Source organism: Phyllobates terribilis, unplaced genomic scaffold (assembly GCF_046119375.1).
Source record: "Phyllobates terribilis strain yellow unplaced genomic scaffold, ASM4611937v1 Scaffold_15__1_contigs__length_34870131, whole genome shotgun sequence".
NCBI classification, from domain to species: domain Eukaryota; kingdom Metazoa; phylum Chordata; class Amphibia; order Anura; family Dendrobatidae; genus Phyllobates; species Phyllobates terribilis.
In genome coordinates this window covers 25,301,252-25,445,430 of record NW_027362775.1, presented here as the reverse complement: position 1 = coordinate 25,445,430, position 144,179 = coordinate 25,301,252, and positions in this window count along the sequence as shown.

The following is a 144,179-nucleotide window of genomic DNA, read 5'->3' as shown; positions in this document are numbered from 1 at the left end:
TAACCTCCACCACTTTTCCAAGGGTCATTTAAACCGTCTTGTTAAGCTACTGCGACCTCCACCGCACTACCAAGGGGCTTTTAAAACGCTTTGTTAAGCTACTGCGACCTGCATGTCTCTTCCAAGGGGCATTTAAACCGTCTTGTTAAGCTACTGCGACCTCCACGTTTTTTCCAAGGGGCATTTAAACCGTCTTGTTAAGCTGCTGTGACCTGCATGTCTCTTCCAAGGGGCATTTAAACCATCTTGTTAAGCTACTGCGACCTCCACCGCACTTCCAAGGGGCATTTAAACCGTCTTGTTAAGCTGCTGCGACCTGCACGTCTGTTCCAAGGGGCATTTAAACTATCTTGTTAAGCTACTGCGACCTCCACCGCTCTTCCAAGGGGCATTTAAACCGTCTTGTTTAGCTACTGCGACCTGCACGTCTCTTCCAAGGGGCATTTAAACCGTCTTGTTAAGCTACTGCGACCTGCACGTCTCTTCCAAGGGGCATTTAAACTGTCTTGCTAAGCCACTGCGACCTCCACCTCTCTTCCAAGGGGTATTTAAACCGTCTTATTAAGCTACTGCGACCTGCATGTCTCATCCAAGGGGCATTTAAACTCTCTTGTTAAGCTCCTGCGACCTCCACCACTCTTCCAATGGGCATTTGAACCGTCTTGTTAAGCTACTGCGACCTGCACGTAACTTTCAAGGGGCATTTAAACTGTCTTGTTAAGCTACTGCGACCTCCACCGCTCTTCCAAGGGGCATTTAAACCGTCTTTTTAAGCTACTGCGACCTGCACGTCTCCTCCAAGTGGCATTTAAACCGTCTTTTTAAGCTACTGCGACCTGCACGTCTCTTCCAAGGGGCATTTAAACTGTTCTGTTAAGCTACTGCGACCTCCACCTCTCTTACAAGGGGTATTTAAACTGTCTTATTATGCTACTGCGACCTGCATGTCTCTTCCAAGGGGCATTTAAACTGTCTTATTATGCTACTGCGACCTGCATGTCTCTTCCAAGGGGCATTTAAACTGTCTTACTAAGCTACTGCGACCTGCACGTCTCTTCCAAGGGGCATTCAAACCGTCTTGTTAAGCTTCTGCGACCTGCAAGCCTATTCCAAGGGGCATTTAAACCCTCTTGTTAAGCTGCTGCGAACTGCACGTCTCTGCCAAGGGGGATTTAAACCGTCTTGTTAAGCTACTGAGACCTGCACGTCTCTTCCAAGGGGCATTTAAACCGTCTTGTTAAGCTACTGCGACCTGCTCGTCTATTCCAAGGGTCATTTTAACCGTCTTGTTAAGCTACTGCGACCTGCACGTCTCTTCCAAGGCGCATTTAAACCGTCTATTTAAGCTACTGCGACTTGCATGTCTCTTCCAAGGGGCATTTAAACTTTCTTGTTAAGCTTCTGTAACCTCCACCACTTTTCCAAGGGGCATTTAAACTGTCTTGTTAAGCTACTGCAACCTGCACGTCTCTTCCAAGGGGCATTTAAACCGTCGTTTTAAGCTACTGCGACCTGCATGTCTCTTCCAAGGGGCATTTAAACCGTCTTGTTAAGCCACTGCTACCTGCACGTCTCTTCCAAGGGGATTTAAACCATCTTGTTAAGCTGCTGCAACCTGAATGTCTCTTCCAAGGGGCATTTAAACCGTCTTGTTAAGCTACTGCGACCTCCACCGCACGTCCATGGGGCATTTAAACCGTCTCGTTAAGCTACTGCGACCTGCACGTCTCTTTCAAGGGGCATTTAAACCGTCTTGTTAAGCTACTGCGACCTCCACCGCTCTTCCAAGCGGCATTTAAACCGTCTTATTAAGCTACTGCAACCTGCACGTCTCTTCCAAGGGGCATTTAAACTGTCTTGTTAAGCTACTGCAACCTCCACCTCTCTTCCAAGGGGCATTTAAAACATCTTATTAAGCTACTGCGACATGCACATCTCTTCTAAGAGGCATTTAAACCGTCTTATTAAGTTACTTCAACCTGCACGTCTCTTCCAAGGGGCATTTAAACAGTCTTGTTAAGATACTGCGACCTGCACGTCTCTTCCAAGGGGCATTTAAACCATCTTATTAAGCTACTGCGACCTGCATGTCTCTTCCAAGGGACATTTAAAAGGTCTTATTAAGCTACTGCGACCTGCACGTCTCTTCCAAGGGGCATTTAAACTGTCTTGTTAAGCTACTGCGACCTGCATGTCTCTTCCAAGGTGCATTTAAACCGTCTTGCTATGCTACTGCAACCTGCACTTCTCTTCCAAGGCGCAATTAAACCTTCTTTTTAAGCTCCTGCGACTTGCACGTCTCTTCCAAGGGGCTTTTAAACCGTCTTGTTAAGCTACTGCGACCTGCATGTCTCTTCCAAGGGTCATTTAAACCGTCTTGTTAAGCCTCTGCGACCTGCACGTCTTTTCCAAGGGGCATTTAAACGGTCTTGTTAAGCTACTGCGACCTGCATGTCTATTCCAAGGGGCAATTAAACCTTCGTGTTAAGCTACTGCGACCTCCACCGCTTTTCCAAGGGGCATTTAAACCGTTTTTTTATGCTACTGCGACCTGCACTTCTCTTTCAAGACGCATTTAAACCTTCTTTTTAAGCTCCTGCGACCTGCACGTCTTTTCCTAGGGGCATTTAAACAGTCTTGTTAAGCTGCTTCGACATGCATGTTTCTTCCAAGTGGCATTTAAACTGTCTTGTTAAGCTAGTGCGACCTGCACGTCTCTTCCAAGGTGCATTTAAACCGTCTTGTTAAGCTACTGCGACCTGCATGTCTCTTCCAAGGGGCATTTAATCCGTCTTGTTAAGCTGCTTCGACATGCATGTTTCTTCCAAGTGGCATTTAAACTGTCTTGTTAAGCTACTGCGACCTGCAAGTCTCTTCCAAGGGGCATTTAAATCGTCTTGGTAAGCTACTGCGACCTGCAAGCCTCTTCCAATGGGCATTTAAACCCTCTTGTTAAGCTACTGCGACCTGCATGTCTCTTCCAAGGGGCATTTAAACTGTCTTCTTAAGCTACTGCGACCTCCACCGCTCTTCCAAGGGGCATTTAAACCATCTTGTTAAGCTACTGCGACCTGCACGTCTCTTCCAAGGGGCATTTAAACTGTCTTATTTAGCTTCTGCGACCTGCACGTCTCTTCTAAGGGGCATTTAAACAGTCTTGTTAAGCTACTGCGACTTGCACGTCTCTTCCAAGGTGCATTTAAACCGTCTTCTTAAGCTACTGTAACCTCCACCGCACTACCAAGGGGCTTTTAAAACGCTTTGTTAAGCTACTGCGACCTGCATGTCTCTTCCAAGGGGCATTTAAACCGTCTTGTTAAGCTACTGCGACCTCCACGTCTCTTCCAAGGGGCATTTAAATCGTCTTGTTAAGCTACTGTGACCTGCATGTCTCTTCCAAGGGGCATTTAAACCATCTTATTAAGCTACTGCGACCTCCACCGCACTTCCAAGGGGCATTTAAACCGTCTTGTTAAGCTACTGCGACCTGCATGTCTATTCCAAGGCGCATTTAAACCTTCTTTTTAAGCTCCTGCGACCTGCACGTCTTTTCCTAGGGGCATTTAAACAGTCTTGTTACGCTGCTTCGACATGCATGTTTCTTCCAAGTGGCATTTAAACTGTCTTGTTAAGCTAGTGCGACCTGTTTGTCTCTTCCAAGGTGCATTTAAACCGTCTTGTTAAGCTACTGCGACCTGCATGTCTCTTCCAAGGGGCATTTAAACTGTCTTGTTAAGCTGCTTCGACATGCATGTTTCTTCCAAGTGGCATTTAAACTGTCTTGTTAAGCTACTGCGACCTCCACCGCTCCTTCAAGGGGCATTTAAACTGTCTTGTTAAGCTACTGCGACCTGCACGTCTCTTCCAAGGGGCATTTAAATCGTCTTGGTAAGCTACTGCGACCTGCAAGCCTCTTCCAATGGGCATTTAAACCCTCTTGTTAAGCTACTGCGACCTGCATGTCTCTTCAAAGGGGCATTTAAACTGTCTTCTTAAGCTACTGCGACCTCCACCGCTCTTCCAAGGGGCATTTAAACCATCTTGTTAAGCTACTGCGACCTGCACGTCTCTTCCAAGGGGCATTTAAACTGTCTTGTTTAGCTTCTGCGACCTGCACGTCTCTTCTAAGGGGCATTTAAACAGTCTTGTTAAGCTACTGCGACTTGCACGTCTCTTCCAAGGGGCATTTAAACCATCTTCTTAAGCTACTGTAACCTCCACCACTTTTCCAAGGGGCATTTAAACCGTCTTGTTAAGCTACTGCGACCTCCACCGCACTACCAAGGGGCTTTTAAAACGCTTTGTTAAGCTACTGCGACCTGCATGTCTCTTCCAAGGGGCATTTAAACCGTCTTGTTAAGCTACTGCGACCTCCACATTTTTTCCAAGGGGCATTTAAACCGTCTTGTTAAGCTGCTGTGACCTGCATGTCTCTTCCAAGGGGCATTTAAACCATCTTGTTAAGCTACTGCGACCTCCACCGCACTTCCAAGGGGCATTTAAACCATCTTGTTAAGCTGCTGCGACCTGCACGTCTCTTCCAAGGGGCATTTAAACTATCTTGTTAAGCTACTGCGACCTCCACCGCTCTTCCAAGGGGCATTTAAACCGTCTTGTTTAGCTACTGCGACCTGCACGTCTCTTCCAAGGGGCATTTAAACCGTCTTGTTAAGCTACTGCGACCTGCACGTCTCTTCCAAGGGGCATTTAAACTGTCTTGCTAAGCCACTGCGACCTCCACCTCTCTTCCAAGGGGTATTTAAACCGTCTTATTAAGCTACTGCGACCTGCATGTCTCATCCAAGGGGCATTTAAACTCTCTTGTTAAGCTCCTGCGACCTCCACCACTCTTCCAATGGGCATTTGAACCGTCTTGTTAAGCTACTGCGACCTGCACGTAACTTTCAAGGGGCATTTAAACTGTCTTGTTAAGCTAATGCGACCTCCACCGCTCTTCAAAGGGGCATTTAAAAGGTCTGTTTAAGCTACTGCGACCTGCACGTCTCCTCCAAGTGGCATTTAAACCGTCTTTTTAAGCTACTGCGACCTGCACGTCTCTTCCAAGGGGCATTTAAACTGTCCTGTTAAGCTACTGCGACCTCCACCTCTCTTACAAGGGGTATTTAAATTGTATTATTATGCTACTGCGACCTGCATGTCTCTTCCAAGGGGCATTTAAACTGTCTTATTATGCTACTGCGACCTGCATGTCTCTTCCAAGGGGCATTTAAACTGTCTTACTAAGCTACTGCGACCTGCACGTCTCTTCCAAGGGGCATTCAAACCGTCTTGTTAAGCTTCTGCGACCTGCAAGCCTATTCCAAGGGGCATTTAAACCCTCTTGTTAAGCTGCTGCGACCTGCACGTCTCTGCCAAGGGGGATTTAAACCGTCTTGTTAAGCTACTGAGACCTGCACGTCTCTTCCAAGGGGCATTTAAACCGTCTTGTTAAGCTACTGCGACCTGCTCGTCTATTCCAAGGGTCATTTTAACCGTCTTGTTAAGCTACTGCGACCTGCACGTCTCTTCCAAGGCGCATTTAAACCGTCTATTTAAGCTACTGCGACTTGCATGTCTCTTCCAAGGGGCATTTAAACTTTCTTGTTAAGCTACTGTAACCTCCACCACTTTTCCAAGGGGCATTTAAACTGTCTTGTTAAGCTACTGCGACCTGCACGTCTCTTCCAAGGGGCATTTAAACCGTCGTTTTAAGCTACTGCGACCTGCATGTCTCTTCCAAGGGGCATTTAAACCGTGTTGTTAAGCCACTGCTACCTGCACGTCTCTTCCAAGGGGATTTAAACCAACTTGTTAAGCTGCTGCGACCTGAATGTCTCTTCCAAGGGGCATTTAAACCGTCTTGTTAAGCTACTGCGACCTCCACCGCACGTCCATGGGGCATTTAAACCGTCTTGTTAAGCTACTGCGACCTGCACGTCTCTTTCAAGGGGCATTTAAACCGTCTTGTTAAGCTACTGCAACCTCCACCTCTCTTCCAAGGGGCATTTAAAACATCTTATTAAGCTACTGCGACATGCACATCTCTTCTAAGAGGCATTTAAACCGTCTTATTAAGTTACTTCAACCTGCACGTCTCTTCCAAGGGGCATTTAAACCGTCTTGTTAAGGTACTGCGACCTGCACGTCTCTTCCAAGGGCCATTTAAACCATCTTGTTAAGCTACTGCGACCTGCACGTCTCTTCCAAGGCGCATTTAAACCGTCTTTTTAAGCTACTGCGACCAGCATGTCTCTTCCAAGGGGCATTTAAACTGTCTTGTTAAGCTACTGCGATCTGCAAGCCTACTCTAAGGGGCATTTAAACCCTCTTGTTAAGATCCTGTGACCTGCATGTCTCTTCCAAGGGGGATTTAAACCGTCTTGTTAAGCTACTGCTAACTGCACGTCTCTTCCAAGGGGCATTCAAATCGTCTTGTTAAGCTACTGCGACCTGCACGTCTCTTTCAAGGGGCATTTAAACTGTCTTGTTAAGCTACTGCGACCTCCACCGCTCTTCAATGGGGCATTTAAACCGTCTTATTAAACTACTGCAACCTGCACGTCTCTTCCAAGTGGCATTTAAACCGTCTTGTTAAGCTACTGCGACCTGCACGTCTCTTCCAAGGGTCATTAAAACTGTCTTGTTAAGCTACTGCGACCTCCACCTCTCTTCCAAGGGGCATTTAAAACATCTTATTAAGCTACTGCGACCTGCACATCTCTTCCAAGAGGCATTTAAACCGTCTTGTTAAGCTACTGCGACCTGCACATCTCTTCCAAGGGAAATTTAAACCGTCTTGTTAAGCTACTGTAACTTGCACTTCTCTTCCAAGGGGCATTTAAACAGTCTTGTTAAGATACTGCGACCTGCACGTCTCTTCCAAGGGGCATTTAAACCATCTTATTAAGCTACTGCGACCTGCATGTCTCTTCCAAGGGACATTTAAAAGGTCTTATTAAGCTACTGCGACCTGCACGTCTCTTCCAAGGGGCATTTAAACTGTCTTGTTAAGCTACTGCGACCTGCATGTCTCTTCCAAGGTGCATTTAAACCGTCTTGCTATGCTACTGCGACCTGCACTTCTCTTCCAAGGCGCAATTAAACCTTCTTTTTAAGCTCCTGCGACTTGCACGTCTCTTCCAAGGGGCTTTTAAACCGTCTTGTTAAGCTACTGCGACCTGCATGTCTCTTCCAAGGGTCATTTAAACCGTCTTGTTAAGCCTCTGCGACCTGCACGTCTTTTCCAAGGGGCATTTAAACGGTCTTGTTAAGCTACTGCGACCTGCATGTCTATTCCAAGGGGCATTTAAACCTTCGTGTTAAGCTACTGCGACCTCCACCGCTTTTCCAAGGGGCATTTAAACCGTTTTTTTATGCTACTGCGACCTGCACTTCTCTTCCAAGGCGCATTTAAACCTTCTTTTTAAGCTCCTGCGACCTGCACGTCTTTTCCTAGGGGCATTTAAACAGTCTTGTTAAGCTGTTTCGACATGCATGTTTCTTCCAAGTGGCATTTAAACTGTCTTGTTAAGCTAGTGCGACCTGCACGTCTCTTCCAAGGTGCATTTAAACCGTCTTGTTAAGCTACTGCGACCTGCATGTCTCTTCCAAGGGGCATTTAATCCGTCTTGTTAAGCTGCTTCGACATGCATGTTTCTTCCAAGTGGCATTTAAACTGTCTTGTTAAGCTACTGCGACCTCCACCGCTCTTTCAAGGGGCATTTAAACTGTCTTGTTAAGCTACTGCGACCTGCACGTCTCTTCCAAGTGGCATTTAAACCGTCTTTTTAAGCTACTGCGACCTGCACGTCTCTTAAAAGGGGCATTTAAACTGTCCTGTTAAGCTACTGCGACCTCCACCTCTCTTACAAGGGGCATTTAAACCATCTTATTAAGCTACTGCGACCTGCACATCTCTTCCAAGGGGCATTTAAACTGTCTTATTATGCTACTGCGACCTGCATGTCTCTTCCAAGGGGCATTTAAACTGTCTTATTATGCTACTGCGACCTGCATGTCTCTTCCAAGGGGCATTTAAACTGTCTTGGTAAGCTACTGCGACCTGCACGTCTCTTCCAAGGGGCATTCAAACTGTCCTGTTAAGCTTCTGCGACCTGCAAGCCTATTCCAGGGGGCATTTAAACCCTCTTGTTAAGCTGCTGCGACCTGCACGTCTCTGCCAAGGGGGATTTAAACCGTCTTGTTAAGCTACTGAGACCTGCACGTCTCTTCCAAGGGGCATTTAAAACGTCTTGTTAAGCTACTGCGACCTGCTCGTCTATTCCAAGGGGCATTTTAACCGTCTTGTTAAGCTACTGCGACCTGCACGTCTCTTCCAAGGCGCATTTAAACCGTCTATTTAAGCTACTGCGACTTGCATGTCTCTTCCAAGGGGCATTTAAACTTTCTTGTTAAGCTACTGTAACCTCCACCACTTTTCCAAGGGGCATTTCAACTGTCTTGTTAAGCTACTGCGACCTGCACGTCTCTTCCAAGGGGCATTTAAACCGTCGTTTTAAGCTACTGCGACCTGCATGTCTCTTCCAAGGGGCAATGAAACCGTCTTGTTAAGCCACTGCTACCTGCATGTCTCTTCCAAGGGGATTTAAACCATCTTGTTAAGCTGCTGCGACCTGAATGTCTCTTCCAAGGGGCATTTAAACCGTCTTGTTAAGCTACTGCGACCTCCACCGCACGTCCATGGGGCATTTAAACCGTCTTGTTAAGCTACTGCGACCTGCACGTCTCTTTCAAGGGGCATTTAAACCGTCTTGTTAAGCTACTGCGACCTCCACCGCTCTTCCCAGCGGCATTTAAACCGTCTTATTAAGCTACTGCAACCTGCACGTCTCTTCCAAGGGGCATTTAAACTGTCTTGTTAAGCTACTGCAACCTCCACCTCTCTTCCAAGGGGCATTTAAAACATCTTATTAAGCTACTGCGACATGAACATCTCTTCCAAGAGGCATTTAAACCGTCTTATTAAGTTACTTCAACCTGCACGTCTCTTCCAAGGGGCATTTAAACCGTCTTGTTAAGGTACTGCGACCTGCACGTCTCTTCCAAGGGCCATTTAAACCATCTTGTTAAGCTACTACGACCTGCACGTCTCTTCCAAGGCGCATTTAAACCGTCTTTTTAAGCTACTGCGACCAGCATGTCTCTTCCAAGGGGCATTTAAACTGTCTTGTTAAGCTACTGCGATCTGCAAGCCTACTCTAAGGGGCATTTAAACCCTCTTGTTAAGATCCTGTGACCTGCATGTCTCTTCCAAGGGGGATTTAAACCGTCTTGTTAAGCTACTGCTAACTGCACGTCTCTTCCAAGGGGCATTTAAATCGTCTTGTTAAGCTACTGCGACCTGCACGTCTCTTTCAAGGGGCATTTAAACTGTCTTGTTAAGCTACTGCGACCTCCACCGCTCTTCCATGGGGCATTTAAACCGTCTTATTAAGCTACTGCAACCTGCACGTCTCTACCAAGTGGCATTTAAACCGTCTTGTTAAGCTACTGCGACCTGCACGTCTCTTCCAAGGGTCATTTAAACTGTCTTGTTAAGCTACTGCGACCTCCACCTCTCTTCCAAGGGGCATTTAAAACATCTTATTAAGCTACTGCGACCTGCACATCTCTTCCAAGAGGCATTTAAACCGTCCTGTTAAGCTACTGCGACCTGCACATCTCTTCCAAGGGAAATTTAAACCGTCTTGTTAAGCTACTGTAACTTGCACTTCTCTTCCAAGGGGCATTTAAACAGTCTTGTTAAGATACTGCGACCTGCACGTCTCTTCCAAGGGGCATTTAAACCATCTTATTAAGCTACTGCGACCTGCATGTCTCTTCCAAGGGACATTTAAAACGTCTTATTAAGCTACTGCGACCTGCACGTCTCTTCCAAGGGGCATTTAAACTGTCTTGTTAAGCTACTGCGACCTGCATGTCTCTTCCAAGGTGTATTTAAACCGTCTTGCTATGCTACTGCGACCTGCACTTCTCTTCCAAGGCGCAATTAAACCTTCTTTTTAAGCTCCTGCGACTTGCACGTCTCTTCCAAGGGGCTTTTAAACCGTCTTGTTAAGCTACTGCGACCTGCATGTCTCTTCCAAGGGTCATTTAAACCGTCTTGTTAAGCCTCTGCGACCTGCACGTCTTTTCCAAGGGGCATTTAAACCGTCTTGTTAAGCTACTGCGACCTGCATGTCTATTCCAAGGGGCATTTAAACCTTCGTGTTAAGCTACTGCGACATCCACCGCTTTTCCAAGGGGCATTTAAACCGTTTTTTTATGCTACTGCGACCTGCACTTCTCTTTCAAGGCTCATTTAAACCTTCTTTTTAAGCTACTGCGACCTGCACGTCTTTTCCTAGGGGCATTTAAACAGTCTTGTTAAGCTGCTTCGACATGCATGTTTCTTCCAAGTGGCATTTAAACTGTCTTGTTAAGCTAGTGCGACCTGCACGTCTCTTCCAAGGTGCATTTAAACCGTCTTGTTAAGCTACTGCGACCTGCATGTCTCTTCCAAGGGGCATTTAATCCGCCTTGTTAAGCTGCTTCGACATGCATGTTTCTTCCAAGTGGCATTTAAACTGTCTTGTTAAGCTACTGCGACCTCTACCGCTCTTTCAAGGGGCATTTAAACTGTCTTGTTAAGCTACTGCGACCTGCACGTCTCTTCCAAGGTGCATTTAAACCGTCTTGTTAAGCTACTGCGACCTGCATGTCTCTTCCAAGGGGCATTTAATCCGCCTTGTTAAGCTGCTTCGACATGCATGTTTCTTCCAAGTGGCATTTAAACTGTCTTGTTAAGCTACTGCGACCTCTACCGCTCTTTCAAGGGGCATTTAAACTGTCTTGTTAAGCTACTGCGACCTGCACGTCTCTTCCAAGGGGCATTTAAATCGTCTTGGTAAGCTACTGCGACCTGCAAGCCTCTTCCAATGGGCATTTAAACCCTCTTGTTAAGCTACTGCGACCTGCATGTCTCTTCCAAGGGGCATTTAAACTGTCTTCTTAAGCTACTGCGACCTCCACCGCTCTTCCAAGGGGCATTTAAACCAACTTGTTAAGCTACTGCGACCTGCACGTCTCTTCCAAGGGGCATTTAAACTGTCTTCTTTAGCTTCTGCGACCTGCACGTCTCTTCTAAGGGGCATTTAAACAGTCCTGTTAAGCTACTGCGACTTGCACGTCTCTTCCAAGGTGCATTTAAACCATCTTCTTAAGCTACTGTAACCTCCACCACTTTTCCAAGGGGCATTTAAACCGTCTTGTTAAGCTACTGCGACCTCCACCGCACTACCAAGGGGCTTTCAAAACGCTTTGTTAAGCTACTGCGACCTGCATGTCTCTTCCAAGGGGCATTTAAACCGTCTTGTTAAGCTACTGCGACCTCCACGTCTCTTCCAAGGGGCATTTAAACCGTCTTGTTAAGCTGCTGTGACCTGCATGTCTCTTCCAAGGGGCATTTAAACCATCTTGTTAAGCTACTGCGACCTCCACCGCACTTCCAAGGGGCATTTAAACTGTCTTGTTAAGCTACTGCGACCTGCATGTCTATTCCAAGGCGCATTTAAACCTTCTTTTTAAGCTCCTGCGACCTGCACGTCTTTTCCTATGGGCATTTAAACAGTCTTGTTAAGCTGCTTCGACATGCATGTTTCTTCCAAGTGGCATTTAAACTGTCTTGTTAAGCTAGTGCGACCTGCACGTCTCTTCCAAGGTGCATTTAAACCGTCTTGTTAAGCTACTGCGACCTGCATGTATCTTCCAAGGGGCATTTAAACCGTCTTGTTAAGCTGCTTCGACATGCATGTTTCTTCCAAGTGGCATTTAAACTGTCTTGTTAAGCTACTGCGATCCCACCGCTCTTTCAAGGGGCATTTAAACTGTCTTGTTAAGCTACTGCGACCTGCACGTCTCTTCCAAGGGGCATTTAAATCGTCTTGGTAAGCTACTGCGACCTGCAAGCCTCTTCCAATGGGCATTTAAACCCTCTTGTTAAGCTACTGTGACCTGCATGTCTCTTCCAAGGGGCATTTAAACTGTCTTCTTAAGCTACTGCGACCTCCACCGCTCTTCCAAGGGGCATTTAAACCATCTTGTTAAGCTACTGCGACCTGCATGTCTCTTCCAAGGGGCATTTAAACTGTCTTGTTTAGCTTCTGCAACCTGCACGTCTCTTCTAAGGGGCATTTAAACATTCTTGTTAAGCTACTGCGACTTGCACGTCTCTTCCAAGGGGCATTTAAACCATCTTCTTAAGCTACTGTAACCTCCACCACTTTTCCAAGGGGCATTTAAACCGTCTTGTTAAGCTACTGCGACCTCCACCGCACTACCAAGGGGCTTTTAAAACGCTTTGTTAAGCTACTGCGACCTGCATGTCTCTTCCAAGGGGCATTTAAACCGTCTTGTTAAGCTACTGCGACCTCCACGTCTCTTCCAAGGGGCATTTAAACCGTCTTGTTAAGCTGCTGTGACCTGCATGTCTCTTCCAAGGGGCATTTAAACCATCTTGTTAAGCTACTGCGACCTCCACCGCACTTCCAAGGGGCATTTAAACTGTCTTGTTAAGCTACTGCGACCTGCATGTCTATTCCAAGGCGCATTTAAACCTTCTTTTTAAGCTCCTGCGACCTGCACGTCTTTTCCTATGGGCATTTAAACAGTCTTGTTAAGCTGCTTCGACATGCATGTTTCTTCCAAGTGGCATTTAAACTGTCTTGTTAAGCTAGTGCGACCTGCACGTCTCTTCCAACGTGCATTTAAACCGTCTTGTTAAGCTACTGCGACCTGCATGTATCTTCCAAGGGGCATTTAAACCGTCTTGTTAAGCTGCTTCGACATGCATGTTTCTTCCAAGTGGCATTTAAACTGTCTTGTTAAGCTACTGCGATCCCACCGCTCTTTCAAGGGGCATTTAAACTGTCTTGTTAAGCTACTGCGACCTGCACGTCTCTTCCAAGGGGCATTTAAATCGTCTTGGTAAGCTACTGCGACCTGCAAGCCTCTTCCAATGGGCATTTAAACCCTCTTGTTAAGCTACTGTGACCTGCATGTCTCTTCCAAGGGGCATTTAAACTGTCTTCTTAAGCTACTGCGACCTCCACCGCTCTTCCAAGGGGCATTTAAACCATCTTGTTAAGCTACTGCGACCTGCATGTCTCTTCCAAGGGGCATTTAAACTGTCTTGTTTAGCTTCTGCAACCTGCACGTCTCTTCTAAGGGGCATTTAAACATTCTTGTTAAGCTACTGCGACTTGCACGTCTCTTCCAAGGGGCATTTAAACCATCTTCTTAAGCTACTGTAACCTCCACCACTTTTCCAAGGGGCATTTAAACCGTCTTGTTAAGCTACTGCGACCTCCACCGCACTACCAAGGGGCTTTTAAAACGCTTTGTTAAGCTACTGCGACCTGCATGTCTCTTCCAAGGGGCATTTAAACCGTCTTGTTCAGCTACTGCGACCTCCAAGTCTCTTCCAAGGGGCATTTAAACCGTCTTGTTAAGCTGCTGTGACCTGCATGTCTCTTCCTAGGGGCATTTAAACCATCTTGTTAAGCTACTGCGACCTCCACCGCACTTCCAAGGGGCATTTAAACCGTCTTGTTAAGCTGCTGCGACCTGCACGTCTCTTTCAAGGGGCATTTAAACTATCTTGTTAAGCTACTGCGACCTCCACCGCTCTTCCAAGGGGCATTTAAACCGTCTTGTTTAGCTACTGCGACCTGCACGTCTCTTCCAAGGGGCATTTAAACCGTCTTGTTAAGCTACTGCGACCTGCACGTCTCTTCCAAGGGGCATTTAAACTGTCTTGCTAAGCCACTGCGACCTCCACCTCTCTTCCAAGGGGTATTTAAACCGTCTTATTAAGCTACTGCGACCTGCATTTCTCATCCAAGGGGCATTTAAACTCTCTTGTTAAGCTCCTGCGACCTCCAACACTCTTCCAATAGGCATTTGAACCGTCTTGTTAAGCTACTGCGACCTGCACGTAACTTTCAAGGGGCATGTAAACTGTCTTGTTAAGCTACTGCGACCTCCACCGCTCTTCCAAGGGGCATTTAAACCGTCTTGTTAAGCGACTGCGACCTGCACGTCTCTTCCAAGTGGCATTTAAACCGTCTTTTTAAGCTACTGCGACCTGCACGTCTCTTCCAAGGGGCATTTACACTGTCCTGTTAAGCTACTGCGACCTCCACCTCTCTTACAAGGGGCATTTAAACCATCTTATTAAGCTACTGCGACCTGCACATCTCTTCCAAGGGGCATTTAAACTGTCTTATTATGCTACTGCGACCTGCATGTCTCTACCAAGGGGCGTTTAAACTGTCTTATTATGCTACTGCGACCTGCACGTCTCTTCCAAGGGGCATTTAAACTGTCTTTGTAAGCTACTGCGACCTGCACGTCTCTTCCAAGTGGTATTCAAACCGTCTTGTTAAGCTTCTGCGACCTGCAAGCCTATTCCAAGGGGCATTTAAACCCTCTTGTTAAGCTGCTGCGACCTGCACGTCTCTTCCAAGGGGCATTTAAACCATCTTGTTAAGCTACTGCGATCTGCTCGTCTATTCCAAGGGGCATTTAAACCGTCTTGTTAAGCTACTGCGACCTGCACGTCTCTTCCAAGGCGCATTTAAACCGTCTTTTTAAGCTACTGCGACTTGCATGTCTCTTCCAAGGGGGCATTTAAACTTTCTTGTTAAGCTACTGTAACCTCCACCACTTTTCCAAAGGGCATTTAAACTGTCTTGTTAAGCTACTGCGAACTGCACGTCTCTTCCAAGGGGCATTTAAACCGTCTTGTTAATCTACTGCGACCTGCGCGTCTCTTCCAAGGGGCCTTTAAACCGTCTTGTTAAGCCACTGCTACCTGCACGTCTCTTCCAAGGGGATTTAAACCATCTTGTTAAGCTGCTGCGACCTGCATGTCTCTTCCAAGGGGCATTTAAACCGTCTTGTTAAGCTACTGCGACCTCCACCGCACTTCCAAGGGGCATTTAAACCGTCTTGTTAAGCTACCGCGACCTGCACGTCTCTTTCAAGGGGCATTGAAACTGTGTTGTTAAGCTACTGCGACCTCCACCGCTCTTCCAAGGGGCATTTAAACCGTCTTGTTAAGCTACTGCGACCTGCACGTCTCTTCCAAGGGGGATTTAAACCGTCATGTTAAGCTACTGCGACCTGCACGTCTCTTCCAAGGGCCATTTAAACCATCTTGCTAAGCTACTGTGACCTGCTCGTCTCTTCCAAGGGGCATTTAAACTGTCTTTTAAGCTACTGTAACCACGACCACTTTTACAAGGGGCATTTAAACCATCTTGTTAAGCTACTGCGACCTGCATGTCTCTTCCAGGGGGCATTTAAACCGTCTTGTTAAGCCACTGCGGCCTGCACGTCTCTTCCAAGGGGCATTTAAACCATCTTTTTAAGCTGCTGCGAACTGCATGTCTCTTCCAAGGGGCATTTAAACCATCTTGCTAAGCTACTGCGACCTCCACGTCTCTTCCAATTGGCATTTAAACAATATTGTTAAGCTACTGCGACCTGCACGTCTCTTCGAAGGGGCATTTAAACTGTCTTGGTAAGCTACTGCGACCTGCAAGCCTCTTTCAAGGGGCATTTAAACCATCTTGCTAAGCTACTGCGACCTCCACGTCTCTTCCAAGGGGCATTTAAACAATATTGTTAAGCTATTGCGACCTCCATGTCTCTTCCAAGGGGCATTTAAACTGTCTTGTTAAGCTACTGCGACCTCCACCGCTCTTCCAAGGGGCATTTAAACCATCTTGTTAAGCTACTGTGACATGCACCGCTCTTCCAATGGGCATTTAAACCATCCTGTTAAGCCCCTGCGACCTGCACGTCTCTTCCAAGGGGCATTTAAACCGTCTTTTTAAGCTGCTGCGACCTGCATGTCTCTTCCAAAGAGCACTTAAACCATCTTGTTAAGCTACTGCGACCTGCGCATCTCTTCCAAGGGGCATTTAAACCGTCTTGTTAAGCTACTGTAACTTGCACGTCTCTTATAAGGGGCATTTAAACCATCTTGTTAAGCTACTGTAACCTCCACCACTTTTCCACGGGGCATTTAAACCTTCTTGTTAAGCTACTGCGACCTGCACGTCTCTTCCAAGGGGCATGTAAACCGTCTTGTTAAGCCTCTGCGACCTGCACGTCTTTTCCTAGGGGCATTTAACCAGTCTTGTTAAGCTGCTTCGACCTGCATGTTTCTTCCAAGTGGCATTTAAACTGTCTTGTTAAGCTACTGCGACCTCCACCTCTCTTACAAGGGGCATTTAAACCATCTTATTAAGCTACTGCGACCTGCACATCTCTTCCAAGGGGCATTTAAACTGTCTTATTATGCTACTGCGACCTGCATGTCTCTTCCAAGGGGCGTTTAAACTGTCTTATTATGCTACTGCGACCTGCATGTCTCTTCCAAGGGGCATTTAAACTGTCTTGGTAAGCTACTGCGACCTGCACGTCTCTTCCAAGTGGCATTCAAACCGTCTTGTTAAGCTTCTGCGACCTGCAAGCCTATTCCAAGGGGTATTTAAACCGTCTTCTTAAGCTACTGTAACCTCCACCACTTTTCCAAGGGGCATTTAAACAGTCTTGTTAAGCTACTGCAACCTGCACGTCTCTTCCAAGGGGCATTTAAAATGCTTTGTTAAGCTACTGCGACCTGCATGTCTCTTCCAAGGGACATTTAAACAGTCTTGTTAAGCTACTGCGACCTCCACGTCTCTTCCAAGGGGCATTTAAACCGTCTTGCTAAGCTGCTGCGACCTGCATTTCTCTTCCAAGGGGCATTTAAACCGTCTTGTTAAGCTACTGTAACCTCCACCGCTCTTCCAAGGGGCATTTAAACCGTCTTGTTAAGCTACTGCGACCTGCACGTCTCTTCCAAGGGACATTTAAATAGTCTTGGTAAGCTACTGCGACCTGCAAGCCTCTTCCAACGGGCATTTATACCGTCTTGTTAAGCTACTGCGACCTGCACGTCTCTTCCAAGGGGCATTTAAACTGTCTTGTTAAGCTACTGCGACCTCCACCGCTCTTCCAATGGGCATTTAAACCATCTTGTTAAGCTACTGCGACCTGCACGTCTCTTCCAAGGGGCATTTAAACTGTCTTATTAAGCTACTGCGACCTGCACGTCTCTTCCAAGTGACATTTAAATAGTCTTGGTAAGCTATTGCGACCTGCAAGCTTCTTCCAAGGGGCATTTAAATCGTCTTGTTAAGCTACTGTAACCTCCACCACTTTTCCAAGGGGCATTTAAACCGTCTTGTTAAACTACTGCGACCTGCACGTCTCTTCCAAGGGGCATTTAAAACGCTTTGTTAAGCTACTGCGACCTGCATGTCTTTTCCAAGGTGCATTTAAACCGTCTTGTTAAGCTACTGCGACCTGCACGTCTCTTCCAAGGGGCATTTAAACGGTCTTGTTAAGCTGCTGCGGCCTGCATGTCTCTTCGAAGGGGCATTTAAACTGTCTTGTTAAGCTACAGCGACCTCCACCGCACTTCCAAGGGGCATTTAAACCATCTTGTTAAGCTACTGCGACCTGCACGTCTCTTCCAAGGGGCATTTAAACTGTCTTGTTAAGCATCTGCGACCTGCACGTCTCTTCTAAGGGGCATTTAAACAGTCTTGTTAAGCTACTGCGACTTTCACGTCTCTTCCAAGGGGCATTTAAATCGTCTTGTTAATCTACTGTAACCTCCACCACTTTTCCAAGGGGCATTTAAACCGTCTTGTTAAGCTACTGCGACCTGCACGTCTCTTCCAAAGGGCATTTAAACCGTCTTGTTAAGCTGCTGCGACCTGCATGTTTCTTAAAAGGGGTATTTAAACCGTCTTGTTAAGCTACTGCGACCTCCACCGCACTTCCAAGGGGCATTTAAACCGTCTTGTTAAGCTACTGCGACCATCACGTCTCTTCCAAGGGGCATTTAAACTGTCTTGTTAAGCTACTGCAACCTCCACCGCTCTTCCAAGGGGCATTTAAACCGTCTTGTTAAGCTGCTGCGACCTGCATGTTTCTTAAAAGGGGCATTTAAACCGTCTTGTTAAGCTACTGCGACCTCCACCGCACTTCCAAGGGGCATTTAAACTGTCTTGTTAAGCTTCTGTGACCTGCACGTCTCTTCTAAGGCGCATTTAAACTGTCTTGTTAAGCTACTGCGACTTGCACGTCTCTTCCAAGGGGCATTAAAACCGTCTTTTTAAGCTACTGTATCCTCCTCCACTTTTCCTAGGGGCATTTAAACCGTCTTGTTAAGCTACTGTGACCTGCAAGTCTCTTCGAAGGGGCATTTAAAACGCTTTGTTAAGCTACTGCGACCTGCATGTCTCTTCCAAGGGGCATTTAAACCGTCTTGTTAAGCTGCTGCGACCTGCGTGTCTCTTCCAAGGGGCATTGAAACAGTCTTGTTAAGCTACTGCGACCTCCTCCGCACTTCCAAGGGGCATTTAAACTGTCTTGTTAAGCTACTGCGACCTGCAAGTCTCTTCCAATTTGTATTTAAACCATCTTGTTAAGCTACTGCGACCTGCACGACTCTTCCAAGGGGCATTTAAACTGTCTTGTTTATCTACTGCGACCTCCACCTCTCTTCCAAGGGGCATTTAAACCGTCTTATTAAGCAACTGCGACTTGCACATCTCTTCCAAGGGGCATTTAAAAAGTCTTATTAAGCCACTGCGACTTGTACGTCTCTTCCAAGGGGCATTTAAACCGTCTTGTTAAGCTACTGCGACCTGCATGTCTCTTCCAAGGGGGATTTAAACCGACTTGTTAAGCTACTACGACCTGCACGTCTCTTCCAAGGGGCATTTAAAAAGTCTTTTTAAGCTACTGTGACTTGCACGTCTCTTCCAAGGGGCATTTAAACCGTCTTGTTAAGCTACTGTAACCTCCACCACTTTTCCAAGGGGCATTTAAAACATCTTGGTAAGCTAATGCGGCCTGCAAGCCTATTCCAAGGGGCATTTAAACAGTCTTGTTAACTACTGCGACCTGCACGTCTCTTCCAAGGGGGATTTAAACCGTCTTGTTAAGCTACTGCGACCTGCACGTCTCTTCCAAGGGGCATTTAAACCGTCTTGTTAAGCTACTGCGACCTGCTCGTCTCTTCCAAGGGGCATTTAAACCGTCTTGTTAACTACTGCGACCTGCACGTCTCTTCCAAGGGGGATTTAAACCGTCTTGTTAAGCTACTGCGACCTGCACGTCTCTTCCAAGGGGCATTTAAACCGTCTTGTTAAGCTACAGCGACCTGCACGTCTCTTCAAAGGGGCATTTAAACCGTCTTGGTAAGCTACTGCGACCTGCAAGCCTCTTCCAAGGGGCATTTAAACCGTCTTGGTAAGCTACTGCGACCTGCAAGCCTCTTCCAAGGGGCATTTAAACCGTCTTGTTAAGCTACTGCGACCTGCACGTCTCTTCCAAGTGGCATTTAAACTGTCTTGTTAAGCTACTGCGACCTCCACCGCTCTTCCAAGGGACATTTAAACTGTCTTGCTAAGCTACTGCGACCTGCACGTCTCTTCCAAGGGGCATTTAAATAGTATTGGTAAGCTACTGCGACCTGCAAGCCTCTTCCAAGGGGCATTTAAACCCTCTTGTTAAGCTACTGCGACCTGCATGTCTCTTCCAAGGGGCATTTAAACTGTCTTCTTAAGCTACTACGACCTCCACCGCTCTTCCAAGGGGCATTTAAACCATCTTGTTAAGCTACTGCGACATGCACGTCTCTTCCAAGGGGCATTTAAACTGTCTTGTTTAGCTTCTGCGACTTGCACGTCTCTTCCAAGGGGCATTTACACCGTCTTCTTAAGCTACTGCGACCTGCACGTCTCTTCCAAGTGTCATTTAAACCGTCTTGTTAAGCTACTGCGACCTGCAAGTCTCTTCCAAGGGGCATTTAAACTGTCTTGTTAAGCTACTACGACCTCCACCACTTTTCCAAGGGGCATTTAAACCGTCTAGTTAAGCTACTGCAACCTGCACGTCTCTTCCAAGGGGCATTTAAAACGCTTTGTTAAGCCACTGCGACCTGCATGTCTCTTCCAAGGGGCATTTCAACAGTCTTGTTAAGCTACTGCGACCTCCACGTCTCTTCCAAGGGGCATTTAAACCGTTTTGTTAAGCTGCTGCGACCTGCATGTCTCTTCCAAGGGGCATTTAAACCGTCTTGTTAAGCTACTGCGACCTGCACGTCTCTTCCAAGGGGCATTTAAACTGTCTTGTTACGCTACTGCGACCTGCACGTCTCTTCCAAGGGGCATTTCAACAGTCTTGTTAAGCTACTGCGACCTGCATGTCTCTTCCAAGGGGCATTTAAACCGTTTTGTTAAGCTACTGTGACCTGCACGTCTCTTCCAAGGGGCATTTAAACCGTCTTGTTAAGCTACTGCGACCTGCACGTCTCCTCCATGGGGCATTTAAACCGTCTTGTTAAGCTACTGCGACTTGCACGTCTCTTCCAAGGGACATTTAAACCGTCTTGTTAAGCTACTGCGACCTGTAAGTCTCTTCCAAGGGGCATTTAAACAGTCTTGTTAAGCTGCTGCGACCTGCATGTCTCTTCCAAGGGGCATTTAAACAGTCTTGTTAAGCTGCTGTGACCTGCATGTCTATTCCAAGGGGCATTTAAACTGTCTTGTTAAGCTACTGCGACCTGCACGTCTCTTTCAAGGGGCATTTAAACTGTCTTGATAAGCTACTGTGACCTGCACGTCTCTTCCAAGGGGCATTTAAACCATCTTGTTAAGCTACTGCGACCTGATTGTCTATTCCAAGGGGCATTTAAACCATCTTGTTAAGCTACTGCGACCTGACCGTCTCTTCCAAGGTGCATTTAAACAGTCTTTTTAAACTACTGCGACCTGCACGTCTCTTCCAAGGGGCATTTAAACTGTCTTGTTAAGCTACTGTAACCTCCACCACTTTTCCAAGGGGCATTTAAACTGTCTTGTTAAGCTAATGCGACCTGCAAGCCCATTATAAGGGGCATTTAAACACTCTTGTTAAGCTACTGCGACCTGCACGTCTCTTCCAAGGGGGATTTAAACCGTCTTGTTAAGCTACTGCGACCTGCACGTGTCTTCAAAGGGGCATTTAAACCGTCTTGGTAAGCTACTGCGACCTGCAAGCCTCTTCCAAGGGGTATTTAAACCGTCTTGTTAAGCTACTGCGACCTGCACGTCTCTTCCAAGTGGCATTTAAACTGTCTTGTTAAGCTACTGCGACCTCCACCGCTCTTCCAAGGGACATTTAAACTGTCTTGCTAAGCTACTGTGACCTGCACGTCTCTTCCAAGGGGCATTTAAATCGTCTTGGTAAGCTACTGCGACCTGCAAGCCTCTTCCAAGGGGCATTTAAACCCTCTTGTTAAGCTACTGCGACCTGCATGTCTCTTCCAAGGGGCATTTAAACTGTCTTCTTAAGCTACTACGACCTCCACCGCTCTTCCAAGGGGCATTTAAACCATCTTGTTAAGCTACTGCGACCTGCACGTCTCTTCCAAGGGGCATTTAAACTGTCTTGTTTAGCTTCTGCGACTTGCACGTCTCTTCCAAGGGGCATTTACACCGTCTTCTTAAGCTACTGCGACCTGCACGTCTCTTCCAAGTGTCATTTAAACCGTCTTGTTAAGCTACTGCGACCTGCAAGTCTCTTCCAAGGGGCATTTAAACTGTCTTGTTAAGCTACTACGACCTCCACCACTTTTCCAAGGGGCATTTAAACCGTCTTGTTAAGCTACTGCAACCTGCACGTCTCTTCCAAGGGGCATTTAAAACGCTTTGTTAAGCTACTGCGTCCTGCATGTCTCTTCCAAGGGGCATTTCAACAGTCTTGTTAAGCTACTGCGACCTCCACGTCTCTTCCAAGGGGCATTTAAACCGTTTTGTTAAGCTGCTGCGACCTGCATGTCTCTTCCAAGGGGCATTTAAACCGTCTTGTTAAGCTACTGCGACCTGCACGTCTCTTCCAAGGGGCATTTAAATTGTCTTGTTAAGCTACTGCGACCTGCACGTCTCTTCCAAGGGGCAATTCAACAGTCTTGTTAAGCTACTGCGACCTGCATGTCTCTTCCAAGGGGCATTTAAACCGTTTTGTTAAGCTACTGTGACCTGCACGTCTCTTCCAAGGGGCATTTAAACCGTCTTGTTAAGCTACTGCGACCTGCACGTCTCCTCCATGGGGCATTTAAACCGTCTTGTTAAGCTACTGCGACTTGCACGTCTCTTCCAATGGACATTTAAACCGTCTTGTTAAGCTACTGCGACCTGTAAGACTCTTCCAAGGGGCATTTAAACAGTCTTGTTAAGCTGCTGCGACCTGCATGTCTCTTCCAATGGGCATTTAAACCATCTTGTTAAGCCTCTGCGACCTGCACGTCTCTTCCAAGGGGCATTTAAACCGTCTTTTTAAGCTGCTGCGACCTGCATGTCTCTTCCAAAGAGCACTTAAACCATCTTGTTAAGCTACTGCGACCTGCGCATCTCTTCCAAGGGGCATTTAAACCGTCTTGTTAAGCTACTGTAACTTGCACGTCTCTTATAAGGGGCATTTAAACCATCTTGTTAAGCTACTGTAACCTCCACCACTTTTCCACGGGGCATTTAAACCGTCTTGTTAAGCTACTGCGACCTGCACGTCTCTTCCAAGGGGCATGTAAACCGTCTTGTTAAGCCTCTGCGACCTGCACGTCTTTTCCTAGGGGCATTTAAACAGTCTTGTTAAGCTGCTTCGACCTGCATGTTTCTTCCAAGTGGCATTTAAACTGTCTTGTTAAGCTACTGCGACCTCCACCTCTCTTACAAGGGGCATTTAAACCATCTTATTAAGCTACTGCGACCTGCACATCTCTTCCAAGGGGCATTTAAACTGTCTTATTATGCTACTGCGACCTGCATGTCTCTTCCAAGGGGCGTTTAAACTGTCTTATTATGCTACTGCGACCTGTATGTCTCTTCCAAGGGGCATTTAAACTGTCTTGGTAAGCTACTGCGACCTGCACGTCTCTTCCAAGTGGCATTCAAACCGTCTTGTTAAGCTTCTGCGACCTGCAAGCCTATTCCAAGGGGCATTTAAACCGTCTTCTTAAGCTACTGTAACCTCCACCACTTTTCCAAGGGGCATTTAAACCGTCTTGTTAAGCTACTGCGACCTGCACGTCTCTTCCAAGGGGCATTTAAAATGCTTTGTTAAGCTACTGCGACCTGCATGTCTCTTCCAAGGGACATTTAAACAGTCTTGTTAAGCTACTGCGACCTCCACGTCTCTTCCAAGGGGCATTTAAACCGTCTTGCTAAGCTGCTGCGACCTGCATTTCTCTTCCAAGGGGCATTTAAACCGTCTTGTTAAGCTACTGTAACCTCCACCGCTCTTCCAAGGGGCATTTAAACCGTCTTGTTAAGCTACTGCGACCTGCACGTCTCTTCCAAGGGACATTTAAATAGTCTTGGTAAGCTACTGCGACCTGCAAGCCTCTTCCAACGGGCATTTATACCGTCTTGTTAAGCTACTGCGACCTGCACGTCTCTTCCAAGGGGCATTTAAACTGTCTTGTTAAGCTACTGCGACCTCCACCGCTCTTCCAATGGGCATTTAAACCATCTTGTTAAGCTACTGCGACCTGCACGTCTCTTCCAAGGGGCATTTAAACTGTCTTATTAAGCTACTGCGACCTGCACGTCTCTTCCAAGTGACATTTAAATAGTCTTGGTAAGCTATTGCGACGTGCAAGCTTCTTCCAAGGGGCATTTAAATCGTCTTGTTAAGCTACTGTAACCTCCACCACTTTTCCAAGGGGCATTTAAACCGTCATGTTAAATTACTGCGACCTGCACGTCTCTTCCAAGGGGCATTTAAAACGCTTTGTTAAGCTACTGCGACCTGCATGTCTTTTCCAAGGTGCATTTAAACCGTCTTGTTAAGCTACTGCGACCTGCACGTCTCTTCCAAGGGGCATTTAAACGGTCTTGTTAAGCTGCTGCGGCCTGCATGTCTCTTCCAAGGGGCATTTAAACTGTCTTGTTAAGCTACAGCGACCTCCACCGCACTTCCAAGGGGCATTTAAACCATCTTGTTAAGCTACTGCGACCTGCACGTCTCTTCCAAGGGGCATTTAAACTGTCTTGTTAAGCATCTGCGACCTGCACGTCTCTTCTAAGGGGCATTTAAACAGTCTTGTTAAGCTACTGCGACTTTCACGTCTCTTCCAAGGGGCATTTAAATCGCCTTGTTAATCTACTGTAACCTCCACCACTTTTCCAAGGGGCATTTAAACCGTCTTGTTAAGCTACTGCGACCTGCACGTCTCTTCCAAAGGGCATTTAAACCGTCTTGTTAAGCTGCTGCGACCTGCATGTTTCTTAAAAAGGGTATTTAAATCGTCTTGTTAAGCTACTGCGACCTCCACCGCACTTCCAAGGGGCATTTAAACCGTCTTTTTAAGCTACTGCGACCATCACGTCTCTTCCAAGGGGCATTTAAACTGTCTTGTTAAGCTACTGCAACCTCCACCGCTCTTCCAAGGGGCATTTAAACCGTCTTGTTAAGCTGCTGCGACCTGCATGTTTCTTAAAAGGGGCATTTAAACCGTCTTGTTAAGCTACTGCGACCTCCACCGCACTTCCAAGGGGCATTTAAACTGTCTTGTTAAGCTTCTGTGACCTGCACGTCTCTTCTAAGGCGCATTTAAACTGTCTTGTTAAGCTACTGCGACTTGCACTTCTCTTCCAAGGGGCATTTAAACCGTCTTTTTAAGCTACTGTATCCTCCTCCACTTTTCCTAGGGGCATTTAAACCGTCTTGTTAAGCTACTGTGACCTGCAAGTCTCTTCGAAGGGGCATTTAAAACGCTTTGTTAAGCTACTGCGACCTGCATGTCTCTTCCAAGGGGCATTTAAACCGTCTTGTTAAGCTGCTGCGACCTGCGTGTCTCTTCCAAGGGGCATTGAAACAGTCTTGTTAAGCTACTGCGACCTCCTCCGCACTTCCAAGGGGCATTTAAACTGTCTTGTTAAGCTACTGCGACCTGCAAGTCTCTTCCAATTGGTATTTAAACCATCTTGTTAAGCTACTGCGACCTGCACGACTCTTCCAAGGGGCATTTAAACTGTCTTGTTTATCTACTGCGACCTCCACCTCTCTTCCAAGGGGCATTTAAACCGTCTTATTAAGCAACTGCGACTTGCACATCTCTTCCAAGGGGCATTTAAAAAGTCTTATTAAGCTACTGCGACTTGTACGTCTCTTCCAAGGGGCATTTAAACCGTCTTGTTAAGCTACTGCGACCTGCATGTCTCTTCCAAGGGGGATTTAAACCGACTTGTTAAGCTACTACGACCTGCACGTCTCTTCCAAGGGGCATTTAAACCGTCTTTTTAAGCTACTGTGACTTGCACGTCTCTTCCAAGGGGCATTTAAACCGTCTTGTTAAGCTACTGTAACCTCCACCACTTTTCCAAGGGGCATTTAAAACATCTTGGTAAGCTAATGCGGCCTGCAAGCCTATTCCAAGGGGCATTTAAACAGTCTTGTTAACTACTGCGACCTGCACGTCTCTTCCAAGGGGGATTTAAACCGTCTTGTTAAGCTACTGCGACCTGCACGTCTCTTCCAAGGGGCATTTAAACCGTCTTGTTAAGCTACTGCGACCTGCTCGTCTCTTCCAAGGGGCATTTAAACCATCTTGTTAACTACTGAGACCTGCACGTCTCTTCCAAGGGGGATTTAAACCGTCTTGTTAAGCTACTGCGACCTGCACGTCTCTTCCAAGGGGCATTTAAACCGTCTTGTTAAGCTACAGCGACCTGCACGTCTCTTCAAAGGGGCATTTAAACCGTCTTGGTAAGCTACTGCGACCTGCAAGCCTCTTCCAAGGGGCATTTAAACCGTCTTGGTAAGCTACTGCGACCTGCAAGCCTCTTCCAAGGGGCATTTAAACCGTCTTGTTAAGCTACTGCGACCTGCACGTCTCTTCCAAGTGGCATTTAAACTGTCTTGTTAAGCTACTGCGACCTCCACCGCTCTTCCAAGGGACATTTAAACTGTCTTGCTAAGCTACTGCGACCTGCACGTCTCTTCCAAGGGGCATTTAAATAGTATTGGTAAGCTAGTGCGACCTGCAAGCCTCTTCCAAGGGGCATTTAAACCCTCTTGTTAAGCTACTGCGACCTGCATGTCTCTTCCAAGGGGCATTTAAACTGTCTTCTTAAGCTACTACGACCTCCACCGCTCTTCCAAGGGGCATTTAAACCATCTTGTTAAGCTACTGCGACCTGCACGTCTCTTCCAAGGGGCATTTAAACTGTCTTGTTTAGCTTCTGCGACTTGCACATCTCTTCCAAGGGGCATTTACACCGTCTTCTTAAGCTACTGCTACCTGCACGTCTCTTCCAAGTGTCATTTAAACCGTCTTGTTAAGCTACTGCGACCTGCAAGTCTCTTCCAAGGGGCATTTAAACTGTCTTGTTAAGCTACTATGACCTCCACCACTTTTCCAAGGGGCATTTAAACCGTCTAGTTAAGCTACTGCAACCTGCACGTCTCTTCCAAGGGGCATTTAAAACGCTTTGTTAAGCCACTGCGACCTGCATGTCTCTTCCAAGGGGCATTTCAACAGTCTTGTTAAGCTACTGCGACCTCCACGTCTCTTCCAAGGGGCATTTAAACCGTTTTGTTAAGCTGCTGCGACCTGCATGTCTCTTCCAAGGGGCATTTAAACCGTCTTGTTAAGCTACTGCGACCTGCACGTCTCTTCCAAGGGGCATTTAAACTGTCTTGTTAAGCTACTGCGACCTGCACGTCTCTTCCAAGGGGCATTTCAACAGTCTTGTTAAGCTACTGCGACCTGCATGTCTCTTCCAAGGGGCATTTAAACCGTTTTGTTAAGCTACTGTGACCTGCACGTCTCTTCCAAGGGGCATTTAAACCGTCTTGTTAAGCTACTGCGACCTGCACGTCTCCTCCATGGGGCATTTAAACCGTCTTGTTAAGCTACTGCGACTTGCACGTCTCTTCCAAGGGACATTTAAACCGTCTTGTTAAGCTACTGCGACCTGTAAGTCTCTTCCAAGGGGCATTTAAACAGTCTTGTTAAGCTGCTGCGACCTGCATGTCTCTTCCAAGGGGCATTTAAACAGTCTTGTTAAGCTGCTGTGACCTGCATGTCTATTCCAAGGGGCATTTAAACTGTCTTGTTAAGCTACTGCAACCTGCACGTCTCTTTCAAGGGGCATTTAAACTGTCTTGATAAGCTACTGTGACCTGCACGTCTCTTCCAAGGGGCATTTAAACCATCTTGTTAAGCTACTGCGACCTGTTTGTCTATTCCAAGGGGCATTTAAACCATCTTGTTAAGCTACTGCGACCTGACCGTCTCTTCCAAGGCGCATTTAAACAGTCTTTTTAAACTACTGCGACCTGCACGTCTCTTCCAAGGGGCATTTAAACTGTCTTGTTAAGCTACTGTAACCTCCACCACTTTTCCAAGGGGCATTTAAACTGTCTTGTTAAGCTAATGCGACCTGCAAGCCCATTATAAGGGGCATTTAAACACTCTTGTTAAGCTACTGCGACCTGCACGTCTCTTCCAAGGGGGATTTAAACCGTCTTGTTAAGCTACTGCGACCTGCACGTGTCTTCAAAGGGGCATTTAAACCGTCTTGGTAAGCTACTGCGACCTGCAAGCCTCTTCCAAGGGGCATTTAAACCGTCTTGTTAAGCTACTGCGACCTGCACGTCTCTTCCAAGTGGCATTTAAACTGTCTCGTTAAGCTACTGCGACCTCCACCGCTCTTCCAAGGGACATTTAAACTGTCTTGCTAAGCTACTGTGACCTGCACGTCTCTTCCAAGGGGCATTTAAATCGTCTTGGTAAGCTACTGCGACCTGCAAGCCTCTTCCAAGGGGCATTTAAACCCTCTTGTTAAGCTACTGCGACCTGCATGTCTCTTCCAAGGGGCATTTAAACTGTCTTCTTAAGCTACTACGACCTCCACCGCTCTTCCAAGGGGCATTTAAACCATCTTGTTAAGCTACTGCGACCTGCACGTCTCTTCCAAGGGGCATTTAAACTGTCTTGTTTAGCTTCTGCGACTTGCACGTCTCTTCCAAGTGTCATTTAAACCGTCTTGTTAAGCTACTGCGACCTGCAAGTCTCTTCCAAGGGGCATTTAAACTGTCTTGTTAAGCTACTACGACCTCCACCACTTTTCCAAGGGGCATTTAAACCGTCTTGTTAAGCTACTGCATCCTGCACGTCTCTTCCAAGGGGCATTTAAAACGCTTTGTTAAGCTACTGCGTCCTGCATGTCTCTTCCAAGGGGCATTTCAACAGTCTTGTTAAGCTACTGCGACCTCCACGTCTCTTCCAAGGGGCATTTAAACCGTTTTGTTAAGCTGCTGCGACCTGCATGTCTCTTCCAAGGGGCATTTAAACCGTCTTGTTAAGCTACTGCGACCTGCACGTCTCTTCCAAGGGGCATTTAAACTGTCTTGTTAAGCTACTGCGACCTGCACGTCTCTTCCAAGGGGCATTTCAACAGTCTTGTTAAGCTACTGCGACCTGCATGTCTCTTCCAAGGGGCATTTAAACCGTTTTGTTAAGCTACTGTGACCTGCACGTCTCTTCCAAGGGGCATTTAAACCGTCTTGTTAAGCTACTGCGACCTGCACGTCTCCTCCATGGGGCATTTAAACCGTCTTGTTAAGCTACTGCGACTTGCACGTCTCTTCCAATGGACATTTAAACCGTCTTGTTAAGCTACTGCGACCTGTAAGACTCTTCCAAGGGGCATTTAAACAGTCTTGTTAAGCTGCTGCGACCTGCATGTCTCTTCCAATGGGCATTTAAACCATCTTGTTAAGCCTCTGCGACCTGCACGTCTCTTCCAAGGGGCATTTAAACCGTCTTTTTAAGCTGCTGCGACCTGCATGTCTCTTATAAGGGGCATTTAAACCATCTTTTTAAGCTACTGTAACCTCCACCACTTTTCCACGGGGCATTTAAACCGTCTTGTTAAGCTACTGCGACCTGCACGTCTCTTCCAAGGGGCATGTAAACCGTCTTGTTAAGCCTCTGCGACCTGCACGTCTTTTCCTAGGGTCATTTAAACAGTCTTGTTAAGCTGCTTCGACCTGCATGTTTCTTCCAAGTGGCATTTAAATTGTCTTGTTAAGCTACTGCGACCTCCACCTCTCTTACAAGGGGCATTTAAACCATCTTATTAAGCTACTGCGACCTGCACATCTCTTCCAAGGGGCATTTAAACTGTCTTATTATGCTACTGCGACCTGCATGTCTCTTCCAAGGGGCGTTTAAACTGTCTTATTATGCTACTGCGACCTGTATGTCTCTTCCAAGGGGCATTTAAACTGTCTTGGTAAGCTACTGCGACCTGCACGTCTCTTCCAAGTGGCATTCAAACCGTCTTGTTAAGCTTCTGCGACCTGCAAGCCTATTCCAAGGGGCATTTAAACCGTCTTCTTAAGCTACTGTAACCTCCACCACTTTTCCAAGGGGCATTTAAACCGTCTTGTTAAGCTACTGCGACCTGCACGTCTCTTCCCAGGGGCATTTAAAATGCTTTGTTAAGCTACTGCGACCTGCATGTCTCTTCCAAGGGACATTTAAACAGTCTTGTTAAGCTACTGCGACCTCCACGTCTCTTCCAAGGGGCATTTAAACCGTCTTGCTAAGCTGCTGCGACCTGCATTTCTCTTCCAAGGGGCATTTAAACCGTCTTGTTAAGCTACTGTAACCTCCACCGCTCTTCCAAGGGGCATTTAAACCGTCTTGTTAAGCTACTGCGACCTGCACGTCTCTTCCAAGGGACATTTAAATAGTCTTGGTAAGCTACTGCGACCTGCAAGCCTCTTCCAACGGGCATTTATACCGTCTTGTTAAGCTACTGCGACTTGCACGCCTCTTCCAAGGGGCATTTAAACTGTCTTGTTAAGCTACTGCGACCTCCACCGCTCTTCCAATGGGCATTTAAACCATCTTGTTAAGCTACTGCGACCTGCACGTCTCTTCCAAGGGGCATTTAAACCGTCTTATTAAGCTACTGCGACCTGCACGTCTCTTCCAAGGGACATTTAAATAGTCTTGGTAAGCTACTGCGACCTGCAAGCCTCTTCCAAGGGGCATTTAAATCGTCTGGTTAAGCTACTGTAACTTGCACGTCTCTTATAAGGGGCATTTAAACCATCTTGTTAAGCTACTGTAACCTCCTCCACTTTTCCACGGGGCATTTAAACCGTCTTGTTAAGCTACTGCGACCTGCACGTCTCTTCCAAGGGGCATCTAAACCGTCTTGTTAAGCCTCTGCGACCTGCACGTCTTTTCCTAGGGGCATTTAAACAGTCTTGTTAATCTGCTTCGACCTGCATGTTTCTTCCAAGTGGCATTTAAACTGTCTTGTTAAGCTACTGCGACCTCCACCTCTCTTACAAGGGGCATTTAAACCATCTTATTAAGCTACTGCGACCTGCACATCTCTTCCAAGGGGCATTTAAACTGTCTTATTATGCTACTGCGACCTGCATGTCTCTTCCAAGGGGCGTTTAAACTGTCTTATTATGCTACTGCGACCTGTATGTCTCTTCCAAGGGGCATTTAAACTGTCTTGGTAAGCTACTGCGACCTGCACGTCTCTTCCAAGGGACATTTAAATAGTCTTGGTAAGCTACTGCGACCTGCAAGCCTCTTCCAAGGGGCATTTAAATCGTCTTGTTAAGCTACTGTAACCTCCACCACTTTTCCAAGGGGCATTTAAACCGTCTTGTTAAGCTACTGCGACCTTCATGTCTTTTCCAAGGTGCATTTAAACCGTCTTGTTAAGCTACTGCGACCTGCACGTCTCTTCCAAGGGGCATTTAAACGGTCTTGTTAAGCTGCTGTGGCCTGCATGTCTCTTCCAAGTGGCATTTAAACTGTCTTGTTAAGCTACAGCGACCTCCACCGCACTTCCAAGGGGCATTTAAACCATCTTGTTAAGCTACTGCGACCTGCACGTCTCTTCCAAGGGGCATTTAAACTGTCTTGTTAAGCATCTGCGACCTGCACGTCTCTTCTAAGGGGCATTTAAACAGTCTTGTTAAGCTACTGTGACTTTCACGTCTCTTCCAAGGGGCATTTAAATCGTCTTGTTAAGCTACTGCGACCTGCACGTCTCTTCCAAAGGGCATTTAAACCGTCTTGTTAAGCTGCTGCGACCTGCATGTTTCTTAAAAGGGGCATTTAAACCGTCTTGTTAAGCTACTGCGACCTCCACCGCACTTCCAAGGGGCATTTAAACCGTCTTGTTAAGCTACTGCGACCATCACGTCTCTTCCAAGGGGCATTTAAACTGTCTTGTTAAGCTACTGCAACCTCCACCGCTCTTCCAAGGGGCATTTAAACCGTCTTGTTAAGCTGCTGCGACCTGCATGTTTCTTAAAAGGGGCATTTAAACCGTCTTGTTAAGCTACTGCGACCTCCACCGCACTTCCAAGGGGCATTTAAACTGTCTTGTTAAGCTTCTGTGACCTGCACGTCTCTTCTAAGGCGCATTTAAACTGTCTTGTTAAGCTACTGCGACTTGCACGTCTCTTCCAAGGGGCATTTAAACCGTCTTTTTAAGCTACTGTATCGTCCTCCACTTTTCCTAGGGGCATTTAAACCGTCTTGTTAAGCTACTGTGACCTGCACGTCTCTTCGAAGGGGCATTTAAAACGCTTTGTTAAGCTACTGCGACCTGCATGTCTCTTCCAAGGGGCATTTAAACCGTCTTGTTAAGCTGCTGCGACCTGCGTGTCTCTTCCAAGGGGCATTGAAACAGTCTTGTTAAGCTACTGCGACCTCCTCCGCACTTCCAAGGGGCATTTAAACCGTCTTGTTAAGCTACTGCGACCTGCAAGTCTCTTCCAATTGGTATTTAAACCATCTTGTTAAGCTACTGCGACCTGCACGACTCTTCCAAGGGGCATTTAAACTGTCTTGTTTATCTACTGCGACCTCCACCTCTCTTCCAAGGGGCATTTAAACCGTCTTATTAAGCAACTGCGACTTGCACATCTCTTCCAAGGGGCATTTAAAAAGTCTTATTAAGCTACTGCGACTTGTACGTCTCTTCCAAGGGGCATTTAAACCGTCTTGTTAAGCTACTGCGACCTGCATGTCTCTTCCAAGGGGGATTTAAACCGACTTGTTAAGCTACTACGACCTGCACGTCTCTTCCAAGGGGCATTTAAACCGTCTTTTTAAGCTACTGTGACTTGCACGTCTCTTCCAAGGGACATTTAAACCGTCTTGTTAAGCTACTGTAACCTCCACCACTTTTCCAAGGGGCATTTAAAACATCTTGGTAAGCTAATGCGGCCTGCAAGCCTATTCCAAGGGGCATTTAAACACTCTTGTTAACTACTGCGACCTGCACGTCTCTTCCAAGGGGGATTTAAACCGTCTTGTTAAGCTACTGCGACCTGCACGTCTCTTCCAAGGGGCATTTAAACCGTCTTGTTAAGCTACTGCGACCTGCTCGTCTCTTCCAAGGGGCATTTAAACCGTCTTGTTAACTACTGCGACCTGCACGTCTCTTCCAAGGGGGATTTAAACCGTCTTGTTAAGCTACTGCGACATGCACGTCTCTTCCAAGGGGCATTTAAACCGTCTTGTTAAGCTACTGCGACCTGCAAGTCTCTTCCAAGGGGCATTTAAACTGTCTTGTTAAGCTACTACGACCTCCACCACTTTTCCAAGGGGCATTTAAACCGCCTTGTTAAGCTACTGCAACCTGCACGTCTCTTCCAAGGGGCATTTAAAACGCTTTGTTAAGCTACTGCGACCTGCATGTCTCTTCCAAGGGGCATTTCAACAGTCTTGTTAAGCTACTGCGACCTCCACGTCTCTTCCAAGGGGCATTTAAACCGTTTTGTTAAGCTGCTGCGACCTGCATGTCTCTTCCAAGGGGCATGTAAACCATCTTGTTAAGCTACTGCGACCTGCACGTCTCTTCCAAGGGGCATTTAAACTGTCTTGTTAAGCTACTGCGACCTGCACGTCTCTTCCAAGGGGCATTTCAACAGTCTTGTTAAGCTACTGCGACCTGCATGTCTCTTCCAAGGGGCATTTAAACCGTTTTCTTAAGCTACTGTGACCTGCACGTCTCTTCCAAGGGGCATTTAAACCGTCTCGTTAAGCTACTGCGACCTGCACGTCTCCTCCATGGGGCATTTAAACCGTCTTGTTAAGCTACTGCGACTTGCACGTCTCTTCCAAGGGACATTTAAACCGTCTTGTTAAGCTACTGCGACCTGTAAGTCTCTTCCAAGGGGCATTTAAACAGTCTTGTTAAGCTGCTGCGACCTGCATGTCTCTTCCAAGGGGCATTTAAACAGTCTTGTTAAGCTGCTGTGACCTGCATGTCTATTCCAAGGGGCATTTAAACTGTCTTGTTAAGCTACTGCGACCTGCACGTCTCTTTCAAGGGGCATTTAAACTGTCTTGATAAGCTACTGTGACCTGCACGTCTCTTCCAAGGGGCATTTAAACCATCTTGTTAAGCTACTGCGACCTGCTTGTCTATTCCAAGGGGCATTTAAACCATCTTGTTAAGCTACTGCGACCTGAACGTCTCTTCCAAGGCGCATTTAAACAGTCTTTTTAAACTACTGCGACCTGCACGTCTCTTCCAAGGGGCATTTAAACTGTCTTGTTAAGCTACTGTAACCTCCACCACTTTTCCAAGGGGCATTTAAACTGTCTTGTTAAGCTAATGCGACCTGCAAGCCTATTATAAGGGGCATTTAAACACTCTTGTTAAGCTACTGCGACCTGCACGTCTCTTCCAAGGGGGATTTAAACCGTCTTGTTAAGCTACTGCGACCTGCACGTCTCTTCAAAGGGGCATTTAAACCGTCTTGGTAAGCTACTGCGACCTGCAAGCCTCTTCCAAGGGGCATTTAAACCGTCTTGTTAAGCTACTGCGACCTGCACGTCTCTTCCAAGTGGCATTTAAACTGTCTTGTTAAGCTACTGCGACCTCCACCGCTCTTCCAAGGGACATTTAAACTGTCTTGCTAAGCTACTGCGACCTGCACGTCTCTTCCAAGGGGCATTTAAATCGTCTTGGTAAGCTACTGCGACCTGCAAGCCTCTTCCAAGGGGCATTTAAACCCTCTTGTTAAGCTACTGCGACCTGCATGTCTCTTCCAAGGGGCATTTAAACTGTCTTCTTAAGCTACTACGACCTCCACCGCTCTTCCAAGGGGCATTTAAACCATCTTGTTAAGCTACTGCGACCTGCACGTCTCTTCCAAGGGGCATTTAAACTGTCTTGTTTAGCTTCTGCGACTTGCACGTCTCTTCCAAGGGGCATTTACACCGTCTTCTTAAGCTACTGCGACCTGCACGTCTCTTCCAAGTGTCATTTAAACCGTCTTGTTAAGCTACTGCGACCTGCAAGTCTCTTCCAAGGGGCATTTAAACTGTCTTGTTAAGCCACTACGACCTCCACCACTTTTCCAAGGGGCATTTAAACCGTCTTGTTAAGCTACTGCAACCTGCACGTCTCTTCCAAGGGGCATTTAAAACGCTTTGTTAAGCTACTGCGTCCTGCATGTCTCTTCCAAGGGGCATTTCAACAGTCTTGTTAAGCTACTGCGACCTCCACGTCTCTTCCAAGGGGCATTTAAACCGTTTTGTTAAGCTGCTGCGACCTGCATGTCTCTTCCAAGGGGCATTTAAACCGTCTTGTTAAGCTACTGCGACCTGCACGTCTCTTCCAAGGGGCATTTAAACTGTCTTGTTAAGCTACTGCGACCTGCACGTCTCTTCCAAGGGGCATTTCAACAGTCTTGTTAAGCTACTGCGACCTGCATGTCTCTTCCAAGGGGCATTTAAACCATTTTGTTAAGCTACTGTGACCTGCACGTCTCTTCCAAGGGGCATTTAAACCGTCTTGTTAAGCTACTGCGACCTGCACGTCTCCTCCATGGGGCATTTAAACCGTCTTGTTAAGCTACTGCGACTTGCACGTCTCTTCCAATGGACATTTAAACCGTCTTGTTAAGCTACTGCGACCTGTAAGACTCTTCCAAGGGGCATTTAAACAGTCTTGTTAAGTTGCTGCGACCTGCATGTCTCTTCCAATGGGCATTTAAACCATCTTGTTAAGCCTCTGCGACCTGCACGTCTCTTCCAAGGGGCATTTAAACAGTCTTTTTAAGCTGCTGCGACCTGCATGTCTCTTCCAAAGAGCACTTAAACCATCTTGTTAAGCTACTGCGACCTGCGCATCTCTTCCAAGGGGCATTTAAACCGTCTTGTTAAGCTACTGTAACTTGCACGTCTCTTATAAGGGGCATTTAAACCATCTTGTTAAGCTACTGTAACCTCCACCACTTTTCCACGGGGCATTTAAACCGTCTTGTTAAGCTACTGCGACCTGCACATCTCTTCCAAGGGGCATGTAAACCGTCTTTTTAAGCCTCTGCGACCTGCACGTCTTTTCCTAGGGGCATTTAAACAGTCTTGTTAAGCTGCTTCGACCTGCATGTTTCTTCCAAGTGGCATTTAAACTGTCTTGTTAAGCTACTGCGACCACCACCTCTCTTACAAGGGGCATTTAAACCATCTTATTAAGCTACTGCGACCTGCACATCTCTTCCAAGGGGCATTTAAACTGTCTTATTATGCTACTGCGACCTGCATGTCTCTTCCAAGGGGCGTTTAAACTGTCTTATTATGCTACTGCGACCTGTATGTCTCTTCCAAGGGGCATTTAAACTGTCTTGGTAAGCTACTGCGACCTGCACGTCTCTTCCAAGTGGCATTCAAACCGTCTTGTTAAGCTTCTGCGACCTGCAAGCCTATTCCAAGGGGCATTTAAACCGTCTTCTTAAGCTACTGTAACCTCCACCACTTTTCCAAGGGGCATTTAAACCGTCTTGTTAAGCTACTGCGACCTGCACGTCTCTTCCAAGGGGCATTTAAAATGCTTTGTTAAGCTACTGCGACCTGCATGTCTCTTCCAAGGGACATTTAAACAGTCTTGTTAAGCTACTGCGACCTCCACGTCTCTTCCAAGGGGCATTTAAACCGTCTTGTTAAGCTACTGTAACCTCCACCGCTCTTCCAAGGGGCATTTAAACCGTCTTGTTAAGCTACTGCGACCTGCACGTCTCTTCCAAGGGACATTTAAATAGTCTTGGTAAGCTACTGCGACCTGCAAGCCTCTTCCAACGGGCATTTATACCGTCTTGTTAAGCTACTGCGACTTGCACATCTCTTCCAAGGGGCATTAAAACTGTCTTGTTAAGCTACTGCGACCTCCACCGCTCTTCCAATGGGCATTTAAACCATCTTGTTAAGCTACTGCGACCTGCACGTCTCTTCCAAGGGGCATTTAAACTGTCTTATTAAGCTACTGCGACCTGCACGTCTCTTCCAAGGGACATTTAAATAGTCTTGGTAAGCTACTGCGACCTGCAAGCCTCTTCCAAGGGGCATTTAAATCGTCTTGTTAAGCTACTGTAACCTCCACCACTTTTCCAAGGGGCATTTAAACCGTCTTGTTAAGCTACTGCGACCTTCATGTCTTTTCCAAGGTGCATTTAAACCGTCTTGTTAAGCTACTGCGACCTGCACGTCTCTTCCAAGGGGCATTTAAACGGTCTTGTTAAGCTGCTGCGGCCTGCATGTCTCATCCAAGTGGCATTTAAACTGTATTGTTAAGCTACAGCGACCTCCACCGCACTTCCAAGGGGCATTTAAACCATCTTGTTAAGCTACTGCGACCTGCACGTCTCTTCCAAGGGGCATTTAAACTGTCTTGTTAAGCATCTGCGACCTGCACGTCTCTTCTAAGGGGCATTTAAACAGTCTTGTTAAGCTACTGCGACTTTCACGTCTCTTCCAAGGGGCATTTAAATCGTCTTGTTAATCTACTGTAACCTCCACCACTTTTCCAAGGGGCATTTAAACCGTCTTGTTAAGCTACTGCGACCTGCACGTCTCTTCCAAAGGGCATTTAAACCGTCTTGTTAAGCTGCTGCGACCTGCATGTTTCTTAAAAGGGGCATTTAAACCGTCTTGTTAAGCTACTGCGACCTCCACCGCACTTCCAAGGGGCATTTAAACCGTCTTGTTAAGCTACTGCGACCATCACGTCTCTTCCAAGGGGCATTTAAACTGTCTTGTTAAGCTACTGCAACCTCCACCGCTCTTCCAAGGGGCATTTAAACCGTCTTGTTAAGCTGCTGCGACCTGCATGTTTCTTAAAAGGGGCATTTAAACCGTCTTGTTAAGCTACTGCGACCTCCACCGCACTTCCAAGGGGCATTTAAACTGTCTTGTTAAGCTTCTGTGACCTGCACGTCTCTTCTAAGGCGCATTTAAACTGTCTTGTTAAGCTACTGCGACTTGCACGTCTCTTCCAAGGGGCATTTAAACCGTCTTTTTAAGCTACTGTATCCTCCTCCACTTTTCCTAGGGGCATTTAAACTGTCTTGTTAAGCTACTGTGACCTGCACGTCTCTTCGAAGGGGCATTTAAAACGCTTTGTTAAGCTACTGCGACCTGCATGTCTCTTCCAAGGGGCATTTAAACCGTCTTGTTAAGCTGCTGCGACCTGCGTGTCTCTTCCAAGGGGCATTGAAACAGTCTTGCTAAGCTACTGCGACCTCCTCCGCACTTCCAAGGGGCATTTAAACCGTCTTGTTAAGCTACTGCGACCTGCAAGTCTCTTCCAATTGGTATTTAAACCATCTTGTTAAGCTACTGCGACCTGCACGACTCTTCCAAGGGGCATTTAAACTGTCTTGTTTATCTACTGCGACCTCCACCTCTCTTCCAAGGGGCATTTAAACCGTCTTATTAAGCAACTGCGACTTGCACATCTCTTCAAGGGGCATTTAAAAAGTCTTATTAAGCTACTGCGACTTGTACGTCTCTTCCAAGGGGCATTTAAACCGTCTTGTTAAGCTACTGCGACCTGCATGTCTCTTCCAAGGGGGATTTAAACCGACTTGTTAAGCTACTACGACCTGCACGTCTCTTCCAAGGGGCATTTAAACCGTCTTTTTAAGCTACTGTGACTTGCACGTCTCTTCCAAGGGACATTTAAACCGTCTTGTTAAGCTACTGTAACCTCCACCACTTTTCCAAAGGGCATTTAAAACATCTTGGTAAGCTAATGCGGCCTGCAAGCCTATTCCAAGGGGCATTTAAACATTCTTGTTAACTACTGCGACCTGCACGTCTCTTCCAAGGGGGATTTAAACCGTCTTGTTAAGCTACTGCGACCTGCACGTCTCTTCCAAGGGGCATTTAAACCGTCTTGTTAAGCTACTGCGACCTGCTCGTCTCTTCCAAGGGGCATTTAAACCGTCTTGTTAACTACTGCGACCTGCACGTCTCTTCCAACGGGGATTTAAACCGTCTTGTTAAGCTACTGCGACCTGCACGTCTCTTCCAAGGGGCATTTAAACCATCTTGTTAAGCTACTGCGACCTGCACGTCTCTTCCAAGGGGCATTTAAACCGTCTTTTTAAGCTACAGCGACCTGCACGTCTCTTCAAAGGGGCATTTAAACCGTCTTGGTAAGCTACTGCGACCTGCAAGCCTCTTCCAACGGGCATTTAAACCGTCTTGTTAAGCTACTGCGACCTGCACGTCTCTTCCAAGGGGCATTTAAACCGTTTTGTTAAGCTACTGTGACCTGCACGTCTCTTCCAAGGGGCATTTAAACCGTCTTGTTAAGCTACTGCGACCTGCACGTCTCCTCCATGGGGCATTTAAACCGTCTTGTTAAGCTACTGCGACTTGCACGTCTCTTCCAAGGGACATTTAAACCGTCTTGTTAAGCTACTGCGACCTGTAAGTCTCTTCCAAGGGGCATTTAAACAGTCTTGTTAAGCTGCTGCGACCTGCCTGTCTCTTCCAAGGGGCATTTAAACAGTCTTGTTAAGCTGCTGTGACCTGCATGTCTATTCCAAGGGGCATTTAAACCATCTTGTTAAGCTACTGCGACCTGCACGTCTCTTTCAAGGGGCATTTAAACTGTCTTGATAAGCTACTGTGACCTGCACGTCTCTTCCAAGGGGCATTTAAACCATCTTGTTAAGCTACTGCGACCTGCTTGTCTATTCCAAGGGGCATTTAAACCATCTTGTTAAGCTACTGCGACCTGAACGTCTCTTCCAAGGCGCATTTAAACAGTCTTTTTAAACTACTGCGACCTGCACGTCTCTTCCAAGGGGCATTTAAACTGTCTTGTTAAGCTACTGTAACCTCCACCACTTTTCCAAGGGGCATTTAAACTGTCTTGTTAAGCAAATGCGACCTGCAAGCCTATTATAAGGGGCATTTAAACACTCTTGTTAAGCTACTGCGACCTGCATGTCTCTTCCAAGGGGCATTTAAACCGTCTTGTTAAGCTACTGCGACCTGCACGTCTCTTCCAAGGGGCATTTAAACTGTCTTGTTAAGCTACTGCGACCTGCACGTCTCTTCCAAGGGGCATTTCAACAGTCTTGTTAAGCTACTGCGACCTGCATGTCTCTTCCAAGGGGCATTTAAACCGTTTTGTTAAGCTACTGTGACCTGCACGTCTCTTCCAAGGGGCATTTAAACCGTCTTGTTAAGCTACTGCGACCTGCACGTCTCCTCCATGGGGCATTTAAACCGTCTTGTTAAGCTACTGCGACTTGCACGTCTCTTCCAAGGGACATTTAAACCGTCTTGTTAAGCTACTGCGACCTGTAAGACTCTTCCAAGGGGCATTTAAACAGTCTTGTTAAGCTGCTGCGACCTGCATGTCTCTTCCAAGGGGCATTTAAACAGTCTTGTTAAGCTGCTGTGACCTGCATGTCTATTCCAAGGGGCATTTAAACTGTCTTGTTAAGCTACTGCGACCTGCACGTCTCTTTCAAGGGGCATTTAAACTGTCTTGATAAGCTACTGTGACCTGCACGTCTCTTCCAAGGGGCATTTAAACCATCTTGTTAAGCTACTGCGACCTGGTTGTCTATTCCAAGGGGCATTTAAACTGTCTTGTTAAGCTAATGCGACCTGCAAGCCTATTATAAGGGGCATTTAAACACTCTTGTTAAGCTACTGCGACCTGCACGTCTCTTCCAAGGGGGATTTAAACCGTCTTGTTAAGCTACTGCGACCTGCACGTCTCTTCTAAGGGGCATATAAACCGTCTTGTTAAGCTACTGCGACCTGATCGTCTCTTCCAAGGCGCATTTAAACCGTCTTTTTAAGCTTCTGCGACTTGTACGTCTCTTCCTAGGGGCATTTAAACCGTCTTGTTAAGCTCCTGTAAGCTCCACCACTTTTCCAAGGGGCATTTAAACCGTCTTGTTAAGCTACTGCGACCTGCACGTCTCTTCCAAGGGGCATTTAAACCTTCTTGTTAAGCTACTGCGACCTGCACGTCTCTTCCAAGGGGCATTTAAACCATCTTGTTAAGCTACTGCGACCTGCACGTCTCTTCTAAGGGGGATTTTAACTGTCTTGTTAAGCCTCTGCGACTTGCACGTCTCTTCCAAGGGGCATTTAAACAATCTTGGTAAGCTACTGCGACCTGCACGTCTCTTCCAAGGCGCATTTAAACCGCCTTTTTAAGCTACTGCGACTTGCACGTCTCTTCCAAGGGGCATTTAAACTGTCTTGTTAAGCTACTGCGACATCCACCGCTCTTTCAAGGGGCATTGAAACTGTTTTGGTAAGCTACTGCGACCTGCAAGCCTCTTCCAAGGGGCATTTAAATCATCATGTTAAGCTACTGTGACCTCCACCGCTCTTCCAAGGGGCACTTAAACTGTCTTGTTAAGCTACTGCGACCTGCAAGCCTCTTCCAAGGGGCATTTAAGCAGTCTTGTTAAGCTGCTGCGACCTGCTCGTCTCTTCCAAGGGGCATTTAAACCATCTTGTTAAGCTACTGCGACCTGCATGTCTCTTCCAAGGGGCATTTAAACCGTCTTTTTAAGCTACTGTAACCTCCACCACTTTTCCAAGTGGCATTTAAACCGTCTTGCTAAGCTACTCCGACCTGCACGTCTCTTCCAAGGCGCATTTAAACCGTCTTTTTAATCTACTGCGACTTGCACGTCTTTTCCAAGGGGCATTTAAACCGTCTTGTTAAGCTACTGTGACATGCACGTCTCTTCCAAGGGGCATTTAAACAGTCTTGTTAAGCTGCTGCGACCTGCATGTGTCTTCCAAGGGGCATTTAAACTGTCTTGTTAAGCTACTGCGACCTCCATCGCTCTTCCAAGGGGCATTTAAACTTTCTTGTTAAGCTACTGTGACCTGCACGTCTCTTACAAGGGGCATTTAAACCATGTTGTTAAGCTACTGTGACCTGCTCGTCTCTTACAAGGGGCATTTAAACTGTCTTGTTAAGCTACTGCGACCTGCACGTCTCTTACAAGGCGCATTTAAACCGACTTTTTAAGCTACTGCGACTTGCACGTCTCTTCCAAGGGACATTTAAACCGTCTTGTTAAGCTACTGCGACCTGCACGTCTCCTCCATGGGGCATTTAAACCGTCTTGTTAACGTATTTCGACCTGCATGTCTCTACCAAGGGACATTTAAACTGTCTTGTTAAGCTACTGCGACCTGCACGTCTCTTCCAAGGGGCATTTAAACAGTCTAGTTAAGCTGCTGCGACCTGCATGTCTCTTCCAAGGGGCATTTAAACTGTCTTTTTAAGCTTCTGCGACATCCACCGCTCTTTCAAGGGGCATTTAAACCTTCTTGATAAGCTACTGTGACCTGCACGTCTCTTCCACGGGGCATTTAAATCGTCTTGGTAAGCTACTGCGACCTGCACGTCTCTTCCATGGGGCATTTAAACCGTCTTTTTAAGCTACTGCGACCTGCACGTCTCTTCCATGGGGCATTTAAATCGTCTTGGTAAGCTACTGCGACCTGCTCGTCTCTTCCAACGGGCATTTAAACCGTCTTGTTAAGCTACTGCAACCTGCACGTCTCTTCCAAGGGGCATTTAAACCATCTTGTTAAGCTACTGCAACCTGCACGTCTCTTCCAAGGGGCATTTAAACCGTCTTGTTAAGCTACTGTGACCTGCACGTCTCTTCCAAGGGGCATTTAAACCGTCTTGTTATGCTACTGCGACCTGCATGTCTCTACCAAGGGGCATTTAAACCGTCTTTTTAAGCTACTGCGACCTCCACCGCTCTTCCAAGGGGCATTTAAACGTCTTGTTAAGTTACTGCGACCCGCACTTCTCTTCGAAGGGCCATTTAAACCGTCTTGGTAAGCTACTGCGACCAGCAAGTCTTTTCCAAGGGGCATTGATACCGTCTTGTTAAGCTACTACGACCTGCATGTCTCTTCCAAGGGGCATTTAAAACATCTTGTTAAGCTACTGCGAACTGAACGTCTTTTCCAAGGGGCATTTAAACCGTCTTGTTACGCTACTGCGACCTCCACCGATCTTCCAAGGGGCATTTAAACCATCTTGTTAAGCTACTGCGACCTGCACGTCTCTTGCAAGGGGCATTTAAACCGTCTTGTTAAGCTACTGCGACCTGCACGTCTCTTCCAAGGGGTATTTAAATCGTCTTGTTAAGCTACTGCGACATGCACGTCTCTTCCAAGGGGCATTTAAACCGTCTTATTAAGCTACTGCGACCTGCATGTCTCTTCCAAGGGGCATTTAAATTGTCTTGTTAAGCTACTGCGACCTCCACCTCTCTTTCAAGGGGCAATTCAACCGTCTTGTTAAGCTACTGCGACCTGCACGTCTCTTCCAAGGGCATTTAAACCGTCTTGTTAAGCTTCTGCGACCTGCATGTCTCTTCCAAGGGGCATTTAAACCGTCTTGTTAAGCTACTGCGACCTGCATGTCTCTTCCAAGGGGCATTTAAAACGCTTTGTTAAGCTACTGCGACCTGCATGTCTCTGTTAAAGGGCATTTAAAGGGCTTTGTTAAGCTACTGCGACCTGCATGTCTCTTCCAAGGGGCATTTAAACCGTCTTTTTAAGCTACTGCGACCTGTACGTCTCTTCCAAGGTGCATTTAAACTGTCTTGTTAAGCTACTGCGACCTCCACCTCTCTTCCAAGAGGCATTTAAACCATCTTGTTAAGTTACTGCGACCTCCACCTCTCATCCAAGGGGCATTTAAAGCGTCTTGTTAAGCTTCTGCGACCTGCTCGTCTCTTCCAAGGGGCATTTAAACCGTCTTGTTAAGCTTCTGTAACCTCCACCACTTTTCCAAGGGGCATCTAAACCGTCTTGTTAAGCTACTGCGACCTGCATGTCTCTTCCAAGGGGCATTTAAACCATCTTGTTAAGCTACTGCGACCTGCACGTCTCTTCCAAGGGGCATTTAAACTGTCTTGTTAAGCATCTGCGACCTGCTCGTCTCTTCCAATTGGCATTTAAACCGTCTTGTTAAGCTACTGCGACCTGCACGTCTCTTCCAAGGGACATTTAAATAGTCTTGGTAAGCTACTGCGACCTGCAAGCCTCTTCCAACGGGCATTTATACCGTCTTGTTAAGCTACTGCGACCTGCACGTCTCTTCCAAGGGGCATTTAAACTGTCTTGTTAAGCTACTGCGACCTCCACCGCTCTTCCAATGGGCATTTAAACCATCTTGTTAAGCTACTGCGACCTGCACGTCTCTTCCAAGGGGCATTTAAACTGTCTTATTAAGCTACTGCGACCTGCACGTCTCTTCCAAGGGACATTTAAATAGTCTTGGTAAGCTACTGCGACCTGCAAGCCTCTTCCAAGGGGCATTTAAATCGTCTTGTTAAGCTACTGTAACCTCCACCACTTTTCCAAGGGGCATTTAAACCGTCTTGTTAAGCTACTGCGACCTTCATGTCTTTTCCAAGGTGCATTTAAACCGTCTTGTTAAGCTACTGCGACCTGCACGTCTCTTCCAAGGGGCATTTAAACGGTCTTGTTAAGCTGCTGCGGCCTGCATGTCTCTTCCAAGGGGCATTTAAACTGTCTTGTTAAGCTACAGCGACCTCCACCGCACTTCCAAGGGGCATTTAAACCATCTTGTTAAGCTACTGCGACCTGCACGTCTCTTCCAAGGGGCATTTAAACTGTCTTGTTAAGCATCTGCGACCTGCACGTCTCTTCTAAGGGGCATTTAAACAGTCTTGTTAAGCTACTGCGACTTTCACGTCTCTTCCAAGGGGCATTTAAATCGTCTTGTTAATCTACTGTAACCTCCACCACTTTTCCAAGGGGCATTTAAACCGTCTTGTTAAGCTACTGCGACCTGCACGTCTCTTCCAAAGGGCATTTAAACCGTCTTGTTAAGCTGCTGCGACCTGCATGTTTCTTAAAAGGGGCATTTAAACCGTCTTGTTAAGCTACTGCGACCTCCACCGCACTTCCAAGGGGCATTTAAACCGTCTTGTTAAGCTACTGCGACCATCACGTCTCTTCCAAGGGGCATTTAAACTGTCTTGTTAAGCTACTGCAACCTCCACCGCTCTTCCAAGGGGCATTTAAACCGTCTTGTTAAGCTGCTGCGACCTGCATGTTTCTTAAAAGGGGCATTTAAACCGTCTTGTTAAGCTACTGCGACCTCCACCGCACTTCCAAGGGGCATTTAAACTGTCTTGTTAAGCTTCTGTGACCTGCACGTCTCTTCTAAGGCGCATTTAAACTGTCTTGTTAAGCTACTGCGACTTGCACGTCTCTTCCAAGGGGCATTTAAACCGCCTTTTTAAGCTACTGTATCCTCCTTCACTTTTCCTAGGGGCATTTAAACCGTCTTGTTAAGCTACTGTGACCTGCACGTCTCTTCGAAGGGGCATTTAAAACGCTTTGTTAAGCTACTGCGACCTGCATGTCTCTTAAAAGGGGCATTTAAACCGTCTTGTTAAGCTGCTGCGACCTGCGTGTCTCTTCCAAGGGGAATTTAAACCGTCTTGTTAAGCTACTGCGACCTGCAAGTCTCTTCCAAATGGTATTTAAACCATCTTGTTAAGCTACTGCGACCTGCACGACTCTTCCAAGGGGCATTTAAACTGTCTTGTTTATCTACTGCGACCTCCACCTCTCTTCCAAGGGGCATTTAAACCGTCTTATTAAGCAACTGCGACTTGCACATCTCTTCCAAGGGGCATTTAAAAAGTCTTATTAAGCTACTGCGACTTGTACGTCTCTTCCAAGGGGCATTTAAACCGTCTTGTTAAGCTACTGCGACCTGCATGTCTCTTCCAAGGGGGATTTAAACCGACTTGTTAAGCTACTACGACCTGCACGTCTCTTCCAAGGGGCATTTAAACCGTCTTTTTAAGCTACTGTGACTTGCACGTCTCTTCCAAGGGACATTTAAACCGTCTTGTTAAGCTACTGTAACCTCCACCACTTTTCCAAGGGGCATTTAAAACATCTTGGTAAGCTAATGCGGCCTGCAAGCCTATTCCAAGGGGCATTTAAACACTCTTGTTAACTACTGCGACCTGCACGTCTCTTCCAAGGGGGATTTAAACCGTCTTGTTAAGCTACTGCGACCTGCACGTCTCTTCCAAGGGGCATTTAAACCGTCTTGTTAAGCTACTGCGACCTGCTCGTCTCTTCCAAGGGGCATTTAAACCGTCTTTTTAAGCTACAGCGACCTGCACGTCTCTTCAAAGGGGCATTTAAACCGTCTTGGTAAGCTACTGCGACCTGCAAGCCTCTTCCAAGGGGCATTTAAACCGTCTTGTTAAGCTACTGCGACCTGCACGTCTCTTCCAAGGGGCATTTAAACCGTTTTGTTAAGCTACTGTGACCTGCACTTCTCTTCCAAGGGGCATTTAAACCGTCTTGTTAAGCTACTGCGACCTGCACGTCTCCTCCATGGGGCATTTAAACCGTCTTGTTAAGCTACTGCGACTTGCACGTCTCTTCCAAGGGACATTTAAACCGTCTTGTTAAGCTACTGCGACCTGTAAGTCTCTTCCAAGGGGCATTTAAACTGTCTTGTTAAGCTGCTGCGACCTGCCTGTCTCTTCCAAGGGGCATTTAAACAGTCTTGTTAAGCAACAGTGACCTGCATGTCTATTCCAAGGGGCATTTAAACTGTCTTGTTAAGCTACTGCGACCTGCACGTCTCTTTCATGGGGCATTTAAACTGTCTTGATAAGCTACTGTGACCTGCACGTCTCTTCCAAGGGGCATTTAAACCATCTTGTTAAGCTACTGCGACCTGCTTGTCTATTCCAAGGGGCATTTAAACCATCTTGTTAAGCTACTGCGACCTGAACGTCTCTTCCAAGGCGCATTTAAACAGTCTTTTTAAACTACTGCGACCTGCACGTCTCTTGCAAGGGGCATTTAAACTGTCTTGTTAAGCTAATGCGACCTGCAAGCCTATTATAAGGGGCATTTAAACACTCTTGTTAAGCTACTGCGACCTGCACGTCTCTTCCAACGGGGATTTAAACCGTCTTGTTAAGCTACTGCGACCTGCACGTCTCTTCAAAGGGGCATTTAAACCGTCTTGGTAAGCTACTGCGACCTGCAAGCCTCTTCCAAGGGGCATTTAAACCGTCTTGTTAAGCTACTGCGACCTGCACGTCTCTTCCAAGTGGCATTTAAACTGTCTTGTTAAGCTACTGCGACCTCCACCGCTCTTCCAAGGGACATTTAAACTGTCTTGCTAAGCTACTGCGACCTGCACGTCTCTTCCAAGGGGCATTTAAATCGTCTTGGTAAGCTACTGCGACCTGCAAGCCTCTTCGAAGGGGCATTTAAACCCTCTTGTTAAGCTACTGCGACCTGCATGTCTCTTCCAAGGGGCATTTAAACTGTCTTCTTAAGCTACTACGACCTCCACCGCTCTTCCAAGGGGCATTTAAACCATCTTGTTAAGCTACTGCGACCTGCACGTCTCTTCCAAGGGGCATTTAAACTGTCTTGTTTAGCTTCTGCGACTTGCACGTCTCTTCCAAGGGGCATTTACACCGTCTTCTTAAGCTACTGCGACCTGCACGTCTCTTCCAAGTGTCATTTAAACCGTCTTGTTAAGCTACTGCGACCTGCAAGTCTCTTCCAAGGGGCATTTAAACTGTCTTGTTAAGCTACTACGACCTCCACCACTTTTCCAAGGGGCATTTAAACCGTCTTGTTAAGCTACTGCAACCTGCACGTCTCTTCCAAGGGGCATTTAAAACGCTTTGTTAAGCTACTGCGACCTGCATGTCTCTTCCAAGGGGCATTTCAACAGTCTTGTTAAGCTACTGCGACCTCCACGTCTCTTCCAAGGGGCATTTAAACCGTTTTGTTAAGCTGCTGCGACCTGCATGTCTCTTCCAAGGGGCATTTAAACCGTCTTGTTAAGCTACTGCGACCTGCACGTCTCTTCCAAGGGGCATTTAAACTGTCTTGTTAAGCTACTGCGACCTGCACGTCTCTTCCAAGGGGCATTTCAACAGTCTTGTTAAGCTACTCCGACCTGCATGTCTCTTCCAAGGGGCATTTAAACCGTTTTGTTAAGCTACTGTGACCTGCACGTCTCTTCCAAGGGGCATTTAAACCGTCTTGTTAAGCTACTGCGACCTGCACGTCTCCTCCATGGGGCATTTAAACCGTCTTGTTAAGCTACTGCGACTTGCACGTCTCTTCCAAGGGACATTTAAACCGTCTTGTTAAGCTACTGCGACCTGTAAGACTCTTCCAAGGGGCATTTAAACAGTCTTGTTAAGCTGCTGCGACCTGCATGTCTCTTCCAAGGGGCATTTAAACAGTCTTGTTAAGCTGCTGTGACCTGCATGTCTATTCCAAGGGGCATTTAAACTGTCTTGTTAAGCTACTGCGACCTGCACGTCTCTTCTAAGGGGGATTTTAACTGTCTTGTTAAGCCTCTGCGACTTGCACGTCTCTTCCAAGGGGCATTTAAACAATCTTGGTAAGCTACTGCGACCTGCACGTCTCTTCCAAGGCGCATTTAAACCGCCTTTTTAAGCTACTGCGACTTGCACGTCTCTTCCAAGGGGCATTTAAACTGTCTTGTTAAGCTACTGCGACATCCACCGCTCTTTCAAGGGGCATTTAAACTGTTTTGGTAAGCTACTGCGACCTGCAAGCCTCTTCCAAGGGGCATTTAAATCATCATGTTAAGCTACTGTGACCTCCACCGCTCTTCCAAGGGGCACTTAAACTGTCTTGTTAAGCTACTGCGACCTGCAAGCCTCTTCCAAGGGGCATTTAAGCAGTCTTGTTAAGCTGCTGCGACCTGCTCGTCTCTTCCAAGGGGCATTTAAACCATCTTGTTAAGCTACTGCGACCTGCATGTCTCTTCCAAGGGGCATTTAAACCGTCTTTTTAAGCTACTGTAACCTCCACCACTTTTCCAAGTGGCATTTAAACCGTCTTGCTAAGCTACTCCGACCTGCACGTCTCTTCCAAGGCGCATTTAAACCGTCTTTTTAATCTACTGCGACTTGCACGTCTTTTCCAAGTGGCATTTAAACCGTCTTGTTAAGCTACTGTGACATGCACGTCTCTTCCAAAGGTCATTTAAACAGTCTTGTTAAGCTGCTGCGACCTGCATGTGTCTTCCAAGGGGCATTTAAACTGTCTTGTTAAGCTACTGCGACCTCCATCGCTCTTCCAAGGGGCATTTAAACTTTCTTGTTAAGCTACTGTGACCTGCACGTCTCTTACAAGGGGCATTTAAACCATGTTGTTAAGCTACTGTGACCTGCTCGTCTCTTACAAGGGGCATTTATACTGTCTTGTTAAGCTACTGCGACCTGCACGTCTCTTACAAGGCGCATTTAAACCGACTTTTTAAGCTACTGCGACTTGCACGTCTCTTCCAAGGGACATTTAAACCGTCTTGTTAAGCTACTGCAACCTGCACGTCTCCTCCATGGGGCATTTAAACCGTCTTGTTAACGTATTTCGACCTGCATGTCTCTACCAAGGGACATTTAAACTGTCTTGTTAAGCTACTGCGACCTGCACGTCTCTTCCAAGGGGCATTTAAACAGTCTAGTTAAGCTGCTGCGACCTGCATGTCTCTTCCAAGGGGCATTTAAACTGTCTTGTTAAGCTTCTGCGACATCCACCGCTCTTTCAAGGGGCATTTAAACCTTCTTGATAAGCTACTGTGACCTGCACGTCTCTTCCACGGGGCATTTAAATCGTCTTGGTAAGCTACTGCGACCTGCACGTCTCTTCCATGGGGCATTTAAACCGTCTTTTTAAGCTACTGCGACCTGCACGTCTCTTCCATGGGGCATTTAAATCGTCTTGGTAAGCTACTGCGACCTGCTCGTCTCTTCCAAGGGGCATTTAAACCGTCTTGTTAAGCTACTGCAACCTGCACGTCTCTTCCAAGGGGCATTTAAACCATCTTGTTAAGCTACTGCAACCTGCACGTCTCTTCCAAGGGGCATTTAAACCGTCTTGTTAAGCTACTGTGACCTGCACGTCTCTTCCAAGGGGCATTTAAACCGTCTTGTTAAGCTACTGCGACCTGCATGTCTCTACCAAGGGGCATTTAAACCGTCTTTTTAAGCTACTGCGACCTCCACCGCTCTTCCAAGGGGCATTTAAACGTCTTGTTAAGTTACTGCGACCCGCACTTCTCTTCGAAGGGCCATTTAAACCGTCTTGGTAAGCTACTGCGACCAGCAAGTCTTTTCCAAGGGGCATTGATACCGTCTTGTTAAGCTACTACGACCTGCATGTCTCTTCCAAGGGGCATTTAAAACATCTTGTTAAGCTACTGCGAACTGAACGTCTTTTCCAAGGGGCATTTAAACCGTCTTGTTACGCTACTGCGACCTCCACCGATCTTCCAAGGGGCATTTAAACCATCTTGTTAAGCTACTGCGACCTGCACGTCTCTTGCAAGGGGCATTTAAACCGTCTTGTTAAGCTACTGCGACCTGCACGTCTCTTCCAAGGGGTATTTAAATCGTCTTGTTAAGCTACTGCGACATGCACGTCTCTTCCAAGGGGCATTTAAACCGTCTTATTAAGCTACTGCGACCTGCATGTCTCTTCCAAGGGGCATTTAAATTGTCTTGTTAAGCTACTGCGACCTCCACCTCTCTTTCAAGGGGCAATTCAACCGTCTTGTTAAGCTACTGCGACCTGCACGTCTCTTCCAAGGGCATTTAAACCGTCTTGTTAAGCTTCTGCGACCTGCATGTCTCTTCCAAGGGGCATTTAAACCGTCTTGTTAAGCTACTGCGACCTGCATGTCTCTTCCAAGGGGCATTTAAAACGCTTTGTTAAGCTACTGCGACCTGCATGTCTCTGTTAAAGGGCATTTAAAGGGCTTTGTTAAGCTACTGCGACCTGCATGTCTCTTCCAAGGGGCATTTAAACCGTCTTTTTAAGCTACTGCGACCTGTACGTCTCTTCCAAGGTGCATTTAAACTGTCTTGTTAAGCTACTGCGACCTCCACCTCTCTTCCAAGAGGCATTTAAACCATCTTGTTAAGTTACTGCGACCTCCACCTCTCATCCAAGGGGCATTTAAAGCGTCTTGTTAAGCTTCTGCGACCTGCTCGTCTCTTCCAAGGGGCATTTAAACCGTCTTGTTAAGCTTCTGTAACCTCCACCACTTTTCCAAGGGGCATCTAAACCGTCTTGTTAAGCTACTGCGACCTGCATGTCTCTTCCAAGGGGCATTTAAACCATCTTGTTAAGCTACTGCGACCTGCACGTCTCTTCCAAGGGGCATTTAAACTGTCTTGTTAAGCATCTGCGACCTGCTCGTCTCTTCCAATTGGCATTTAAACCGTCTTGTTAAGCTACTGCGACCTGCACGTCTCTTCCAAGGGACATTTAAATAGTCTTGGTAAGCTACTGCGACCTGCAAGCCTCTTCCAACGGGCATTTATACCGTCTTGTTAAGCTACTGCGACCTGCACGTCTCTTCCAAGGGGCATTTAAACTGTCTTGTTAAGCTACTGCGACCTCCACCGCTCTTCCAATGGGCATTTAAACCATCTTGTTAAGCTACTGCGACCTGCACGTCTCTTCCAAGGGGCATTTAAACTGTCTTATTAAGCTACTGCGACCTGCACGTCTCTTCCAAGGGACATTTAAATAGTCTTGGTAAGCTACTGCGACCTGCAAGCCTCTTCCAAGGGGCATTTAAATCGTCTTGTTAAGCTACTGTAACCTCCACCACTTTTCCAAGGGGCATTTAAACCGTATTGTTAAGCTACTGCGACCTTCATGTCTTTTCCAAGGTGCATTTAAACCGTCTTGTTAAGCTACTGCGACCTGCACGTCTCTTCCAAGGGGCATTTAAACGGTCTTGTTAAGCTGCTGCGGCCTGCATGTCTCTTCCAAGGGGCATTTAAACTGTCTTGTTAAGCTACAGCGACCTCCACCGCACTTCCAAGGGGCATTTAAACCATCTTGTTAAGCTACTGCGACCTGCACGTCTCTTCCAAGGGGCATTTAAACTGTCTTGTTAAGCATCTGCGACCTGCACGTCTCTTCTAAGGGGCATTTAAACAGTCTTGTTAAGCTACTGCGACTTTCACGTCTCTTCCAAGGGGCATTTAAATCGTCTTGTTAATCTACTGTAACCTCCACCACTTTTCCAAGGGGCATTTAAACCGTCTTGTTAAGCTACTGCGACCTGCACGTCTCTTCCAAAGGGCATTTAAACCGTCTTGTTAAGCTGCTGCGACCTGCATGTTTCTTAAAAGGGGCATTTAAACCGTCTTGTTAAGCTACTGCGACCTCCACCGCACTTCCAAGGGGCATTTAAACCGTCTTGTTAAGCTACTGCGACCATCACGTCTCTTCCAAGGGGCATTTAAACTGTCTTGTTAAGCTACTGCAACCTCCACCGCTCTTCCAAGGGGCATTTAAACCGTCTTGTTAAGCTGCTGCGACCTGCATGTTTCTTAAAAGGGGCATTTAAACCGTCTTGTTAAGCTACTGCGACCTCCACCGCACTTCCAAGGGGCATTTAAACTGTCTTGTTAAGCTTCTGTGACCTGCACGTCTCTTCTAAGGCGCATTTAAACTGTCTTGTTAAGCTACTGCGACTTGCACGTCTCTTCCAAGGGGCATTTAAACCGTCTTTTTAAGCTACTGTATCCTCCTCCACTTTTCCTAGGGGCATTTAAACCGTCTTGTTAAGCTACTGTGACCTGCACGTCTCTTCGAAGGGGCATTTAAAACGCTTTGTTAAGCTACTGCGACCTGCATGTCTCTTCCAAGGGGCATTTAAACCGTCTTGTTAAGCTGCTGCGACCTGCGTGTCTCTTCCAAGGGGCATTTAAACCGTCTTGTTAAGCTACTGCGACCTGCAAGTCTCTTCCAATTGGTATTTAAACCATCTTGTTAAGCTACTGCGACCTGCACGACTCTTCCAAGGGGCATTTAAACTGTCTTGTTTATCTACTGCGACCTCCACCTCTCTTCCAAGGGGCATTTAAACCGTCTTATTAAGCAACTGCGACTTGCACATCTCTTCCAAGGGGCATTTAAAAAGTCTTATTAAGCTACTGCGACTTGTACGTCTCTTCCAAGGGGCATTTAAACCGTCTTGTTAAGCTACTGCGACCTGCATGTCTCTTCCAAGGGGGATTTAAACCGACTTGTTAAGCTACTACGACCTGCACGTCTCTTCCAAGGGGCATTTAAACCGTCTTTTTAAGCTACTGTGACTTGCACGTCTCTTCCAAGGGACATTTAAACCGTCTTGTTAAGCTACTGTAACCTCCACCACTTTTCCAAGGGGCATTTAAAACATCTTGGTAAGCTAATGCGGCCTGCAAGCCTATTCCAAGGGGCATTTAAACACTCTTGTTAACTACTGCGACCTGCACGTCTCTTCCAAGGGGGATTTAAACCGTCTTGTTAAGCTACTGCGACCTGCACGTCTCTTCCAAGGGGCATTTAAACCGTCTTGTTAAGCTACTGCGACCTGCTCGTCTCTTCCAAGGGGCATTTAAACCGTCTTTTTAAGCTACAGCGACCTGCACGTCTCTTCAAAGGGGCATTTAAACCGTCTTGGTAAGCTACTGCGACCTGCAAGCCTCTTCCAAGGGGCATTTAAACCGTCTTGTTAAGCTACTGCGACCTGCACGTCTCTTCCAAGGGGCATTTAAACCGTTTTGTTAAGCTACTGTGACCTGCACTTCTCTTCCAAGGGGCATTTAAACCGTCTTGTTAAGCTACTGCGACCTGCACGTCTCCTCCATGGGGCATTTAAACCGTCTTGTTAAGCTACTGCGACTTGCACGTCTCTTCCAAGGGACATTTAAACCGTCTTGTTAAGCTACTGCGACCTGTAAGTCTCTTCCAAGGGGCATTTAAACTGTCTTGTTAAGCTGCTGCGACCTGCCTGTCTCTTCCAAGGGGCATTTAAACAGTCTTGTTAAGCAACAGTGACCTGCATGTCTATTCCAAGGGGCATTTAAACTGTCTTGTTAAGCTACTGCGACCTGCACGTCTCTTTCATGGGGCATTTAAACTGTCTTGATAAGCTACTGTGACCTGCACGTCTCTTCCAAGGGGCATTTAAACCATCTTGTTAAGCTACTGCGACCTGCTTGTCTATTCCAAGGGGCATTTAAACCATCTTGTTAAGCTACTGCGACCTGAACGTCTCTTCCAAGGCGCATTTAAACAGTCTTTTTAAACTACTGCGACCTGCACGTCTCTTGCAAGGGGCATTTAAACTGTCTTGTTAAGCTACTGTAACCTCCACCACTTTTCCAAGGGGCATTTAAACTGTCTTGTTAAGCTAATGCGACCTGCAAGCCTATTATAAGGGGCATTTAAACACTCTTGTTAAGCTACTGCGACCTGCACGTCTCTTCCAACGGGGATTTAAACCGTCTTGTTAAGCTACTGCGACCTGCACGTCTCTTCAAAGGGGCATTTAAACCGTCTTGGTAAGCTACTGCGACCTGCAAGCCTCTTCCAAGGGGCATTTAAACCGTCTTGTTAAGCTACTGCGACCTGCACGTCTCTTCCAAGTGGCATTTAAACTGTCTTGTTAAGCTACTGCGACCTCCACCGCTCTTCCAAGGGACATTTAAACTGTCTTGCTAAGCTACTGCGACCTGCACGTCTCTTCCAAGGGGCATTTAAATCGTCTTGGTAAGCTACTGCGACCTGCAAGCCTCTTCGAAGGGGCATTTAAACCCTCTTGTTAAGCTACTGCGACCTGCATGTCTCTTCCAAGGGGCATTTAAACTGTCTTCTTAAGCTACTACGACCTCCACTGCTCTTCCAAGGGGCATTTAAACCATCTTGTTAAGCTACTGCGACCTGCACGTCTCTTCCAAGGGGCATTTAAACTGTCTTGTTTAGCTTCTGCGACTTGCACGTCTCTTCCAAGGGGCATTTACACCGTCTTCTTAAGCTACTGCGACCTGCACGTCTCTTCCAAGTGTCATTTAAACCGTCTTGTTAAGCTACTGCGACCTGCAAGTCTCTTCCAAGGGGCATTTAAACTGTCTTGTTAAGCTACTACGACCTCCACCACTTTTCCAAGGGGCATTTAAACCGTCTTGTTAACCTACTGCAACCTGCACGTCTCTTCCAAGGGGCATTTAAAACGCTTTGTTAAGCTACTGCGACCTGCATGTCTCTTCCAAGGGGCATTTCAACAGTCTTGTTAAGCTACTGCGACCTCCACGTCTCTTCCAAGGGGCATTTAAACCGTTTTGTTAAGCTGCTGCGACCTGCATGTCTCTTCCACGGGGCATTTAAACCGTCTTGTTAAGCTACTGCGACCTGCACGTCTCTTCCAAGGGGCATTTAAACTGTCTTGTTAAGCTACTGCGACCTGCACGTCTCTTCCAAGGGGCATTTCAACAGTCTTGTTAAGCTACTGCGACCTGCATGTCTCTTCCAAGGGGCATTTAAACCGTTTTGTTAAGCTACTGTGACCTGCACGTCTCTTCCAAGGGGCATTTAAACCGTCTTGTTAAGCTACTGCGACCTGCACGTCTCCTCCATGGGGCATTTAAACCGTCTTGTTAAGCTACTGCGACTTGCACGTCTCTTCCAAGGGACATTTAAACCGTCTTGTTAAGCTACTGCGACCTGTAAGACTCTTCCAAGGGGCATTTAAACAGTCTTGTTAAGCTGCTGCGACCTGCATGTCTCTTCCAAGGGGCATTTAAACAGTCTTGTTAAGCTGCTGTGACCTGCATGTCTATTCCAAGGGGCATTTAAACTGTCTTGTTAAGCTACTGCGACCTGCACGTCTCTTTCAAGGGGCATTTAAACTGTCTTGATAAGCTACTGTGACCTGCACGTCTCTTCCAAGGGGCATTTTAACCATCTTGTTAAGCTACTGCGACCTGCTTGTCTATTCCAAGGGGCATTTAAACCATCTTGTTAAGCTACTGCGACCTGAACGTCTCTTCCAAGGCGCATTTAAACAGTCTTTTTAAACTACTGCGACCTGCACGTCTCTACCAAGGGGCATTTAAACTGTCTTGTTAAGCTACTGTAACCTCCACCACTTTTCCAAGGGGCATTTAAACTGTCTTGTTAAGCTAATGCGACCTGCAAGCCTATTATAAGGGGAATTTAAACACTCTTGTTAAGCTACTGCGACCTGCACGTCTCTTCCAAGGGGGATTTAAACCGTCTTGTTAAGCTACTGCGACCTGCACGTCTCTTCTAAGGGGCATATAAACCGTCTTGTTAAGCTACTGCGACCTGATCGTCTCTTCCAAGGCGCATTTAAACCGTCTTTTTAAGCTTCTGCGACTTGTACGTCTCTTCCTAGGGGCATTTAAACCGTCTTGTTAAGCTCCTGTAAGCTCCACCACTTTTCCAAGGGGCATTTAAACCGTCTTGTTAAGCTACTGCGACCTGCACGTCTCTTCCAAGGGGCAATTAAACCTTCTTGTTAAGCTACTGCGACCTGCACGTCTCTTCCAAGGGGCAATTAAACCGTCTTGGTAAGCTTCTACGACCTGCAAGCCTCTTCCAAGGGGCATTTACACCCTCTTGTTAAGCTACTGTGACCTACACATCTCTTCCAAGGGGCATTTAAACCATCTTGTTAAGCTACTGCGACCTGCACGTCTCTTCTAAGGGGGATTTTAACTGTCTTGTTAAGCCTCTGCGACTTGCACGTCTCTTCCAAGGGGCATTTAAACTGTCTTGTTAAGCTACTGCGACATCCACCGCTCTTTCAAGGGGCATTTAAACTGTTTTGGTAAGCTACTGCGACCTGCAAGCCTCTTCCAAGGGGCATTTAAACCGTCTTGTTAAGCTACTGTGACCTCCACCGCTCTTCCAAGGGGCACTTAAACTGTCTTGTTAAGCTACTGCGACCTGCAAGCCTCTTCCAAGGGGCATTTAAGCAGTCTTGTTAAGCTGCTGCGACCTGCTCATCTCTTCCAAGGGGCATTTAAACCATCTTGTTAAGCTACTGCGACCTGCATGTCTCTTCCAAGGGGCATTTAAACCGTCTTTTTAAGCTACTGTAACCTCCACCACTTTTCCAAGTGGCATTTAAACCGTCTTGCTAAGCTACTCCGACCTGCACGTCTCTTCCAAGGCGCATTTAAACCGTCTTTTTAATCTACTGCGACTTGCACGTCTTTTCCAAGGGGCATTTAAACCGTCTTGTTAAGCTACTGTGACATGCAGGTCTCTTCCAAGGGGCATTTAAACAGTCTTGTTAAGCTGCTGCGACCTGCATGTGTCTTCCAAGGGGCATTTAAACTGTCTTGTTAAGCTACTGAGACCTCCATCGCTCTTCCAAGGGGCATTTAAACTTTCTTGTTAAGCTACTGTGACCTGCACGTCTCTTACAAGGGGCATTTAAACCATGTTGTTAAGCTACTGTGACCTGCTCGTCTCTTACAAGGGGCATTTAAACCGTCTTGTTAAGCTACTGAGACCTGCACGTCTCTTACAAGGCGCATTTAAACCGACTTTTTAAGCTACTGCGACTTGCACGTCTCTTCCAAGGGACATTTAAACCGTCTTGTTAAGCTACTGCGACCTGCACGACTCCTCCATGGGGCATTTAAACCGTCTTGTTAACGTATTTCGACCTGCATGTCTCTACCAAGGGACATTTAAACTGTCTTGTTAAGCTACTGCGACATCCACCGCTCTTTCAAGGGGCATTTAAACCTTCTTGATAAGCTACTGTGACCTGCACGTCTCTGCCACGGGGCATTTAAACCGTCTTTTTAAGCTACTGCGACCTGCACGTCTCTTCCATGGGGCATTTAAATCGTCTTGGTAAGCTACTGCGACCTGCTCGTCTCTTCCAAGGGGCATTTAAACCTTCTTGTTAAGCTACTGCAACCTGCACGTCTCTTCCAAGGGGCATTTAAACCATCTTGTTAAGCTACTGCAACCTGCACGTCTCTTCCAAGGGGCATTTAAACCGTCTTGTTAAGCTACTGTGACCTGCACGTCTCTTCCAAGGGGCATTTAAACCGTCTTGTTAAGCTACTGCGACCTCCATGTCTCTACCAAGGGGCATTTAAACCGTCTTTTTAAGCTACTGCGACCTCCACCGCTCTTCCAAGGGGCATTTAAACGTCTTGTTAAGTTACTGCGACCCGCACTTCTCTTCGAAGGGCCATTTAAACCGTCTTGGTAAGCTACTGCGACCAGCAAGTCTTTTCCAAGGGGCACTGATACCGTCTTGTTAAGCTACTACGACCTGCATGTCTCTTCCAAGGGGCATTTAAAACATCTTGTTAAGCTACTGCGAACTGAACGTCTTTTCCAAGGGGCATTTAAACCGTCTTGTTACGCTACTGCGACCTCCACCGATCTTCCAAGGGGCATTTAAACCATCTTGTTAAGCTACTGCGACCTGCACGTCTCTTGCAAGGGGCATTTAAACCGTCTTGTTAAGCTACTGCGACCTGCACGTCTCTTCCAAGGGGTATTTAAATCGTCTTGTTAAGCTACTGCGACATGCACGTCTCTTCCAAGGGGCATTTAAACCGTCTTATTAAGCTACTGCGACCTGCATGTCTCTTCCAAGGGGCATTTAAATTGTCTTGTAAAGCTACTGCGACCTCCACCTCTCTTCCAAGGGGCAATTCAACCGTCTTGTTAAGCTACTGCGACCTGCACGTCTCTTCCAAGGGCATTTAAACCGTCTTGTTAAGCTTCTGCGACCTGCATGTCTCTTCCAAGGGGCATTTAAACCGTCTTGTTAAGCTACTGCGACCTGCATGTCTCTTCCAAGGGGCATTTAAAACGCTTTGTTAAGCTACTGCGACCTGCATGTCTCTGTTAAAGGGCATTTAAAGGGCTTTGTTAAGCTACTGCGACCTGCATGTCTCTTCCAAGGGGCATTTAAACCGTCTTTTTAAGCTACTGCGACCTGTACGTCTCTTCCAAGGTGCATTTAAACTGTCTTGTTAAGCTACTGCGACCTCCACCTCTCTTCCAAGAGGCATTTAAAACATCTTGTTAAGCTACTGCGACCTCCACCTCTCATCCAAGGGGCATTTAAAGCGTCTTGTTAAGCTTCTGCGACCTGCTCGTCTCTTCCAAGGGGCATTTAAACCGTCTTGTTAAGCTTCTGTAACCTCCACCACTTTTCCAAGGGGCATCTAAACCGTCTTGTTAAGCTACTGCGACCTGCATGTCTCTTCCAAGGGGCATTTAAACCATCTTGTTAAGCTACTGCGACCTGCACGTCTCTTCCAAGGGGCATTTAAACTGTCTTGTTAAGCATCTGCGACCTGCTCGTCTCTTCCAATTGGCATTTAAACCGTCTTGTTAAGCTACTGCGACCTGCAAGTCTCTTCCAAGGGGCATTTAAACTGTCTTGTTAAGCTACTGCAACCTCCACCACACTTCCAAGGGGCATTTAAAGCGTCTTGTTAAGCTTCTGCGACCTGCACGTCTCTTCCAAGGGGCATTTAAACCGTCTTGTTAAGCTACTGCGACCTGCAAGTCTCTTCCAAGGCACATTTAAACCGTCTTTTTAAGCTACTGTGACTTGAACGTCTCTTCCAAGGGGCATTTAAACCGTCTTGTTAAGCTACTGTAACCTCCACCACTATTCCAAGGGGCATCTCAACAATCTTGTTAAGCTACTGCGACCTGCAAGTCTCTTCCAAGGGTCATTTAAACCCTCTTGTTAAGCTCCTGCGACATGCACGTCTCTTGAAAGGGGCATTTAAACTGTCTTGTTATGCTACTGCGACCTCCACCTCTCTTCCATGGGGCATTTAAACCGTCTTACTAAGCTACTGCGACCTGCACATCTTTTCCAAGGAGCATTTAAATCGTCTTTTTAAGCTACTGTGACTTGAACTTCTCTTCCAAGGGGCATTTAAACTGTCTTGTTAAGCTACTGTAACCTCCACCACTTTTACAAGGGGAATCTCAACAGTCTTGTTAAGCTACTGCTACCTGCACGTCTCTTCCAAGGGGACATTTAAACAGTCTTGTTAAGCTACTGCGACCTGCATGTCTCTTCCAAGGGGCATTTAAACCGTCTTGTTAAGCTACTGCGACCTCCACCGCTCTTCCAAGGGGCATTTAAACCCTCTTGTTAAGCTCCTGCGACCTGCACGTCTCTTGAAAGGGGCAATTAAACCCTCTTGTTAAGCTACTGCAACCTGCAAGTCTCTTGAAAGGGGCATTTAAACTGTCTTGTTAAGCTACTGCGACCTCCACCTCTATTCCAATGGGCATTTAAAGCGTCTTGTTAAGCTTCTGCGACCTGCACTTCTCTTCCAAGGCGCATTTAAACCTTCTTTTTAAGCTCCTGCGACTTGATTGTCTCTTGTTAAGCTACTGTAACCTCCACCACTTTTCCAAGGGGCATTTAAACCGTCTTTTAAGCTACTGCGACTTGCACTTCTCTTCCAAGGGGCTTTTAAACTGTCTTGTTAAGCTACGGCGACCTGCATGCCTCTTCCAAGGGGCATTTAAACTGTTTTGTTAAGCCTCTGCGACCTGCACGTCTCTTCCAAGGGGCATTTAAACCGTCTTTTTAAGCTGCTGCGACCTGCATGTCTCTTCCAAGGTGCATTTAAACCATCGTGTTAAGCTACTGCGACCTCCACCGCTCTTCCAAGGGGCATTTAAACCATATTGTTAAGCTACTGCGACCTGCACGTCTCTTCCAAGGGGGATTTAAACCGTCTTGTTAAGCTACTGTGACCTGCACGTCTCTTCCAAGGGCCATTTAAACCGTCTTGTTAAGCTACTGCGACCTGCACGTCTCTTCCGAGGGGCATTTAAACCGTCTAGTTAAGCTACTGCGACCTGCACGTCTCTTCCAAGGCGCATTTAAACCGTCTTTTTAAGCTACTGCAACTTGCACGTCTCTTCCAAGGGGCATTTAAACTGTCTTGTTAAGCTACTGCGACCTGCAAGCCTATTCTAAGGGGCATTTAAACCCTCTTGTTAAGATACTGCGACCTGCACTTCTCTTTCAAGGGGGATTTAAACCGTCTTGTTAAGCAACTGCGACCTGCTCGTCTCTTCCAAGGGGCATTTAAACCGTCTTGTTAAGCAACTGTGACCTGCATGTCTCTTCCAAGCCCAATTTAAACCGTCTTGTTAAGCTACTGCGACCTGCTCGTCTCTTCCAAGGGGCATGTAAACCTTCTTTTTAAGCTACTGCGACCTGCATGTCTCTTCCAAGGGGGATTTAAACCGTCTTGTTAAGCTACTGCGACCTGCACGTCTCTTCCAAGGGGCATTTAAACCGTCTTGTTAAGCTACTGCTACCTGCACGTCTCTTCCAAGGGGCATTTAAACCGTCTTGTTAAGCTACTGCTACCTGCACGTCTCTTCCAAGGGGCATTTAAACCGTCTTGTTAAGCTACTGCGACCTGCAAGTCTCTTCCAAGGGGCATTTAAACTGTCTTGTTAAGCTACTGCAACCTCCACCACACTTCCAAGGGGCATTTAAAGCGTCTTGTTAAGCTTCTGCGACCTGCTGGTCTCTTCCAAGGGGCATTTAAACCATCTTGTTAAGCTACTGCGACCTGCAAGTCTCTTCCAAGGCGCATTTAAACCGTCTTTTTAAGCTACTGTGACTTGAACGTCTCTTCCAAGGGGCATTTAAACCGTCTTGTTAAGCTACTGTAACCTCCACCACTATTCCAAGGGGCATCTCAACAATCTTGTTAAGCTACTGCGACCTGCAAGTCTCTTCCAAGGGTCATTTAAACCCTCTTGTTAAGCTCCTGCGACATGCACGTCTCTTGAAAGGGGCATTTATACCCTCTTGTTAAGCTACTGTTACCTGCACGTCTCTTCCAAGGGGCATTTAAACTGTCTTGTTATGCTACTGCGACCTCCATCTCTCTTCCAAGGGGCATTTAAACCGTCTTATTAAGCTACTGCGACCTGCACATCTCTTCCAAGGCGCATTTAAATCGTCTTTTTAAGCTACTGTGACTTGAACTTCTCTTCCAAGGGGCATTTAAACTGTCTTGTTAAGCTACTGTAACCTCCACCACTTTTCCAAGGGGCATCTCAACAGTCTTGTTAAGCTACTGCTACCTGCACGTCTCTTCCAAGGGGCATTTAAACAGTCTTGTTAAGCTACTGCGACCTGCATGTCTCTTCCAAGGGGCATTTAATCTGTCTTGTTAAGCTACTGCGACCGCCACCGCTCTTCCAAGGGGCATTTAAACCATCTTGTTAAGCTATTGCGACCTGCACGTCTCTTCCAAGGGGCATTTAAACCCTCTTGTTAAGCTCCTGCGACCTGCACGTCTCTTGAAAGGGGCAATTAAACCCTCTTGTTAAGCTACTGCGACCTGCACGTCTCTTCCAAGGGGCATTTAAACTGTCTTGTTAAGCTACTGCGACCTCCACCTCTATTCCAAGGGGCATTTAAAGCGTCATGTTAAGCTTCTGCGACTTGCACTTCTCTTCCAAGGCGCATTTAAACCTTCTTTTTAAGCTCCTGCGACTTGATCGTCTCTTCCAAGGGGCATTTAAACCATCTTGTTAAGCTACTGTAACCTCCGCCACTTTTCCAAGGGGCATTTAAACCGTCTTTTAAGCTACTGCGACTTGCACTTCCCTTCCAAGGGGCTTTTAAACTGTCTTGTTAAGCTACGGCGACCTGCACGTCTCTTCCAAGGGGCATTTAAACCGTCTTTTTAAGCTGCTGCGACCTGCATGTCTCTTCCAAGGGGCATTTAAACCATCGTGTTAAGCTACTGCGACCTCCACCGCTCTTCCAAGGGGCATTTAAACCATCTTGTTAAGCTACTGCGACCTGCACGTCTCTTCCAAGGGGGATTTAAACCGTCTTGTTAAGCTACTGCGACCTGCACGTCTCTTCCAAGAGGCATTTAAAACATCTTGTTAAGCTACTGCGACCTCCACCTCTCATCCAAGGGGCATTTAAAGCGTCTTGTTAAGCTTCTGCGACCTGCTCGTCTCTTCCAAGGGGCATTTAAACCGTCTTGTTAAGCTTCTGTAACCTCCACCACTTTTCCAAGGGGCATCTAAACCGTCTTGTTAAGCTACTGCGACCTGCATGTCTCTTCCAAGGGGCATTTAAACCATCTTGTTAAGCTACTGCGACCTGCACGTCTCTTCCAAGGGGCATTTAAACTGTCTTGTTAAGCATCTGCGACCTGCTCGTCTCTTCCAATTGGCATTTAAACCGTCTTGTTAAGCTACTGCGACCTGCAAGTCTCTTCCAAGGGGCATTTAAACTGTCTTGTTAAGCTACTGCAACCTCCACCACACTTCCAAGGGGCATTTAAAGCGTCTTGTTAAGCTTCTGCGACCTGCACGTCTCTTCCAAGGGGCATTTAAACCGTCTTGTTAAGCTACTGCGACCTGCAAGTCTCTTCCAAGGCGCATTTAAACCGTCTTTTTAAGCTACTGTGACTTGAACGTCTCTTCCAAGGGGCATTTAAACCGTCTTGTTAAGCTACTGTAACCTCCACCACTATTCCAAGGGGCATCTCAACAATCTTGTTAAGCTACTGCGACCTGCAAGTCTCTTCCAAGGGTCATTTAAACCCTCTTGTTAAGCTCCTGCGACATGCACGTCTCTTGAAAGGGGCATTTAAACTGTCTTGTTATGCTACTGCGACCTCCACCTCTCTTCCATGGGGCATTTAAACCGTCTTACTAAGCTACTGCGACCTGCACATCTTTTCCAAGGAGCATTTAAATCGTCTTTTTAAGCTACTGTGACTTGAACTTCTCTTCCAAGGGGCATTTAAACTGTCTTGTTAAGCTACTGTAACCTCCACCACTTTTACAAGGGGAATCTCAACAGTCTTGTTAAGCTACTGCTACCTGCACGTCTCTTCCAAGGGGACATTTAAACAGTCTTGTTAAGCTACTGCGACCTGCATGTCTCTTCCAAGAGGCATTTAAACCGTCTTGTTAAGCTACTGCGACCTCCACCGCTCTTCCAAGGGGCATTTAAACCCTCTTGTTAAGCTCCTGCGACCTGCACGTCTCTTGAAAGGGGCAATTAAACCCTCTTGTTAAGCTACTGCAACCTGCAAGTCTCTTGAAAGGGGCATTTAAACTGTCTTGTTAAGCTACTGCGACCTCCACCTCTATTCCAAGGGGCATTTAAAGCGTCTTGTTAAGCTTCTGCGACCTGCACTTCTCTTCCAAGGCGCATTTAAACCTTCTTTTTAAGCTCCTGCGACTTGATTGTCTCTTGTTAAGCTACTGTAACCTCCACCACTTTTCCAAGGGGCATTTAAACCGTCTTTTAAGCTACTGCGACTTGCACTTCTCTTCCAAGGGGCTTTTAAACTGTCTTGTTAAGCTACGGCGACCTGCATGCCTCTTCCAAGGGGCATTTAAACTGTTTTGTTAAGCCTCTGCGACCTGCACGTCTCTTCCAAGGGGCATTTAAACCGTCTTTTTAAGCTGCTGCGACCTGCATGTCTCTTCCAAGGTGCATTTAAACCATCGTGTTAAGCTACTGCGACCTCCACCGCTCTTCCAAGGGGCATTTAAACCATATTGTTAAGCTACTGCGACCTGCACGTCTCTTCCAAGGGGGATTTAAACCGTCTTGTTAAGCTACTGTGACCTGCACGTCTCTTCCAAGGGCCATTTAAACCGTCTTGTTAAGCTACTGCGACCTGCACGTCTCTTCCGAGGGGCATTTAAACCGTCTAGTTAAGCTACTGCGACCTGCACGTCTCTTCCAAGGCGCATTTAAACCGTCTTTTTAAGCTACTGCAACTTGCACGTCTCTTCCAAGGGGCATTTAAACTGTCTTGTTAAGCTACTGCGACCTGCAAGCCTATTCTAAGGGGCATTTAAACCCTCTTGTTAAGATACTGCGACCTGCACTTCTCTTTCAAGGGGGATTTAAACCGTCTTGCTAAGCAACTGCGACCTGCTCGTCTCTTCCAAGGGGCATTTAAACCGTCTTGTTAAGCAACTGTGACCTGCATGTCTCTTCCAAGCCCAATTTAAACCGTCTTGTTAAGCTACTGCGACCTGCTCGTCTCTTCCAAGGGGCATGTAAACCTTCTTTTTAAGCTACTGCGACCTGCATGTCTCTTCCAAGGGGGATTTAAACCGTCTTGTTAAGCTACTGCGACCTGCACGTCTCTTCCAAGGGGCATTTAAACCGTCTTGTTAAGCTACTGCTACCTGCACGTCTCTTCCAAGGGGCATTTAAACCGTCTTGTTAAGCTACTGCTACCTGCACGTCTCTTCCAAGGGGCATTTAAACCGTCTTGTTAAGCTACTGCGACCTGCAAGTCTCTTCCAAGGGGCATTTAAACTGTCTTGTTAAGCTACTGCAACCTCCACCACACTTCCAAGGGGCATTTAAAGCGTCTTGTTAAGCTTCTGCGACCTGCTGGTCTCTTCCAAGGGGCATTTAAACCGTCTTGTTAAGCTACTGCGACCTGCAAGTCTCTTCCAAGGCGCATTTAAACCGTCTTTTTAAGCTACTGTGACTTGAACGTCTCTTCCAAGGGGCATTTAAACCGTCTTGTTAAGCTACTGTAACCTCCACCACTATTCCAAGGGGCATCTCAACAATCTTGTTAAGCTACTGCGACCTGCAAGTCTCTTCCAAGGGTCATTTAAACCCTCTTGTTAAGCTCCTGCGACATGCACGTCTCTTGAAAGGGGCATTTATACCCTCTTGTTAAGCTACTGTTACCTGCACGTCTCTTCCAAGGGGCATTTAAACTGTCTTGTTATGCTACTGCGACCTCCATCTCTCTTCCAAGGGGCATTTAAACCGTCTTATTAAGCTACTGCGACCTGCACATCTCTTCCAAGGCGCATTTAAATCGTCTTTTTAAGCTACTGTGACTTGAACTTCTCTTCCAAGGGGCATTTAAACTGTCTTGTTAAGCTACTGTAACCTCCACCACTTTTCCAAGGGGCATCTCAACAGTCTTGTTAAGCTACTGCTACCTGCACGTCTCTTCCAAGGGGCATTTAAACAGTCTTGTTAAGCTACTGCGACCTGCATGTCTCTTCCAAGGGGCATTTAATCTGTCTTGTTAAGCTACTGCGACCGCCACCGCTCTTCCAAGGGGCATTTAAACCATCTTGTTAAGCTATTGCGACCTGCACGTCTCTTCCAAGGGGCATTTAAACCCTCTTGTTAAGCTCCTGCGACCTGCACGTCTCTTGAAAGGGGCAATTAAACCCTCTTGTTAAGCTACTGCGACCTGCACGTCTCTTCCAAGGGGCATTTAAACTGTCTTGTTAAGCTACTGCGACCTCCACCTCTATTCCAAGGGGCATTTAAAGCGTCATGTTAAGCTTCTGCGACTTGCACTTCTCTTCCAAGGCGCATTTAAACCTTCTTTTTAAGCTCCTGCGACTTGATCGTCTCTTCCAAGGGGCATTTAAACCATCTTGTTAAGCTACTGTAACCTCCGCCACTTTTCCAAGGGGCATTTAAACCGTCTTTTAAGCTACTGCGACTTGCACTTCCCTTCCAAGGGGCTTTTAAACTGTCTTGTTAAGCTACGGCGACCTGCACGTCTCTTCCAAGGGGCATTTAAACCGTCTTTTTAAGCTGCTGCGACCTGCATGTCTCTTCCAAGGGGCATTTAAACCATCGTGTTAAGCTACTGCGACCTCCACCGCTCTTCCAAGGGGCATTTAAACCATCTTGTTAAGCTACTGCGACCTGCACGTCTCTTCCAAGGGGGATTTAAACCGTCTTGTTAAGCTACTGCGACCTGCACGTCTCTTCCAAGGGGCATTTAAACCGTCTTGTTAAGCTACTGCGACCTGCACGTCTCTACCAAGGCGCATTTAAACCGTCTTTTTAAGCTACTGCGACTTGCACGTCTCTTCCAAGGGGCATTTAAACTGTCTTGTTAAGCTACTGCGACCTGCAAGCCTATTCTAAGGGGCATTTAAACCCTCTTGTTAAGATCCTGCGACCTGCACTTCTCTTCCAAGGGGTATTTAAACCGTCTTGTTAAGCAACTGAGACCTGCTCGTCTCTTCCAAGGGGTATTTAAACCGTCTTGTTAAGCAACTGTGACCTGCATGTCTCTTCCAAGGCCGATTTAAACCGTCTTGATAAGCTACTGCGACCTGCTCGTCTCTTCCAAGGGGCATTTAAACCTTCTTTTTAAGCTACTGCGACCTGCATGTCTCTTCCAAGGGGGATTTAAACCGTCTTGTTAATCTACTGCGACCTGCACGTCTCTTCCAAGGGGTATTTAAACCGTCTTGTTAAGCTACTGCTACCTGCACGTCTCTTCCAAGGGGCATTTAAACCGTCTTGTTAAGCTACTGCTACCTGCACGTCCCTTCCAAGGGGCATTTAAACCGTCTTGTTAAGCTACTGCGACCTGCATGTCTCTTCCAAGGGGAATTTAAACCATCTTGTTATGCTCCTGCGACCTGCAGTTCTCTTCCATGGCGCATTTAAACCTTCTTTTTAAGATCCTGCGACTTGATCGTCTCTTCCAAGGGGCATTTAAACCATCTTGTTAAGCTACTGTAACCTCCACCACTTTTCCAAGGGGCATTTAAACCATCTTGTTAAGCTACTGCGACTTGCACGTCTCTTCCAAGGGGCTTTTAAACCGTCTTGTTAAGCTACTGTGACCTGCATGTCTCTTCCAAGGGGCATTTAAACCGTCTTGTTAAGCCTCGGCGACCTGCACGTCTCTTCCAAGTGGCATTTAAACCGTCTTTTTAAGCTGCTGCAGCCTGCACGTCTCTTGAAAGGGGCATTTAAACCCTCTTGTTAAGCTACTGCGACCTGCACGTCTCTTCCAAGGAGCTTTTAAACCGTCTTGTTAAGCTGCTCCGACCTGCATGTCTCTTCCAAGGGGCATTTAAAGCGTCTTGTTAAGCCTCGCCGACCTGCACGTCTCTTCCAAGTGGCATTTAAACCGTCTTTTTAAGCTGCTGCAACCTGCATGTCTCTTCCAAGGGGCATTTAAACCATCGTGTTAAGCTTCTGCGACCTCCACTGCTCTTCCAAGGGGCATTTAAACCATCTTGTTAAGCTACTGCAACCTGCACATCTCTTCCAAGGGGCATTTAATCCGTCTTCTTAAGCTACTGTAACTTGCAAGTCTCTGCCAAGGGGCATTTAAACCATCTTGTTAAGCTAATGTAACCTCCACCACTTTTCCACGGCGCATTTAAACCGTCTTGTTAAGCTACCGCGACTTGCACGTCTCTTCCAAGGGGCATTTAAACCGTCTTGTTAAGCTACTGCGACCTGCATGTCTCTTCCAAGGGGCATTTAAACCGTCTTGTTAAGCCTCTGTGACCTGCACGTCTTTTCCTAGGGGCATTTAAACAGTCTTGTTAAGCTGATTCGACCTGCATGTTTCTTCCAAGTGGCATTTAAACTGTCTTGTTAAGCTACTGCGACCTCCACCGCTCTTCCAAGGAGCATTTAAACTGTCTTGTTAAGCTACTGCGACCTGCATGTCTCTTCCAAGGGGCATTTAAAACCTCTTGTTAAGCTCCTGCGACCTGCACGTCTCTTGAAAGGGGCATTTAAACCCTCTTGTTAAGCTACTGCGACCTGCACGTCTCTTCCAAGGGTCATTTAAATTGTCTTGTTAAGCTACTGCGACCTCCACCTCTCTTCCAAGGGGCATTTAAAGCGTCTTGTTAAGCTTCTGCGACCTGCACGTCTCTTCCAAGGCGCATTTAAACAGTCTTTTTACGCTACTGTGACTTGAACGTCTCTTCCAAGGGGCATTTAAACCCTCTTATTAAGCTCCTGCGACCTGCTCGTCTCTTGAAAGGGTCATTTAAACCCTCTTGTTAAGCTACTGCGACCTGCACATCTCTTCCAAGGGGCATTTAAACTGTCTTGTTAAGCTACTGCGACCTCCACCTCTCTTCCAAGGGGCATTTAAACCGTCTTTTTAAGCTACTGTGACTTGAACGTCTCTTCCAAGGGGGATTTAAACTATCTTGTTAAGCTACTATGACTTGCATCTCTCTTCCAAGGTGCATTTAAACCATCTTGTTAAGCTACTGTGACATACTCGTCTCTTCCAAGGGGCATTTAAACCGTCTTGTTAAGCTACTGTAACCTCCACCACTTTTCCAAGGGGCATTTAAACCGTCTTGTTAAGCTACTGCGACCAGCAAACCTATTCCAAGGGGCATTTAAACCCTCTTGTTAAGCTACTGCGACCTCCACCGCACTTCCAAGGGGCATTTAAACCGTCTTGTTAAGCTACTGCGACCTGCACATCTCTGTCAAGGGGCATTTAAACTGTCTTGTTAAGCTACTGCGACCTGCACGTCTCTTCCAAGGTGGATTTAAACCGTCTTTTTTAAGCTACTGCTACCTGCACGTCTCTTCCAAGGGGCATTTAAACCCTCTTGTTAAGCTCCTGCGACCTGCACGTCTCTTGAAAGGGGCATTTAAACCGTCTTGTTAAGCCTCTGCGACCTGCACTTCTTTTCCTAGGGGCATTTAAACAGTCTTCTTAAGCTGCTTCGACCTGCATGTTTCTTCCAAGTGGCATTTAAACTGTCTTGTTAAGCTACTGCTACCTCCAGCGCTCTTCCAAGGGGCATTTAAACTGTCTGGTTAATCTACTGCGACCTGCACGTCTCTTCCAAGGGGCATTTAAACCGTCCTGGAAAGCTACTGCGACCAGGAAGCCTATTCCAAGGGGCATTTTCCATCTCATTTTTTTTCATCTGTTAAAGTAAGAATAATAACCAAACAACTCAAAATGTACAACATATATTTGACATTTCAAAAAAGATATCAGTAACCTATATAGTAATATAGCTGCCCTTCTTTGCAATAAGAGCCATAAGATCCGTCCTTGGAGTCAGTCAGTTTCTTAATCTGTTGCCGATCAACTTCATGGGCGGCACCAACCTCCCAGACACTTATAAGACGGGAGAGTTTTTCCTTCCTGTACATCTCCCATTTCAGAAGGGCCCACAAGTTCTCAATAGGGTTTAGGTCAGGTGAAGAAGGGGCCGTGTCATTATTCTTTAAGGCATTTAGTGGCACTAAGCAAAGGAGACTTCAGTGCTGTGATGGAGCATTGTCCTGTACAAGAATTATGATTTTCTTGAAAGATGCAGACATTTTCCTGTACCACTGCTTGAAGAAAGTGTCTTCTAAAAACTGAGAGACTATTTTGAGTCTGTCTTCTACCTGGAAAGGTTTAACTAGCTCCTCTTTAATAATACCAGCCCAGATCAGTGCCCACCTCCTCCTCGCTGGCACCTGAGTTAAAGTGGAGGTCTGTGTCCATTATTAATCCAGCCATGGGTTCATCCATCTGGTCCATCAAGAGTCCCTCTCATCTCATTAGTCCATAGAACCTTTGAACAATCCGTCTTCAGTTATTTCTCGGCCCAGTCTTGATGTTTCCCATTCTGTGTCTTGTTCAGTGGTGGTCGGGTTTCAGCTTCCTTACCTCGGCCGTGTCTCTAAACACTGAGCACTTTGTACTTCTGGGCCTTCAGGAGACTGCAGATCTGGAATATGACAGCACTGGAGGATAATGGGGCGCTGGACGATTCACGTTTGATTCTTCTCCAATCTTTAACAGTTAATGTGAGTCTTTTTTTCTCAACATCTTTTTTGTGATCCCGTCGACTATTTGCACCAAAACTTTTGCTGGTTCTGTGATCGTGCCTCAATATCTTAGTAATTTCAGGAGTGCTGCATCCTCTGTAAGTCTCTTTTTTGGCCATTTTGTCTGAGGAAAACAAGCGCCTAATAATTCTTCACACCTTGGTAAAGAGCCTCACATCCTTAGTCCGCACCACCCTCATTGCACAAATACACATCACCTGAGCAATGGTTCTTCTTATTTTGGTGCAGGGTAAACCTATATTTATTACCATTTTTTGAATGTTTCTTCTAAATATTCCAATACTTGCAAATGTTCCTATCGGAGAGAGGCTTCCTGATCATTCCTTGCAAATGGCATCATGAGATGTTGCTACAAGAGCTTGGTATGTAATTTGTGAATTAATGGTTCACATCTATCAATCTTTGCATGGTCACCTTCATCCCTCCTAGGAAACAGATATAACAGCGAGTGAATGACCAAACACCATTGATCCTTTCCCACCATTGGATGTAGTGGTGCCATATGTTGGGAGCGGGCTCAGGAGCTGCAGGTGTCGTCTGTGTTATACAGTCAGCGCCTGTGCGAAGAGCAGCAATCAGAGCTAGCTTAGATTGCTGCTGATTTAACCATCTAAATGCCGCTGGCACTCTCACACAGCTAAAATATAACTTCCATGGCGCAATCACTTTTGAACCCCAGCCTAAATGATCACAGGTTCAGGTACTGAGGTGGCAACGAAAATAACGTAAATTTAATAAAAAGTGTAAGAAAAATCCTAAAGACCAATTTTTTTATTTAGTTTTTTTATTATCATGTCCCAAAAAGAAGCAAAATCAAAATCTAAGGCTACTCGACCCATACATTAAATTTTAGAATTGACGTTTTTTTGCCTCCACCCCAAAAAAAAGTGATCAAGAGGGTGTGAAACTACAGGAGTGCACAAGAAAATAAGCGGTCACATGGCTCTAACGGAAAAAAAAAAAAAAAAAATTGCAACACAAACCAATTAATTTTTACAAAGTTCTAATTTTTTCTTATTTTTCCAGTAAAATCCTTACAGTATTGGTGTAATCGTACTGAGCTGGAGAAACATATTGTCGGGTCATTATTACACACAATAAACGCCGCAAAAACTAAACTCGAAATACAGTCATGAATTTGCTTAATGACCATCAATACGCATGGTAATGGCAGCCGTAAAGGGGCCCTATTCCAAACCACCGTTTTAAAACAGCAATGAGGACAATCCGGCTGACAGCTGTATATGACAGCTGACACCCTGCGGCATCGGCCACGACCGGTTTTGGAACTAACCGGGGCCGATTGAAGCGATTGAAGTGAGATTGAAGTGAGACACTGACAGGTCTCAGGCCCTGCAGTACACGAATATCACAATGTATGAGACCAGTGATCAAAGTACAAAATATACATGTCCCACAGTGGGACTAAGTGAAAAAGTAAAGAAAAAGTTAAATAAAATGCAGAAAAAATAAAAAAAACACACAAAAGAGATCACACAAATTACAAAATTCATTTTCACTACTAGAAACGCAGCCTTTGTGTTAAAACCAAAATAAACAATTGGCGTACACATAATTGGTATCACCGCGTCCGGAACGACCCGAATTATAAAACTGTCACATTATTTATTCTATACGGAGAATACTGTAAAAAAAGAATAATAAAAAACAGGCCAATAATGTCACGATAAAGTCATATGTAAAATAAGGGTATAAATGAAAACGCCAAATAGTCCTGCAAAAAACAAGCAAAAAAATAAAAAAAGTTACAGCTCTCAGAATATGGCGATGAAAAACAAATTTATAATTGTAAAATATTGTTTTTAGTATATAAAAGTAGCAAATCATTCAAAAAACTATATAAATCTGGTATCGCTGTAATTGTACCGACCCGAAGAATAAATCTGTCATCACTTTTACCTGCAAAAAAATATATAACAATAACTGAATTGCTGTTTTTTTGTGTCTGAAAAATCTGAATAAAAAGCAATCAGAAAATGTTATATACCCCAAAATGGTCCAAAAAAATATTCAAATAGTCACGAAAAAATGAAGCCCTTATTCAGCTTTGTTGGCAAAAAAAAAAAAAAAGTTATAGCTCTCACAATTTGGTGACAAAAAAGCTATTTTTTTATAAAAAAAAAGCATTTTAATGTGCGATAGTAGCAAAATAAAAAAAACCTATATAAAATCAGGTATCACTTGTACCGCACTGTTAACCGCGCAAAAATAATAATACAAACTGTTTTTGTACTTCTGTCTATTTGCTCATGCTACCTCCCAAAAATCGGAATAAGGCTCAGGTCACACTTATCCTGTGCTCTCCGCTGAGCGCTTACATCGGGGTTTCCATGTAAAACAGAAAAACCGCGATTCAGGCAAAAACCCAATGGAACCACTCAGTATAAAGAGGCAGATGGGGGCACTGTGGACCCCATTTGGTCTGTGTTCCGGCAGTGTCACATTATTTTAGGTGTTTTTTTAGCGCACAAGTGTGGGTGACCACAGTTCTGTAAAGACCTAAAAAGATGGATACCACCGGAAAAGACAGCAAAAGGAGCCAAGGTGTTATTATAGTGAGTAGTACCAGCAGGGGTTTCATCTGAATCACATTTTTGTGGGATTTACACGGAAATCCCAATTTAAGCGCTCAGCGTAGAACATAAGAATATGATCCAGCCTTATACTGAAAGCAATCAAAAATATCATGTACCCCAAAATGTTACCAATAAACCCTAACTTATCCTACACAATACCATCCCCCACTTAGGTCCGTCATCTGTCAGTGGAACTATAGGGGGTCCCACGTTACTGGTAGAACAAAGACTATGGAAATGCAACGACTGCCCCCTCAAATAAAATCCAGTGAAATCTGTGGTCCTAAATCCAAAAGCCCCATCCTTGTGCCTAAACCGTAGTAAGCGGCCACATGTTTGGCATTATTGTAGCGGGGATAGCGCACTTAACAATTTCCGGGGTGTCCCCAATAGAACAAGCTGGGCACAATGTATGGGGGCACTACAATATATGGGGGCATGACAATTATAGGTGCACAATGTATGGGCACTAAACTGGCTGATTTGCAATTCTCCAGATTAAAGCACAGCGTGGATGTTATAAAATAGTCATTGAGCCGTAGATGAATTCATTGAGAGGTGCAATTTCTACAATGGGGTCACTTTTGGGGTTTTTCTGCTGTTCTGGCACCTTTGGGGCTCCGCAAATGGCGCCCGAACACTATTCTAGCAAAATCTGTGATGTAAACCCCAAATAGTGCCCCTTCCTTCCCAGCCCTGACATGTTGGCTAACAGTAATTTCTGACGACATATGGGCCATCACCGCATTTGGGAGAAATGCACAATAAATTTTGGGGTCCAGTTCCACCTATTTAACCTCGTGTAACTGAAACTTTTGGCGCTAATTTTTACTAACAAAATGTTATATTATATATACTGCCATGTTCAATAAAAATTGCATAAGTTATGGAAGGAACTAAAGCTCAGAGTTCATAGAAGGAGCCCACGGGACCTTCAGGATGTGAAGAGTGTTTGTGTAAGAATTGGTCAAACTCACACCTGAGCAATGCCTGCGACTAGTTTCTCCATATAGGAGGCGTCTTGAAACTTCATCACCAACAAAGACTTTTGTACGAAGTATTAAATAGATTTCAGTAAGCGTGTTCAATACTTTTTCCCTCTGTATTTTTTCTTAATTACATCTATTTTAATATATGTACATATATGGTGTGATATCTTTGCCTGTGTGGATTGGATGGGCTGTTACTAACAGCTGGTGAGAATTTCATGTCAGTAGCACCTTTAGAAATAGATTTACTTAGAAAATTGGTGACGTGTTCAATACTTATTTCACCTGCTGTATATTTGCAGCTATTGTATCGTTTGGATTGTTAGAAACAGAACTTTGTAAATCAATTAATAGTATTTTGAGAACCCGGCAGAGACATCTGTGTTTTTATGAATAAGAATATATTGTATAAATTTGGATACAATTGTAATATCTGTTCCCACTGGACTGGTCGTCTTCTGCATAAGTCTTATGTTGTTATCTTGTACTGTTATACTAATGATAAATTACTCTCAGAGTTGTAATTATTCTATTTTCATACATAGACCATCAAATAGATGCAGAGATTAATAAAGAAGAGCGTTTTATTCTTTTTTCTGCTCATGTACATTCATAGAGGCAGAATGAGATTTAATTATATTGAATATATGGAATTTTAAACATGTTTGTATATAAAGAAAAACATACATTACTGCATTACTTGGAGATACGGTTTTCTATGTCTTTTACATTTCATTTCGATGATCATTTTCCAAGGTAAGACGCACAGCAGTTACAAGGTCTTTGCTATAGATTCCTATGATTTTGGACAAAGGGTAAGGGGCACTTCAAAAAATTATAAAAGCCTACAAAAAAAAGAAGTACTAAGCCCAAATGATAAAATTCAATAATGTTCAATAATTAATATCAATATTAAAAAGACATTCAGATATAATAAATGGAAATTAATACAGAGAAATTACTGTGCTAAGATGACCCAGATAAATAATAATTAATTACAAGTGTTACATGATTGCCCAAAATCCAAGAAAACAAAAGTGCTCCTGCAGACTGTTAAGATGGCAGAAGACATACACGATCTAATCAATCCCAGAAAATGATGTATATAGATCGAAGATAATTATTGAACATTATTGAATTTTTTGTCCTCTTTGCTATAGAGCTTACAAGCGCTGCTCTGAAGTTGGCCAGATCAGTGGATCCAACCATCTTCAGTGCTTCTGTGATTCTCCGATGCTGCAGAGGCAAAGGTGCCTCATATAGCGGCATGGGAGCAAAATTTGAACATATAGCGGAACCATAATACTTCTCCAAACTGTTAGTCAGGAGCACGCTTCTCCCTGCCGAGCAGGAAGCTGGAAGACAGGGGAGCAGCGCGCTCCTGAAGAAGAGTTGAGAATAACCCCTTAAAGGTGTGCTACAAAGATTACAAGTGATCACCTTTCCACCAGAAGAGTAAATACTTGCTGACCACTGGGTATCCCACACTGGGACCTCCACACTCCAAAAATTGCCGAAATATGGGGTTCTAGTGTCCCATTTGAATGGAGGGATAGCCCTGTACAAGCCTCATTACTCCATTCATTGACTCCATTCATTGACCCATTCATTTATTGGTACTGCTGGAGATATAGGGCCCGATTCATCAAATTTTTTGACAGTTTTCTAGTATTAAACACTTTGAAAAGTTACAAAATTTTGGCGCAATTCGAAGTAGCACAAAAATGTTGTGACTTTTAGCATTTTTACTCCACTCCTGAGTAGATCCACCAAAAGCTGCAAAGCTAAGGCACCACTGGGCTTGTGGAAGCTTGTGGAAACCCAGGGGGGGGGATTCATAAAGGATTATGCCACTTTAGGCGCATAGATAATCTATACATAGAAATGACTAAGACAATTATTTTAATCATTTTGTGAGCACTTTCTCAGTCACCAGTCTTAATGAAAAGCATGCATGAATAAGATTCGCTGATTTCTTTAAGAGGCGCACAGCACCTAATGATTTATCTGATCAGTGGTGTGCGTCTCCATCTGCCTCTTCAGAAATGTTACTCCAGTCAGGGACTACAGGAACTGGAGTCATATTTCTGGAGAAGAAATGGTTCCTATTCTGAAGAATTTGATGGCGGGCACAGCATCGCCCCGTCCTACAGCATCGCCCCGTCCTACAGCACCGCCCCGTCCTACAGCACCGCTCCGTCCTACAGCACCGCTCCGTCCTACAGCACCGCTCCATTCTACAGCACCGCCCCGTCCTACAGCACCGCCCCGTCCTACAGCATCGCCCCGTACTACAGCACCACCCAGTCCTACAGCACCGCCCTGTCCTACAGCACCGCTCCGTCCTACAGCACCGCCCCATTCTACACTGGCTCTTCCCCAACTCCTCCTATTTTGGCGGAGCTACCTGAAAGTGTTGTGGAAACGAAAAAAAATCCCAATTGTTTGGCGCATCTTTGCCTTGAGCAATAATTTTAAACTTTTGAAAATGTTTTATGCCAGTTTTCTGGTAATGACACTTTCATAAATTGGGATCTAAAAGTTTGAGATTCAAGAAATAAAGGGCAAACTTTGGAGATGCTGTAAAGATGCATGAGACATGAGCGTGAGACTGATAGGCTATAAAGAATGAAATATATTGATTGTGCTAAAATAATTCAGCTCAAAATGTTGAAACAAATGACAAAATTATGCTAAAATTATGCAGGAAAAGAAATATGATGTCATTGGAATCACTGAAACTTGGTGGGACGATACACATGATTGGAATAAAAGGCTAAAAGGATACAACTTATTTGCAAGAAACAGACTTGATAAACGAGGAGGAGGTGTCGCATTGTATGTTAGAAAAGCGTATATCTGCACAGAGATTGAAGCTTCAGAGACTGGGAGTTCTGTGGAAACTGTTTGGGTAAGAATACAAGGAGAGAACAACGGAAAGGACACCATTGTAGGCATTTACTACAGGCCACCTGGGCAAGCTGAAGATATGGATGAACTCTTTATGTATCAAATGACCAAGTTCTCCAAAAAATATGACGTAGTGGTCATGGGAGATTTCAACTATCCAGACATTTGTTGGGAATCTCTCTCAAGTAAAACTAACAGGTCAAGCAAATTCTTATCCTCTCTTGCTGACAACTTTATCTTCCAAAAGGTAGGGGAGAAAACAAGGGGATCTGCTACTTTGGATCTAATCCTTATAAACAAGGAGGAAATGGTTGAGGAGGTAAAGGTGGCTGGGACCCTAGGAGGCAGCGATCATGCTATTATAGAATTTTGGATAACTAGAGGAGGAAGACATGTGAAGACTCAAACTTCAAGGTTAGATTTTAGAAAGGCAGATTTTAAGAGACTCAGAAAGAGAATAGGAGGGATCCAATGGCTGGATGTCCTTAAGGACAAAAATGTCCAGGAAGGATGGGAAATTTTTAAAAATGAGATTCTCAAAGCACAATCGTTAACAATCCCGAAAAGTAGGAAGAATGGGAAGCATTTAAGGAAACCAGGATGGATGAACACAGAACTTAAACACATGCTAAAAAGAAAGAAAGAAATGTTTATTAAATGGAAAGAGGGAGGCATATCTAAAGAAGATTATAATGCAGTCTGCAGATCCTGCAGGGCACGTATCAGGTTAGCTAAAGCTGACAATGAATTAAGGCTTGCAAGAGATGTCAAAAGCAATAAAAAAGGATTTTGGGGGTATGTCAAAAGTAAAAGAAAAGTCAAAGATGCTATAGGATTTTTACAGGATGAAAATGGAGAAATGGTAAGAGAGGATGTTGAGAAGGCCGAACTTTTTAATTCCTATTTTGCATCTGTTTTCTCTCAGAAAGAAAATGTAACATCAACTGATCTTCACTGTCCTTTTAAAGGAATAGAGGAATCCAAGTTATCTGTAAACAGAAAGATTGTGAGGGAATATTTAGCTAACATAAATGAGGTCAAGTCTCCAGGTCCAGATGAATTACACCCCAGAGTACTGAAGGAGATCGTAGAAGAAATTTTAGAACCACTCTCCATAATCTTTGAAAATTCTTGGAGAACAGGAGAAGTCCCAGAAGACTGGAGAAGAGCAAATGTTGTTCCTATCTTCAAAAAGGGGAAGAAGGTGGACCCAGGGAACTATAGGCCGGTGAGTCTGACTTCTATACCAGGAAAGATATTTGAACAAATTATTAAACAACATGTATGTAAGTACATGGATAAGAATGAAGTGATTAACCAGAGTCAGCATGGGTTTGTAACTAACAAGTCATGTCAGACTAACTTAATTTCCTTCTATGACAGAATCACTGACTGGGTGGATCAGGGAAATGCTGTAGATATAGTATATCTTGACTTCACCAAAGCATTTGACAAAGTATCTCACACCATCCTTATTGAAAAAATGACCAAGTATGGAATGGACAAGGCAACTGTTAGGTGGGTTCATAACTGGCTTAGTGATCGGACTCAAAGGGTGGTTGTAAATGGCTTCACATCCAGCTGGATGAATGTCTCAAGTGGGGTACCACAGGGCTCCGTCCTGGGACCTGTATTGTTCAACATCTTTATCAATGATTTAGATGAAGGAATTGAGGGTAAACTGATTAAATTTGCTGATGACACAAAGCTAGGAGGGATAGCTAATACTAGAGAAGAGAGAGAGAGGATTCAAAAAGACCTAAATAAACTGGAGCAGTGGGCAGCAACCAACAGAATGGTTTTTAACAGGGAAAAATGCAAAGTACTACATCTGGGCAATAAAAATGAAAAAAGCATATACAGAATGGGAGGAATAGAGCTAAGCAACAGTACATGTGAAAAAGACTTAGGTATACTAATAGATCATAGACTGAACATGAGTCAACAGTGTGATGCAGCAGCAAGAAAGGCAAATACAATTCTGGGATGTATTAACAGAAGCATACAGTCTAGATCACGTGAAGTCATTATGGGTCTTTACTCCTCTTTGGTCAGACCTCATCTGGAATACTGTGTACAGTTTTGGGCACCACATTTTAAAAAAGACATAGACAAACTGGAGCAAGTTCAGAGAAGAGCGACCAGAATGGTGACTGGTCTGCAAACCATGTCCTATGAGCAACGGTTGCAGGATTTGGGAATGTTTAGCTTGCAAAAAAGAAGACTGAGAGGAGACTTAATAGCTGTCTACAAATATGTCAAGGGCTGTCACATTGTAGAAGGATCATCTTTATTCTCATTTGCACAAAGAAAGACTAGAAGCAATGGGATGAAACTGAATGGGAAGAGACACAGATTAGATATTAGAAAAAACTTTTTGACAGTTAGGGTGATTAATGAGTGGAACAGGCTGCCACGAGAGGTGGTGAGTTCCCCTTCAATGGACGTCTTCAAACAGAGGCTGGACAGACATCTGTCTGAGATGATTTAGTGAATCCTGCTTTGAGCAGGGGGTTGGACCAGATGACCCAGGAGGTCCCTTCCAACTCTACCATTCTATGATTCTATGATTCTATGAAAATGTGGACATTTACAACAGGATACTGAATATTACCCCAGTAGTAAAAAAACAACTTTTTCAATATCAGAAATCTAAAAATAGTCATGAAAGTTGGCAAAACATAAGCAACAAGAAATCAAGAATCACTATTAAACAGCTGAGACATAGAGGGCTCTATGGTGGAGACATAGAGGGCTGTACGGTGGAGACAGAGGGCTGTACGGTGGAGACAGAGGGCTGTACGGTGGAGACAGAGGGCTGTATGGCGGAGACATAGACGTCTGTACGACAGAGACATAGAGGGCTGTACGGCGGAGACATAGAGGGCTGTACGGTGGAGACATAGTGGGCTGTACAGCATAGATATAGAGGGCTGTATGGCAGAGACATAGAGGACTGTACAGCATAGACATAGACGTCTGTACGACGGAGACATAGAGGGTTGTACGGCGGAGACATAGAGGGCTGTATGGAGGAGACATATAGGGCTGTATGGTGGAGACATAGAGGGCTGTACGGTGGAGACATAGAGGGCTGTACGGTGGAGACATAGAGGGCTGTACGGTGGAGACATAGAGGGCTGTACGGCAGAGACATAGAGGACTGTACGGAGGAGACATAGAGGACTGTACGTGTTGAGGGAGGGCAGTAATGACCCTTCACGGTTGACCAAGTGAGTGTCAAATTATTATGTTACAAGGTTGATTGCAATCCAATAGAAATCCAGATGGAGGCAAAGCTCTGTATGGGGGGATTCAAGAATCTCTAACCCCGTTTATTTCTACTTACCATTTTATATTGTTTTGAGTTTATTAATATCCAATCACCTACACCCATACTACAAGCTTGAACCAATGTTAGTACAATTATTACGGAAATACACAAATGGTCATATTATCGTTAGTTCGGTGCATGGTGAAAAGTTACAAGGTCGTACATCCCGGCTCAGACTAGCTAGATAACAGGAGCGGGGTGTCTCATAGAATGTTCCTGAGAGAAAAGGTTAGTGTGGGAAAGTTGCATGTGAATCAAGAGGAAAGAAGGAAAGAATGTATGTTATGCAAAGAGTATAATAACATGATTTTGAAGCAAGCAGACAAAATGGAGTTGCCATAGCATGAATAGTATCAATATGTCCTTTACATTTCCCCCCTAAAAATTACGTTATTATCAACAATAGAGGTGCTTTCCCAGGGTAATGGTTTGAGCCTGAGGAATATTGGTCTTCACTCAATTAGTGCCGTTGTTACCAATTGAGGCTGTTGCGGCATGTCCACCCCCCTTGTCCGTTGATATAATCATAAAGCTCTGATCTTCAGACGTGAGGTTGGTCGGGGCGTGCGGGTGAAGGTCATCATTCCCTTGCCGTCCAGGTCCTCAATGCTGGTTACATCTGGGAGGTCTGTGTATAGTAGCACTGGATGTTGGTTGACAGCGTTCTCCTTGCTCTCTGATGACTGGCAGGTTTTCCTCATTCAAATTGGGATACAATAAAAGACTAGTTTTAGTAAAACATATTAACAAGATGCAAGCAGCAATATGCAACACTCCTTGTAATATTCCAGCAATCCATCCACCAATCCCTTTAAACCAATTAGCAGGATTTAAAAAGGAAAACGTATCAGACCACCAACTGTCTTTGGTCAATTCATTATGTTTGTTATATTCTTCCCTGAGTTTCCTAATGTCTTCCATTTTAGTCTTTAACCGTATGGTAGAGTCGGGGTCAATATAGTGACAACAGGCTGGGCCTATAACCTGACACATCCCTCCTTGAGCTGCTGTCAAATAGTCCAGCACTAAAGTATGTTGATTAGCTACTATAATAAGTTGATTCTGCACCGCAACAGTAGCATTAATTACTTCCAATATACTCCAAATCTGGTCATCTAAGTAGTCAGTGACTTCCACTAATTTGTCCCACATTTGTGGAATAAAAAGACAATATCAATGCCCCTTTGATGAGCTTTGGAATTCAGAGTGGTTTAACCAGATGGTTTTAATGTCCCTTGCAAGAGACGGGGAGGTCATAGTAGCTTAAAAGATGCTTTTAATGCCTCTTGGAAGACTGGTGGAGGTGGTTTAAAAAGACAATATCACTGCCCCTTAGAAGAGTGGTGGAGGTTACATTGGAATAAAAAGACAATATCAATGTCCCGTGGAATAGACATGGAGGTTACAGCAGCTTAACAAGACAGTTTTAATGCCCCTTGGGAGAGTCGTGGAAGACACAGTAGAATAAAAAGACAATATCAATGCCCCTTGGAAGAGTGCTGGAGGTTACAGTGGAATAAACAACAATATCAAAGCCCCTTGCAAGAGCTGTGGAGTTCACAGTGGTTTAACCAGAAGGTTTAATGCCCCTTGGAAGAGACGTGGAGGTCACAGTAGATTAACAAGACTGTTTTAATGCCCCTTGGAAGAGTGGTGGAGGTTAGAGTGGAATAAAAAGACAATACAAAAATCCCCTAGGAAGAGCTGTGGAGTTCAGAGTGGTGGAGATCGCAGTGGAAAACAGAGACAATATCAATGCCCCTTGGAAGAGTGTTGGAGGTTACAGTCGAATAAAAAGACAATATCAATGTCTCTTGGAAGAGCTGTGGAGTACAGAGTGGTTTAACCAGATGGTTTAATGCCCCTTGGAAGAGACGTTGAGGTCACAGTAGCTTATCAAGACTGTTTTAATGCCCCTTGGAAGAGTGGTAGAGGTCGCAGTGGAATAAAAAGACAATATCAATTCCCCTTGGAAGAGATGTGGAGGTCGCAGTGGAATAAAAAGACAATATCAATGCCTCGTGGAAGAGACTTGCAGGTCACAGTAGCTTAACAAGATGGTTTTAATGCCACATGGAAGAGAGGTGGAGGTCGCAGTTTAATAAAAAGACAATATTAATGCCCCTTGGAAGAGTGGTGGAGCTAACAGTGGAATAAAAAGACAATATCAATGACCCTTGGAAGAGTGGTGGAGGTCGCAGTGGAATAGAAAGACAATATTAATGCCCCTTGGAAGAGTGGTGGAGGTCGCAGTAAAATAAAAAGACCATATCAATGCCCCTTGGAAGAGTGGTGGAGGTTACAGTGGAATAAAAAGACAATATCAATGCCCCTTGGAAGAGCTGTGGAGTTCACAGTGGTTTAACCAGAAGGTTTTAAGGCACAGTGGAATAGACGTGGAGGTCACAGTAGCTAAAAAAGACGGTTTTAATGCTTCTTGGAAGAGTGATGGAGGTCGCAGTGGATTAAAAAGACAAAATCAATGCCCCTTGGAAGAGTGGTGGAGGTTACAGTTGAATAAAAAGACAATATCAATGCCTCTTGCAAGAGCGTTGGAGTTCAGAGTGGTTTAAATTGACGGTTTTAATGCCCCTTGGAAGAGACGTGGAGGTCACAGTAGCTTATCAAGACGGTTTTAATGCCCCTTGGAAGAGTGTTGGAGGCTACAATCGAATAAAAAGACAATATCAATGCCTCTTGGAAGAGCTGTGGAGATCAGAGTGGTTCAACCAGACGGTTTTAAGGCCCTTTGGAAGAGACGTGGAGGTCACAGTAGCTTATCAATACTGTTTTAGTGCCCCTTTGAAGAGTGGTGGAGGTGGCAGTGGATTAAAAAGACAATATCAATGCCCCGTGGAAGGGACGTGGAGGTCACAGTAGCTTAACAAGATGGTTTTAATACCCCTTGGAAGAGAGGTGGTGGTCGCAGTGGAATAAAAAGACAATATCAATGCCCCTTGGAAGAGTGGTGGAGGTTACAGTGGAATAAAAAGACAATATCAATGACCCTTCGAAGAGTGGTGGAGGTCGCAGTGGAATAAAAAGACAATATTAATGCCCCTTAGAAAAGTGGTGGAGGTCGCAGTAAAATAAAAAGACAATATAAATGCCCCTTGGAAGACTGGTGGAGGTTACAGTGGAATAAAAACACAATATCAATGCCTTTTGCAAGAGCTGTGGAGCTCAGAGAGGTTTAAATTGACGGTTTTAATGCCCCTTGGAAGAGACGTGGAGGTCACAGTAGCTTAACAAGACGGTTTTAATGCCCCATGGAAGAGTGGTGGAGGTCGCAGTGGATTAAAAAGACATTATCGATGCCCCTTGGAAGAGTGGTGGAGGTCGCAGTGGAATAAAAAGAAAATATCAATGCCCCTTAGAAGAGTGGTGGAGGTTACAGTGGAAAAATAAGACAATATCAATGTTCCTTGGAAGAGGGGTGAAGGTCGCAGAGGAATAAAAAGACAATATCAATGTCTCTTGGAACAGTGGTGGAGGTCGCAGTGGATTAAAAAGACAATATCAATGCCCCTTGGAAGAGTGGTGAAGGTCGCAGTGGAATAAAAAGACAATATCAATGCCCCGTGGAAGGGACGTGGAAGTCACAGCAGCTTAACAAGACGGTTTTAATGCGCCTTGGAAGAGTGGTGGAGGTTGCAGGGGATTAAAAAGACAATAACAATGCCCATTGGAAGAGTGGTGGAGGTCGCAGTGGAATAAAAAGACAAAATCAATGCCCCTTGGAAGAGTGGTGGAGGTTACAGTGGAATAAAAAGACAATATCAATCCCCCTTGGAAGAGCTGTGGAGTTCAGAGTGGTTTAACCAGACGGTTTTAATGCCACTTGGAAGAGTGGTGGAGGTCGCAGTGGATTAAAAAGACAATATCAATGCCCCTTAGAAGAGAGGTGGAAGTTGCAGTGGAATAAAAAGACAATGTCATTGCCACTTGGAAGAGTGGTGGAGGTTACAGTGGAATAAAAAGACAATATCAATGCCCGTGGAATAGACAAGGACGTGACAGTAGCTTAACAAGACTGCTTTAATGCCCCTTGGAAGAGTGGTGCAGGTTGCAGTGGATTACAAAAGACAATATCAATGCCCATTGGAAGAGTGGTAGAGGTCGCATTGGAATAAAAAGACAAAATCAATGCCTCTTGGAAGAGTGGTGGAGGTTACAGTAGATTAACAAGACTGTTTTAATGCCCCTTGGAAGAGTGGTGGAGGTTATAGTGGAATAAAAAGACAATACAAAAATCCCCTAGGAAGAGCTGTGGAGTTCAGAGTGGTGGAGATCACAGCGGAAAACAGAGACAATATCAATGCCCCTTGGAAGAGTGGTGGAGGTTACAGTCGAATAAAAAGACAATATCAATGTCTCTTGGAAGAGCTGTGGAGTACAGAGTGGTTTAACCAGATGGTTTAATGCCCCTTGGAAGAGACGTGGAGGTCACAGTAGCTTATCAAGACTGTTTTAATGCCCCTTGGAAGAGTGGTAGAGGTCGCAGTGGAATAAAAAGACAATATCAATTCCCCTTGGAAGAGATGTGGAGGTCGCAGTGGAATAAAAAGACAATATCAATGCCTCGTGGAAGAGACTTGCAGGTCACAGTAGCTTAACAAGATGGTTTTAATGCCACTTGGAAGAGAGGTGGAGGTCACAGTTTAATAAAAAGACAATATTAATTCCCCTTGGAAGAGTGGTGGAGGTCACAGTGGAATAAAAAGACAATATCAATGACCCTTGGAAGAGTGGTGGAGGTCGCAGTGGAATAAAAAGACAATATTAATGCCCCTTGGAAGAGTGGTGGAGGTCGCAGTAAAATAAAAAGACCATATCAATGCACCTTGGAAGAGTGGTGGAGGTTACAGTGGAATAAAAAGACAATATCAATGCCCCTTGGTAGAGCTGTGGAGTTCACAGTGGTTTAACCAGAAGGTTTTAAGGCACCGTGAAATAGACGTGGAGGTCACAGAAGCTAAACAAGACGGTTTTAATGCTGATTGGAAGAGTGATGGAGGTCGCAGTGGATTAAAAAGACAAAATCAATGCCCCTTGGAAGAGTGGTGGAGGTTACAGTTGAATAAAAAGACAATATCAATGCCTCTTGCAAGAGCTGTGGAGTTCAGAGTGGTTTAAATTGACGGTTTTAATGCCCCTTGGAAGAGACGTGGAGGTCACAGTAGCTTAACAAGACGGTTTTAATGCCCCTTGGAAGAGTGTTGGAGGCTACAATCGAATAAAAAGACAATATCAATGCCTCTTGGAAGAGCTGTGGAGATCAGAGTGGTTCAACCAGACGGTTTTAAGGCCCGTTGGAAGAGACGTGGAGGTCACAGTAGCTTATCAATACTGTTTTAGTGCCCCTTTGAAGAGTGGAGGAGGCGGCAGTGGATTAAAAAGACAATATCAATGCCCCGTGGAAGGGACGTGGAGGCAACAGTAGCTTAACAAGATGGTTTTAATGCCCCTTGGAAGAGTGGTGGAGGTCGCAGTGGATTAAAAAGACAATATCAATGCCCCTTAGAAGAGAGGTGGAAGTCGCAGTGGAATAAAAAGACAATGTCATTGCCACTTGAAAGAGTGGTGGAGGTTACAGAGGAATAAAAAGACAATATCAATGCCCCGTGGAATAGACATGGACGTGACAGTAGCTTAACAAGACGGCTTTAATGCCCCTTGGAAGAGTGGTGCAGGTTGCAGTGGATTACAAAAGACAATATCAATGCCCATTGGAAGAGTGGTAGAGGTCGCAGTGGAATAAAAAGACAAAATCAATGCCCCTTGGAAGAGTGGTGGAGGTTACAGTGGAATAAAAAGACAATATCAATGCCCCATGGAAGAGTTGTGGAGGTCACTGTAGCTTAACAAGATTGTCTTAATGCCCCTTGGAAGAGTGGTGGAGGTCGCAGTGGAATAAATAGACAATGACAATGCCCATTGGAAGAGTGGTGGAGGTTAGAGTGGAATAAAAAGACAATACCAGTGCTCCTTGGAAGAGCTGTGGAGTTCAGAGGCGTTTAAATTGACGGTTTTAACGCCCCTTGGAAGAGACGAGGAGGTCACAGTGGATTACAAAGACAATATCAATGCCCCTTGGAAGAGTGGTGGAGGTCGCAGTGGATTAAGAAGACAATATTAATGCCCCTTGGAAAAGTGGTGGAGGTCGCAGTGGATTAAAAAGACAATATCAATGCCCCTTGGAAGAGTGGTGGAGGTCGCAGTGGAATAAAACGACAATATCAATGCCCCGTGGAAGGGACGTGGAGGTCACAGTAGCTTCACAAGACGGTTTTCATGCCCCTTGGAAGAGAGGTGGAGGTGGCAGTTGATTAAAAAGACAATATCAATGTCCCTTGGAAGAGTGGTGGAGGTCGCAATGGAATAAAAAGACAATATCAATGCCGCTTGGAAGAGTGGTGGATGTTACAGTCGAATAAAAAGACAATATCAATGCCTCTTGTAAGAGCTGTTGAGTTCAGACTCTTTAACCAGATGGTTTTAATGCCCCTTGGAAGAGACGAGGAGGTCACAGTAGCTTAACAAGACTGTTTCAATGCCCCTTGGAAGAGTGGTAGAGATCGTTGTGGATTTAAAAGACAATATCAATGCCACTTAGAAGAGTGGTGGATGTCGCAGTGGAATAAAAAGACAATATCAATGCCACTTGGAAGATTGGTGGAGGTTACAGTGGAATAAAAAAACAATATCAATGCCCCTTGGAAGAGTGGTGGAGGTTACAGTGGAATAAAAAGACAATATCAATGCCCTGTGTAAGAAACTTGGAGGTCACAGTAGCTTAACAAGACGGTTTAAATGCCCCTTGGAAGAGTCGTGGACGTCGCAGAGGAATAAAAAGACAATATCAATGCACTTGGAAGAATGCAGAAGGTAACAATGGAATAAAAAAACATTGTCAATGCCCCTTGGAAGAGATGTGGAGCTCAGAGCGGTTTAACCAGACGGTTTTAATGCCCCGTGGAAGAGACTTGGAGGTCACAGTAGCTTAACAAGTCGGTTTTAATGCCCCTTGGAAGAGTGGTGGAGGTCGCAATGGAATAAAAAGAAAATATCAATGCCCCATGTAAGGGACGTGGAGGTCACAGTAGCATAACAAGATGGTTTTAATGCCCATTGGAAGTGTGGTGGAGGTCGCACTGGATAAAAAAGACAAGATCAAAGCCCCTTGGAAGAGTGGTGGAGGTCGCAGTGGAAAACAGATACAATATCAATGCCCATTGGAAGAGTGGTGGAGGTTACAGTCGAATAAAAAGACAATATCAATGCCTCTTGGAAGAGCTGTGGAGTACAGAGTGGTTTAACCAGATGGTTTAATGCCCCTTGGAAGAGACGTGGATGTCACAGTAGCTTATCAAGACTGTTTTAATGCCCCTTGGAAGAGTGGTAGAGGTCGCAGTGAAATAAAAAGACAATATCAATTCCCATTGGAAGACATGTGGAGGTCGCAGTGGAATAAAAAGACAATATCAATGCCTCGTGGAAGAGACTTGGAGGTCACAGTAGCTTAACAAGATGGTTTTAATGCCCCTTGGAAGAGAGGTGGAGGTCGCAGTTTAATAAAAAGACAATATTAATGCCCATTGGAAGAGTGGTGGAGGTTACAGAGGAATAAAAAGACAATATCAATGCCCCGTGGAATAGACATGGACGTGACAGTAGCTTAACAAGACGGCTTTAATGCCCCTTGGAAGAGTGGTGCAGGTTGCAGTGGATTACAAAAGACAATATCAATGCCCATTGGAAGAGTGGTAGAGGTCGCAGTGGAATAAAAAGACAAAATCAATGCCCCTTGGAAGAGTGGTGGAGGTTACAGTGGAATAAAAAGACAATATCAATGCCCCATGGAAGAGTTGTGGAGGTCACTGTAGCTTAACAAGATTGTCTTAATGCCCCTTGGAAGAGTGGTGGAGGTCGCAGTGGAATAAATAGACAATGACAATGCCCATTGGAAGAGTGGTGGAGGTTAGAGTGGAATAAAAAGACAATACCAGTGCTCCTTGGAAGAGCTGTGGAGTTCAGAGGCGTTTAAATTGACGGTTTTAACGCCCCTTGGAAGAGACGAGGAGGTCACAGTGGATTACAAAGACAATTTCAATGCCCCTTGGAAGAGTGGTGGAGGTCGCAGTGGATTAAGAAGACAATATCAATGCCCCTTGGAAAAGTGGTGGAGGTCGCAGTGGATTAAAAAGACAATATCAATGCCCCTTGGAAGAGTGGTGGAGGTCGCAGTGGAATAAAACGACAATATCAATGCCCCGTGGAAGGGACGTGGAGGTCACAGTAGCTTCACAAGACGGTTTTCATGCCCCTTGGAAGAGAGGTGGAGGTGGCAGTTGATTAAAAAGACAATATCAATGTCCCTCGGAAGAGTGGTGGAGGTCGCAATGGAATAAAAAGACAATATCAATGCCGCTTGGAAGAGTGGTGGATGTTACAGTCGAATAAAAAGACAATATCAATGCCTCTTGTAAGAGCTGTTGAGTTCAGACTCTTTAACCAGATGGTTTTAATGCCCCTTGGAAGAGACGAGGAGGTCACAGTAGCTTAACAAGACTGTTTCAATGCCCCTTGGAAGAGTGGTAGAGATCGTTGTGGATTTAAAAGACAATATCAATGCCACTTAGAAGAGTGGTGGATGTCGCAGTGGAATAAAAAGACAATATCAATGCCACTTGGAAGATTGGTGGAGGTTACAGTGGAATAAAAAAACAATATCAATGCCCCTTGGAAGAGTGGTGGAGGTTACAGTGGAATAAAAAGACAATATCAATGCCCTGTGTAAGAAACTTGGAGGTCACAGTAGCTTAACAAGACGGTTTAAATGCCCCTTGGAAGAGTCGTGGACGTCGCAGAGGAATAAAAAGACAATATCAATGCACTTGGAAGAATGCAGAAGGTAACAATGGAATAAAAAAACATTGTCAATGCCCCTTGGAAGAGATGTGGAGCTGAGAGCGGTTTAACCAGACGGTTTTAATGCCCCTTGGAAGAGACTTGGAGGTCACAGTAGCTTAACAAGTCGGTTTTAATGCCCCTTGGAAGAGTGGTGGAGGTCGCAATGGAATAAAAAGAAAATATCAATGCCCCATGTAAGGGACGTGGAGGTCACAGTAGCATAACAAGACGGTTTTAATGCCCATTGGAAGAGTGGTGGAGGTCGCAGTGGAAAACAGATACAATATCAATGCCCATTGGAAGAGTGGTGGAGGTTACAGTCGAATAAAAAGACAATATCAATGCCTCTTGGAAGAGCTGTGGAGTACAGAGTGGTTTAACCAGATGGTTTAATGCCCCTTGGAAGAGACGTGGATGTCACAGTAGCTTATCAAGACTGTTTTAATGCCCCTTGGAAGAGTGGTAGAGGTCGCAGTGAAATAAAAAGACAATATCAATTCCCATTGGAAGACATGTGGAGGTCGCAGTGGAATAAAAAGACAATATCAATGCCTCGTGGAAGAGACTTGGAGGTCACAGTAGCTTAACAAGATGGTTTTAATGCCCCTTGGAAGAGAGGTGGAGGTCGCAGTTTAATAAAAAGACAATATTAATGCCCATTGGAAGAGTGGTGGAGGTTACAGTGGAATAAAAAGACAATATCAATGACCCTTGGAAGAGTGGTGGAGGTCGCAGTGGAATAGAAAGACAATATTAATGCCCCTTGGAAGAGTGGTGGAGGTTGCAGTAAAATAAAAAGACAACATCAATGCCCCTTGGAAGAGTGGTGGAGGTTACAGTGGAATAAAAAAACAATATCAATGCCCCTAAGAAGAGCTGTGGAGTTCACAGTGGTTTAACCAGAAGGTTTTAAGGCACCATGAAATAGACGTGGAGGTCACAGAAGCTAAACAAGACGGTTTTAATGCTTCTTGGAAGAGTTATGGAGGTCGCAGTGGATTAAAAAGACAAAATCAATGCCCCTTGGAAGAGTGGTGGAGGTGGCAGTGGATTAAAAAGACTATATCAATGCCCCGTGGAAGGGAGATGGAGGTCACAGTAGCTTAACAAGATGGTTTTAATGCCCCTTGGAAGAGAGGTGGAGGTTACAGTGGAATAAAAAGACAATATCAATGCCCCTTGGAAGAGTAGTGGAGGTTACAGTGGAATAAAAAGACAATATCAATGACACTTGGAAGAGTGGTGGAGGTCGCAGTGGAATTAAAAGACAATATTAATGCCCCTTGGAAGAGTGGTGGAGGTCACAGTAAAATAAAAAGACAATATAAATGCCCCTTGGAAGTGTGGTGGAGGTTACAGTGGAATAAAAAGACAATATCAATGCCTTTTGCAAGAGCTGTGGAGTTCAGAGTGGTTTAAATTGACGGTTTTAATGCCCCTTGGAAGAGACGTGGAGCTCACAGTAGCTTAACAAGACGGTTTTAATGCCCCTTGGAAGAGTGGTGGCGGTCGCATTGGATTAAAAAGACATTATCGATGCCCCTTGGAAGAGTGGTGGAGGTCGCAGTGGAATAAAAAGAAAATATCAATGCCCCTTAGAAGAGTGGTGGAGGTTACAATGGAAAAATAAGACAATATCAATGTTCCTTGGAAGAGGGGTGAAGGTCGCAGAGCAATAAAAAGACATTATCAATGTCCCTTGGAACAGTGGTGGAGGTCGCAGTGGATTAAAAAGACAATATCAATGCACTGTGGGAGAGACGTGGAGGTAACAGTAGCTTAACAAGACGGTTTTAATGCCCCTTGGAAGAGTGGTGGAGGTCGCAGTGGAATAAAAAGACTATCAAATCCCCTTGGAAGAGTGGTGGAGGACGCAGTGGAAAAAAAAGACAATATCAATGCCCCTAAGAAGAGCTGTGGAGTTCACAGTGGTTTAACCAGAAGGTTTTAAGGCACCATGAAATAGACGTGGAGGTCACAGAAGCTAAACAAGACGGTTTTAATGCTTCTTGGAAGAGTTATGGAGGTCGCAGTGGATTAAAAAGACAAAATCAATGCCCCTTGGAAGAGTGGTGGAGGTGGCAGTGGATTAAAAAGACTATATCAATGCCCCGTGGAAGGGAGATGGAGGTCACAGTAGCTTAACAAGATGGTTTTAATGCCCCTTGGAAGAGAGGTGGAGGTTACAGTGGAATAAAAAGACAATATCAATGCCCCTTGGAAGAGTAGTGGAGGTTACAGTGGAATAAAAAGACAATATCAATGACACTTGGAAGAGTGGTGGAGGTCGCAGTGGAATTAAAAGACAATATTAATGCCCCTTGGAAGAGTGGTGGAGGTCACAGTAAAATAAAAAGACAATATAAATGCCCCTTGGAAGTGTGGTGGAGGTTACAGTGGAATAAAAAGACAATATCAATGCCTTTTGCAAGAGCTGTGGAGTTCAGAGTGGTTTAAATTGACGGTTTTAATGCCCCTTGGAAGAGACGTGGAGCTCACAGTAGCTTAACAAGACGGTTTTAATGCCCCTTGGAAGAGTGGTGGCGGTCGCATTGGATTAAAAAGACATTATCGATGCCCCTTGGAAGAGTGGTGGAGGTCGCAGTGGAATAAAAAGAAAATATCAATGCCCCTTAGAAGAGTGGTGGAGGTTACAATGGAAAAATAAGACAATATCAATGTTCCTTGGAAGAGGGGTGAAGGTCGCAGAGCAATAAAAAGACATTATCAATGTCCCTTGGAACAGTGGTGGAGGTCGCAGTGGATTAAAAAGACAATATCAATGCACTGTGGGAGAGACGTGGAGGTAACAGTAGCTTAACAAGACGGTTTTAATGCCCCTTGGAAGAGTGGTGGAGGTCGCAGTGGAATAAAAAGACTATCAAATCCCCTTGGAAGAGTGGTGGAGGACGCAGTGGAAAAAAAAGACAATATCAATGCCCCTTGGAAGAGTGGTGGAGGTTAAGGTTGAAAAAAAAGACAATATCAATGCCTCTTGGAAGAGGTGTGGAGTTCAGAGTGGTTTATCGATGCCGTTTTAATGCCCCTTGGAAGAGCTCTGGAGTTCACAGTGGTTTAACCAGAAGGTTTTAAGGCACCGTGGAATAGACGTGGAGGTCACATTAGCTAAACAAGACGGTTTTAATGCTTCTTGGAAAAGTGATGGAGGTCACAGTGAATTAAAAAGACAATATCAATGCCCCTTGGAAGAGGGGTGAAGGTCGCAGTGGAATAAAAAGACAATATCAATGCCCCGTGGAAGAGATGTGGACATCACAGTAGCTTAAGAAGACCGTTTTAATGCCCTCGGAAGAGTGGTGGAGGTCGCAGTGGAATAAAAAGACAATAACAATGCCCCTTAGAACAGTGGTGGAGGTTACAGTGGAATAAAGGACAATATCAATGCCCCTTGGAAGAGTGGTGGAGGTTACAGTGGAATAAAAAGACAATATCAATGCCCTGTGTAAGAAACTTGGAGGTCACAGTAGCTTAACAAGACGTTTTTAATGCCCCTTGGAAGAGTCGTGGACGTCGCAGAGGAATAAAAAGACAATATCAATGCACTTGGAAGAGTGCAGAAGGTTACAATGGAATAAAAAGACATTGTCAATGCCCCTTGGTAGAGCTGTGAAGCTCAGAGCGGTTTAACCAGATGGTTTTAATGCCCTTGGAAGAGACTTGGAGGTCACAGTAGCTTAACAAGACTGTTTTAATGCCCCATGGAAGAGAGGTGGAGGTCACAGAGGAATAAAAATACAATATCAATGCCCCTTGAAAGAGTGGTGGAAGTTACAGTGAAATAAAAAGAAAAAATCAATGCCCCTTGGAAGAACTGTGGAGTACAGAGTGGTTTAACCAAATGGTTTTAGTGCCCCATGGAAGAGACGTGGAGGTCACAGTAGCTTAACAAGACAATTTTAATGCCCCTTGGAAGAGTGGTGGAGGTCGCAGTGGATTAAAAAGAAAATATCAATGAACCTTGGAAGGGTGGTGGAGGTCGCAGTGGAATAAAAAGACAATATCAATGCCCCTTAGAAGAGTGGTGGAGGTTACAGTGGAAAAAAAAGACAATATCAATGTTCCTTGGAAGAGGGGTGGAGGTCGCAGTGGAATAAAAAGACAATAACATTGCCCTGTGAAAGAGACGAGGAGGTCACAGTAGCTTAACAAGACTGTTTTAATGCCCCTTGGCAGAGTGGTGGAGGTAGCAGTGGAATAAAAAGACAAAAACAATGCCCTGTGGAAAAGACGTGGAGGTCACAGTAGCTAAACAAGACGGTTTTAATGCCCCTTGGCAGAGTGGTGGAGGTCGCAGTGGAATAAAAAGACAATATCAGTGCCTCTTGGAAGAGCTGTGGAGTACAGAGTGGTTTAACCAGACGGTTTAATGCCCCTTGGAAGAGACGTGGAGGTCACAGTAGCTTATCAAGACTGTTTTAATGCCCCTTGGAAGAGTGGTGGAGATCGTTGTGGATTTAAAAGACAATATCAATGCCCCTTAGAAGAGTGGTGGAGGACGCAGTGGAATAAAAAGACAATATCAATGCCCCTTGGAATATTGGTGGAGGTTACAGTGGAATAAAAAGACAATATCAATGCCCCTTGGAAGAGTGGTGGAGGTTACAGTGGAATAAAAAGACAATATCAATGCCCTGTGTAAGAAACTTGGAGGTCACAGGAGCTTAACAAGACGGTTTTAATGCCCCTTGGAAGAGTTGTGGACATCGCAGAGGAATAAAAAGACAATATCAATGCACTTGGAAGAGTGCAGAAGGTTACAATGGAATAAAAAGACATGGTCAATGCTCCTTGTAAGAGCTGTGGAGCTCAGAGCGGTTTAACCAGATGGTTTTAATACCCCTTGGAAGAGATTTGGAGGTCACAGCAGCTTAAGAAGACGGTTGTAATGCCCCTTGGAAGAGTGGTGGAGGTCGCAATGGAATAAAAATACAATATCAATGCCCCGTGGAAGGGAAGTGGAGGTCACAGTAGCATAACAAGATGGTTTTAATGCCCATTGGAAGAGTGGTGGAGTTCGCAGTGGAAAACAGAGACAATATCAATGCCCCTTGGAAGAGTGGTGGAGGTTACAGTCGAATAAAAAGACAATATCAATGCCTCTTTTAAGAGCTGTGGAGTACAGAGTGGTTTAACAAGACGGTTTAATGCCCCTTGGAAGAGACGTGGAGGTCACAGTGGATTAAAAAGACAATATCAATGCCCCTTAGTAGAGTGGTGGAGGTCGCAGTGGAATAAAAAGACAATATCAATTCCCCTTGGAAGAGATGTGAAGGTTGCAATAGAATAAAAAGACAATATCAATGCCGCGTTGAAGAGACTTGGAGGTCACAGTACCTTAACAAGATGATTTTAATGCCCCTTGGCAGAGAGGTGGAGGTCGCAGTGGAATAAAAAGACAATATCAATGCCCCTTGGAAGAGTAGTGGAGGTTACAGTGGAATAAAAAGACAATATTAATGACCCTTGGAAGAGTGGTGGAGGTCGCAGTGGAATAAAAAGACAATCTTAATGCCCCTTGGAAGAGTGGTGGAGGACGCAGTAAACTAAAGAGACAATATCAATGCCCCTTGGAAGAGTGGTGGAGGTTAGAGTGGAATAAAAGTGCAATATCAATGCCCCTTGGAAGAGCTGAAGAGTTCACAGTGGTTTAACCAGAAAGTTTTAATGCACCGTGGAATAGACGTGGAGGTCACAGTAGCTTAACCAGACGGTTTCAATGCTTCTTGGAAGAGTGATGGAGGTCGCAGTGGATTAAAAAGACAATATCAATGCCCCTTGGAAGAGTGGTGGAGGTTACAGTGGAATAAAAACACAATATCAATGCCCTGTGTAAGAAACTTGGAGGTCACAGTAGCTTAACAAGACGGTTTTAATGCCCCTTGGAAGAGTCGTGGACGTCGCAGAGGAGTAAAAAGACAATATCAATGCACTTGGAAGAGTGCAGAAGGTTACAATGGAATAAAAAGACATTGTCAATGCCCCTTGGAAGAGCTGTGGAGCTCAGAGCGGTTTAACCAGACGGTTTTAATGCCCCTTGGAAGAGACTTGGAGGTCACAGTAGCTTAACAAGACGGTTTTAATGCCCCTTGGAAGAGTGATGGAGGTCACAGTGGAATAAAAATACAATATCAATGCCCCTTGAAGGAGTGGTGGAAGTTACAGTGAAATAAAAAGACAATATCAATGCCCCTTGGAAGAGCTGTGGAGTACAGAGTGGTTTAACCAAACGGTTTTAGTGCCCCTTGGAAGAGACCTGGAAGTCACAGTAGCTTAACAAGTCGGTTTTAATGCCCCTTGGAAGAGTGGTGGAGGTCACAGTGGATTAAAAAGACAATATCAATGAACCTTGGAAGAGTGGTGTAGGTCGCAGTGGAATAAAAAGACAATATCAATGCCTCTTGAAAGAGTGGTGCAGGTTACAGTGGAATAAAAAGACAATATCAATGCCCCGTGGAAGAGACGTGGACATCACAGTAGCTTAACAAGACGGTTTTAATGCCGCTTGGCAGAGAGGTGGAGGTCGCAGTGGAATAAAAAGAGAATAACAATGCCCTGTGGAAGAGACGTGGAGGTCACAGTAGCTTAACAAGATGGTTTCAATGCTTCTTGGAAGAGTGAGGGAGGTCGCAGTAGATTAAAAAGACAATATCAATGCCCCTTGGAAGAGTGGTGGAGGTTACAGTGGAATAAAAAGACAATATCAATGCCCTGTGTAAGAAACTTGGAGGTCACAGTAGCTTAACAAGATGGTTTTAATGCCCCTTGGAAGAGTCATGGACGTTGCAGAGGAATAAAAGAACAATATCAATGCACTTGGAAGAGTGCAGAAGGTTACAATGGAATAAAAAGACATTGTCAATGCCCCTTGGAAGTGCTGTGGATCTCAGAGCGGTTTAACCAGACGGTTTTAATGTCCCTTGGAAGAGACTTGGAGGTCACAGTAGCTTAACAAGACGGTTTTAATGCCTCTTGGAAGAGTGGTGGAGGTCACAGTGGAATAAAAATACAATATCAATGCGCCTTGAAAGAGTGGTGAAAGTTACAGTGAAGTAAAAAGACAATATCAATGCCCCTTGGAAGAGCTGTGGAGTACAGAGTGGTTTAACCAAACGGTTTTAGTGCACCTTGGAAAAGACGTGGAGGTCACAGTAGCTTAACAAGACGGTTTTAATGCCCCTTGGAAGAGTGGTGGAGGTCGCAGTGGATTAAAAAGACAATATCAATGAACCTTGGAAGAGTGGTGGAGGTCGCAGTGGAATAAAAAGACAATATCAATGCCCTTTGGAAGAGTGGTGGAGGTTACAGTGGAATAAAAAGACAATATCAATGCCCCTTGGAAGAGTGGTGGAGGTTACAGTGGAATAAAAAGACAATATCAATGCCCCGTGGAAGAGATGTGGACATCACAGTAGCTTAACAAGACGGTTTTAATGCCCCTCGGCATAGTGGTGGAGGTCGCAGTGGAATAAAAAGACAATAACAATGCCCTGTGGAAGAGACGTGGTGGTCACAGTATCTTAACAAGTCGGTTTTAATGCCCCTTAGAACAGTGGTGGAGGTTACAGTGGAATAAAAGACAATATCAATGCCCCTTGGAAGAGTGGTGGAGGTTACAGTGGAATAAAAAGACAATATCAATGCCCTGTGCAAGAAACTTGGAGGTCACAGTAGCTTAACAAGACGGTTCTAGTGCCACTTGGAAGAGTCGTGGACGTCGCAGAGGAATAAAAAGACAATATTAATGCACTTGGAAGAGTGCAGAAGGTTACAATCGAATAAAAATACATTGTCAATGCCCCTTGGAAGTGCTGTGGAGCTCAGAGCGGTTTAACCAGATGGTTTTAATGCCCCTTGGAAGAGACTTGGAGGTCACAGTAGCTTAACAAGACGGTTTTAATGACCTTGGAAGAGTGGTGGAGGTCGCAGTGGAATAAAAAGACAATATCAATGCCCCTTGGAAGAGTGGTGGAGGTCACAGTGGAATAAAAAGACAATAACAATGCCCTGTGAAAGAGACGTGGAGGTCACAGTAGGTTAACAAGACTGTTTTAATGCCCCTTGGCAGAGTGGTGGAGGTCGCAGAGGAATAAAAAGACAATAACAATGCCCTGTGGAAAAGACGTGGAGGTCACAGCAGCTAAACAAGACGATTTTAATGCCCCTTGGCAGAGTGGTGGAGGTCGCAGTGGAATAAGAAGACAATAACAATGCCCTGTGGAAGAGACGTGGAGGTCGCAGTGGAATGAAAAGACAATATCAATGCCCCTTGGAAGAGTGTTGGAGGTCGCAGTGAAAAACAGAGACAATATCAATGCCCCTTGGAAGAGTGGTGGAGGTTACAGTCGAATAAAAAGACAATATTAATGCCTCTTGGAAGAGCTGTGGGGTACAGAATGATTTAACCAGACGGTTTAATGCCCCTTGGAAGAGACGTGGAGGTCACAGTAGCTTATCAAGACTGTTTTAATGCCCCTTGGAAGAGTGGTGGAGGTCGCAGTGGATTAAAAAGACAATATCAATGCCCCTTAGAAGAGTGGTGGAGGTCGCAGTGGAATAAAAAGACAATATCAATTCCCCTTGGAAGAGATGCGGAGGTTGCAGTGGAAAAAAAAGACAATATCAATGCCCCTTGGAAGAGTGGTGGAGGTTACAGTGGAATAAAAAGACAATATCAATGACGCTTGGAAGAGTGATGGAGGTCGCAGTGGTATTAAAAGACAATATTAATACCCCTTGGAAGAGTGGTGGAGGTCGCAGTAAAATAAAAAGACAATATCAATGCCCCTTGGAAGAGTGGTGGAGTTTACAGAGGAATAAAAAGACAATATCAATGCGCATTGGAAGAGCTGTGGAGTTCACAGTGGTTTAACCAGAAGGTTTTAACGCACCGTGGAATAGACGTGGAGGTCACAGTAGTAAACAAAACGGTTTTAATCCTTCTTGGAAGAGTGATGGAGGTCGCAGTGGATTAAAAAGACAAAATCAATGCCCCTTGGAAGAGTGGTGGAGGTTACAGTGGAATAAAAATACCATATCAATGCCCCGTGGAATAGACATGGAGGTTACAGCAGCATAACAAGACAGTTTTAATGCCCCTTGGAAGAGTGGTGGAGGTTAAAGTGGAGTTGTGGAGTTCAGAGTGGTTTAAATTGACTGTTTTAATGCCCCTTGGAATTGACGTGGAGGTCAAAGTAGCTTAACAACACGGTTTTAATGGCCCTTGGAAGAGTGGTGGAGGTCGCAGTTGATAAAAAAGAAAATATAAATGCCCCTTAGAAGAGTGGTGGAGGTCGCAGTGGAATAAAAAGACAATATCAATGCCCCTTGGAAGAGTAGTGGAGGTCGCAGTGCAATAGAAAAGCAATATCAATGCCCCTTGGAAGAGTGGTGGAGGTAACAGTGGATTAAAAAGTCAATATCAATGTGCCTTGGAAGAGCAGTCGAGTTAAGAGTAGTTAAACCAGACGGTTTTAATGCCCATTGGAAGTGACGTGGAGGACACAGTAGCTTAAAAGACGTTTTTAATGCCCCTTGGACAAGTGGTGGAGGTCGCAGTGGATTAAAAATACAATATCAATGCCCCTTGGAAGAATGGTGGAGGTGGCTGTGGAATAAAAAGACGATATCAATGCCCCTTGGAAGAGTGGTGGAGTTTACAGTGGAATAAAAAGACAATATCAATGCCCCGTGAAAGAGACGTTGAGGTCACAGTAGCTTAACAAGACGGTTTTACTGCCCATTGGAAGATAGGTGCAAGTTGCAGTGGAATAAAAAGAAAATATCAATGCCCCTTGGAAGAGTGCTGGAGGTTACATTGGAATAAAAAGACAATATCAATGCCCCTTGCAAGAGCTGTGGAGTTCACAGTGGTTTAAATTGACTGTTTTAATGCCCTTTGGATGGGACGTGGAGTTGACAGTAGCTTAGCAAGACAGTTTTAATGCCCCTTGGAAGAGTGGTGGAGGTCGCAGTGGATTAAAAAGACAATATGAATGCCCCTTGGAAGAGTGGTGGAGGTCGCAGTGGAATAAAAAGACAATATCAATGCCCCTTGGATGAGTGGTGGAGGTCGCAGTGGAATAAAAAGACAATATCAATGCCCCTTGGAAGAGTGATGGAGGTTACAGTGGAATAAAAAGACAATATCAATGCCCCTTGGAAGAGTGATGGAGGTTACAGTGGAATAAAAAGACAATATTAATGCCCCTTTGAACAGTGTTGGAGGTTACAGTTAAATAAAAAGACAATATCAATGCCCCGTGGAAGAGATGTGGAGGTCACAATAGCTTAACAAGACGGTTTAAATGCCCCTTCGAAGAGTGGTGGAAGTCTCAGTGGATTAAAAAGACAATATCAATGAGCCTTGAAAGAGTGGTGGAGGTTGCAGTGTAATAAAAAGACTAGAGATGAGCGTTGTTCGACTCGAACTGTTCGCCAATCTCAAATTCGAGCTGTTTTAGGCGGTGTTCGAGCCGTTCGGCGAACACGAACGATTTGAAAAAAATTCGGCTGTTCGAGGTTATGTTCGATAACTGTTCGTGCACCAAAATCATAACTGGATTTTTTCTCAGTAATGATGAAAATTAATGTTAATACGCAGTTTGAGTGTACAGTGGGGCGGGGGGAGGGGCAGGGGATGGATCTCTGCAGGAATAATGAAGATTTCCATTTTTTTTTTCTCTTTCCCGCATTTACAGTGGGGAGGTGCAATCTGTCAGCCTATCAGCAGCGCACACACGGAGCGAACTGCTTTTTTTCACACAAGCAAGGGCATGTGTCATTGACAGTGTATGTCACATGTCCTTGCCCTATAAGACCCAGCCATTTTCCCCGTCGCCACCATTTTCTCACTGCTGCAGCTGCATGTTAGACGGCACCGCTGTTGCTGTGTGCGCTATACCTTGTTAATTTCAAGCCAATTTTCGCACAAATCTACAGATAGCTTGGGAGTAGGGAATAGTTGTGATTGCAGTCCTTTTAAGGACTAGGTTACAGCATTTCCTACGACTTTTATCAGGCAGGTCTGTGCTCTTAAATAGATAGGTTGTGGGAGTAAAGACTAATTGTAATTGCAGTCATTTTCAGGACAAAGTTACATCAGTTCCTATCAGTTTTTGCCAGGCAGGTCTGTGCCAGTGCTGTGCAAGTTTTGTTCACAGCATTTGGCTGAATCTAGCAAAGCTAATCCTTTTTGGCCTATTGCAGAGTGTGTTAGTCAGTGGAGTAGCCTATCTGTGTTGCAAGATACACCACCTGTGTATAGAATAAAAAATTTTTTACTGCACCTAGTGAAGTAAAACCTTTTGGGCATAGCATCATTCTATTAGTCCATCTATACTGACCTCAATAAGGTTGCAAATTGAATATAATTTTTTTCTGCATCTAGCTCTGAAAAAATATTTGGCCTTCTAGCAGTGTGTGGGGCTTGTTCTATTAGTCCATCTATACTGACCTCCACCAGGTTGCAAACTGAATATAATTTTTTTCTGCATCTAGCTCTGAAAAAATATTTGGCCTTCTAGCAGTGTGTGGGACTTGTTCTATTAGTCCATCTATACTGACCTCCATCAGGTTGCAAACTGAATATAATTTTTTTCTGCATCTACCTCTGAAAAAATATTTGGGCTTCTAGCTGTGTGTGGGACTTGTTCTATTAGTCCATCTATACTGACCTCCATCAGGTTGCAAATTAAAAATAATTTTTATCTGCATCTAGCTCTGAAAAAATATTTGGCCTTCTAGCAGTGTGTGGGACTTGTTCTATTAGTCCATCTATACTGACCTCCATCAGGTTGCAAACTGAATATAATTTTTTTCTGCATCTAGCTCTGAAAAAATATTTGGCCTTCTAGCAGTGTGTGGGACTCATTGTATTAGGCCATCTATACCAAGCTCCACCAGCTTGTAAATTAATAATAATTTTTAGCTGCATCTAGCCCTGAAAATAATTTTTCTTCCCAATAGTGGTAGCAATAGAAATATGGGGCGCGCTCCTGGCTTACAAAAATATACGCTTCATACCAAAAAACACCAGCCTAGCGCACTGCATTAATAAGATGGCATCATCGTCTCTCCCAGTGCTAGGCCTACTACGCCGGCTAGCATTCCTGTGCCTAAAACACAATGTATGGGTCCGCGCTAGCCACTATGCTGAGGGGTCTAAAGCTGCTGCTAACGCTTTATAACAATTCAATTGGCAGATTTTCACAGAGCTCTTCCACAACGCCCACCCATCAGGTAACAGTTGCCCACCTTCCCTATGGGATCTAGTGGCGAATAGTTGATGCCATTAATCAGAACGTCAGTTGCCCCGTCGACGTGGCAAGCATACGGTAAGGCATGGGAAGAGTGGACACGACTAGTAGCAGGCAGATGGGTTGACCAATGTGAACAAGCCAGATCACAAGTCACCATAGAATTTCTCCACCAGCTAATGATGAGTGGCCTATCAGGGGTATCAGCGCAGCGGTGTCTGACCGGAGTAGCATTTCACTTCCAACTACTGAATTGGGGAGATGTGACAAAGATTCATCATCAGACAATCCATAAAAGGGTGGAAAAGGGGTCAGCCAAGTCAGGAGTGTAGACGTCCCGTCCCGTGTCACTAAAACTGATTTCTCACATCATATCCCTAACACCATTAACATGACACTCACAATTTGAAGCAACACTACTGTCTACTGCATTTGTGATCGCCTTCTTCGGGGCGCTATGCATAAGCGAATTAGTCCCTCAATCCAAAATTACCACCAGTGGAGGCTTATTACACCAGGACGTAGTCATAGCCAATAATGCAATACTTCTACGCATACACAAATCGAAAACGGTTCCAGCGGGCAGGGGCACTTGGGTACTTCTACAACCCACAAACGGTACACTGAGTCGGGTAACAATAGTAAAACCGTATCTAACCATCAGATCACACAGTAATTTCTTCCTATCACACATTGATGGAGCGCCAATATCAAGATACCAGTTCCAAGCTATATTTAATAAATGCATAACATCAGCAGGGAACCACCCCAAAGATTACGGGACACACTCATTCCGCATAGGCGCGGCCACGGAAGCAGCAAGAGCAGGACTGTCAGAAACGGATGTTCAGAGGATAGGGAGATGGCGATCCACGTGTTTGGCAAGATACATAAGACCGGACTTGTTATCCTAACGTGGTTTGTTTCTTTTACAGGTGACGCTAAGCCAACAGTGTGAGTGATAGGCCACTCGTATATATATTGGGCAGAAAAAAGGGCGAAAGTCCCCCCAGGAGGGAGGAAATTAGAGTTTCATAACACATATTTCAACTGGAGAGGTATTAGAGGCCTGCTATGGCCACAGGTACTAATGGAGGTAATCAAGGTAAGCAGAGAGGCAAGATGTCCTGTCACCTTAGTTATACAGGCCAGGGGAAACAACCTAGGTCATCACAAGAGCGCATAACTAATGGCAATAATAAAACTAGACACTATGCGCTTCAGAGAATTTTTCACAAAACTAGCTATAGTATGATCAGAGATTGTGCCGATAGCGGTATGGCAAGGTGCGCGAGACATCACGGCCATCGAACGGACAAGGCGGGTAATAAATATTCGGATGGCAAAATTTAGAAGAGACAGAGGCGGTGTAGTGGTACGACACCGACAACTGGAAGGAGATAAAGCAGGCCTCATACGGCCCGACGGTTTTCACTTAATGGATATTGGACTGGACATATTCCTGTCAGGACTCCAGGACGGAGTGGAACAAGCGTTAAGAGTGATGGGTGGGGGTCAGAGTCCTGCATACGAGTACGCAGGATCCTCCGTGGCTTGGAAATAGAAAGGACATGTTGGAGAGTTACACTTGTTGGCCAAGTTGCCGGAGTGGAGACCCAGGGCATGCTGCAACAAGCTGAATTATTTTAGAAATAAAATGCCTTTCTAATCGAATGAGTATAAAGAGTTAATAAAGCAGTGACCGATCCTCACCCATCCAGTTGTAAGAGTTACATTATTGTATTGTCAAGGAAAGGGGGGCAGTAGGGGGGCTGAGCGTCTTGGTTTGGTTGGGGGTCCCCACAGTCTGCCTAGGCTAGATGCATTTAAAAATTCTTATTAGATATACAGGCGGTGCAGCTTGCTTCGCAGCTGGGCTACTACGCCCAAAGTATTGCCTAGGCTAGATGCAGTTAAAAATTCTACGCTGACTAGTAGACACTGAAGATTTGGAGCAGACCTCTGAGTAAACAGCTCTTCAGACTCAACCATCTGTGTTACCCCAAGCCATAGTGTATGTAGTTTCTTACAGTTAAAAGGGGGGGGGAGCGACCCAACCCACCTGGAATTGACGATGCCAACGTCACGTAAGACACAGCAAGGGGACTCCAAAAAGAGTCTCCATTTTTCCCAAAATTGTGGCACAGACACCACTTAACCCTAGAACGCATATCTGGGGCCTCGCAGTCCCGCCCTGTTAATTGTTTTCTATTTTCTGCAAGATTACTTTAGTTAGAATTTTGAAACTCTAGGTATTCTTCATGTATATAGTTGTTTGTCATTTGAGTTTGAGTTATTCCATGTTATTTGCACACGGGCCTAAAAGGCCCCAGGTATATGAAAGTGTAGATTTTTATGGTCATGCGTTCCAGGGTTAAGTGGCATCAATTGCCCCACAGTTACTTAAAACGGTTGGTGAGGTAATATTACCAAATCCTCAAGCTTTTAGTCTCCCAAGGATAACACAGGGTTAGAAAAGTCCTTGCGAATCCATGATTTGTTCATCTTTATGAACGTGAGTCTGTCTACATTCTCAGTGGACAGCCGCATGCGCTTATCTGTCAGCACACCATCTGCAGCGCTGAACACACGTTCAGAGAGAACACTGGCTGCAGGGCATGACAAGATCTCCAAGGCGTGAGTGGCGAGCTCCGGCCATTTTTCCAGATTGGAATACCAAAATGAGCAAGGGTCCAGTGACACAGTCATGGCTTCGATGTTCACTTGGAGATACTCCTGCACCATCCTCTCAAGGCATTGACTATGTGTCAGACTTCTTGTCTCCTGTGGCCTTGCAAAGGATGGTGAAACGATTCCACAAAATTGCTGTTACCAGCAGATACTGTGTTACTGTTACGGTTTGAGTGATGAAGACTCGACAGTCCCACCGTTGGCAAGTTAGAACTGTGAGATTCACTTCGTGCACCACTGGTGTTTTGTGGAAAAGCACATGTAAGATTCTGCAACAGCGTCTGCAGATACTCCTGCATGCGTCAATCCCTTTTTACGGTAGGAATTATTTCGGCAAATTTAATTTTGTACCGGGGATCTAAGAGTGTGGCAACCCAGTAGTCTGGATTACTTCGAATTCTGCAATCTGAGGGTCATGTTGCAGGTAGTGCAGCAAGAAGGCACTCATGTGTCTTGCGCATCCAGGAGGACCAAGTCCTTGTTGTGTTGGTAGCGAGGTAAGAATCATGCTTCCTTCCTCTGCCCTCTTCCCCCAACCTCGCACAACAGAAATGTGATCAAGGTCTCCCTCATCTGATGAGTCTTCCATGCCCATCGCCAGTTCATCCTCCACTTCTTCCTCGGCTCCTGCACCTTCCTCAACAGTTTGGCTGCTACCATGCGCTCTGGTTAATCCCTCTCCCCCACCCTCCCATGCCTGCCGCCTTGGTGCTGCCAACCGTCTGGACCTTGGAGATGTTATCCCTTCCGCATACGACTCCTCCTCTACTTCCTCCACCTCCACTTGTCCCACCACCTGACTCTGAATTCTGTTTAATGTGTGCTCCAGCATGTAAATCACCGGAATAGTCATGCTGATAATGGCGTCGTCGTCAGCACTAAACATCTTCGTCGCCATTTCAAAACTGTGCAGAAGGGTGTGTGGCGCCCCTGAGGGTTCAGTCGCCACAGAGTTACTGCATCTCACCCAGAGGTGTGGTATCTCACCTGCATCCAACACATACCCGCAGTGGGGGTAGGGCGAGATTGCTCCTAAGGGAGAGCACAGTCCCAGGTCCTTAGCTGGTGGGAGGGTCCTATGTAGTGGGTGCTTAGGGGAGCAGCTTAGGGGAGCACATGACAGGGAGAGAATAAATAGGAAGCCATCTTAGAAAGAGCAAGCCAGTCAGAGGAGGAAAAGTGACAGGAGCAGAGGCTCGGCATGAGCTCTGCTCCGGAGGCGGGCCTAGCCTGGGAGGCCCAGGACTGAAGGATAGAAGAGAGGAGTGGGAGCAGGAAGGCTCCAGGAACCGAAGGGACCCTAGGGCTACGGGCCGTGCAGAAGGCCACTCGTACTCCCGCTGCTACCAGGAGGTAGAGGGGTCAGGCCAGATAAGGGGAACCGGTCCCTCAACTAGAGGAGAAACAGCAAGGCTCAACTAGAAACCGGAGGCTGCAGCATTTCATGTACTGCAGGCAAAATTCCACACCAGTCTCACTAAGAAGGTAGCCACATAGGACCCAGGAGACGGAACACAAGTCGCCCGCCAAGGCCCGAGGATACCGGATAGAAGTGTCACTGGGTGTGAGGTGCAGGGAGAAGGCCAGAGAAAGGACACACAGAAGGGGGTCCTGCTAAGTACTCCGGAGCTATCTGGGGGTGGACTGAGCCCCTCACTGAGTACGCACAGCACGATGGGTGAGATTGCTCTGGTACCTGTAATCTGGACTGCAACAACTGTGAGTAAAGATCTTGGGACTGCATTACACGGACTCTGTGTTCATTACTGACTCCCTGCACTACAACCACCATCATCCACCCACACTGCCCTGAAGCTACACTCTTCCTGTGGTGAGTAATAATACCATTGCTGCAAAACCACCAGCTTCAGAGGACTGTTCCGCAGCGGCGGCCCCTTTGGCCGCACTCCACAGGTGGCGTAGTCGGACATTATAAAATCTATATATACAAATTACCGTTGGATTGACCACCCTGGGTCACGGACCGGGTCACCGCCACAGTGACTACAACCCCCAGCGTCTACCAGCCCGGCTCAGAGTACCCCACGGCCCAGGGGGCGCGTCAACTTCATAGATCCCTGATCTGAGACCACTCCTGCAGCGTGATTTGCCCCACCTCTGGATCTCGTTGGCCCAGGCTATACGTCAGAACGTATTGCACCAGGGCTTGTCGGTGCTGCCACAGTCGCTGCAACATGTGCAGAGTTGAATTCCACCGTGTCGGCACATCGCATTTCAGCCAGTGAACTGGCAGGCCCAAGGACTTCTGTAGAGATGTAAGTCGTTGAGCTGCGGGATGCGAACGGCGGAAGTGAGCACACAGCGACCGTGCCCTCTTCAGAAGGCCATCTAGTCCGGGATAGTGGGCTAAAAATTTATGGACAACCAGGTTCAACACGTGAGCCATACAAGGCACGTGTGTGACATTGCCCCGGTGAAGGGCCGCACCAAGGTTTGCAGCATTGTCGCACACGGCCTTCCCTGGTTGCAGGTCCAGTGGAGACAACCATTCATGAAACTGGGTCTCCAGAGCTGACCACAAGTCCTCAGCTGTGTGACTCACATTTCCCAGACATTTCAAAGTAAACACTGATGCCGTTGAGCCCTGCTGCCAGCATAGTAAGGAGGTGTGCAGGATTCCTTCTGCGCAGTTAGAAAGAAGGTGGCATTACCAGACAGGCTTTGGGTGCAGGTGGAGGACCGAGACGAGGTTGAGGAGGCAGAAGCAGTGGAGTAACTTCGAGATAAAGAGGATTGACGCAAAACTCGTGGGGACGGTAAGACTTGGACAGCAGCCTCTTGTCCTGCTGTCACCATAGTTACCCAGTGCCCAGTCAGCAACATGTAATGCCCCTGTCCATGCCTACTCGTCCAAGTGTCTGTGGTGAAATGCACCCTGTCACACAAAGAGTTTCTCAAAGAAGCGGTGATGTTGTGTGCACATGCTGGTGGAGCGCAGGCACACCTTACTTGGAGAAGTAGTGCCGACTGGGCATCTGGTACTGGGGCACTGCGACGGACATAAGGTCTCGAAAATCCACTGTGTCCTCCAGGCGGAAAGACAGCATTTCTGTAGCCAACAGCTTGCAGATGGTGAAATTCAACCTCTTAGCTTTCTCATGGCTAAGAGGAAATGGTCTTTTACTTTTCCACATTTGAGGGACCGAGGGCTGGCTGTTGTGCTTTGACGGGGTTGAGTAGGGTGTCCCCGGCAAACTGCCGGTCTGTGAGGAAGATGCAGGCGGACATGTTAGGTTGCCTTGATCCAAAGGTGGTGCTCTCGATGTCAGAGAGCGCTCAACACCAGCAGGTGTTTCCACTTCCCAATGAACTGACGACCTGCCAATCACACTGGCTGTTGCAGGTAAAGAGGTGGCAGGTCTGCGTCCAAAAAGATGTGTGACTGCTGTCCCCCCAGTCACAGAAGATGAAGAGGCCGTGGATGCACAAGATGGGGCAGACGGTGGTTGGCCCAGCCTGCTAGGCCGCATTGTAGCACAGTGAGCTTCCCACTGCAACTTATGCTTCATATCCATGTGACGGTACATGCATGAAGTACTCAAACTATGGATCTTTTGGCCTCTACTTAGCTTTTGGTGACAAATATTACAGATAACACGAGTTGGGTCATCCTTATCGATCTGAATAAATGCCCAGGCTATGCAAGGCTGAAGAGCCACTACGACTTGTGGTCAGAGGCAGAGTTGTGGTTGAGGATGCAGTTGTTGATGTGCTTCCAATACTCCGTCTCTGTCCAGGAAGGCGCAACCTAACCTCGTCGTCAATAGCATCTGTGACGCCCCGCTGCGCTTGGTATCACAGATCCTAGAAGAGTGTATTGATGGAATCCTCCACAAGAGGCCCCCATAAACATTCACACATCTCCACCTTCCACCTCAGACCAGCAGAGGGAGCCCGTTAGGGATATAAATAGGGAAGGTGGAGCTAGGCAGTTCAGTTCCTCTGAAGAGTTCCTGCAGTAGAGAAGCCTAAGAGAGCTCAGTCTGCAGTGGAGCTCAGTCTAGTCTAGAGAACTCAGTTAATAGTTCAGCAGTGGAGCACGAGGCTCCTGCTAGCTAGATTCAGGGAGCCCAGATAGAGCTGAAGGTGTGCCGGCGCCATAAGATCGGTGAAGCGCGGCAAGCTGCCGTTAGCGTGTATAGCCTAGTGAGGGCCCGAGTAGGCCGAAGGCGAGTGGCGAGTTAGTACATAAGGGGCAGAGGAGCTTAACCAGCTCACCCCGAAGCATTTACCGGACACCGGATCCGAGCTTACCGGGATCTCTATGACCTAGTAAGGCATAACCGGAATCCCTGGAGAACTACAAGTCCCAGGATCGCTAAGATGCTGATACGTAACAGAGCCAGGAGACGCTTAGGCCCCGCATACTGGGAGCGTGAACTCTAAGAGAAGGCCCTACCACAAGGACAGCCAGCGCAGGACAGAGACAAAGTTAGGCCTAGCTCCAGGCAGGTCAGAAACGTACTACGCAGAGGCAAGGAACAGGAGGCCCTACACCCGCTCATTGGGGAGGATCCTGATATGCACCCTTCACCCTACAGTGCTCCGGAATGTGTCTGAATTTCCTCCAGTAAAAGGTACTGAAGTGACTACTGTGTCCGTTCCCGTTCTTGCTCTGACGCTGCTGGGTCTCGCCTGTCCTGCATTACCCCTGCATACGCTGCCCTGAGACCTAGCTCCACCTGTGGGGAGTTATACCATCGAGCTGCCTTATCATGGGCCTCAGTGGACTGCTGCAGCGCTGGTGCTTCTCACCAGATACCACAGGTGGCGTCACGAACTCTTATAAAATTAACAATTATCCACCCTTTTAAAGAGTGACCCCAGGGTACGGGCCAGGGAGCCGACCACCGCGACATCCCCAAGGCCAGGCAAAGGCCCGGGTGACCTCATCGACTGGATGACTGTGGGTTGACAGTAAGTGGGATCTCCAACCTTGTCATCATCACCCTGTGTGTTATCATACCCGTCGTCCTCAAAGCCAGCCTCTTCCTGCCCTGACCGAAAAGTCAAGTTGTCGCTCCAATCAGGTATTTGAGTCTCATCATCGTCTTCATCATTGTCTCCACCAACAGGAGCTACAGTTTGGGAATGAGGGTCTACATTATGCTCAGAACCTTCTTCATCTGGTCCTGGATCCGACTTATAAAGATTCTGGGCATCAGTGCAGATCATTTCCTCATCTGGATTAACAGAAGCTCTGGAGCAGACCTCCGTTTCCCAGGCTATAGTATGAGTAAACAGCTCTGCAGACTCAACCATCTGTGTTACCCCATACTCAGACGGGCAGCTGGAGACTTGGGAGCTGTGAGGAAGCAAGTGCGATTGGGGTGACACCTCTGAGGACTGGAGTATTTGTGATGTTGAAATTGAGGTGGAGGAGAGCCCACTTGAAGGAGCACTTGATATCCGCTGATGCACCTGCTGTTTTTTGTGCCTCAACTGGAATTTGTAGCGATGGGCGTGTCCATAACAAAGGGATCGTATCACATTGTCCACGAAAAGAAGTCGACATGTTAGTTTGGCTGGAAGATGGTCTTTCTTCTTCAGATGTTACTCCCCCCACCGCGGGGGGGCTCGACCCACCAGAGGACAGGCACCAGTATTGGGAGAGGGGGGCTGGCCGTCAGGGTCCACCGCGGCTCTGGCAAAATCCCGACGACACGGAGGTGGCATGGGCAGGAACGGACAGGCCGTGTCGGCTACTCACTTTTTGGATTTTAGAAGGGCATGACATGCCTATATCTGTGTCTCCCCCTCCTTTTACTCCTCCACCTCTTTTCTTTTCACATGACTATATGTACTTGTCACTTTTCCATGTGTTAGTTATGTCTTCTGAGCAGTTTGTCAGCTTTTGGACACCTTTGAAGGTGTTTTCTATGTGTTTCTATGTGTTTTTGTTTGCCTGCCATTGGTTTTAACGGTGTTCGAAGGTGTTCGACGAACAGTTCGACGAACAGTTTGGCGAACACACGGGTGTTCAACGAAACGAACCGAACTCGAACACTACGGGGGTGGCTCAACACTAAAAAGGACATTATCAATGCCCTTTGGAAGAGTGGTGGAGGTCGCAGTGGAATAAAAAGACAATATCAATGCCCCTTGGACGAGTGGAGGTGGATACAGTGGAATAAAAAGACAATTTCAATGCCCCGTGGAAGAGACGTGGAGGTCACAGTAGCTTAACAAGACGGTCTTAATGCCTCTTGGAGGACTGGTGGAGGTCGCAGTGGAATAAAAAGACAATATGAATGCCCCTTGGAAGAGTGGTGGAGGTTACAGTGGAATAAAAAGACAATAATAATGACCCTTGGAAGAGATGTGGAGGTCACTGTAGCTTAACAATATGGTTTTAATACCCCTTGGAAGAGTGGTGGAGGTCGCAGTGGAATAAAAAGACAATGTCAATGCCCCTTGGAAAAGTGGTGGAGGTTAGAGTGGAATAAAAAGACAATGCAAATGCCACTCGGAAAAGCTGTGGAGTTCAGAGTGGTTTAACCAGATTGTTTTAATGCACCTTGGAAGAGAAGTCGATGTCACAGTAGCATAACAAGACAGTTTTAATGCCCCTTGGAAGAGTGGTGGAGTTCGCAGTGGACTAAAAAGACAATATCAGTGCACCTTGGAATAGTGGTGGAGGGCGCAGTGGAATAAAAAGACAATATCAATGCCCCGTGGAAGGGACGTGGAGGTCACAGTAGCTTAACAACACGGTTTTAATGCCCCTTGGATGAGTGGTGGAGGTTGCAGGGGATTCAAAAGACAATGACAATACCCATTGAAAGAGTGGTGGAGGTCGCAGTGGAATAAAAAGACAAAATCAATGCCCCTTGGAAGAGTGGTGGAGGTTACAGTGGAATAAAAAGACAATATCAATGCCCCTTGGAAGAGCTGTGGAGTTCAGAGTGGTTTAACCAGACGGTTTTAATGCCCCTTGGAAGAGACATGGTGGTCACAATAGCTTAACAAGACTGTTTTAATGCCCCTTGGAAGAGTGGTGGAGGTCGCAGTGGAATAAAAAGACAATGTCAATGGCACTTGGAAGAGTGGTGGAGGTTACAGTGGAATAAAAAGACAATATCAATGCTCCGTGGAATAGACATGGACGTGACAGTAGCTTAACAAGACGGCTTTAATGCCCCTTGGAAGAGTGGTGGAGGTTGCAGTGGATTAAAAATACAATATCAATGCCCATTGGAAGAGTGGTAGAGGTCGCAGTGGAATAAAAACACAAAATCAATGCCACTTGGAAGAGTGGTGGAGGTTACAGTGGAATAAAAAGACAAAATCAATGCCCCATGGCAGAGTTGTGGAGGTCACTGGAGCTTAACAAGGTGGTCTTAATGCCCCTTGGAAGAGTGGTGGAGGTCGCAGTGGAATAGATAAACAATGTCAATGCCCCTTGGAAGAGTGGTGGAGGTTAGAGTGGAATAAAAAGAAAATACCAGTGCTCCTTGGAAGAGCTGTGGAGTTCAGAGTGGTTTAAATTGACGGTTTTAATGCCCCTTGGAAGACACGTTGAGGTCACAGTGGATTAAAAAGACAATATCAATGCCCCTTGGAAGAGTGGTGGAGGTCACAGTGGATTAAAAAGACAATATCAATACACGTTGGAAGAGTGGTGGAGGTCGCAGTGGAATAAAAAGACAATATCAATGCCCCGTGGAAGGGACGTGGAGGACACAGTAGCTTCACAAGACGGTTTTAATGCACCTTGGAAGAGAGGTGGAGGTCGCAGTTGATTAAAAAGACAATATCAATGCCCCTTGGAAGAGTGGTGGAGGTCGCAGTGGAATCAAAAGACAATATCAATGCCGCTTGGAAGAGTGGTGGATGTTACAGTCGAATAAAAAGACAATATCAATGCCTTTTGTAAGATCTGTGGAGTTCAGAGTGTTTAACCAGACAGTTTTAATGCCCCTTGGAAGAGACGAGGAGGTCACAGTAGCTTAACAAGACTGTTTTAATGCCCCTTGGAAGAGTGGTGGAGATCGTTGTGGATTTAAAAGACAATTTCAATGCCCCTTAGAAGAGTGGTGGAGGTCGCAGTGGAATAAAAAGACAATATCAATGCCCCTTGGAAAATTGGTGGAGGTTACAGTGGAATAAAAAGACAATATCAATGCCCCTTGGAAGAGTGGTGGAGGTTACAGTGGAATAAAAAGACAATATCAATGCCTTGTGTAAGAAACTTGGAGGTCACAGTAGTTTAACAAGACTGTTTTAATGCCCCTTGGAAGAGTTGTGGACGTCGCAGAGAAATAAAAAGACAATATCAATGCACTTGGTAGAGTGCAGAAGGTTACAATGGAATAAAAAGACATCGTCAATGCCCCTTAGAAGAGCTGTGGAGCTCAGAGCGGTTTAACCAGACGTTTTTAATGCCCCTTGGAAGAGACTTGTAGGTCACAGTAGCTTAACAAGACGGTTTTAATGCCCCTTGGAAGAGTGGTGGAGTTCGCAGTGGATAAAAAAGACAATATCAAAGCCCCTTGGAAGAGTGGTGGAGGTCGCAGTGGAAAACAGAGACAATATCAATGCCCATTGAAAGAGTGGTGGAAGTTACAGTGAAATAAAAAGACAATATCAATGCCCCTTGGAAGAGTTGTGGAGTACAGAGTGGTTTAACCAAACGGTTTTAGTGCCCCTTGGAAGAGACGTTGACGTCACAGTAGCTTAACAAGACGGTTTTAATGCCCCTGGGAAGAGTGGTGGAGGTCGCAGTGGAATAAAAAGACAATATCAATGTCCCTTGGAAGAGTGGTGGAGGTTGCAGTGGAATCAAAAGACAATATCAATGCCTCTTGGAAGAGTGGCGGAGGTTACAGTGGAATAAAAAGACAATATTAATGCCCCGTGGAAGAGACGTGGACATCACAGTAGCTTAACAAGACGGTTTTAATGCCCCTTGGCAGAGTGGTGGAGGTCGCAGTGGAATAAAAAGACAATAACAATGCCCTGTGGAAGAGACGTGAAGGTCACAGTAGCTTAACAAGGCGCTTTTAATGCCCCTTAGAACAGTGGTGGAGGTTACAGTGGAATAAAAGACAATATCAATGCCCTTTGGAAGAGTGACGGAGGTCACAGTGGAATAAAAAGACAATATCAATGCCCCTTGGAAGAGTGGTGGAGTTCGCAGTGGAATAACCTCACTGGTACATGCTCTGCATAACTTCTTTGCTTGCTGTGTCTGCTGTAATCTAATGCTATGCTTTGCTGATTCACCTCACTGGTACATGCTCTACATAACTTCTCTGCTTGCTGTGTCTGCTGTAATCTAATGCTCTGCTTTGCTGATTCACCTCACTGGTACATGCTCTGCATAACTTCTCTGCTTTATCTGTCCCACTCCATTCAATACCAACATATGTCTGTCCCTTCCCCACTATAGATCTTATCTGATTTTTAGAGGTGCTAAACTGCAGAGACTAGAGTCCCAGCTCTGTGTTTGATCACCCAGCCATCTCCTGGTGAGACGACCCGCTGCTAATTTAGCCATATGCAGCTCCCACAATGCCCTTCACCTGATAGTTTAATGTGCCCTATATATTTAGAAGCTCTGCAAGGGGTGCACGCGTGAAGGGGTGTGCACGCATCTTCTTGTGCAAAGTGGCTTCGGAGATAAGTGGCAATTATTTCAGAGGCAGTTAGTCAGGGCTGGAGTCAGGTAACCAACACTTTGACCACTTACTCTCTTTTAACTATGCATCTGTTAGCTCTCACTTTTTCCTCTAAAGTTCTCCACTTTCTAGTAACCCCTCAAATCCCTCCACCTAGTAAGAAACTCTTCATCTCTCCCTCCATTCTCCCCATTCATCTCACCTCCTCCTCCAAATTATTCCTAAACATTCAATCCTGGATCTCCAAACACAGACAGCCACCTCATGCTCTCTCTTGCTCCCACCTGCTAACACTTTCTCTGCTCCTCCTCACTGCTGGAGATATCTCTCCAAATCCTGGTCCTCCTCGCCATATCCGCACAGTTGCTTCTTCCTCCTATCCAAGACCTTCCACAAACTATCGCAACCCTTCTAACCTCATACCCATTCACCAATCCCCACTCCTTTAGTTGCTCTAACAGGAACTCTATGTAACGCTCGCTCTGTCTGCAACAAACTTTCCTTCATCCACGATCTTTTCATTACAAACAAACTTTCCTTCCTCGCCATCACTGAAACCTGGCTCACCCCCTCTGACACAGCCTCCCCAGCTGCACTTTCATATGGCGGATTCCACCTTTCCCACACCCCCCGCCCCAACGGCAAACATGGCGGAGGCGTAGGTTTTCTCCTATCAGAACACTGTGCTTTCACCCAAATCCCACTGCCACCCTCCGTTACACTCCCCTCTTTTGAGGTGCACTGTGTGCGCATCTATTCCCCCTCCAACCTCCAACTGGCCGTCGTTTACCGACCCCCAGGGCAAGCCACCACCTTCTTAGACCACTTCACCACCTGGCTGCTTCACTTCCTCTCCACTGACATCCCCACTATCATAATGGGTGACTTCAACATCCCCATTAACACTTCCCACTCGTCTGTCTCTAAGTTCATATCTCTCTCTTCCTCCTTCGGACTCACTCAATGGTCTTCCACACCCACCCACAAAGATGGCCACACACTGGACCTCATCTTCACCCGCCTCTGTTCCCTATCGAACCTCTCTAACTCACCTCTCCCTCTCTCTGATCACAGCCTACTTACATTCTCTTCTCTCTCCTCCCTGGGGCAACAATCCCCACTCCACAAATTTGCATACCCTCGCAGAAATCTCAAACACCTTGACTTACACTCACTCTCTGAATCCCTCCTCCCTCTTACAGACATAAATTCCTTACACAATGCAGACGTTGCTGCTGCTTCATATAACACCACAATAGCTGCAGCTCTAGACTCGATCGCCCCTCTCACACGCACCACATCTCGCACATTCAACAGGCAACCCTGGCACACTAAACTTACTAAAGAACTGCGCCGGGCCTCCATGGTTGCGGAGAGGAGATGGAAAAGGTCTCACTCCTTCGAGCACTTCATCGCATTCAAGCAATCCCTCACTAATTTCAAGTCCGCACTCACTACAGCAAAACAAACCTACTTCTCATCTCTCATATCCTCCCTATCTCACAACCCTAAACAGCTATTTAACACTTTCAACTCTCTCCTTCGTCCCCCAGCACCTCCTCCCTCTTCTCTCATCTCAGCCGACGACTTTGCCTCATTCTTCAAACAGAAGATTGACACCATCAGGCAAAACTTTTGCCTAAAGTCCACACATAAAGTCCTCATATCTATTCAACCCTCCTCCTCCAAACCCCACTTCTCCACCATTACAGAAGGTCAAGTCTCCTCTTTACTCTCCAAATCACACCTCACCACCTGCGAACTTGACCCAATCCCATCCCACTTCATCACTAACCTTACCACAGTCTTCATCCCAACCCTAACCCACCTCTTCAATCTGTCACTAACAACCGGTGTCTTCCCCTCATGTTTCAAACATGCCGCAAACACACCCATCCTCAAAAAGCCCTCCCTTGACCCTTCCTCTCTGACTAGCTACCACCCCATATCACTCCTCCCCTTTGCCACAAAACTACTAGAACAACATGTCCACCTTGAACTGTCCTCCCACCTCTCCTCCTCCCTCTTCGACCGCCTACAATCTGGCTTCCGACCGCATCACTCGACTGAAACTGCCCTGACCAAAGTCACCAACGACCTACTAAATGCCAAATCCAAGCGACACTACTCCATCCTCGTCCTTCTGGACCTGTCATCTGCCTTTGACACAGTGGACCATTCCCTCTTACTCCAGATTCTTTCATCTCTTGGCATCACGGACTTGGCTCTATCTTGGTTCTCCTCATACTTAACAGACAGGACATTCAGCATCTACCACCTCCTCATCTCGCCCCTTATCTGTCGGTGTCCCCCAAGGTTCAGTTCTAGGACCTCTGCTCTTCTCCATCTACACCTTTGGCCTGGGACAGCTCATAGAGTCTCACGGTTTTCAGTATCACCTCTATGCTGACGACACACAGATCTACCTCTCTGGACCCAAAATCTCCTCCATACTAACCAAAATCCCACAATGTCTGTCCGCCATGTCATCCTTCTTCTCTGACAGATTTCTAAGACTCAACATGGATAAAACAGAGTTCATCATCTTTCCACCCTCTCATTCACACCCCTCATCTGACCTAGCCATCAACATCAATGGCTGTTCACTCTCCCCAGTCCCAAAAGCTCGCTGCCTTGGAGTAACCTTGGACTCTGATCTCTCCTTCAAGCCACATATCCAAGCCCTTTCCACTTCCTGCCGACTCCAACTCAAAAACATCTCCCAGATCCGTGCATTCCTCAGCAAAGACTCTGCAAAAACACTAGTGTATGCCCTCATCATATCCCACCTCGACTACTGCAACCTCCTTCTCCGTGGCTTCCCTTACAACACTCTTGCGCCTCTCCAATCTATCCTAAACTCTGCTGCTCGACTAATTCACCTGTCTCCCCGCTATTCCCGGACTCTCCTCTCTGTCAATCTCTTCACTGGCCCCCCATTGCCCAGAGAATCCAGTTCAAAACTCTAACAATGGCATACAAAGCCATCCACAACCTGTCTCCCCCATACATCTGTGACCTAGTCTCCCGGTACTTACCTGCACGCAACCTCCGATCCTCACAAGACCTCCTTCTCTACTTCCCTCTTATCTCCTCCTCCCACAATCGCATACAAGATTTCTCCCATGCATCCCCCATACACTGAAACTCTCTACCCCAACACATCAGACTCTCACCGACCGCGGAAACCTTCAAAAGAAACCTGAAGACCCACCTCTTCCGACAAGCCTACAACCTGCAGTAACCACCGCTGCGCAACCAGCTCTACCCTCACCTAATGCATCCTCACCCATCCCTTCTAGAATGTGAGCCCTCGCGGGCAGGGTCCTCGCTCCTCCTGTACCAGTCGCTGACTCGTTTTGTTAAGATTATGTAAATGCTTTTGTTATGTATATCCCTATCACATGTAAAGCGCCATGGAATAAATGGCGCTATAATAATAAATAATAATAATAATAATAATAATAATAATAATAAAAAGACAATATCAATTCCCATAGGAAAAGTAGTGGAGGTTATAGTGGAATAAAAAGACAATATCAATGCCCCTTTGATGAGCTGTGGTGTACAGAGTGGTTTAACCAGACGGTTTAATGCCCCTTGGAAGAGACGTGGAGGTCACAGTAGCTTATCAAGACTGTTTAAATGCCCCTTGGAAGAGTTGTGGAGGTCGCAGTGGATTAAAAAGACAATTTCAATGCCCCTTAGAAGAGTGGTGGAGGTCGCAGTGGAATAAAAAGACAATATCAATTCCCCTTGGAAGAGATGTGGAGATCGCAGTGGAATACTAAGACAATATTAATGCCTCATGTTAGAGACTTGGAGGTCACAGTAGCTCAACAAGATGGTTTTAATGCCCCTTGGAAGAGAGGTGGAGGACGCAGTGGAATAAAAAGACAATATCAATGCCCCTTGGAAGAGTGGTGGAGGTTACAGTGGAATAAAAAGACAATATCAATGACCCTTGGAAGAGTGGTGGAGGTCGCAGTGGAATAAAAGACAATATTAATACCCCTTGTAAGAGTGGTGGAGGTAGCAGTAAAATAAAAAGACAATATCAATGCCCCTTGGAAGAGTGGTGGAGGTTACAGTGGAATAAAAGAAAATATCAATGCCTCTTGGAAGAGCTGTGGAGTTCACAGTGGTTTAACCAGAAGGTTTTAAGGCACCGTGGAATAGACGTGGAGGTCACAGTAGCTAAACAAGACGGTTTCAATGCTTCTTGGAAGAGTGATGGAGGTCGCAGTGGATTAAAAAGACAAAATCAATGCCCCTTGGAAGAGTGGTGGAGGTTAAAGTAGAATAAGAAGACAATATCAATGCATCTTACTAGAGCTGTGGAGTTCAGAGTGGATTAAATTGACGGTTTTAATGCCCCTTGGAAGAGGGGTGGAGGTTACAGTCGAATAAAAAGACAATATCAATGCATCTTGGAAGAGCTGTGGCGTTCAGAGTGGTTTAACCAGACGGTTTTAATGCCCCTTGGAAGAGTGGTGGAGGTGGCAGTAAAATAAAAAGACAATATCAATGCCCCTTGGAAGAGTGGTGGAGGTTACAGTGGAATAAAAAGACAATATCAATGCCCCTTGGAAGAGCTGTGGAGTTCACAGTGGTTTAACCAGAAGGTTTTAAGGCACCATGGAATAGACATGGAGGTCACAGTAGCTAAACAAGACGGTTTTAATGTCCCTTGGAAGCGTGGTGGAGTTTGCAGTGGATTAAAAAGACAATATGAATGTCCCTTGGAAGAGTGGTGGAGGTCGCAGTGGAATAAAAAGACAATATCAATGCCCCGTGGATGGGACGTGGAGGTCACAGTAGCTTAACAAGATGGTTTTAATGAGCCTTGGTAGAGTGGTGGAGGTTGCAGGGGATTAAAAAGGCAATAACAATGCCCATTGGAAGAGTGGTGGAGGTCGCAGTGGAATAAAAAGACAAAATCAATGCCCCTTGGAAAAGTGGTGGAGGTTACAGTGGAATAAAAAGACAATATCAATGCCCCTTCGAAGAGCTGTGGAGTTCAGAGTGGTTTAACCAGATGGTTTTAATGCCCCTTGGAAGAGGTCACAGTAGCTTAACAAGACTGTTTTAATGCCCCTTGGAAGAGAGGTGGAAGTCGCAGTGGAATAAAAAGTCAATGTCAATGCCACTTGGAAGAGTGGTGGAGGTTACAGTGGAATAAAAGACAATATCAATGCCTCTTGGAAGAGCTGTGGAGTTCACAGTGGTTTAACCAGAAGGTTTTAAGGCACCGTGGAATAGACGTGGAGGTCACAGTAGCTAAACAAGACGGTTTTAATGCTTCTTGGAAGAGTGATGGAGGTCGCAGTGGATTAAAAAGACAAAATCAATGCCCCTTGGAAGAGTGGTGGAGGTTACAGTGGAATAAAAAGACAATATCAATGCATCTTACAAGAGCTGTGGAGTTCAGAGTGGTTTAAATTGACGGTTTTAATGCCCCTTGGAAGAGACGTGGAGGTCACAGTAGCTAAACAAGATGGTTTCAATGCTTCTTGGAAGAGTGATGGAGGTCGCAGTGGATTAAAAAGACAAAATCAATGCCCCTTGGAAGAGTGGTGGAGGTTAAAGTGGAATAAGAAGACAATATCAATGCATCTTACTAGAGCTGTGGAGTTCAGAGTGGTTTAAATTGACGGTTTTAATGCCCCTTGGAAGAGTGGTGGAGGTTACAGTCGAATAAAAAGACAATATCAATGCATCTTGGAAGAGCTGTGGCGTTCAGAGTGGTTTAACCAGACGGTTTTAATGCCCCTTGGAAGAGTGGTGGAGGTGGCAGTAAAATAAAAAGACAATATCAATGCCCCTTGGAAGAGTGGTGGAGGTTACAGTGGAATAAAAAGACAATATCAATGCCCCTTGGAAGAGCTGTGGAGTTCACAGTGGTTTAACCAGAAGATTTTAAGGCACCGTGGAATAGACATGGAGGTCACAGTAGCTAAACAAGATGGTTATAATGTCCCTTGGAAGAGTGGTGGAGTTTGCAGTGGATTAAAAAGACAATATGAATGTCCCTTGGAAGAGTGGTGGAGGTCGCAGTGGAATAAAAAGACAATATCAATGCCCCGTGGATGGGACGTGGAGGTCACAGTAGCTTAACAAGATGGTTTTAATGAGCCTTGGTAGAGTGGTGGAGGTTGCAGGGGATTAAAAAGGCAATAACAATGCCCATTGGAAGAGTGGTGGAGGTCGCAGTGGAATAAAAAGACAAAATCAATGCCTCTTGGAAGAGTGGTGGAGGTTACAGTGGAATAAAAAGACAATATCAATGCCCCTTCGAAGAGCTGTGGAGTTCAGGGTGGTTTAACCAGATGGTTTTAATGCCCCTTGGAAGAGGTCACAGTAGCTTAACAAGACTGTTTTAATGCCCCTTGGAAGAGAGGTGGAAGTCGCAGTGGAATAAAAAGTCAATGTCAATGCCACTTGGAAGAGTGGTGGAGGTTACAGTGGAATAAAAGACAATATCAATGCCTCTTGGAAGAGCTGTGGAGTTCACAGTGGTTTAACCAGAAGGTTTTAAGGCACCGTGGAATAGACGTGGAGGTCACAGTAGCTAAACAAGACGGTTTTAATGCTTCTTGGAAGAGTGATGGAGGTCGCAGTGGATTAAAAAGACAAAATCAATGCCCCTTGGAAGAGTGGTGGAGGTTACAGTGGAATAAAAAGACAATATCAATGCATCTTACAAGAGCTGTGGAGTTCAGAGTGGTTTAAATTGACGGTTTTAATGCCACTTGGAAGAGACGTGGAGGTCACCGTAGCTTAACAAGACGGTTTTAATGCCCCTTGGAAGAGTGGTGGAGGTTACAGTTGAATAAAAAGACAATATCAATGCCTCTTGGAAGAGCTGTGGCGTTCAGAGTGGTTTAACCAGACGGTTTTAATGCCCCTTGGAAGAGACGTGGAGGTCACAGTAGCTTATCAAAACTGTTTTAATGCCCCTTGGAAGTGTGGTGGAGGTCGCAGTGGATTAAAAAGACAATATCAATGCCCCTTAGAAGAGTGGTGGAGGTCGCAGTGGAATAAAAAAACAATATCAATTCCACTTGGAAGAGATGTGGAGGTTGCAGTAGAATAAAAAGACAATATCAATGACTCGTGGAAGAGACTTGGAGGTCACAGTAGCTTAACAAGATGGTTTTAATGCCCCTTGGAAGAGAGGTGGAGGTCGCAGTGGAATAAAAAGACAATATCAATGCCCCTTGGAAGAGTTGTGGAGGTAACAGTGGAATAAAAAGACAATATCAATGACCCTTCGAAGAGTGGTGGAGGACGCAGTGGAATAAAAAGACAATATCAATGCCCCTTGGAAGAGTTGTGGAGGTAACAGTGGAATAAAAAGACAATATTAATGCCCCTTGGAAGAGTGGTGGAGGTGGCAGCAAAATAAAAAGACAATATCAATGCCCCTTGGAAGAGTGGTAGAGGTTACAGTGGAATAAAAAGACAATATCAATGCCCCTTGGAAGAGCTGTGGAGTTCACAGTGGTTTAACCAGAAGGTTTTAAGGCACCGTGGAATAGACATGGAGGTCACAGTAGCTAAACAAGACGGTTTTAATGTCCCTTGGAAGAGTGGTGGAGTTTGCAGTGGATTAAAAAGACAATATGAATGCCCCTTGGAAGAGTGGTGGAGGTCGCAGTGGAATAAAAAGACAATATCAATGCCCCGTGGATGGGACGTGGAGGTCACAGTAGCTTAACAAGACGGCTTTAATGCGCCTTGGTAGAGTGGTGGAGGTTGCAGGGGATTAAAAAGACAATAACAATGCCCATTGGAAGAGTGGTAGAGGTCGCAGTGGAATAAAAAGACAAAATCAAGGCCCCTTGGAAGAGTGGTGGAGGTTAGAGTGGAATAAAAAGACAATATCAATGCCCCTTGAAAAGCTGTTGAGTTCAGAGTGGTTTTACCAGATGGTTTTAATGCCCCTTGGAAGAGACGTGGAGGTCACAGTAGCTTAACATGACTGTTTTAATGCCCCTTGGAAGAGAGATGGAAGTCGCAGTGGAATAAAAAGTCAATGTCAATGCCACTTGGAAGAGTGGTGGAGGATACAGTGGAATAAAAAGACAATATCAATGCCCCGTGGAATAAACATGGACGTGACAGTAGCTTAAAAGACGGCTTTAATGCCCCTTGGAAGAGTGATGGAGGTTGCAGTGGATTAAAAAGACAATATCAATGCCCATTGGAAGAGTGGTAGAGTTCGCAGTGGAATAAAAAGACAAAATCAATGCCCCTTGGAAGAGTGGTGGAGGTTACAGTGGAATAAAAAGACAATATCAATGCTCCATGGAAGAGTTATGGAGGTCACTGTAGCTTAACAAGATGGTCTTAATGCCCCTTGGAAGAGTGATGGAGGTCGCAGTGGAATAAATAGACAATGTCAATACCCATTGGAAGAGTGGTGGAGGTTTGAGTGGAATAAAAAGACAATACCAGTGCTCCTTGGAAGAGCTATGGAGTTCAGAGTGGTTTAAATTGACATTTCTAATGCCCCTTGGAAGAGACGTGGAGGTCACAGTGGATTAAAAAGACAATATCAATGCCCCTTGGAACAGTGGTGGAGGTCGCAGTGGATTAAAAAGACAATATCAATGCCCCTTGGAAGAGTGGTGGAGGTCGCAATGGCTTAACAATACGGTTTTAATGCCCCTTGTAAGAGTGGTGGAGGTCGCAATGGAATAAAAAGATAATATTAATGCACCGTGGAAGGAATGTGGAGGTCACAGTAGCATAACAAGACTGTTTTAATGCCCATTGGAAGAGTGGTGGAGGTCGCAGTGGATAAAAAAGGCAATATCAAAGCCCCTTGGAAGAGTGTTGGAGGTCGCAGTGGAATAAAAAGACAATATCAATGCCCCGTTGAAGGGATTTGGAGGTCACAGTAGCTTCACAAGACGGTTTTAATGCCCCTTGGAAGATAGGTGGAGGTCGCAGTTGATTAAAAAGACAATATCAATGCCCCTTGGAAGAGTGGTGGAGGTCGCAGTGGAATAAATAGACAATATCAATGCCGCTTGGAAGAGTGGTGGATGTTACAGTCGAATAAAAAGACAATATTAATGCCTCTTGTAAGAGCTGTGGAGCTCAGAGTGTTTAACCAGATGGTTTTAATGCCCCTTGGAAGAGACGAGGAGGACACAGTAGCTTAATAAGACTGTTTTAATGCCCCTTGGAAGAGTGGTGGAGATCGTTGTGGATTTAAAAGACAATATCAATGCCCCTTAGAAGAGTGGTGGAGGTCGAAGTGGAATAAAAAGACAATATCAATGCCCCTTGGAAGATTGGTGGAGGTTACAGTGGAATAAAAAGACAATATCAATGCCCCTTGGAAGAGTGATGGAGGTTACAGTGGAATAAAAAGACAATATCAATGCCCTGTGTAAGAAACTTGGAGGTCACAGTAGCTTAACAAGACGGCTTTAATGCCCCTTGGAAGAGTCGTGAACGTCGCAGAGGAATAAAAAGACAATATCAATGCACTTGGAAGAGTGCAGAAGGTTACAATGGAATAAAAAGATATTGTCAATGCCCCTTGGAAGAGCTGTGGAGCGCAGAGCGGTTTAACCAGACGGTTTTAATGCCCCTTGGAAGAGACTAGGAGGTCTCAGTAGCTTAACAATACGGTTTTAATGCCCCTTGGAAGACTGGTGGAGATCACAGTGGAAAAGAGAGACAATATCAATGCCCCTTGGAAGAGTGGTGGAGGTCGCAGTAAAATAAAAAGACAATATCAACGCCCCTTGGAAGAGTGGTGGAGGTTAGAGTGGAATAAAAAGACATTATCAATGACCCTTGGAAGAGCTGTGGAGTTCACAGTGGTTTAACCAGAAGGTTTAAAGGCACCGTGGAATAAAAAGACAACATTAATGCCCCTTGGAAGAGTGGTGGAGGTCGCAGAAAAATAAAAAGACAATATCAATGATTATTGGAAGAGTGATGGAGGTCGCAGTGGATTAAAAAGATAAAATCAATGCCCCTTGGAAGAGTGGTGGAGGTTACAGTGGAATAAAAAGACAATATCAATGCCTCTTGCAAGAGCTGTGGAGTTCAGAGAGGTTTAAATTGACGGTTTTAATGCCCCATGGAAGAGACGTGAAGATCACAGTAGCTTAACAAGACGGAATTAATGCCCCTTGGAAGAGAGGTGGAGGTTACAGTCGAGTAAAAATACAATATCAATGCCTCTTGGAAGAGCTGTGGAGTTCACAGTGGTTTAACCAGACGGTTTTAATGCCCCTTGGAAGAGATGTGGAGGTCACAGTAGCTTATCAAAACTGTTTTAATGCCCCTTGGTGGAGTGATGGAGGTAGCAGTGGATTAAAAAGACAATATCAATGCCCCTTAGAAGAGTGGTGGAGGTCGTAGTGGAATAAAAAGACCGTATCAATTCCACTTGGAAGAGATGTGGAGGTCGCAGTGGAATAAAAATACAATATCAATGCCTCGTGGAAGAGACTTGGAGGTCACAGTAGCTTAACAAGATGGTTTTAATGCCCCTTGGAAGAGAGTTGGAGGTCGCAGTGGAATAAAAAGACAATATCAATGCCCCTTGGAAGAGTTGTAGAGGTTACAGTGGAATAAAAAGACAATATCAATGACCCTTGGAAGAGTGGTGGAGGTCGGAGTGGTATAAAAAGACAATATTAATGCCCCTTGGAAGAGTGGTGGTGGTCGCAGAAAAATAAAAAGACAATATCAATGATTATTGGAAGAGTGATGGAGGTCGCAGTGGAATAAAAAGACAAAATCAATGCCCCTTGGAAGAGTGGTGGAGGTTACAGTGGAATAAAAAGACAATATCAAAGCCTTTTGCAAGAGCTGTGGAGTTCATAGTGGTTTAAATTGACGGTTTTAATGCCCCATGGAAGAGACGTGGAGGTCCAGTAGCTTAACAAGACGGATTTAATGCCCCTTGGAAGAGAGGTGGAGGTTACAGTCGAATAAAAATACAATATCAATGCCTCTTGGAAGAGCTGTGGAGTTCAGAGTGGTTTAAACAGACGGTTTTAATGCCCCTTGGAAGAGATGTGGAGGTCACAGTAACTTATCAAAACTGTTTTAATGCCCCTTGGTAGAGTGGTGGAGGTAGCAGTGGATTAAAAAGACAATATCAATGCCCCTTAGAAGAGTGGTGGAGGTCGTAGTGGAATAAAAAGACCGTATCAATTCCACTTGGAAGAGATGTGGAGGTCGCAGTGGAATAAAAAGACAATATCAATGCCTCGTGGTAGAGACTTGGAGGTCACAGTAGATTAACAAGATGGTTTTAATGCCCCTTGGAAGAGAGTTGGAGGTCGCAGTTGATTAAAAAGACAATATCAATGCCCCTTGGAAGAGTGGTGGAGGTCGCAGTGGAATAAATAGACAATATCAATGCCGCTTGGAAGAGTGGTGGATGTTACAGTCGAATAAAAAGACAATATCAATGCCTCTTGTAAGAGCTGTGGAGTTCAGAGTGTTTAACCAGACGGTTTTAATGCCCCTTGGAACAGATGAGGAGGTCATAGTAGCTTAACAAGACTATTTTAACGCCTCTTGGAAGAGTGGTGGAGGTTACAGTGGAATAAAAAGACAATATCAATGCCCCTTGGAAGATTGGTGGAGGTTACAGTGGAATAAAAAGACAATATCAATGCCCCTTGGAAGAGTGGTGGAGGTTACAGTGGAATAAAAAGACAATATCAATGCCCTGTGTAAGAAACTTGGGGGTCACAGTAGCTTAACAAGACGGTTTTAATGCCCCTTGGAAGAGTCGTAAACGTCGCAGAGGAATAAAAAGACAATATCAATGCACTTGGAAGAGTGCAGAAGGTTACAATGGAACAAAAAGACATTGTCAATGCCCCTTCGAAGAGCTGTGGAGCTAAGAGCGGTTTAACCAGACGGTTTTAATGTCCCTTGGAAGAGACTTGAAGGTCACAGTAGCTTAACAATACGGTTTTAATGCCCCTTGTAAGAGTGGTGGAGGTCGCAATGGAATAAAAAGACAATATTAATGCACCGTGGAAGGGACGTGGAGGTCACAGTAGCATAACAAGACTGTTTTAATGCCCATTTGAAGAGTGGTGGAGGTCGCAGTGGATAAAAAAGACAATATCAAAGCCCCTTGGAAGAGTGTTGGAGGTCGCAGTGGAATAAAAAGACAATATCAATGCCCCGTTGAAGGGATTTGGAGGTCACAGTAGCTTCACAAGACGGTTTTAATGCCCCTTGGAAGATAGGTGGAGGTCGCAGTTGATTAAAAAGACAATATCAATGCCCCTTGGAAGAGTGGTGGAGGTCGCAGTGGAATAAATAGACAATATCAATGCCGCTTGGAAGAGTGGTGGATGTAACAGTCGAATAAAAAGACAATATCAATGCCTCTTGTAAGAGCTGTGGAGTTCAGAGTGTTTAACCAGATGGTTTTAATGCCCCTTGGAAGAGACGAGGAGGTCACAGTAGCTTAACAAGACTGTTTTAATGCCCCTTGGAAGAGTGGTGGAGATCGTTGTGGATTTAAAAGACAATATCAATGCCCCTTAGAAGAGTGGTGGAGGTCGCAGTGGAATAAAAAGACAATATCAATGCCCCTTGGAAGATTGGTGGAGGTTACAGTGGAATAAAAAGACAATATCAATGCCCCTTGGAAGAGTGATGGAGGTTACAGTGGAATAAAAAGACAACATCAATGCCCCTTGGAAGAGTGATGGAGGTTACAGTGGAATAAAAAGACAATATCAATGCCCTGTGTAAGAAACTTGGAGGTCACAGTAGCTTAACAAGACGGCTTTAATGCCCCTTGGAAGAGTCGTGAACGTCGCAGAGGAATAAAAAGACAATATCAATGCACTTGGAAGAGTGCAGAAGGTTACAATGGAATAAAAAGACATTGTCAATGCCACTTGGAAGAGCTGTGGAGCGCAGAGCGGTTTAACCAAACGGTTTTAATGCCCCTTGGAAGAGACTAGGACGTCTCAGTAGCTTAACAATAAGGTTTTAATGCCCCTTGGAAGACTGGTGGAGATCGCAGTGGAAAAGAGAGACAATATCAATGCCCCTTGGAAGAGTGGTGGAGGTCGCAGTAAAATAAAAATACAATATCAACGCCCCTTGGAAGAGTGATGGAGGTTAGAGTGGAATAAAAAGACATTATCAATGACCCTTGGAAGAGCTGTGGAGTTCACAGTGGTTTAACCAGAAGGTTTTAAGGCACCGTGGAATAAAAAGACAATATTAATGCCCCTTGGAAGAGTGGTGGAGGTCGCAGAAAAATAAAAAGACAATATCAATGATTATTGGAAGAGTGATGGAGGTCGCAGTGGATTAAAAAGACAAAATCAATGCCCCTTGGAAGAGTGGTGGAGGTTACAGTGGAATAAAAAGACAATATCAATGCCTCTTGCAAGAGCTGTGGAGTTCAGAGTGGTTTAAATTGACGGTTTTAATGCCCCATGGAAGAGACGTGGAGGTCACAGTAGCTTAACAAGACGGGTTTATTGCCCCTTGGAAGAGAGGTGGAGGTTACAGTCGACTAAAAATACAATATCAATGCCTCTTGGAAGAGCTGTGGAGTTCAGAGTGGTTTAACCAGACGGTTTTAATGCCCCTTGGAAGAGATGTGGAGGTCACAGTAGCTTATCAAAACTGTTTTAATGCCCCTTGGTAGAGTGGTGGAGGTAGCAGTGGATTAAAAAGACAATATCAATTCCCCTTTGAAGAGTGGTGGAGGTCGTAGTGGAATAAAAAGACTGTATCAATTTCACTTGGAAGAGATGTGGAGGTCGCAGTGGAATAAAAAGACAATATCAATGCCTCGTGGAAGAGACTTGAAGGTCACAGTAGCTTAACAAGATGGTTTTAATGGCCCTTGGAAGAGAATTGGAGGTCGCAGTGGAATAAAAAGACAATATCAATGCCCCTTGGAAGAGTGGTGGAGGTTACAGTGGAATAAAAAGAAAACATCAATGACCCTTGGAAGAGTGGTGGAGGTCGGAGTGGAATAAAAAGACAATATTAATGCCCCTTGGAAGAGTGGTGGAGGTCGCAGAAAAATAAAAATACAATATCAATGATTATTGGAAGAGTGATGGAGGTCGCAGTGGATTAAAAAGACAAAATCAATGCCCCTTGGAAGAGTGGTGGAGGTTACAGTGGAATAAAAAGACAATATCAATGCCTCTTGCAAGAGCTGTGGAGTTCAGAGTGGTTTAAATTGACGGTTTTAATGCCCCATGGAAGAGACGTTGAGGTCACAGTAGCTTAACAAGACGGATTTAATGCCTCTTGGAAGAGAGGTGGAGGTTACAGTCGAGTAAAAATACAATATCAATGCCTCTTGGAAGAGCTGTGGAGTTCAGAGTGGTTTAACCAGACGGTTTTAATGCCCCTTGGAAGAGATGTGGAGGTCACAGTAGCTTATCAAAACTGTTTTAATGCCCCTTGGTAGAGTGGTGGAGGTAGCAGTGGATTAAAAACACAATATCAATGCCCCTTAGAAGAGTGGTGGAGGTCGTAGTGGAATAAAAAGACCGTATCAATTCCAATTGGAAGAGATGTGGAGGTCGCAATGGAATAAAAAGACAATATCAATGCCTCGTGGAAGAGACTTGGAGGTCACAGTAGCTTAACAAGATGGTTTTAATGCCCCTTGGAAGAGAGTTGGAGGTCGCAGTGGAATAAAAAGACAATATCAATGCCCCTTGGAAGAGTGGTGGAGGTTACAGTGGAATAAAAAGACAATATCAATGACCCTTGGAAGAGTGGTGGAGGTCGGAGTGGAATAAAAAGACAATATTAATGCCCCTTGAAAGAGTGGTGGAGGTTGAAGTAAAATAAAAAAAAATATCAATGCCCCTTGGAAGAGTGGTGGAGGTTACAGTGGAATAAAAAGACAATATCAATGCCCCATGGAAGAGCTGTGGAGTTCACAGTGGTTTAACCAGAAGGTTTTAAAGCACCGTGGAATAGACGTGGAGGTCACAGTAGCTAAACAACACAGTTTTAATGCTTCTTGGAAGAGAGATGGAGGTCGCAGTGGATTAAAAAGACAAAATCAATGCCCCATGGAAGAGCTGTGGAGTTCAGAGTGGTTTAAATTGACGGTTTTAATGCCCCTTGGAAGAGACGTGGAGGTCACACTTGCTTAACAAGACGGTTTTAATGCCCCTTGGCATAGTGGTGGAGGTCGCAGTGGATTAAAAAGACATTATCGATGCCCCTTGGAAGAATGGTGGAGGTCGCAGTGGAATAAGAAGAAAATTTCAATGACCCTTAGAAGAGTGGTGGTGGTTACAGTGGAAAAAAAGGACAATATCAATGTTCCTTGGAAGAGGGGTGAATGTCGCAGTGGAAAAAAAAGACAATATCAATGTCCCTTGGAAGAGTGGTGGAGGTCGCAGTGGATTAAAAGACAATATCAATGCCCCTTGGAAGTGCGGTGGAGGTCAAATTGGAATAAAAAGACAATATCAATGCCCCTTGAAAGACACGTGAAGGTGACAGTAGCTTAACAAGACGGTTTTAATGCCCCTTGGAAGAGTTGTGGAGGTCGCAGTGGATTAAAAAGACAATATGAATGCCCCTTGTAATAGTGGTGGAGGTCAAATTGGAATAAAAAGACAATATCAATGCCCCTTGGAAGAGTGGTGGAGGTTACAGTTGAATAAAAAGACAATATCAATGCCCCTTGGAAGAGTGATGGAGTTTACAGTGGAACAAAAAGACAATATCAATGCCCCTTGGAACAGCGGTGGAGGTTACAATTAAATAAAAAGACAATATTAATGCTCCGTGGAAGAGATGTGGAGGTCACAATAGCTTAACAAGATGGTTTTAATGCCCCTTGAAAGAGTGGTGGAGGTCGCAGTGGAATAAAAAGACAATATCAATGCCCCTTGGATGAGTGGTGAAGGTTACAGTGGAATAAAAAGACAATAATAATGCCCCTTGGAAGAGCTGTGGAGTTCAGAGTGGTATAACCAGACGGTTTTAACGCTCCTTGGAATTGAAGTGGAGGTCAAAGTAACTTAACAAGACGGTTTTAATGCCCCTTGAAAGAGTGATGGAGGTCGCAATGGAATAAAAAGACAATATTAATGCACCGTGGAAGGGACGTGGAGGTCACAGTAGCATAACAAGACTGTTTTAATGCCCATTGGAAGAGTGGTGGAGGTCGCAGTGGATAAAAAAGACAATATCAAAGCCCCTTGGAAGAGTGTTGGAGGTCGCAGTGGAATAAAAAGACAATATCAATGCCCCGTTGAAGGGATTTGGAGGTCACAGTAGCTTCACAAGACAGTTTTAATGCCCCTTGGAAGATAGGTGGAGGTCGCAGTTGATTAAAAAGACAATATCAATTCCCCTTGGAAGAGTGGTGGAGGTCGCAGTGGAATAAATAGACAATATCAATGCCGCTTGGAAGAGTGGTGGATGTTACAGTCGAATAAAAAGACAATATCAATGCCTCTTGTAAGAGCTGTGGAGTTCAGAGTGTTTAACCAGACGGTTTTAATGCCCCTTGGAAGAGACGAGGAGGTCACAGTAGCTTAACAAGACTGTTTTAATGCCCCTTGGAAGAGTGGTGGAGATCGTTGTGGATTTAAAAGACAATATCAATGCCCCTTAGAAGAGTGGTGGAGGTCGCAGTGGAATAAAAAGACAATATCAATGCCCCTTGGAAGATTGGTGGAGGTTACAGTGGAATAAAAAGACAATATCAATGCCCCTTGGAAGAGTGATGGAGGTTGCAGTGGAATAAAAAGACAATATCAATGCTCTGTGTAAGAAACTTGGAGGTCACAGTAGCTTAACAAGACGTCTTTAATGCCCCTTGGAAGAGTCGTGAACGTCGCAGAGGAATAAAAAGACAATATCAATGCACTTGGAAGAGTGCAGAAGGTTACAATGGAATAAAAAGACATTGTCAATGCCCCTTGGAAGAGCTGTGGAGCGCAGAGCGGTTTAACCAGACGGTTTTAATGCCCCTTGGAAGAGACCAGGAGGTCTCAGTAGCTTAACAATACGGTTTTAATGCCCCTTGGAAGACTGGTGGAGATCGCAGTGGAAAAGAGAAACAATATCAATGCCCCTTGGAAGAGTGGTGGAGGTCGCAGTAAAATAAAAAGACAATATCAATGCCCCTTGGAAGAGTGGTGGAGGTTAGAGTGGAAAAAAAAAACATTATCAATGCCCCTTGGAAGAGCTGTGGAGTTCACAGTGGTTTAACCAGAAGGTTTTAAGGCACCGTGGAATAAAAAGACAATTTTATTGCCCCTTGGAAGAGTGGTGGAGGTCGCAGAAAAATAAAAAGACAATATCAATGATTATTGGAAGAGTGATGGAGGTCGCAGTGGATTAAAAAGACAAAATCAATGCCCCTTGGAAGAGTGGTGGAGGTTACAGTGGAATAAAAAGACAATATCAATGCCTCTTGCAAGAGCTGTGGAGTTCAGAGTGTTTTAAATTGATGGATTTAATGCCCCATGGAAGAGACGTGAAGGTCACAGTAGCTTAACAAGACAGTTTTAATGCCCCTTGGAAGAGAGGTGGAGGTTACAGTCGAGTAAAAATACAATATCAAGGCCTCTTGGAAGAGCTGTGGAGTTCAGAGTGGTTTAACCAGACGGTTTTAATGCACCTTGGAAGAGATGTGGAGGTCACAGTAGCTTATCAAAACTGTTTTAATGCCCCTTGGTAGAGTGGTGGAGGTAGCAGTGGATTAAAAAGACAATATCAATGCCCCTTAGAAGAGTGGTGGAGGTCGTAGTGGAATAAAAACACAGTATCAATTCCACTTGGAAGAGAGATGGAGGTCGCAGTGGATTAAAAAGACAAAATCAATGCCCCATGGAAGAGCTGTGGAGTTCAGAGTGGTTTAAATTGACGGTTTTAATGCCCCTGGGAAGAGACGTGGAGGTCACAGTTGCTTAACAAGACGGTTTTAATGCCCCTTGGAAGAGTGGTGGAGGTCGCAGTGGATTAAAAAGACATTATCGATGCCCCTTGGAAGAATGGTGGAGGTCGCAGTGGAATAAGAAGAAAATATCAATGCCCCTTAGAAGAGTGGTGGTGGTTACAGTGGAAAAAAAAGACAATATCAATGTTCCTTGGAAGAGGGGTGAATGTCGCAGTGGAAAAAAAAAACTATCAATGTCCCATGGAAGAGTGGTGGAGGTCGCAATGGATTAAAAGACAATATCAATGCCTCGTGGAAGAGACTTGGAGGTCACAGTAGCTTAACAAGATGGTTTTAATGGCCCTTGGAAGAGAGTTGGAGGTCGCAGTGGAATAAAAAGACAATATCAATGCCCCTTGGAAGAGTGGTGGAGGTTACAGTGGAATAAAAAGAAAACATCAATGACCCTTGGAAGAGTGGTGGAGGTCGGAGTGGAATAAAAAGACAATATTAATGCCCCTTGGAAGAGTGGTGGAAGTCGCAGAAAAATAAAAAGACAATATCAATGATTATTGGAAGAGTGATGGAGGTCGCAGTGGATTAAAAAGACAAAATCAATGCCCCTTGGAAGAGTGGTGGAGGTTACAGTGGAATAAAAAGACAATAGTGGTGGAGGTCGGAGTGGAATAAAAAGACAATATTAATGCCCCTTGAAAGAGTGGTAGAGGTCGAAGTAAAATAAAAAAAAATATCAATGCCCCTTGGAAGAGTGGTGGAGGTTACAGTGGAATAAAAAGACAATATCAATGCCCCATGGATGAGCTGTGGAGTTCACAGTGGTTTAACCAGAAGGTTTCGCAGTTTCACAGGTCAAATCGCTGTACTATCCAGTTTTGGGCCTTTGGTATCTAAAAAAAAAGCAGTTTGAGTGTGTCGCTCACTGTTCAGCCGCAAATATCTCTATTTAAAAAAGTGTGGTATACCCAAATAACTGTGGTTTTGCCATCCCACGGTAAAAAATCTCTATTATTCAGCTTTTGGTATTTTTTTCCATAAAGAAAAACAGTAGTGTCTCCTGACTGTTGTGACACAAAAATATATCTGTTGAAAATAGTCTTGTGTAGGCCCGACATCCCAGTGTGGTTTCGCAGTTCCACGGTCAAATCGCTGTACTATCCAGTTTTGGGCCTTTGGTATCTAAAAAAAAAGCAGTTTGAGTGTGTCGCTCACTGTTCAGCCGCAAATATCTCTATTTAAAAAAGTGTGGTATACCCCAGTAAACAATAACTGTGGTTTTCCTCTTCCACTGTTCTAATCTACTCTTTATTACCCTCTTTCCATTGATAGTGCAAGTGTAAGCTATTTTACTTCATTTACAATGGGCAAGGCGCGTGGCAAGGGACGTGGAAGTGGACGTTCTGGTGATGGTTCGTGCAGAGGATGGGGCCGTGGCCAAGGTGAAAATGTGCCACAACCAACAGCCACATCTTCTCGCTCCCACTTCTTGACCGAATTACTAGGGAAGCACAGAACAACACCAGTATTGAGAACTGATCAGTTTGAACAGGTTATTAATTGGATAGCAGTTAATACTTTAAGTTACCTGGGCACCACCACCTCCGGTCTGTCTTCCACACGGTCAACTCTTAGTAGCCGTGAGTCTCGACTGCATACTCCTCCTCACCCTGATGCTCCTTTCTCCCACCATGCCGAGTGTCGTCAGACAGCAAGTGATCCCACACTTGGACACTCTGAAGAGCTGTTCACTAGTCCATTTCCATATTTGGGCCCCTCGCCTGATACGCTTGAAGTGGTGGAAGAGGAGATCCCATGTTGCGATGCCCAAATATTTGAACAGCCACTGCCACAGGAAGTCGACGTTGGCAATCTGTCACAAGAGGTGGACGATGACGAGACACAATTGCCAGGAAGTGAGGAGGAGGATCGTGGTGCGCAAGTGGAAGAGGAGGAGGTGGTGGATGATCTAGTAACTGACCCAACGTGGAAGGAGGACATGCAGAGTAAGGCCAGCAGCACACAGGGGGAGGGAGGCAGAGTACCCCAACAGGCAGGAAGAAGCAGTGTGGTGGCCGCAGACAGAAGGCAGGCAACCTTCCCCGTAACACCAACACGAGGGACGTTGCCAGTACAAGCGGTAGGTCTTCCAGAGTCTGGAATTTTTTTAAAGACTCTGCTGATAACCCCAAAAAGGCCATATGTTCCACCTGCCATGCCAGCATCAGCAGAGGTGACAAAACTACCAGCCTGACCACCACCAGCATGATCAGGCACATAGCAGCAAAGCACCCGACTTTGTGGGGCGAAACCCAGGGTCCACGACCAGTGTCAGCGGGTGTCACCACTGCTTCTTCCACTGTTGTGCGTGCAATAGAACCCCCTGTTGTGTGTGCAAGGCAATCCCCTGTCCATACTGCATGTAAAGATGCCCCCTCCTCTCAGTCTTCACTTGTTATGGCAGTTTCTCAAGAAACAGCATCAACGTCCACGTCCACGTCCCACCGCAGCGTTCAATTGTCCATATCCCAGACCTTTGAACGAAAGCGGAAATTCGCAGCTAACGCCCCACAGGCCACATTCCTAAATTCGCACATTTCACGACTGCTTGCATTGGAAATGCTGCCTTTTAGGCTGGTGGAGACGGAATCCTTCCGCAATCTTATGGCGGTGGCCGTCCCTCGGTACTCGGTCCCCAGCCGACACTATTTTGCCCGGTGTGCCAGCCCCGCACTACACAAGCACGTGTCCCAAAGCATCTGCCGTGCCCTCAACAACGCAGTTACTGGGAGAGTCCACCTGACAACGGACACGTGGACAAGTGCTTGTGGCCAGGGATGGTACATCTCTCTGACGGCACACTGGGTAAACATAGTGGAAGCCGGGACCCAGTCGGACCTTGGGATGGAACACATCCTCCCCACACCGAGGATTGCGGGCCCTATGTCAGTCAGAGTTGCCCCCACAGTGTACAGCTCCTGCGCATCCTCCTCCTCCTCCTCATGTTCAGCCTCCATCTCAGATATCACCACATCAGTTACAAGCTGGAAGCATTGCAGTACTGCCTCCGCCAAGCGGCAACAGGCTGTACTGAAACTCATAAGCTTAGGTGATAAACCTCACACTGCTTGTGAGTTGTGGACAGCTGTGAAAGAGCAGGCAGATCTGTGGCTGAGACCGCTGAACCTACATCCCGGCATGGTCGTGTGTGACAATGGCCGTAACCTGGTGGCGGCTCTGAGGCGAGGTGAGATCACACACGTACCATGCCTGGCTCATGTGCCTAACCTCGTGGTTCAGCGGTTTCTTAAATCGTACCCCGAGTTGCCAGATCTGCTCGTGAAAGTACGCCGCCTGTCAGCTCATTTTCGCAAGTCGGCTACAGCTTCCGCCACCCTTGCTGTGTTGCAGCAGCGTTTGCAGCTTCTGGCACACCGACTGGTGTGTGATGTCCCCACACGTTGGAACTCTACCCTCCACATGTTGCAAAGGATTTGTGAGCAGAAGAGAGCAGTTGTGGAGTACCAGCTGCAACAAGGCCGTCGATATTCAGGTCAGACTCCACACATAAGACCTCAGGAGTGGACCTGGATGTCTGACATATGTACCATCCTGACAAACTTTGAGGAGGCCACCAAGATGGTGAGTGGCGATGACGCCATCATTAGTGTCAGCATCCCACTTGTCTGTCTTTTGCAACGCTCTCTGCAGAGAATTAAAGAGGAGGCATTGCAGTCAGAGTATGATGAGATGGATCAAGAAGCCATAGCGGGCGATTACACACAGCCCAGCCTCATCTCATCCCAACGTGCATTGGGGGACAATGAGGGAGAGGAGGAGGAGGAGGAAGAACAGGAGCTGCTATCATGCATTGTAAACGGTAGTACCTGTACAAGTGTCATACCGTCGGTTCAGCGTGGGTGGCCTGAGGACAGGGGGGAGGAGGAAGAGGAGGAGGAGGAGGAGAGCATGGTCAGTCGTCATCTTGGTGAGGACACGGAAATCTTGCCCGTTACCAGTCTGGCACGCATGGCTGACTTTATGTTACGCTGCCTTAACCGTGACCCTCGCGTTGTCAAAATGTTGGTTGACAGTCATTACTGGTTGGTGACACTTGTAGACCCCCGCTACAAGGAGAACTTTCACTCTCTTATTCCTGAGGTGGAGAGGTTTACAAAAATGGGGCAATACCAGAAGGCCCTTGCTGCAGAACTCTTAAAAAAAATTCCCATCTGAACACGCTAGCGGCAGAGGTCACAGTTCGTTGCCCAACCAAGGCGTACAGGCGAGAGAGAAGCAACTCCAATCCAGCAGAGGCAGGGGAACACTGTCAACGTTCTGGGACAGTTTTCTGACACCCGCCCAGCTTACAGGCCCTGAGGCGCGGGGTACTCTCACAAGGAGTGGAAAGTTTCAAAAGATGGTGAGGGAGTACCTTGCCGATCGTACCAGCGTCCTCCGTGATTCCTCTGTGCCTTTTAATTATTGGGTATCCAAGCTGGACACTTGGAATGAACTGGCTCTGTAAGCCTTGGAGGTCCTGGCCTGCCCTGCCGCTAGCGTGTTATCGGAGCGTGTTTTTAGTGCCGCTGGGGGAATTATAACTGATAAGCGCACTCGCCTGTCAACTGACAATGCTGACAAGCTGACCCTTATCAAAATGAACAAGGGCTGGATTGGGCCAGACTTCTCATCACCACCAAATGACAGCAGAGTAACATAAAGTCAAATCCACTGTGTTACGTCGGGAGGTGTATTCACATGCACCGCTTCACACCCACACATGGGTATACGCTTCCTCGTTTCGGCTGTTTAATCTTCTTCTCCTTATCCTCAGCCTCCACCACCACTATACCACCAGGGTGCCAGCATTGCAAGTTCCTCCGTCCTTATTTTTGGCAGCTTTTGCATGCAAGGCATAAACAAATACTATGGGACACCCACTCCCCAATAATGGGACTTATATTTGTAATATGCTGTACTGCATGGCTCTTGTAAGGGGCATTGCAAGTTGCTCCATCCTAATTTTTTGCAGCTTTTGCTGGGAAAGCATAAGCAAATACTATGGGACACCCACTCCCCAATAATGGGACTTATATTTGTAATATGCTGTACTGCATGGCTCTTGTAAGGGGCATTGCATGTTGCTCGGTCCTAATTTTTGGCAGCTTTTGCTGGCAAAGTATAAGCAAATACTATGGGACACCCACTCCCCAATAATGGGACTTATGTTTGTAATATGCTGTACTGCATGGCTCTTGTAAGGGGCATTGCAAGTTGCTCTGTCCTAATTTTTGGCAGCTCTTGCTGGGAAAGCATAAGCAAATACTATGGGACACCCACTCCCCAATAATGGGACTTATGTTTGTAATATGCTGTACTGCATGGCTCTTGTAAGGGGCATTGCAAGTTGCTCCGTCCTAATTTTTGGCAGCTTTTGCTGGGAAAGCATAAGCAAATACTATGGGACACCCACTCCCCAATAATGGGACTTATGTTTGTAATATGCTGTACTGCATGGCTCTTGTAAGGGGCATTGCAAGTTGCTCCATCCTAATTTTTGGCAGCTTTTGCTGGGAAAGCATAAGCACATACTATGGGACACCCACTCCCCAATAATGGGACTTATGTTTGTAATATGCTGTACTGCATGGCTCTTGTAAGGGGCATTGCAAATTGCTCCGTCCTAATTTTTGGCAGCTTTTGCTGGGAAAGCATAAGCAAATACTATGGGACACCCACTCCCCAATAATGGGACTTATGTTTGTAATATGCTGTACTGCATGGCTCTTGTAAGGGGCATTGCAAGTTGCTCCGTCCTAATTTTTGGCAGCTTTTGCTGGGAAAGCATAAGCAAATACTATGGGATACCCACTCCCCAATAATGGGACTTATGTTTGTAATATGCTGTACTGCATGGCTCTTGTAAGGGGCATTGCAAGTTGCTCCGTCCTAATTTTTGGCAGTTTTTACTGGGAAAGCATAAGCAAATACTATGGGACACCTACTCCCCAATAATGGGACTTATGTTTGTAATATGCTGTACTGCATGGCTCTTGTAAGGAGCATTGCAAGTTGCTCCGTCCTAATTTTTGGCAGCTTTTGCAGGGAAAGCATAAGCAAATACTATGGGACACCCACTCCGCAATAATGGGACTTATGTTTGTAATATGCTGTACTGCATGGCTCTTGTAAGGGGCATTGCAAGTTGCTCCGTCCTAATTTTTGGCAGCTTTTGCTGGGAAAGCATAAGCAAATACTATGGGACACCCACTCCCCAATAATGGGACTTATGTTTGTAATATGCTGTACTGCATGGCTCTTGTAAGGGGCATTGCAAGTTGCTCCGTCCTAATTTATGGCAGCTTTTGCTTGGAAAGCATAAGCAAATTCTATGGGACACCCACTCTCCAATAATGGGACTTATGTTTGTAATATGCTGTACTGCATGGCTCTTGTAAGGGGCATTGCAAGTTGATCCGTCCTAATTTTTGGCAGCTTTTGCTGGGAAAGCATAAGCAAATACTATGGGACACCCACTCCGCAATAATGGGACTTATGTTTGTAATATGCTGTACTGCATGGCTCTTGTAAGGGGCATTGCAAGTTGCTCCGTCCTAATTTTTGGCAGCTTTTGCTGGGAAAGCATAAGCAAATACTATGGGACACCCACTCCGCAATAATGGGACTTATGTTTGTAATATGCTGTACTGCATGGCTCTTGTAAGGGGCATTGCAAGTTGCTCCGTCCTAATTTTTGGCAGCTTTTGCTGGGAAAGCATAAGCAAATACTATGGGACACCCACTCCCCAATAATGGGACTTATGTCTGTAATATGCTGTACTGCATGGCTCTTGTAAAGGGCATTGCAAGTTGCTCCGTCCTAATTTTTGGCAGCTTTTGCTGGGAAAGCATAAGCAAATACTATGGGACACCCACTCCGCAATAATGGGACTTATGTTTGTAATATGCTGTACTGCATGGCTCTTGTAAGGGGCATTGCAAGTTGCTCCGTCCTAATTTTTGGCAGCTTTTGCTGGGAAAGCATAAGCAAATACTATGGGACACCCACTCCGCAATAATGGGACTTATGTTTGTAATATGCTGTACTGCATGGCTCTTGTAAGGGGCATTGCAAGTTGCTCCGTCCTAATTTTTGGCAGCTTTTGCTGGGAAAGCATAAGCAAATACTATGGGACACCCACTCCCCAATAATGGGACTTATGTCTGTAATATGCTGTACTGCATGGCTCTTGTAAGGGGCATTGCAAGATGCTCCGTCCTAATTTTTGGCAGCTTTTGCTGGGAAAGCATAAGCAAATACTATGGGACACCCACTCCCCAATAATGGGACTTATGTTTGTAATATGCTGTACTGCATGGCTCTTGTAAGGGGCATTGCAAATTGCTCCGTCCTAATTTCTGGCAGCTTTTGCTGGGAAAGCAAAAGCAAATACTATGGGACATCCACTCCCCAATAATGGGACTTATGTTTGTAATATGCTGTACTGCATGGCTCTTGTAAGGGGCATTGCAAGTTGCTCCATCCTAATTTTTGGCAGCTTTTGCTGGGAAAGCATAAGCAAATACTATGGGACACCCACTCCCCAATAATGGGACTTATGTTTGTAATATGCTGTACTGCATGGCTCTTGTAAGGGGCATTGCAAATTGCTCCGTCCTAATTTTTGGCAGCTTTTGCTGGGAAAGCATAAGCAAATAATATGGGACACCCACTCCCCAATAATGGGACTTATGTTTGTAATATGCTGTACTGCATGGCTCTTGTAAGGGGCATTGCAAGTTGCTCCGTCCTAATTTTTGGCAGCTTTTGCTGGGAAAGCATAAGCAAATACTATGGGACACCCACTCCCCAATAATGGGACTTATGTTTGTAATATGCTGTACTGCATGGCTCTTGTAAGGGCCATTGCAAGTTGCTCCGTCCTAATTTTTGGCAGCTTTTACTGGGAAAGCATAAGCAAATACTATGGGACACCTCCTCCCCAATAATGGGACTTATGTTTGTAATATGCTGTACTGCATGGCTCTTGTAAAGGGCATTGCAAGTTGCTCCGTCCTAATTTTTGGCAGCTTTTGCTGGGAAAGCATAAGCAAATACTATGGGACACCCACTCCGCAATAATGGGACTTATGTTTGTAATATGCTGTACTGCATGGCTCTTGTAAGGGGCATTGCAAGTTGCTCCGTCCTAATTTTTGGCAGCTTTTGCTGGGAAAGCATAAGCAAATACTATGGGACACCCACTCCGCAATAATGGGACTTATGTTTGTAATATGCTGTACTGCATGGCTCTTGTAAGGGGCATTGCAAGTTGCTCCGTCCTAATTTTTGGCAGCTTTTGCTGGGAAAGCATAAGCAAATACTATGGGACACCCACTCCCCAATAATGGGACTTATGTCTGTAATATGCTGTACTGCATGGCTCTTGTAAGGGGCATTGCAAGATGCTCCGTCCTAATTTTTGGCAGCTTTTGCTGGGAAAGCATAAGCAAATACTATGGGACACCCACTCCCCAATAATGGGACTTATGTTTGTAATATGCTGTACTGCATGGCTCTTGTAAGGGGCATTGCAAATTGCTCCGTCCTAATTTCTGGCAGCTTTTGCTGGGAAAGCAAAAGCAAATACTATGGGACATCCACTCCCCAATAATGGGACTTATGTTTGTAATATGCTGTACTGCATGGCTCTTGTAAGGGGCATTGCAAGTTGCTCCATCCTAATTTTTGGCAGCTTTTGCTGGGAAAGCATAAGCAAATACTATGGGACACCCACTCCCCAATAATGGGACTTATGTTTGTAATATGCTGTACTGCATGGCTCTTGTAAGGGGCATTGCAAATTGCTCCGTCCTAATTTTTGGCAGCTTTTGCTGGGAAAGCATAAGCAAATAATATGGGACACCCACTCCCCAATAATGGGACTTATGTTTGTAATATGCTGTACTGCATGGCTCTTGTAAGGGGCATTGCAAGTTGCTCCGTCCTAATTTTTGGCAGCTTTTGCTGGGAAAGCATAAGCAAATACTATGGGACACCCACTCCCCAATAATGGGACTTATGTTTGTAATATGCTGTACTGCATGGCTCTTGTAAGGGCCATTGCAAGTTGCTCCATCCTAATTTTTGGCAGCTTTTACTGGGAAAGCATAAGCAAATACTATGGGACACCTCCTCCCCAATAATGGGACTTATGTTTGTAATATGCTGTACTGCATGGCTCTTGTAAGGGGCATTGCAAGTTGCTCCGTCCTAATTTTTGGCAGCTTTTGCTGGGAAAGCATAAGCAAATACTATGGGACACCCACTCCGCAATAATGGGACTTATGTTTGTAATATGCTGTACTGCATGGCTCTTGTAAGGGGCATTGCAAGTTGCTCTGTCCTAATTTTTGGCAGCTTTTGCTGGGAAAGCATAAGCAAATACTATGGGACACCCACTCCCCAATAATGGGACTTATGTTTGTAATATGCTGTACTGCATGGCTCTTGTAAGGGGCATTGCAAGTTGCTCCGTCCTAATTTTTGGCAGCTTTTGCTGGGAATGCATAAGAAAATACTATGGGACACCCACTCCCCAATAATGGGACTTATGATTGTAATATGCTGTACAGCATGGCTCTTGTAAGGGGCATTGCAAGTTGCTCCGTCCTAATTTTTGGCAGCTTTTGCTGGGAAAGCATAAGCAAATACTATGGGACACCCACTCCGCAATAATGGGACTTTTGTTTGTAATATGCTGTACTGCATGGCTCTTGTAAGGGGCATTGCAAGTTGCTCCGTCCTAATTTTTGGCAGCTTTTGCTGGGAAAGCATAAGCAAATACTATGGGACACCCACTCCCCAATAATGGGACTTATGTTTGTAATATGCTGTACTGCATGGCTCTTGTAAGGGGCATTGCAAGTTGCTCCGTCCTAATTTTTGGCAGCTTTTGCTTGGAAATCATAAGGAAATTCTATGGGACACCCACTCTCCAATAATGGGACTTATGTTTGTAATATGCTGTACTGCATGGCTCTTGTAAGGGGCATTGCAAGTTGCTCCGTCCTCATTTTTGGCAGCTTTTGCTGGGAAAGCATAAGCAAATACTATGGGACACCCACTCCGCAATAATGGGACTTATGTTTGTAATATGCTGTACTGCATGGCTCTTGTAAGGGGCATTGCAAGTTGCTCTGTCCTAATTTTTGGCAGCTTTTGCTGGGAAAGCATAAGCAAATACTATGGGACACCCACTCCCCAATAATGGGACTTATGTTTGTAATATGCTGTACTGCATGGCTCTTGTAAGGGGCATTGCATGTTGCTCCGTCCTAATTTTTGGCAGCTTTTGCTGGGAATGCATAAGAAAATACTATGGGACACCCACTCCCCAATAATGGGACTTATGATTGTAATATGCTGTACAGCATGGCTCCTGTAAGGGGCATTGCAAGTTGCTCCGTCCTAATTTTTGGCAGCTTTTGCTGGGAAAGCATAAGCAAATACTATGGGACACCCACTCCGCAATAATGGGACTTATGTTTGTAATATGCTGTACTGCATGGCTCTTGTAAGGGGCATTGCAAGTTGCTCCGTCCTAATTTTTGGCAGCTTTTGCTGGGAAAGCATAAGCAAATACTATGGGACACCCACTCCCCAATAATGGGACTTATGTTTGTAATATGCTGTACTGCATGGCTCTTGTAAGGGGCATTGCAAGTTGCTCCGTCCTAATTTTTGGCAGCTTTTGCTTGGAAATCATAAGGAAATTCTATGGGACACCCACTCTCCAATAATGGGACTTATGTTTGTAATATGCTGTACTGCATGGCTCTTGTAAGGGGCATTGCAAGTTGCTCCGTCCTAATTTTTGGCAGCTTTTGCTGGGAAAGCATAAGCAAATACTATGGGACACCCACTCCGCAATAATGGGACTTATGTTTGTAATATGCTGTACTGCATGGCTCTTGTAAGGGGCATTGCAAGTTGCTCTGTCCTAATTTTTGGCAGCTTTTGCTGGGAAAGCATAAGCAAATACTATGGGACACCCACTCCCCAATAATGGGACTTATGTTTGTAATATGCTGTACTGCATGGCTCTTGTAAGGGGCATTGCAAGTTGCTCCGTCCTAATATTTGGCAGCTTTTGCTGGGAATGCATAAGAAAATACTATGGGACACCCACTCCCCAATAATGGGACTTATGATTGTAATATGCTGTACAGCATGGCTCTTGTAAGGGGCATTGCAAGTTGCTCCGTCCTAATTTTTGGCAGCTTTTGCTGGGAAAGCATAAGCAAATACTATGGGACACCCACTCCGCAATAATGGGACTTATGTTTGTAATATGCTGTACTGCATGGCTCTTGTAAGGGGCATTGCAAGTTGCTCCGTCCTAATTTTTGGCAGCTTTTGCTGGGAAAGCATAAGCAAATACTATGGGACACCCACTCCCCAATAATGGGACTTATGTTTGTAATATGCTGTACTGCATCGCTCTTGTAAGGGGCATTGCAAGTTGCTCCGTCCTAATTTTTGGCAGCTTTTGCTTGGAAATCATAAGGAAATTCTATGGGACACCCACTCTCCAATAATGGGACTTATGTTTGTAATATGCTGTACTGCATGGCTCTTGTAAGGGGCATTGCAAGTTGCTCCGTCCTAATTTTTGGCAGCTTTTGCTGGGAAAGCATAAGCAAATACTATGGGACACCCACTCCGCAATAATGGGACTTATGTTTGTAATATGCTGTACTGCATGGCTCTTGTAAGGGGCATTGCAAGTTGCTCGGTCCTAATTTTTGGCAGCTTTTGCTGGGAAAGCATAAGCAAATACTATGGGACACCCACTCCCCAATAATGGGACTTATGTTTGTAATATGCTGTACTGCATGGCTCTTGTAAGGGGCATTGCAAGTTGCTCCGTCCTAATTTTTGGCAGCTTTTGCTGGGAAAGCATAAGCAGATACTATGGGACACCCACTCCCCAATAATGGGACTTATGTCTGTAATATGCTGTACTGCATGGCTCTTGTAAGGGGCATTGCAAGTTGCTCCGTCCTAATTTTTGGCAGCTTTTGCTGGGAAAGCATAAGCAAATACTATGGGACACCCACTCCCCAATAATGGGACTTATGTTTGTAATATGCTGTACTGCATGGCACTTGTAAGGGGCATTGCAAGTTGCTCCGTCCTAATTTCTGGCAGCTTTTGCTGCTAAAGCATAAGCAAATACTATGGGACACCCACTCCCCAATAATGGGACTTATGTTTGTAATATGCTGTACTGCATGGCTCTTGTAAGGGGCATTGCAAGTTGCTCCGTCCTAATTTTTGGCAGCTTTTGCTGGGAATGCATAAGCAAATACTATGGGACACCCACTCCCCAATAATGGGACTTATGATTGTAATATGCTGTACTGCATGGCTCTTGTAAGGGGCATTGCAAGTTGCTCTGTCCTAATTTTTGGCAGCTTTTGCTGGGAAAGCATAAGCAAATACTATGGGACACCCAATCCCCAATAATGGGACTTATGTTTGTAATATGCTGTACTGCATGGCTCTTGTAAGGGGCATTGCAAGTTGCTCGTCCTAATTTTTGGCAGCTTTTGCTGGGAAAGCATAAGCAAATACTATGGGACACCCACTCCCGAATAATGGGACTTATGTTTGTAATATGCTGTACTGCATGGCTCTTGTAAGGGGCATTGCAAGTTGCTCCGTCCTAATTTTTGGCAGCTTTTGCTGGGAAAGCATAAGCAAATACTATGGGACACCCACTCCCCAAGAATGGGACTTATGTTTGTAATATGCTGTACTGCATGGCTCTTGTAAGGGGCATTGCAAGATGCTCCGTCCTAATTTTTGGCAGCTTTTGCTGGGAAAGCATAAGCAAATA